General features: G+C 38.2%; 1 protein-coding gene and 1 pseudogene across 1 annotated transcript; both read right to left on the reverse strand.

Annotated features, from left to right (window-relative positions):
* Positions 1–13360: 13360 nt before the first annotated feature.
* Positions 13361–121178, reverse strand: ACER3 (alkaline ceramidase 3). The gene is made up of 11 exons (XM_019726419.2): positions 120964–121178; positions 75244–75354; positions 63673–63725; positions 51158–51210; positions 48754–48835; positions 44486–44521; positions 41568–41626; positions 25850–25951; positions 23656–23760; positions 17318–17363; positions 13361–16817 (listed from the first exon to the last, which is right to left on the reverse strand). The coding sequence occupies exons 1-11, from the start codon at positions 121064–121066 to the stop codon at positions 16764–16766; spliced, it is 804 nt and encodes a 267-aa protein (XP_019581978.1). The 5' UTR covers positions 121067–121178; the 3' UTR covers positions 13361–16763.
* LOC109444779 (DCN1-like protein 1) lies at positions 18366–19380 on the reverse strand (annotated as a pseudogene).
* Positions 121179–144179: the final 23001 nt, after the last annotated feature.

Genomic DNA, 144179 nt, shown 5'->3' on the forward strand with positions numbered 1-144179 from the left:
GGCCCAGGAATGACAGGCAAGAGGTGCAAGCCCAGCAGACTTGTGTGACCTTGGGCAGGTCACTCCCCTACTTGGGCCTCAGTCTCCACATCTGGTCAATGGGATGATCATAATCCCTATTCCCAGGTTGGAACGAGGGTCCAAGGAAGTCAGGGGCATAGAGGAGCTTTATAACATGATATTGCTTTACATTAATGTAGATGTTTAAAATAATACCTGAAAATAATTTTTTATTATTTCTTTGCATATTATTTAGATTCAGTCCTAGATACCTTTTTATTCCTATTCTAAATGCTACTTTTGAGAAATGACTTTTCCTGACTGCTCAGTACTACTATATAGAAATTAAATTGATTTTGTATCTGGAAAACTTGATACATTTTTTATTAATCTAATCAATTATATATGTATATAGGATTTTTGTGTGTGCTTTCTGGTGGGTTTTCTACGTAGACCAATGGTTCTCAGTGGTGCACAGCCCCATGGGGGGAGATTTGGAAACTTATAAGGGAGTTTTTTTGCTGTGCTCAAGAATTTACATATCAAAATTCATATTATTTTATTTAAAAGTATTTGTCTTTTATTAATATTTTACATTAAAATTAAATAATTATATTGATTTTTTGAAAATATATTTGTGGACAGGTTGTATTATCTAAGAATTTCATTTTAGGATAGGGCATATGGCATTAATTTATTAGAGAAAGGGGAAGTTGGATCTGACAGAGTTGCTAACCTCTGAGGTTTTGATAGTTTTCTTTCTTTTTTCAAGGTATTCTATTTTTGAATCTTTATTTTGCCTTGCTGTGCTCTCAAGTCTTGGACAATGTTGAACAGAAGTGGTGAAGATGGGCACATCTGGTCTTGTTCCAAATCTTAAAGAAAATTCTTTAAAATGCTTTCATCTTTTACTGAGATTCTCTTTAAAATCACAAATGGATATTGAACTTTAGAAAAAAAAATTTTTTCTCTCACATCTGAGATACTCAAATTTCTCTTGATATGATTGTACCTCAGTGACAGATCTTCCTTTTTTATGCATATATTATGCTTTTCTAATGCTAAACCCACCTTGAATTTCTGGGATAAACCTATTAAGGTGTTGATGCATTCTTCTTTTTTCATATTGCCACATTCCGTCTGCTCGCATTTCGTGTAGGATTTTGCATCTGTGTTTGCGTGAGACAGATCCATCATTTTCCTTGCTCATGACATCACTTACGCCGGCAAGGTAAAGGGAGTTGGCAGCATAGTCTCCGGGGGTCCAGGTTTATACCGACTCACGGACCCGTCGCCTGTCTCCGGGCAGAAACCGTGTGCTAGGCGCGCCCCCTGGCGGTCACGGGCCGCACGAACCCGGTGAGCCGGGCAGGTGAGCGGGGCCAGAGCCAGGCCAGGCGGTGTCAGAGTTGCACGGGCCGCGAGCCTTTGCTGGGCCTGGTAACATGAGCAGCCCAACTTCAGAGACGAGGTGATCAAAATCCAGTGACACAGCAGGCTTGTAACTGCGCCGCACTGAACCTTCTGAGCTGTGAAGTTTCTGAATCTTAATCTCTTTACCTGTCAAGTGGGGATAATCCACTTGCCTGTCAGGGAAATTGGGAGCAAATGGTTAAAGCACAGAATTCAGGCTTTCCCGACTGACTATACAGAGGTATCCTCTCCAAACCTCAGCATTCTTGTTTTCTTGTCTGTTGCAAGCGCTTGAGAAACGGCAGCTTGAGAAACGGCAGAGGGAAGGGACTTCAGGTTTAACGAGCCTCAGTTGTCCAGAATGAGAGTTTACATTCGGGAGGTCTGTGTGAAGGGAGCACATTTGGTCATTTATTCACTTTTGTTCATTATTTCATTATTGTTCATTTATTTAACAAATATTCCTGGGACACTGTGATAGGCAAAATAATGGCCTCCAGAAGACGTCCGCGCCCTAATCCCAGGGACCTATGGACATGTTGGGTCACATGGGAAAGGGGAACTAAGGTTATAGACAGAATGAAGGTTGCTGATCAGCTGACCTTAAGAAGGCAGGTAATCCTGGATTATCCTGGTGGGTCCAATGTGACCACAAGGGACCTCAGCAGTGTGGCCCTATTCAGCTACTGTAAGCCGGGAGCTGCTGAGCCAGGGCGGTGGGCCTCGCTCTCCTGCGGCTCCGTCACCCTGGGCTGCTTCATGGCTTGGTGGTCTCAGGGTTCCAAGATGGTGAAGGCGGAACCTGCAAGAGCTTTTGAGACCTGGGCTTGGGAACTTGCATCCTGTCACTTCCACTGCATCCTGTTGGTCAAAGCAACTCACAAGACCAGCCCAGATACAAGGGGTGAGGCAGAGTTTCAAACACTTGTGGCCATCTGTGACCTACTAACGGGTTTTGAGGAGGTAAGTTGTCTCAGAAAGCAAGGAGTAGTGTAAAGAGGGAGAGGGCACTCTGGGCAGAGGCATAGAGGTCTGTCTGGGAATAAACAAGACATGTCTGGGACACATTCCAGGCTTAATGTGGTTGGAGGGGTAAATACTGAGAGTTGCAGGTAAATGAAAGGTACCCTGAAGGGACTTCAATGTCATGCCTGCAGTCGTAACTTGAGTGTTTGAAGGTTTTGACAAGTCCACATCTGTTTGCAAGAGTACGTTACAGTGGCCCATATGGTGGGCTAGAGGCTGGAGAGAGCAAGCCTAGAGGCAGGGAACCCAGAGGGGGCGGTACAGTGATCCACGGGAGAGAGGGGCGGCCCTGGCCTGAACTGGGCAGCTGCTGTCAACATGGCAGGGATGGTGTCCTCGAACCTTGGTGACTTATGGGGTACTCTGCGAGAACGTTCACGTCTCGGGCTCCTTGTCCTTCTCGCTAATTTAGAGGGGCCTGGGGGGCAGCGGACGTCTGGATAAGAGAGAGGTATAAGAATTAGGGGGGAAGCGAGTGGTGGGAGGATAAAGGACTGAAAGACGATGGGAGCACCAATTAAGTCTGGGGCAAATAAGGGCAAGGGTGCAGCCCCAGGGAGGGACCTCACCATTTTCCTCCCCAGACTGAGCCCCTCCTGTCCCACTCATGGCTCAGAGCCCATTGGCACAAAGCAGGCATCTATCTGTCCAGGTTGGCGAATGACTTAATTTTGTTAACTCATTTTCGTCAAACCTGCTAAAAACTCATCTTTTCTGCTTAGCAGAAATGTCTTTTGGGAAGTGTGTGGATAAATTGAAGTGGGAAGAAAGTTAAATGGGGGTAAGTTTATTGGAGTAAAATGAATAGGCTTTAGGACAGGCAGCTGTGACCTCTAGAACGGTTCTGGAATGGCCAGGGAGGAACTTGGTGAGATGTATGCAGTTGGTGGGTGTGGCAGGATGTGTACTGTTCAGGAATGGAATGAAAGCAACCCTGACTCCTTTTCAGCCCTCTCTTTTACAATGGCCGGGTGTTTTAATCTAGTGTAAAAAGTCCAGTGCTTGTTCTGCCACAGTCCAGTCTGGAAAAACTGGGGTGGGTTAAGGCAGAGGCATCTGTCCCCACGCCAAGACAAACAGATTCTGTGGACACAGGCAGGTACCTGATGACCAGGAAGGAGAGGAAAGTTGGATGGTCCCTTGTTCCAGGTTGAACTGGACAGTGAGAGAAGGATCTAGAAGAGGGGTTGACTTCTCAGGTTTGTCCAGAAGTTTTGAGGTACCCCCGGCAGGCCTAGAGGAGGCACTCTTACTCTTACAGGAAGGATCCTATTCAGAAAACCCATTATAATTAGATTCATACTACACCATGGTGCTAACCCTCAAGACAACCCTACACTTGACAGATGTAAAATCCAACATTTAAAGTTAAGTGACTTAGCCACATCACACTGCTTTTCAGGGGGGGACCAGGATGCTAAGCCAGGTCTGCAGACGCCAACAAGGATGGAAGTAGGTAATAGCGCGCTGCCAGGACTAACGCTAACAGGCTTCAACTCAGAACCTGCTGTCTCAGTGTAGCATTGGGTCGGGGTTAGTGCCGTCCACCCCTCATGTCACGCAAAGGGCCCTGCCCACGGCAGTCCCCAGCCCAGCCACTGGCATCCACAGACCCTGAGCAACTAGAATTCAGGCCCTCACTCCAGGTGTCCTTTCTAAGTGACCGGTGACTCTCTTTGGTTGGAGGTGCCCTTGTTCTTCCAAATTCCTCTACCTAATCCTTCAATGGTTGGTTTCTAGGACTCAAGTCTGAGACCCTCTCTTTTCTTCCATGATCTCATCCAGTCCTATACCTTCAGATACCATGTATGCTTTTGATTCTCAAATTTACGTCTTTAGCCCAGACCTCTCCGCTGAGCTCCAGGTCCACGTTTCCTGTCCTGGAGCTCTCCACCAGGATACATACAGTAAGTCCTCACTTAACAGCACCGATAGGTTCTTGGAAACTGATTTTAAGCAAAACGACATATAAGGAAACCAATTTTACCATAGGCTAATTGACATAAACAACAGTTACGTTCCTACTGCATAGTTCTGGCCACACAAAAAAAAAAAATCACTAAAACTCTAAATAAGGACCTAAAACACTTCTAATATTAAACATTGAAATAAATGTGAGCTATGCATACATTTAAGAAAGATGAATAAAAACAAGTAAGATAATTCTTTTCCAAACTGCTGATTTCAGTTCAGAGTCAAGGGTAGCCGGAGCCTATCCCTGCAGTTTAGGGTACAAGGCAGGACCCACGCTGGACAGGACGCCCTTTTATCACAAGGCCACTCACACACAAACCCACACTCACTCAGACAGGGACGATATACACACTGCCAGGGAACCTAACGTGCCTATCTTTGGAATATGGGAGTGTATAGACATAGATGGGAACAAAACCAACTCCGTCTCTGTGTCCCAGACTTCCTTGCATTTCTAAGTTTCATGCTGTGACCTTTGACCAACCTCACTGTCCTTAGCAAGTCTATCAAAGTCTTCTAGTTGATGATTATCTGTGTTCCTTAAAATGTAGCTATAAATATTTTTGTTAGTTAACAAAATGGCATGACTACTGAGATAAATATCAAATCGGTGATAGTGCTGATTCTAAACAAGCATCTATCACGAGACCACCAGGAGGAATGGCCTCTGATTGCTACTGAATTCTTTGTCCCTTTGTCTTGTTAATCGTTAGTACCTGAATTATATTATTTAAAATAAAATAAAAAAGATTCTGTAATGGGGGTCTGGAGCAGAGGATAATTTGCACAGAATTGTTGGGTCATCTGTTCACTCCCACCCCACATTCCTGTCAGTAAATTACCCCATAAAAAATTCTGTTATATTCTATGGAGTTGCCTGCTTCATTTGTGGGTCTGAAGATACCTTCTCATAATGGTGACCATTACAACTTTGCCTCACCGTCAGACAGGGAGGAAACCGGAGTACTGGAGAAAACCCACACAGACTAGGGGACAACGTGCAGACTCCACGCAGTGGCCCAGTCCAGGAATCAATTTTGTTTTCCTCTCCTCAACGTTATAATGAAACAACATTGAATGAAACGACATTATTTGAGGACTTGCTGTAGCTATCTCACAGACTTCAAACTCAACAAATTCGAAAACTTACTTGATAATTCACCCTGAATCTGCTTCTTTCCATGTAACAGATATATTTGATTTTCTATCTCTACTTTCAATGCCACTCTCCACCATTGTCTGTCCTTGGACTACTGCATTCTCCTTCTATCCAGTATCTCTACATCCATACTGGCTCCCTTTTATCTGCTCTCTACCCTTTTAGAGTTTCCAAATTAAAATCCTTACCATGGTTTTCTAAGCCCTCTGTGACCTCATGTCACCCTCTTGCTCTCTCTGCTATAAGCAGCCTCTCTACCTTTCCTAATTCCTCTCATCATTTAGGTCTTAACATAACGTCCACCTTCAGGGAAGTCTTCCTTTTTGCAGTTCCCTAGTTCACACTCTCGGAGCTCTCGATACTCTTCCTCCACGACACTCATCCCAAGTGTAACTGGCACAATTGTTAGACACTAACAGACTGTGAGAGCCTCAGGGCAGGGTGTCTTGTTCTCCACTGCTCTCCCAGCACCTAACCCAGACACCGCATTCTAGGTCGTTGAATGGATGGCACGGCGCCATATAGACCCCACATAGCAGGGCTCAGGAAATGAATTCTCTTTCTCTTTTATTGCTTTCTCCATTTTTTCCTTCGAGAATCAAGCCTTATTTTGGTACTAATTCATCCTACCAAGTGGGACAGGTCCTGCTTTCTCTCTCACCTAGGTAGACCCATTCTGCATACCAGTCCATGGCAGAAGCGAAAGAAAAAGATAAGAAAAAATAATACCAGACATGCCAGAGCTGAGCCCAGAGAAAGATCAATTAAGAAGTCATTAAATCAAATGATGCATTCTCGTGTGTAGGGTGTGTGTGGCAGAGTGGTTTAGAAAGGTGTGCCCTGTACACAGGTGGAATCGAAACAATTCTACTCCGTTTTAGTCATCCATTGACAAAGGACAGTTCAATATGTTTTGCAACTTCACTTGTTGTCTGTCAGGGAGGGTTCATGGTTTACCTCTTGCCAGTTTTTCTGTTGATCCAGGCAAGGCTACCCCTCTCTGACACACAAAGGAGGGGTCAGTTGAATCTACCATATGGTCAGCAGTGATGAAAATTACCCTTTCCAGCAGGCTTGGCTAGGAAAGCTAGTATTTAAAAGCTGTGGTTTGGAGAACTCGGTTGAGTTATGGGAAATTCTAATTTGTTGTACATCTTGTAAATGGCACTCTGGCCATTGCCAAACCATCGACAGACGTGGCTTATGCATTTTTTTTTTTTTTTTTTTTTTTCTGTTTCTGATATGTCCCCCTTCGTTGTGGGAAGCTGGAAAGTTCATGTGTTTACGCCAGAGCTCCTCAAGTTGAGAATGCTATGTATTTATAGATCAGAAATGTTTCATTGAGAAGTTATTAGCTTTTAGCCTTGTAAATTACCTAGGCTTGAGTAGAAAGGTATTGCAGGAGAGTTCAAGACTAAACAATCCATAATTACTAAACATCCTTTCCCAGGAACAGGATTACTCTTGGCCTATATGGCCCCCTTCACTTGGAAATTAGGATAAGGTGTGTCTTGAGATGTAATCCTACCAAGGTACACACGTTGAAAGCTGAGCACAGGCTGGATTTCAGCCTCCACTAACCCCCTCCCCCAACTGAGTGACTTTGTGTAGTGCATAAACCGTGCAACTAATCACGGTGACTCTGCATTTACGTAAATGTATAGATATATTAAATATAAACCAAGGATGAAACATTACCAGAAGTCTTATTCAAAACAGTATCATTTAATATTTTCACCTATAGAAGGGTAACTGATGCTGAAATATAATCTAGATTATAGCAGACTAGATAAAAATACATAATTCTATTATCTTCTAGAACAATGACTGTGGCATTGGCAAATCAAATGGAAAAAGTGAATAAGCAGATCTGAGCTCACCTGAAAATGGTTAGTTCCTTGTATAGATTGTTTAATAAACAACCTATGTTTATTAAATAGTTGCTAGCAGAACAAACATCTACCCCAAAATGAAACAAGGAAAACATATTTTAACTTGAAGAGTTTATCTGTTGGTTACATTTATAAAAGACTCAGAAATATTAAACGTGTGGAAATGCTTGACAGTGAACAATGCCCGATCAGTACATTAAATGGAAATTGATGATAGTGTTTATTTTTAAAAATAGACTCACATATTAATTGGTATTAAGCAATTTACCTCTAAAAAGAGGAGCCAAAAAAGAGACAAGGAGTAATCGTGGAAAGGACTTTGAACTTTTCCTTTTTTAAAGGTTAAAGAAAATGTACATGACTATGATTGCTTATTAGTCCCTTGAAAACTATTACATGACACATTTCATATGGCATGAGAAAAAATGGTCTCAACTTTCTGGAAGTCAATTCCAAAGCTGAACGTAACTAGCATTTTTGGACTTTACACTATGGAATGGAATTCCCTTTATAATGAAAACAAAATCATGTCATTTTTTCAAAAGCTTAGGCACTTTGCAGCAGACTGTTACCAATCTAGTAAAACTGATATGAAAAAATAATTTTATAGTGTAAATATTTAAACACAAATCCTATGATTACATTCAACAAAGAAGTGAGAGATGTCTTAAATGTATAAAATACTTCATTCTGACAAATACACACGAATCACCTTGCCGAGAAGGGCAGTGGGAAGTGCTACAGGATTTCCGTTATGGAGGTCTTTTGTTGAAGGTCTAGAGAAGGGAGGCAAACTCCCAGAACCAGGGCTCTGCAGGCTACATAGTAATACATCTCCACTGCACATTCTTCTTCTTGTTGTGTGCTTACACAACACTCTTAAAATGTAAAAAATCATTCCTACCTTGCAGACCGTACAACTGCAGACTGGATTTCGCCTGTGGGCTGTAGTTTGCCTACACTTGATCGAGAGCCATTTGGTAATCATAGAATATTTTCATCATTTCCTTTCAGGTACAGACGATCTCAGAATGAGTGTTTGTAGGGCACCATATTTATGTGCTTAAAGATGTCTCTAATAAATGTGCCCTGTTGGAACCTTTCAGTTACTTCTGCAAACTCAATTTGGAAGTGATGGCCTCCACACCTGATGTTGCCAGAAATTTCAGAAGCTTTGTGACAATTTTGTGAATATTTAAATTACCGATGACTAAATCTAGTTCAACTATCAACATTGTGCTCTTTAAGGCTGTGAAGTGGGTCTTGTTAATGAGGACTGAAAGGAACTGTGAGCAAAGTGTGACCTGTGGTGGGTGCTGTAAAATTGCCAGCTGCTGAGCTAACAAGAATGGGGCAATTTTAGGTCACTTGCATGCCTGTAATTGAATTTCTTGAGTTAGGTTTTAGGGTTTTCTAGTAAGAAATATTCTTGTAATCACTTTCCACACTAGCTGCCAATCAAAACAGATAGGACTTTGCTGAATGTCATGATAAATGAAGGTCTTGTGAAGCAATACTAGCTATTTAAAGTGTATTAAAATGGGGGTCAGTACTGCTTATTCCAAATGGCTGAATGTGCAGCGATAGCAGAAATTCTGTAGCTAATAGTTGTTTAAATTCTTTAGTCTTCTCCTTAGCTGCTCTGATTGCCTATCAGAGAGAGGAATGATGTTTGATGAAAATTGGTATCTTTAACGTTCTTCACTTTTCCTTCAATGATGTCAAGGTTTCATCACCCAAGGGGAAAGTTTATGGCCCAAAGCCATAAACCTGTCTTCAGTTTGAATTTCAAGTGAAGCAGTATCTATATCTGGATCTAGGTCATTTCCGAGTAAGATAAAATACTGAATCATTAATTACTAAACTTAAGTTTATCTACTTTTGACTGCTTATTTTTAGAGACTAAACATATTTGGGTCTGTTAATAAACATGTTCTTTCACTACGTTCAAACACTGTGCTATTAAGAAACATGCCTCTAGACATTGAGGTAGTGTATGCATAAATTTGCTAATCTGCTATAGAATGCTGACACGTAACAGTTCACAATTGTCTACTTCCTCGTTTTCACTTGAAATTAAGGCTACTGAGGGTTAAGAATTTGAATCAATATATGTAAATAGAAATACTAGAAATGAAAAGAAGGGAAACAATCTTGAAAGGTCTCAAAGGAATGAAAGATGTGTTTTTGTTAAGGAAAAAATCGACAGTAATTTTGTCCTACAGTAGTTGCTTAGAGGTTGATTAAAGGTTGTTCTGGAATGAGAAAGTGGAAAGTGAAGGACAAAAATGTGAATGGGTATAGAAAGTTGTAAAGAGTCTGTAGAAGGTGGGGTGGGCATGGGGGCAGGAGGGAAGAGGAGAGAAGGGGTGAGGTGGGGGGCATATCTTATTTATGTGGTCAAGCTGGCTAAGAATGAATGCATTTGTTTATAATTCTTTAAAAAATGAGCTCAACAGTGTACAGGTGTAATTCCCTGTTCAAAGGACAAAGTTTCTTGGATTCTGGGTCTGTTCTTAATAAGAGACTGCAATTATTGCCACTTTGGTTACATGGGTAACTAAAGTTGTTTCACAGTGACCTGTGATTTTACTTAATCAAGTGTTCAAATGCTTCAACAATTTCCCCAAATCAAATTCTATATGAAATCTTCTTGACCTCTGACTGAGATTTCCCAGGGAACCCCTGGAAAATCTCAAAGGATTTGGTCTGCCTTGTAGAAAGAGCGATGTTAAACTAATGAGATTTATTTGATATGTCAAATTGCACAGCAAGCATTGTCAGATAAGAGATGCTTAACTTTCCCTAGCTTATATTTTTATGGGTATATATTATTAAGCATTAGGTTGGTGCAAAAGTAATTGCGGTTTTTGCAGTTTTTAACCTTTTAAACCACAGTTACTTTGGCACCAACCTAATATTTCAGAAATTGTGTGAAATGTCTAGAAACTTGTCAATGTCATAGCTGTCCATGATATGTCCTGGCATAATGTGATCAGTCATAACTCCAGTTATCTTAAAACGTTGAATGTCACAGAGACAACCAAATTTCCTTGTCAGTTGCATTGTAATAAACACTCACCAGATCTTTAACTATGGACATTTTAAGCCTTTTGTCATTCTCAGGTATTGTTTTACTCTGATGCTTTCCTGAAAATGCTTGCCACCAGCTACAGGCTTAATTTTCAACAAAAAAGGACTGCCTCAGAAACCCACGGAAAAGACAATAGTAGGTACTCTGGTGTACAGGCTTCTGATGTCATTGCTTATGTAACTTTAAGATTATACTACTGCACTAACTAATGATTTCCAGAACTAATGGAGAAACTCATGGGCTCATAAAACTACTAACCCAAAGTTAAGGAAGACCTGAATTTATCACATGGGACTGAATAGACTGGTAAAGAATAATTATAATTTCTTCTATGACTTTTTCTTAGAGTGTTGCTGATTCTTTAATGTTCTATTTTTCTGGATTCAGGGAAACTTTTTCTTAAGCTATCCATAACTTACAGCAATTTACTGGATTATATCTTTGTAAACAGAAATGAAACGTCTTTTCTCCTTGTCCGATCCTTCCAAAATTTGGAAACTCGTATTGAATGTTCCTATTTTCATGGCAATATAGTTATTTGAATAAGTTCAATAAGAATTTGTTCTCCTTGTAACAGGACACAACTGGAAAGACTGGTTATATTACCAAGGCTTTGACTGGAATGTCATATTTGAGATGCGCATAGAATCAAATATAACCAGTTTTCAGGAATGAAATTTGACTTAAAGGAGCCAGAGCTTACAAAGCTCTCTTGAAAAACCAGCCTGGTAGCCTTACAGGGTTCCTATCCTTCCGGGTAAGGAAAGCCACTTCCTGGCAGGCCCAGGGAGCTTAGAATGGTTTGGGGACTTTGAACAGGAATCCATCCAAATCTGTAGGTGAAGTCTAATGGTGAGTTCTTGGCTTGGTCTCTTAGCTCGAGGCTTTTAAAAGTCCAATCTAAGATTCCTAATAAAAGTTCCAGCAAAACAAACCTTAAAAGGCCTATGTCATCAATTACTATTCTTGCTGCACATACATAAACAATCGGGCCAAGTTTGATGAGACTAGACTTGTGTGCAAACAAAACTAGTCTTACCTTGATTATCTTCGATAAAAATGGGGTGTGATTATAGAGAGAAATTTTATGTTTCAATGGAAAAGTATATTAACAGATTTATCGTGGATTAACAGATTTCGAATCCTGTTCATTATTTATGTTTGCCTCTTTATAAGCTGGATCGTGCTGAAGCAGGGCTCGGCTGGCCTGTCAGCCCCCGGCCTCACCTTTCCTTCACCTACCTATAGCTTAACAATAGATCATCCCCCCCGTGGCCTGAGCTTGGAATGTCCTGTCCGACGAATCATGTGGCCAGAGGGAAGGCTCCATGCAGACCCCCAAACCTTCATGCAGCCTCTGGAGGAATGCCCAGATTTTTTCCCTTAAATACCCCCAGCCGGTCTGAGAATGTTAAGGAAGTTTTTGGAGGTGTTAACCTGCTGCCCTCTCAGACCACAGTGCTCTGATAATAAACGCTTATTCTATGACCCAGCTCTGGTGTCGGTCTATTGGCTGAGCGGCGCAGGCAGCACGAACCCTGGACTCAGACTCGTTTGGCCTTCGGTTTCACTGCCATCTTGTACATTTTTGTGAGTAATTAACATTTCCAATTTTCTTTCACTCCTGACTTGGCATCACTAAGAACTAAAACTGCCCTTTTCCTGAAGCCCTGCAAGCTGAGGCTGGACGACTTGATATAAGTTGAAAGGACTTATCAAAACAGTTTGCGCCACTCAGGAAGTTCACCAGAACATGGTCCTTTGAGCCCCGGGAAATAACCTTGGCTGAGACTGCCACTACCATCCTTATGCCACCACATAAAGATGATTCTAGACCAACATTTAGAACGTCTGGACTAAAAAAAACAGTTTATACTCTGTTCCAAGTATTATTGTTTTTCCTTTTGTTTCTCCATAAATCTATGTCTTTTTTTCTGTTTGTAAATGTCTTACTTCCCAACTTGTAATACAGATCTCTCCACAGCCACCACCTCAGCTTCTGGTCTGTGACACTTAGGAAGGTTTAGACGGGAAATAAAGGGGTCCGGAATACACCACTGTGCATAAAAATTATTTTGAGTTGAAAGCATTTGGGAATCAACACATACAGGAAGAGGCCTCTTTATCTGCTGAAAAGCAGGACCTCCTGGAAAAAACCTAATGGTCACAAATCCTCTCCCCTGGGAGTTTCAGTACCACACCTGAACAGACATGGTCACAAAACCATCACATCTTCTACCTGTTCTCCTAAGAGCCCGTTGCCTTTCCTAAAAGTCATCTGTTTTCCCACAATGCCCTCTCTCCCCTTCCGCTTCCTTTATTAAGATGGTATACACGCCCCAAATTCTGCCTCTTTGAGTCACAGTTTTCTCTGAATTCCTGTGTACGTATGTGAATACAAATCTGCCTTTTCCTTTGCTAATCTGTCTTTGCTCAGGCCCCCAATTACTGAATCTAAGAGGGCAGAGGAAAGGTTTTCCCTCTTCAACAGGAGAAATTGTTAAGTCCAGTGGCACACTCACATACACCTTAGCAATACTGGCAACTTCTCTCCAGCTGGCAACTGCAGTTAGACATTAAATTAAAAAGTTTCCCAATTCTTAAAGGAGGTAACAGTTTAAAAAACAGCATTGAATTTTTCCAGTTGGATGGGTCCCAACCGTTTTCTTTTTCTCCCATTTTACAACCCTCCCCATAAAGGGGTTTAATTAACTACCTTTAGCCAAATTTTTGTCGTTATTTCCAAATATTTACAGCATAGTGAATAAGCTGTAATATTAGACACTGAAAAACAAGACCAAGTGATCAAACTAATTATATTATGGCATTGATATGATGCAAAATGTAAGACAGAGGTAGATCTGCAAATCACCACATAGTTGCAAATTCCAATTATAACTGGTTCTCTTTGAAACATCAGTTTTACACAAATGCTTATCCAGTAGCATATCATAAACCACAGGGTTAAAAGAATTCCTTCTGTCATGTAAATGTGGAATTGGGTGCTAAAACTGTTAAACTTAGCAACAAATGATTTTTTTCAAGAGAAAAGTAATACATAACCCATAGGACACATAAGTAAACCTTAAATAATTTTATACCTTTTAGCGGCACTGGCTATATTTGAAATTGTCTGCATTAAAACAACTTAGTTTTTTCAGGCATTTAAAGATTTTCATGCATTGTGTACCTGAAATTTTTGGTCTTTTGATTTTGTCTCACACTTCCTACCCTTAGTATAAGAAAAACCCTCTAAGTGTAAGGAAACCCCAGATTTTAACAGTCCTGGAAATTTTGCAGTAAGGTTAAATCATAATATTTGATCGAATTCTGCTAAACCAAATATCACTATTTGGGGTTCTCATTTGTAGATCATTGAAAAACAAATGTTTCTCCTGTGATCAATTTAAATAATATCACGAGGATAAAAGAGATCACCTCATGTGGCGGCAATGTTTCATGAAAGCACCAAGATGGAGCAGAGCGGCTAGAGTGATCAATCAGATTAACACAACCACTACCTTTCACCTAGTATTTCCTTAAAATAAAAATTAAAAAATGGAACTGATTTCAATTTTCTGCAGTGAAAATGGCAGCATAGGAAGGATATTAAAGTGTGCAAGCAAATTGCTCTTTCACATCCTTATAAAGTATTAATGTTTTCTAAAATATAATTTGCTACAGGGCTCAGAGATGAGCACCTTTCACATCAGGTAATATGCAAACAAACCATCATTTGCTCAGCAGGAAACAGGTTTTTTTATATACTCTAGTTAACAGCAAGTCTTCCAAGAAAATAAAGGCAAGGAAGGGGCGTAGTAAGCCCACCCTGTAATGCCCACCCAGAATCATAGAAGGAAAAAAATAATGCCATTGAAATAAAGATGATTTGGCAATATCCTGAAGGTCAGCAGTATTTCCATAATACTCGTATGGCACAGATACAAAGTCTTGAGTGTGCGAATACTGGGGTTGCTAAAAAGAGCCACGTGTGAGGTACAAGCTAACTTGGAAAATTAACAAGCCTGGATTTAGTCTCTGCTTTTTGCTCAGTTCTTCTGAAATGTTTTAGGCTGAGCTTTCATGCTGTTTTCACAACAGAAAACAGGGTCTTTGAAGAACTGGCCACAGTGTTCCAAGTTCCCCAGTGGTGCCCATGCTTCTCCAGTGAGGTGCTGGGCAACTTTATTCAACAAGTGGTGGCTGAATAGCTCATTCAAGAAACTGCTCTAAAGGGCCTCTGGCAGGGCGTGCTCTCTGCACTGGTGATCTGCCTTCAATACTGCAGAACCTGTCTCCAATGCTGAGCGGCATTATCGTGAAGGATGTGCCTTTGTTTCTTTATACAGAAGTGTATCTTCAGTGAACAGTACAAAAGACAACGGTGTGAAACAAATGAAGTCATTAGAAATGTAAGATGGCTGACAGCCAAAGTAGCTGCACATGAAATGTAGCCAGAAGTCAGAACTTTGTGGTAAAATAAAGAATTGTCTTCTGGGCTGTGTGATGGAACTGTTTAGTTTTGTATTTTCCTAAGGCACAACCAAAGTTCTTTTAGATTTATTTTTTGGCAAATGCTTTTCATGCTGCAGGATCATAAAAGTAGATGGAAGTATCTGCCTAATGGCATGTTGGCATGCTAAGGGAAGGAAAATAGTACTTGGACTAAAACTAAGGCCAGTAGGTGAAGAAAAACAACACAATTCGTATTGGTTTTAAATTTGTACTAAGGCTAATTACTGAATACTGGAAAAATGACAGAACTGTTTAATACCTTTGCATAAGAAAAAAAAGTTTCTTTTGAAGCTATGGCTCAGGATTTAATCTGGGGCAATGTCACCATGTGGTAAAAACAATCTAGATTTTATAATAATGTATAAGCAGGAAAAGTAATAAAAATGCTAAATGGTACAGAGCTACAAATATGGTAATATATGAACAAAGGGGTTAAATCAGGTTTTTAAATCCAGACAGGTGTTATGTTTGTGAAAAGTGTTAGAATTTGTTAGATATACATTCAAACCCAAATTAGAACTAGCTGCCTTACAATGAGATCTCACTGCCATTTTTTAGCACTTTAATTTGGGGGAGTTCTGTTACAAGTTCAAGTACGTTAGAACTGTTCTTAATACTTATATCTATTTCCTTCAAAAAATGAAGGCATAAGTATTCTAATAAGCTTTATGTAAATAGGATCCTGATCATTTAGCTCTAGTTAACACATTTCCCTGGATATAACCATGGCCTCTCTGAAAACTGGAAAATATTGCATAATTTAAAAAGTCAGAGTATAACGACATTCACTAGTAACTTCAAATAAATTATGCTAGGAGGATGGAATATGGATAGGCCAGACCACCCATCATGTTTGCCTAGCCATAAAAACAGTAACAACTTAAAGATCTGTAAAGATCAAAGGAAACAGAACAACCACCTTTAACTGGCTGGAGACACATTATAGAGATGTCCTCGTGACCTTCATAAAGGTTACAAGATGACCCACCCACTCTGATTGGCTGTGGCCACACATAGAAATGCCAGAGCTGGGATGTGACAAGTACAGAACACAGTGGCAGGTCTAAGCTTGCTTTTGACGCTCCGACTAGCACAGAAGCAGACAACGAAGAACTACCAGAATCCCACTGATAGCTCTTTTTTTTTGTTTTCTTTTCTAACTTTGGAAAACCATCCATGAGGTGACTATGACAATAATATAAATCAAGGTGACACAGCTAAGTGCTGACTCACAGCTGGCCATCTGGATACGGGGTTTTACCAGCCTCGCTGTTTTCGTTATTTAATCAAATATTAAGAAAAGTATAATTCACATGCAACCCTTGTCAAAAAAGAGGGAAAGGTTAATTTCCTATCATTAGCACAAACTCTTAACCTGTTAAGAAAAGCCCAATTTTTCTAGCATTCAATTTTTCTAGCATACATATACATCATGTCTGTTTCTTTTTAAACATCTTAGGGTAAGGGTGCGGAAGAGGAGGACAAATGAGATAAAGACATGAGCTAAACATCCAACAAGCCCCATTCCTCATTCGCTGTGTGGCTGGGAGCGTCTGTCAGAACGTCACTCCTTTGCTGCGATGGTCACAAACGTGTAGCTCTTTAAGGATTTCCTTATTCATTTGGCCAGGCCAGTGATAGGTGGTTTGCTTTGCTTTGCTTTGTTTTGTTTTCTTGGTGGAATAATTCATCAGTGCTTCCTGAGAGGCTCAAACAGGATCATTGGCCAGATTCCGAAGAGAAACTAGAAACAAGTTTAGGACAAAATGAAAGAAGAAAAAATTGTTCCATGTTATCCCTGAAACAATGAAAAAGAGCCCCTGGGCTATGACTACAGAGCTTGGTAGGTTTGCCAGCCATTGTCCTGGTAGTAATAGTCTGAGCACAGCATATTTTTTCCAGGCTTGCACCAGATCTCAGAAACTATTTTTATTTAATTTATTTAAATGTATCAAGCATCTACTTTGTCAAGCATGGAGCTGGGAATTTAAATCACCTCAGATCCTTAACAACTCTGCAATGTAGTTATTAACAGCTTTATTTTATTGCTGAAGAAACTGAGGCTTAAAGAGACTTGCCCAAGGTCATAGAGCAGTAAGTGGAAGAATTAAGATTCAAGAGCATCTGGTTCCAAAGCCTGTCCTTACTCCACTACCTTTCTACCCCACCAATATCCTCCCTCTCTCAACACACACACTCACACACACACACACACACACACACACCCCTAGGAAGTGGATTTACCTTCACTTTTGGCCTCCATCTCAGGTAAAGTGTTCTTGTATATACACTGAAAGAAAAGGGGAGGGGGAGATAGCTCTTGAGATTGATTTTTAATCCATGCAAACTGGCTTACCGACAAATTTAACCATCATGCCTCTGTATACACAAAGAATAAGCAACACTGGCATAGCCTTTGTTCTCTTAGCAACCATTTTTCTGAGTGCCTACTCTGCAGAACACTTGGCAAGATGCTAAGATAGACAGAGAGATGATCAACGCTCAGATGTGACCTAGGGATGTTTGTGATCTAGTAGGGAGCATCCACGCACGCTTGGTATGATTCCTATCACAATTACCAGTTTCATCTTTGAAGATATACATCTAGTAGTAAGCTTTAAAGAAGAGTATCCTTAGAATATTTTGGAAATGGTTATATCAGTTCTACAAGGATTACAATACAGGTATGAAATAACTAGGAAGGCAACAGTCTTCTTCATAGTATCCTTTAAAATGAGTCACTTCTAAAGATACCAGATTCTAAATTCAGTGCATACAACAAAAGTAAAGTTAAATATATCCCTGAAAATTTCATTAAACTGTCTATAACATACAGCATACATAGTTTTATATATTGTACACTATTTAAATGTATTTGAATAGTAACATACAGTGTATCATGTGTATATATGCAAAACATGGCCTTATAGTATGAGAAAAAAATTTCAAAACAAGAGAAAGGTGAAAGAGCACGTATAGTTGAATTTGTGGAATTTAACGTGGCTATGATGCCACTCTACTTTACCCAAAACCAGAACTGTAAAGAGGAACATGAAGTATTATGAAGAACACTGTCTTAAAATATAACCTCACTTTGACAGTTTTTCAGACATTAATTTCTAAAAGAAAGTTGCCACCTTTTTCCTTCTCTTTAGGAAAGAATCCTGGACTGGGACAGAGAAGCCCTGAATTCCAACTCTTGCTGTTACCTTCGGTGCTCCCAACCATTTATTAAGCACCTACAATGGGGCGGGGGGGGCAAGCACTGGGCCCAGAGGTTTATACACATTTCATTCTGAAAGTTTGGTCTCAACCCTCAGTCTGAATTGCTAGAATTGATCTTCAGTTCAGTCCAGCCAGCAGAAATTGATTGTGCAATTTTCCATTGTAGTTATTGTACAGACTATGTACACTCTAGAAGCTTCCTTTAGTGCTACACTGTTGTACTTTTTGTCCCAGCAATTTGAGGGCGTGCAAATTCCACAAAGTCATCAATAAGAACAGGCCACGCACCTTCTTCATCATAATAGACATGCCATCTGCAATCCTCATACTGAAGTCTAAAAGAAGACTCCAAGGATCTTTTGGTGTTGATCATTTATGATGTTCCAATAAAAATTCATTCCATAAGTCTAAGAATTTAAATCTTCTATTAAGCACTAAATTCCAGCAGGCAATGGACATTTCTAGATCTAATTCTTTTCGTCCTGGATTCTTTGTCTGCAAAATTCAAAAAGTAAACTGGTAAAAATCCTTAAATCATCCTGGTTCTTTCAATTCTTGTTCCATCTTGGGTATCTGAGCTTTTGGTTTCTCTGTGCTGTCACACCCTGATTCTGTCATGTCGTCCATGAACTCCTGTTTGGAGAAGTCGCACTGTGTCGCTGCTCTGAACTTCCACGCAATGATCAACACACTCACGCTGGCAGGGTCGAGGGCCAGGTCGTCACAGAGCTGCCGGATACTATCTATTCCACTTTTATTTTCATCTTGAGGACCTTTGTATCTATTATACAGTTGTTCTAACTTCTTCTTGGCCGATGTTCCTTTTACACTCTCTTGTATATAAAGTTCAGGATTTTGGAAAACAATTGTCTGTTGCAACATCTAATTTCTAGTCATTTTGAGACAAACAACTTACTGCTGTTTTTTTCACTAGATTGTGTGAAGATCATAAACTGACGAACTGTATCCTTCTGTGATGATTTCAACTTGTTCACATTGGTGTCCTCCAGGCTTCACTTTTAGTTGTTTTTAGCAGGGTATTTATCTGAATAACTTAAGCTGGCATTACTGCAAAAGGAAGTCCTATTCAGTTTAATCATTTCAACAATCTATAGAGTAAACAGTATTCTCTGTCTTTAAGAGATCTGGAAATTGAGGCTTAGAGCCAAGTAAATAAATAACTTGGTTTAAGATTGTTACACAGTTATGAAGTGATAGAGCAAAAATCTTAACTCAGATATTTTTACTCTACTGTGTTAACTCTTTGTTTGCAACAAACATTTATATAGGTATAGTACTTAAGTCTTAAAGGGTACATGTTTTATACTACTAAATTCTCAAATCATTCCTCTGAAGTATTATTCACATGCTCCATTCAATGAGGTACCCATAGAATTAAAATTTCCACAACTAAAGCTTAAACATCCAAGCTTCTTTCATTTTAGTTATTTAGGATGAAATGTGCCTAAAACATATTCCTAAATCTTTCATGACTCCTTTAAAAAAAACATAGTTAAGACATTTTAACACTAATATAAAACAAAGAAAAAAAAATAGCTCAAAACGCTGCCACCAAATCGAGTCAAAATGCTTCAATTTTTCTGTATTTACTTTAACCTTCGTCCATATGCAAATTCATTTTTATGCAGGTTTAATAATTACATATATATGATTTTAGTCTATTTCATTTAAAACATCTATGTTGCTATAAATTTTTCATATTTATAATTTTAAATGGCTGAATAAAAGAATACTATATATAGTTTACTTTATGATTTTTGCCCTATTGGGTAGTTTGCTTTATTTTTCTTCTATTTTTGTTATTTTGCTAAGTTAAATAACATTGTGATAATCTTTTTGTGTTTACACACACATTTTCATTTTTATGGGTTATTTCTTTAGGATAAATTCTGAGGAATATGATAACTGGGATAAAAATATAAACACTTTATTTTCATGAGTACATGTATTGTCTAATTTCTTTCCAAATAGGTTACATCAATTTACACTTACTATGTGTGATCATACCATTTTCACTGCAACCAAAGAACACAGAAGGGAATTTCAAAATACTGTATGGACATAAAAATTATGCCATTACCAGTCAGATGATCATTTTTCTATTTGCTCATTTACTACAAATATCTCAAAAAACGTGATCTGGAGGACTGGCCTTTCCCCCTTCATCCCCTTGCTTCTTAATTTAAAAATAGTTTCAAACTTACAGGAAAGTTGTAAGACTGGTATGAAGAATTCCTGTATCCCCTTGTCAGATCTCCAATTGTTATCATTTAACCATATTTGCTTTATACACATACACAAACATACACACACGCACAACATACACATATGTACATGTGTATATATACCTCATAGAGTCTTTGTATGATATGATGCCCATCACCCCTAAATATTCCAAGGTGCATCACCACAAAACAAGGACACTCTCCTAAATTACCACAATACAACCCTTCCAATCAGGAAATTAACATCAATACAATACTGCTATCCAAGTCAAGACTTCATTCAAATTTTGCTGACTGTCCGGACAATTTCTCTTTTTGATCTATGTTCCTAACCAGAAATATACATTGCATTTAGTTTTCATGTCATGTCTTAACGGGTTTTTTTCTAACTAGAACAGGTCTTCAAGGCTTTCCTTGCTGCTTATGTACTTGACAGTCTTAAAGAGTACAGGACTTGCATTCTGTAGAAGGACCTTCAATCTGGGTCCATCAATGTTTCCTCATGGCCAGACCCACACCATGCATTTTTGGCATGAATACCACAAAAATACACACACAATGTGATATACAGATGACGTTACTACAGAATTGTACACTTGAAACCTATGTAACTTTACTAACCATTGTCAGCCCAATAAACTTAAAAAAAAAAAAAGACCACAGAAATGATGCTGAGCTCACCGCAGTGATCACATCAGGAGACACACTACACTGACCTGCTCCACCACGGGAAGGTTAAACCTTAGATGCATGGTCAAGTTGGCTGCTGCCAGTTTTCTTCACTGTAAAGTCACCACTTTCCCTTGTATTAGTACGCCGGGGGAGACATTCTGAATTACGCCAGTATGTGCTCCTCACTGAACTTCCACCTGTCGGCCAGGGCAACCTTTGATAACCAATGCCTATCAACTACCCCTAAGATAACTGTCAAATGCTGATTATCTGTTTCTATTGTTATTTCTACATTTATTAGTTGGCATTCTTCTGTAAGGAAGAGCTTTCCGTCTCATTTGTTTATTCACTTATTTATATTAGTATGCACTCATGGATTCCTATTTTATTTAATAGGTTGTAATCTGAAACTCTTGCTATTTAATTTTGATACTCAAACTCTTAGCCAACGGACCAAAAGCTTGCTTTTCAGCCTTCATAGGGGACAGAACTAGGTAATATAAATATGTGTCAATATACGTATACATATTTATAATTTATACAACACATTCATCTTTTTCTATATCTGAGTGTGTGTGCCACATTCCCATGAGTTCATACCAATACTTTTAATTCCATTCTTGTCCCCTAAGAGTTCCTTCTAGCTTTTCATCTTTCCATATTTGTAAATCCTTCCTGCGACAGTGGGGAAATCAGGTTTTTGTTATCCTCAATATATTTACTCATTCTCTAATCCATTCATTTATTTCCCAACTCCAGCCCCTTCCTCCATCTACCCCTCCTCGCCCCTTCCCCCTCATCACCCTACTTCCTTGCCCTGCACAGCAGCCTCTGCCCCATCACCTCCAGATTTTCTTGGAAGCTCAGCATGCTGCTACTATTGACCCCCCTCCTCATTCCCTATTTCCTGGACATTGCAGGCTACTGCCTGCACAACACTTCCTTCCCCTCAGTGCCCTGCTCTCATGAAGGGTTTCCGCACCAGGAGGAGAGAGAGAGAAAAAAAGTGAAAGGAAGATGGAAAGGGAAAGATAGAAAAGGGAAAGTGGGAAACCCTAGCCATTTAAAATAGAATTAGTATAATTTCACTTCTTCTTTAGTATTTATTAGGGAAATTCATTACTATATTACATCACACTGAGATAACATCCTTGGAACTTCTTGGGCAGTGTTAGGTGCCAAGATTTTAATTCTTAGGTTTGCTTTTTATTTATTCCTGATTCTCCTTTTGTATCATTTGCCAATTTTCCCAAGCATTTTCTCCCATATCCCTTCCCTTTTAAGTTAGGTATTTTTCATATGCTATGGGCTCAGAATCCAAATAATCAATGCAGTAAGAAGTTGCAAAAAGTAAAGTAAATATACTTAGAGCTAGAGTGTAAAGAGTTCTTCCATGATTAATAACCTTGAGCTCTTCACAGCGATTCTTATTTAGTTGTCCTGAAGTTCTTTTTATATAATTCTCAAGCAGTAAAATTTTAGATAATTCAGGATGCCTAAATAAGTTGCCCTCCAGATATGTGAGATACAAACGTATTTTTGGGGAGGTATTCTAAAAGCTTAAGTAAATTTTCACATTGGTTAAAAGGAAAAATTTCTTCCCCTTTTTACAAATATTTCAGCTCTCTCAATTCTTGAGACGAATTTGAGATTAAACATAGCCCTGGTAAAGAGATCGGTGTGTACACTTTCATTCATTAAGTCACTTTACAGTATATACTGAGTACTTACTATGTGACAGGCATTGTTCAGAGCATTTGGGAGAGGACAGTAAATAGGATAAATAAGCTGCTCTCAAGGAACTTACAGTCTAGTTGGGGGACGTAAACAAATAAATATATAACTCGTTATAAATGCTTTGAAGAAAAATAAGGCCTGATAAAGGGAGAGAGAGTAATATGGAAGTATTATTTGGATAAAGTCATCAGAAAGAACTTTGATTCCATTTTTGTTGTTAGTGGCTGGCCTCCAACAGACTCTTTTTTGGGGAGTAGAAGAAGAGAAGTGGCAATCGATTATCTCAGAGAAGAAGACAAATTAAGCTGGAGACCAGATACTCACACTTTTCCAGTCTCCTACTTAGGAGTTCTGGTTGCTTTTCTTTCCCCCCTAAATTTGCTCACTATAAACAAAGATATGCTAATCAACAAGAAATAGAGATATTTACATACTAATTATACTAAAAAAAAGTTTATATCCTACTTGCATTAAAATCTAGATCATCTATCAGAAGTCAGATAGTACAGCTGTCACTTTAAGGATGAGAAAAACCAAGCTTCAGAGAGAGGAAGGAGGGTACTTGCTCAAGGTCACCCAGCGGCAGAGGCAAAGCTGGAACGTAAGTCTCTGTCTCTGACATTTTATATTTACACCATCCTATTTGTAGACTACAGAAAAGAAATACTCCAATAGTAGGTTTAAAAAGTCTTTATTTCCTACCTGAAAAGGATGTGAAGATAAGAACCAAGGCCAGTTAAAAGATGCCACCATGCATGAAATTGTGTGGAAACACCTATGACAGGTGGTACCTTCTTTCGAAAGTTCCTGTGTAGAAAGGGGGAGAAAATCACCACATTAACTTATATATATATAAATATATCAACTAATGCTGACAGTCTTCGAGTGTTTTAAAATGCCATTCTCAAATATGGCAATTATTTAATTTCCTTAAGTTTGCTGTAGACAGCTGTATTGTTTTCCAAAGTGTTTATTGAGGAATAGTATTCCTAGCAAAAGTTCCATGAAGAAATAACTCTGGTCAAAATAAATGTGGGAAATAGTACATAGTTTATTATTGCCCTCTTGGAGATCAGTGATGCACATTAGCTTTGAAATGTCCTATCATAACTAAAAGAAATTATCTTCTTTTTTCCCAGGTAACCTACTAATCCACAGAACCCTTTATTCAGGTAATGTTAACACCTTATGGAACAAATGTTTCCTGGAACACACTTTGGGAAACACTAGCTACTTAGCGTTTCATTCCCTTAAGAAACTGGATGCATGCTTTTCCTCCACCCTGCGTACAACCATCATCTTAGAAGAGTACCTCACACCATCAAGTCCTTTTGTAGCTATCATTTCCCTTCATAGTGAATCTTTGAGGTGGTATTATTAGCTTTGCTTTACAGATTAGGGACCCAAACTTCAGAGATTAATTGAATTGCCCAAGTCACTCAGCTAGTGGCATAGCCAAGTCTAAAGTTCTAGATCTTCTGATTGTGTACCATACTTAATATTCTCATTTATTAGAGGGGGAAAAAAATCAATGTGAAGCACCAAATTATTTTTCTAGATAGCCCCATAAATTTTTGAGACAATGACCATCCCTAAGAACCTGCTTTGTTTCTTAGTGGCTCTGATCCAGAGGAGGACGACTTCCCTCAGCAGTGTCAAAGCGCCAAGGGGGTTTCTGATGGGTATTACTGATGCAGAGCCACTCTATTAAATCTTAGATTCTAAGCAAGCAGTATTACTTTGTTTATTTATGTACATTTAATGTCTCCATTTACTTATTTAACTTTTTATTACAGGTAATTTCAAACATGTGCAAAAGTGGGCAAAATATTAATGTACTCATTACCCAGCAGCTCCAACAACTGTAACTTATGGCCAATCTTGTATCATTTAAAGTCTTATTCACTTCTCTCCCCCACCCAATCCCCCTCCATATTACTTTGAAGCAAATCCCAGATATTGTATCATTTTATTTCTAAATATTTCAGCATGTATGTCTTAAAGATTAAAACCTCTTTAAACCATAACCATAATACCACTTTTCATACCTAAAATATTAACAATAATTACTTAGTATCATCAAACATTCAATTATCAATCAAAGTTCCAATTGTTTCATAAACTTTTTGTCATTTTACAGTTGGTTTGTTTGAATCAAAATCCAAAAAAGGTCAACACATTGTATTTGGTTATCTATCTCTTAAGTCTTTTTTAATCTATATGTTCTCTCTCCCTCTGCAATTTATTTGTTGAAGAGACCAGGCCATTCAGCCTGCAGATTTCCCAGTCTCAATTTTGCTGATTGCCTCTCTGTGGTGCTGTTCAATGTTCAATATATCCCTCTGATCTCTGTTTACACAAAACTGCTAGGTCATAGAATTTTGAGTTGGAAGGACTTACTAGTTTAACCTACTTAACTTGCCCATTTTATGGAAATTGAGGCCCAGAAAGATAGTGTCTTAGTGACAGACTAGGCCAGAGACCCAAGAATCAAACTCCAGTCAATGCATAATTGATACAAGATGGTAAAAGGAACACTCACCTTTCTTGGAAAATAGCAGTAAACATATTAAAGTACAAAATTATATATGTATTTCAAATTCTTATTACCAATCATTCTTATTTCTTCAGTAAAGCAAATTAGGCAGATATCAAAGACCTAGCCAACATTTGATTAAAAATCTCTACAGATGTTACAAAATATTCTTAGGTCTTAATTTTTAGGTAATTTAAACAAGTCTTCTCAGGATTTAACTTTATTGTGTTGTACATATCTTTCTAATTTCAACAATGGCAAAAGTTCACTTCAGGGCACTAATAATTCTATATGCCTATGAGGCTCTGCTTAATAGATTGATCCCAAAACTATTTCTCAAAGATTGAAAACATATCTTACCTCAGTGAAACACAAAAGATGTTATCTATGTTCCATAATAAAAATCCCAATAAAAATATACCCAAAGATGTATAACCCAGTCCTCTAAGCCATGGATAAACCCTGTGGGGATAATAAAAAGAAAAGCAAAATGAAATTTTGTCAAATCATGTCATGATCAGAGCTTGAAGTCATCACTTTTGAAAAGGAAATGTTTTCGTTAGTATTAAACCCATCTGTAAAAGTCTGTAACACATTTGCCTATTACATTTAGTCATTAAAAGGTACTGAGAGAGAATGAGCCACTAAGACTTTTGCTAAGTGTATCAAGAAGGCAATCTGAAAGCCCACAATAACTTTATCAGTCCTATGAAATGCAAGGCAACTGGTAGAACAGATTTACATTAGGTCACCTGCTGTGTCAGGCACTACAGTAAATTAGATACACACTATACATACACATACACATACAATACATATATATGAATATAATACTTATTTTCTATAGCTTCAATGAGGCATCATTGACTTAAACTGCATATATTTAAAGTGGACATTTGGTGAATACATTCATATCTATGTGAACCAACACCACACTCATGATAATAAACATATCCATCGCCTCCAAAAGCTGAGTTTGCATTTTTCAGAATGTTATGTAAATAGAACAATAAAGTATATCCTCTTTATTATGTTTTTTCAACTTGGCATAATTATTTTGAAATTTATCCATGTAGTTTTGTGTATCAATACTTTATTTGCTTTATTGCTAAGTACTACTCCACTGTGTAGATACATCACAACTTGTTTATCTGTCCAAATATTGGTGGACATTTGTGCTGTTCCCAGTTTTTTGCTATGACAAATAAAGCAGCTATGAACATTTACAAATAAGTATTTGTATGGACATATGCTTTCATTTCTCTTGGATAAAAAGCTAGGAGAGGAATGGCTGAAATGTATGGCAGGTGAATGTTAAACTTGGTAAGATACTGCTAAACTGTTTTCCTAAGGGATTGTGTCATTTTACATTCCCACCAGCAGTGTATGAGTGTTTTTCTGTTTTACATCTTCACCAACACTTGGTATGACGTAAGTCTTTTTCATTTTAGTTGTTTCAGTAGGTGTGTAGTGGTATCTCCTTGTGGTTTTAACTTGCCTTTCCCTAATTGCTAATGTTAGTGAGCATCTTTTCATGTGCTTATTTGCCATCCATATATAATATCTTTGGCCATTGAAAAAACTGTTGTTTGCCTTATTATTGCATTGTAAGAGTCCTTCATATATTTTAAGTGTAAATCTTTTGTTGGCTATGCATTTTGCAGATATTTCTCCAAGTCTGTGACTTGCCTTTAATTTTCTTAAGTGTCTTGAAGAATAAAACTTTGTTATTTTGATGACGTTCTATTTATCAATATTTTCCTTATAATTTGCACTTTTTGTGTCCTATTTAAAAACTCTTAACCAAAGGCTGCAAAGACTTTTCCTGTATTTTCTTCTAGAAGTTTTATAATTTTAGCTTTTACATTTAGGGATATGATTCACTTCTAGTAAATTTTTGTAATGGTGTGAGTTTAAGTTCATTTTTAAAATAAAAATATCAAGCTATTCAGTACAATTTGTTGAAAAGATGACCTTTCTCCCACAGAATTATCTTAGAATGTTTATGTAAAATCACGTCAGTATAGATGTATGGGTCTATTTTTGGATGTTCCATTGATCTGTATTTCATTCTTACCACCAATATCACATTGTCTTAGTGTAGCAGAGAGTAAATCAAGTAGTGTAAGTCCTATAACTTTATTGTTCTTTTTTATTGTGTATAACTTTATTGTGTTTTATTGGGGGGGCGGGGGGGCGGGGTTGCAGTGTAGGCCAGGTGCTGAGACGTGACAGGAATATAATCAGTGGGAAAGGATACTATTTTCTGCTTCTAAGCTTACTTACCAGGGCCAATCTTCAGCTCTCAGTAGTAGTTCAAAGCAAAATTCTTCTGTGGGGTGAAATGCATGTCTGGTTATGCAGATAGCAGGGTATGCGGGAAAGAGCTAGAACTTCATCAGCACATGGTCCATGCAAGCTAAGTACAGATACAATTCTGGGGACAGACTGCCCATATATTATCAAGCACCAGAGTGTATTTTGTACTCATTTTGCTCAAAAACATTTAAAAGGTTCTTGAGCAATAGTTTATTGGATGTAAGTTTTTTTGAGAAATTGAATGTATGAAAACGTATTCTGTCCCTTTATTTTATTGATAGTTTGGCTGGCTATAGAATTCTAGGCTAGAATTCCATAATTCTACCTTCCAGTTTTGCTTTGGTTAAGTCCAAAGCCATTCTGATTCCTGATCCTTTGTATGTATATCTACCTTCTAACTATGGGTATATAAACTTGTGGAATCTTCCTTGTCTAGAATTCTGAAACTGGCATGGGTCTATTTCCACCCATTGTGCTGAATAGCTAATGGGTTGGTTTGATCTAATAACTCATATCTTTCAATTATAGAGTATTTTCATGACGATTTCATCCCTTCCATTTTCCTTCCTTCCTTCCTTCCTTCCTTCCTTCCTTCCTTCCTTCCTTCCTTCCTTCCTTCCTTCCTTCCTTCCTTTTTATCGGGAACAGTGTGTTTCTCCAGGGCCCATCAGCTCCAAGTCATTGTCCTTCAATCTAGTTGTGGAGGACGCAGCTCAGCTCCAAGTCCAGTTGCCGTTTTCAATCTTTAGTTGCAAGGGGTGCAGCCCACCATCCCATGCAGGAATTGAACCGGCAACCTTATTATTCAGAGCTCCTGCTCTAATCAACTGAGCCATCCGGTCGCCCCTCCAGAAGCTCAGCCGCAGCTCACTGTCTTCAATCTAGTTGTGGAGGGCACAGCTTACTGGCCCATGTGGGAATCTAACCAACAACCCTGTTGTTCAGAGCTCGCACTCTAACCAACTGAGCCATCTGGCCACCCCTCATCCTTTCCATTTTCTCTGCAGGCTCTCCCCCCTTTTTATGTTAGTACTTCTATTCTGGCCTAGTAATATTCCTACTCAGTCTCTTCTATTCTCCATTTCTTTCTCATCAAATGATGGCCCCCAGGGTGTATGTCTGTCTCTCTTTGCTTCTGCCCTTTCCGCTGTGAAGCCCATGGTCTTGGGCAAACACCTTGCTGTTTCTCCACAGCAGTGGTGGTGAATGGGCCTAAGGGTTGCGTTCCATTTATGGCTGCACCATGATGGACACTTGGATTTCTTTCAGGACTTTGCTAGTTACTAGTCTTTAGACTAGTAACTTACACTGTATGATTATTTTGCTGGGCTAATTGTTAGGGAACCCCTAATATCAGTATCTTTAGGTCTTTTAGGGTGCTCAAATTTCCTAAAAGAAGACTCTTTCAATTTTCTACCTATCGGTCTTTGTATTCAGCATGCAGAAAGAAGCATAAGGTCATCCAATTTCCTGAATTTCAGCATAGTAGTCACGTACTCACTTGTTCTTAGTAAGGCCCAATCTAGAGACATTGTTCACCCTTTCCAGAGAATAAAACTCCACTTTTACAGTTACTTAAAACTTTTATCCTATCCTCTTTATTTTAGACCCCTCCTTTACCTCCTTTTCCAAATTGTCTGTTGCTGTCAATGCCTGATACTTGAGAAAATTCTTTGATGTAAATCGGAGGTTCCTAGCCTAGGATTTGGCTATCCTGGGTTCATTAAAATAGTTAGCAGTAATTCATCTACTTTCCAGCTTCTAAATTTTATTATGTATTCTCCTTATGGGCTTATGCTTGATAAATAAATTCCTTTGTTGTAGTCTTAGTAAGGTTTCAGAAGCAAGCAAAATTAGATACCTGTTGATCTTCAATATTGTAACTCTTTTCTTTTTCATTAATTTCTGCCCTTTATTAGTCCCACTCTTCATTTCTCTTTGGGTTTTATTCTGTTGACCTTCTTTCTAATTATTGAAGTTAGATGTTTGGTGCATTCTTCTTAAGTTTCTCCATTTCTATGTAAACATCCAAGGTTATAAATTTCCCTCTAAGAACCACTTTAGTTACATCTTCTTTTGATTTGTAGTATTTTCACTATGGTTCCATTCTAAGCATTTCTATATTTCTATTATGATTTCTTTTTCTACTTGTATTTAAATTGCGGTTTTAAGTTTCCAAATATATGGGCTATTTTGGCTAATCCTGTTTTAACTAATTGTATCCTAGTCAGAGAATACGTTATGAGTGATACCAATTCTTTAAAGTTTGTTAAACCTTGCTTTAAAGCTAGCATCTGATAAATTTAATAATCATTCCATGTATGCTTGAGACCATGCATTCTTTAATTGTTGAGTGTATTAGATCATTTTGTTATTGTGTCACTCAAATTTTATCTATATCTTTGTTCATATTTTTTGGTCTGAGTTACTGTTAAAATATCTCAGCTGATGGAACATTTATCTATTTCTCTTTGTAATTCTGTCAAATTTTGCTTAAAATCTTCCAAGCAAGTTAGAAATTACTATTTTTTCTACAAATTTAATCTTTTAATAATAATGCAGTGAATACATTTGTTTTAAATAATGCCTTAATTATTTTTTATGTTATTAAAATGGCTAGTCTCACTTCCTTATAGTTAACATCTGTATGGTATATATATACATGTATGTGAAAAAAATATATATATATATATACATATATATAGTATTTATATCCCTTTCTTTCAAAATTACTGTGTATTTATGTTTTAACCATGTTTCTTATGAACAGCGCATTGCTGGGTATTTTTTACCTGTTTGACAGACTTTGCCTTTTAATTGCTTAGCTTTGCCCATTTATATTTACTGTGATTAATGATATATTTTGAATTATTTCTACCCCTTTATTTTCTGCTTTATATTTTTCCTGACTTTTCTTTGCTTCTCTTTTCCCCCTTCTGATTTCTTTTGGATCAGTTTTCATAATCCCATTTACTCTTTCGTGTTTTTGAAAGTTATTGTACAATCTACTGTTTTTAGTGGTTACCAAAAATGGACATGTAAATCTAAAATTAATCACTGTACGTACCCTCTTCCCCCCAAAAAAGACCTTAGGAACTATGTAACTAATATTATCCTCTCGTATCTCATGTTATTCTGTCCACCATTTTCATTCTACATTTTTAATCTCTCAAATTAGATATTATATTAAAGTGTCACAATATTTTGTTTAGATAGTCCAACAGGTTACCATTTTTTTCTCTTTTACTGTTCTTTCTTTTGTCTCAGCTCTTCCTCCTTAAAATATGTTTTAGGAGGTATGTTAGTCAGGCGTTTGGTAAACTTTGTCCATTTTTCTTTGTCTCAACTGTCTTTATCTTACCCTTGTTCTTAAAAGATATTTGGGTATACAATTCTAAGTTGATGGTTAATTTCTCTCAGCACTTTGAAGATAACAGTCTATTGTATTTTCGCTTCCATTGTTGCTGTTGGTATTCCTTCATTAGTAACATGTCTTTTATCTCTGGATATTTTTAAGATTTTCAACTTTGGATTTCAGCTATTTCAGTATGCTTTTTTAAAGGATTCAACTGCAGATAATATCTCTTTTTAAAGTAGAAAATAATTGAATACTTTTAATTCCAACAGAAATGCTAAATGAGCAAGATTTAGGCTCTTCAGAAATGATTTATGAACATGACCACAGAATTATTTTGCCAAAGGAATTTTTTTCTTTTTCACATTTAGAAAGCTAGAGAATTGGGGAGCCTCTGGGCCAACCACTGCCTGCAACACCATACCACGTTACCTATAATTCACAGATCAGGAAGGTGCCATCACACCTGTTTGTTCCAGAGCCATGATATGCATACGCTAGATACATACCAGTAAATGGATGCCTTACATATTACCACTTCTCTCCCCCAAGCTGACTTGGTTCTGAGTTCCAATCCCATGTGAATACATGTAATTGGCAGAACCTGAATGTATCTAGAACCTTACCTGCAAAGGAAATAAGGGAAATATAGCTTTTAGCTTTTTAGCATCTACATTATAGGAAGGCAACTTGAAGGAGACTGGAACGATGCTGAGTGAACTAATCTATCACATCTTCAATAGCTGAGAAAGACTTCCTTTTATTTACTATGCTTGTGAATTGTTCTTGAAGCTAAGGAGTCATGTCTTTTATCAATTCTAGAAAATCCTCACCTTTTATCTTTTTGAAATCTTTTCCCCCACTTTTGCTACTCTGTCCCTTTGGAACTACAGTTAGATGTGTTATTTGTCTGCGATGCTTTCTGGTTTATTTCTTTAGACTTGTCTTAAAATTTAATTAATTCTCTCTTTAACTATATTTAATGTTTTACCTTATCCATTGAGGGTTTTTTTTTATGATCTTTCTTAAATGTCAGAAGTTCTTTAATTCTTTTTCAAATCTGGGATTTCATTTTTGATAATCTACTGTTCCTTGGTCACATTTTCATTTTCTCTTTTATTTCATTAAACAATTTTAAAATATTTTATGTTTCAGCATCTGATTTGGGGAGTTTATTTCTGTTGTTTTCTGTTTCTCTTGACTTCTGCTTATGGTAACTTATTTCCTCCTCTGGATTTGGAATTATTCATTGTGCGGACATGTTTGATCTGAAATCTGGAAATCCTGAGAGGCCTACATTAAAGGTACATTTCTTTGAATATAATTTGCTTTTACTTCTCTCAAATACACTGGGACTCTATGAAAGTTGGATCAGTTTGCATTAATTTTACATTGAGGTTTCCCAGACAATGAAGGTTATGTACATTTAAATCCCAAATCTGTGTGAATGCAGAATAGTGATTACAAATTCTCAGGGAGTCATTTTTTTCCTACCTGAAAGATGTATTACTGAAGGGCAAATTTTTTTCTAGTCCAGCTTTTCGCTGACAATTTATCTTTCTGATGGTCCTGGCTTTATGTGTACATGTGTATGGTGGCGGGGAAGCAGTTCTAACTGCCCATCTTAAACATGCCGAAAGCTTTGTCTTCCCTTGAAGCTATTCAAATCTAAGGCTCTGATTTCCTGATATCTGTAAATATATTTCAAATTGATCATGATCTCAGAACTCATTTGTCACCTAGTTACAGCTCCTTCTTTAGATTTGATTGATGCTCTAGAATTTTCTTTATGTTATTTTGAGCTCAACTATGCATTTAAAAGGATGTTTGTTGGATTTTACCCAGAATTTCTACATGTTTTGTTACAGGAGAGATTTTCAGATGTCTTGTCAAACACACTAAAAGAAACAGAAGTTTTGGGGTTTCAATTTAACTTTTTTTAAAAAAATCTTTACTGATAAGCACTATTCTGAGTTCCAGGGGTTACCAAGATAACTAAGACTTCAAGAAACTTACAATCTAGTTGGACACACAGATACGTAAAAATGAATTGTACTACATGAAATGATCACCAAATAGAGATATAGAAAAGAAGCTATGGCAAGACCGATGGAAGATGTTTTTATTTCATATGATTTCCACTGTTACGTGCTTTTTATAGGTCTGTCATTTGTGTTTCTAAAAGTCTTGGTATCCTATATATCAGACTTGATTTAAGGCAAGGACTATGTTTTATGCTTCTTTACATTTCCTTAAGGCACCTAGATTAAAAACAGAATAAACTGGGGATTTTGGCTACTGGGAAGATGAAACAGACATACTTTTCCCTATTCTTCCCACTAAGTACAATTAAAAACCCTAAACATTATATACAAACAAACATACAAAGACTCTGAAAGGTGAAGAGAAAAAGGCAAACTGGTTAGAGACTCTGGGACCTGAGTAACACTACAGTGATAAGTTCCATGTATTTTCTTTTTGCCTCATATGTCCCAGAGTTGAAGAAGCTAGGAACCCAGAAACGCCACTAGGTACAGACCAAAACAAACAAAAAAAATCAGCAAAAATCTGTTCTCTCTAGCCAAGGGACAAGGAAAGAGGCAGCTTAGCAAGCCAGAAAACCTACATAATAACTGTTACTCTGTAGTTAAACACCACAGAAAAAAACATGGCCTCACCCCATCCATGCTTCAAAGGCTGCCCGGGAGCCTAGACTTCCCTTCTCATCAGGCTGTAAGAAGCCCAACCTCTGCCAGGGTAGGGACAAGCAGGGAGGGGCTGGGACTTTCATCCCTACTTGGCAGTAGTAAGAGCCCCACTCCCTGCAGTGTCAGTGGAGAACACATGGAGAGCCTGGACTTCCATCCTCATGTGGCAACAACAAAGTACTCTCTTTCCCCACTGTGGTGATGTCAGAGGAGACCTACTGGAGAATCAAAACTTTCACCACTGGCCAGAGGTAACAAGGTCATGTCACTGAGGCGTCAGTGGAGGCCACATGGTGAGAAATAATTAGGCACTCCTGTACCACCCAGGCAGGGTGGTATAAAGAAGGCCTAGTAGAAAATGAGAATTCTACTCTAGCCCAGCAATAATGAGGAGCTCCTTCCCCCATTGTGGGCCAAGTGAGGCCAAGGAAGACCCTGTACTCCTACCAGTATTTGGCAGTAATGAGGTGGCACTCAGGGACCTGTGGGATTATAACAAAAGATCTAGCATTCACATGACTGGTGTTCTGGGAGGAGAGGAGAAAGAGGGCAGGGCTGAAAGTACTTAATGAAATAGTGGCTAAAATCTTTCAAATTTGACCAAAAAAAACCAAAACCCAAAACAAAACAAAAACCCACAAAAACAAATATATATATATATATATATATATATATATATATATATATATATAAACCCACAGATTCAGGAAGATGAGCCAACCTCAAAAAGATAGAACTCTAAGAAATACACATCAAGAGATACTGTAGTCAAACTTCTGAAAACTAAAGACAAGAGAAAAATCTTGAAAGCAGTAAGAAAGACAAAACAACTTACCTATACTATAGGGGAAAACAATTTGAATGATAGGATTTCTTATCAGAAAAGTTAAGGCCAGAAGAAAGTGGCACAACATTTTTCAACTTCTGAAAGAAAGGAACTGTCAACCTAGAATTCTATATCTAGTGAAAATATCCTTCAGGAATGAAACAGAAATCAAGACATTCTCAAAAAAAAAAAGGAAAACTAAGAGGTTATGTTGCCAACATATCTACCCTAAAAAGATGGCTAAAACTTTTCTAAACAGAAAGAAAATGATGAGAGAAGGAATCTTGGAATGTTAGGAAGAAAGACAAATGGAAAGAGTAAAATACGGTTAAATGTATTTTCCTTTTCCTCTTGAGTTTCTAAATTATGTTTTATGGTTGGGGCAAAAACCATAACACTGTCTGATGCTGTTATAAATGCATGCAGAGAAAATATTTAAGGTAACTGTATTTTAAATAGAGCAGGGAAAAGGCACTGTTATAGGTTTAATTACTTCCCCTCAAAAAAGATATGCTGAAGTCCTAACTCGCAGTACCTCAGAATGTGACCTTATTTGCCAACAGAATTATTGCAGATATAATTAGTTAAGATGAAGTCATCCTGGAGCAGGGTAGGCTCCTTATCCAATATGACTGATGTTTTTATAAGAAGATAGCCATGTGAAGATACAGAGACACAGGGAGAACACCATGTTATGACAAATGCAGAGACTGGAATTATGTAGGTATACGTCAAGGAATTCCAAAGATTGCCAGCAAACTACCAGAAGCTAGGAAGAGGTAAGGATGGATTCACCTACAGGTTTCAGAGGAAGCAAAGCCCCAATGACACCTTAATTTCTGACTTCTAGCCTCCAGAACTATAAAACTATAAATTTCAGTGATTTTAAGCCATCCAGCTTGTGGTACTTTGTTATAACAGCCCTAGGAAACAAATACAGTTATGTAAATGGGAGGTAAGGTTTCTGTACTTCACTGGAACTGGTAAAATTATTGACACTATTAGACCGCAATGTTGTATATGTATGTAACCTATATGTTAATACCAATAAAAATCACTAAAAAAGCTATACAAAGAGAAACACTCATAAACATTATAGATATGCTAAAGAGGGAACTCTAAAAAATGTTCAGTTCACTCAGGAAGATAGGAAAAAAGAAAAAAGAGAAACAAAATACAAAACAAACAGAAAACAAAAAATAAATTGGCAGACAATCCTTAATATATTAATTATGTTAATGTAAATGACCTAAACACATCAATTAAAAAAGATTGGAAGAGTAAATTAAAAATTATATAGTGAATTAAAAACTATATGATGTACAAAGGAAACTCACTTCAAACACAATATAGGCAGGCTGAAAGTAAAAGAATGAAAAAGATATATCACACAAACAGTAAAAAAAAAAAGCTTTATTAATATGGCTATGTTAACATGACATAAAGGAGAGTTCAGGCCAAAGAAAATGACCAGAGACAAAGAAGGTCATTACATCATAACAAAAGTGTCAATCCACTAAGAAGACAGCAATTCTAAATATCTATACACCAAACAACAGAACTGCAAAATGGGGTGAATTATAAGATGAAACAAAAACTGATAGAATGAAGGATAAACAGACAAGTCCACAATTATGTTTGGAAATTTCAACACTTTTCTCTCAACAATTAATATAACTGGACAGAAAATCAACAAGGATATAGAAGAACTCAACAACACCACTGTGCAGCAAATGACTAATTCAGTGGACCTGGAGTGTGCAAACACTGCACATTCCAAAGAAAGGACTGGCTCTTGACTGGTTCCTGGGAGGTAACCTGGCATACCCGATGCTATAAGAATGTCTTTGTATGTCTGACACCTTGGGCCACACCATATGCTAATAATATGATTGATAGTAAATGCCTGTTTTTGTTTGCCTGGAGCCCTAAGTCATGCTATATCAGTTTGACCTCTGGGTAATAAATGTAACCACGAGTATAACAAGTTGATTTGTGTTTTGTGAGTCCTTCTAGCAAATTATTAAACCTGAGGGTGTTCTTAGGGACCTCTGATGCAACCATCAAACATGATCTAATAGACATTAACACAACATTTCACCCAACATCAGCAGAATATAAGTAGATTATTTTCTTCCTGCCACTTCTGCCTCCCCCAACCCCACTCTGGTTAAAGCCATTGTTTCTCAGTCTAGTTGTGTAGGACACAGCTCCCTGGCCCATGCTGGTATTATGAGCCTTGCGCTCCTTCTCCCCGCCCCCCACACCAGCTGTGGCAGTCGGTCTCCGGTCAGCTGCTCACAGCAGCTCACGGCAGCTCTCGCTGGCTGCCAGCAGCTCACGCTGGCCACCTGCCGCTCATGGCAGCACATGGTAGCCCATGGCTGCACACAGCAGCTCGAGGCAGCACACAGCAGCTCATGCCAACCTCCGGCTGCTCATGGCAGCCCAGCTCCAAGGAGAGCTGTTGTTCACAATCTTAGCTGTAGAGGGCTCACTGGCCCATGTGGGAATGGAACCAGTGATCTCGGCGTTAGGAGCAGGTGCTCCAACCACCTGAGGCACTGGGCTGGCCCAGGTTCTTTTCAAGCACACATGAAACATATGTCAAGACAGCCCATACTCTGGCCCATAAAACAAACCTCAACTAATTTAAAAGAAATGAAATAATAGAGAATGTATTCTCTGATCATAATGGAATCAAACTAGAAATAAGAATGATAATAGGAAAATATCCAAATACCTGAGTGTTAAACAACATACTTCTAAACAATCCATGGGTCAAACAGAAACTAAAAAGCATACATTGGACTGAATGAAAATAAAAACACAAAATATCAAAATTTGTGGGACACAGCTGAAGTAGTGCTGACAGAGAAATGTACATGAAATGCTTACTAGAAAAGAGGAAAAGTCTCAAATCAATAATCTAAGCTTCTACCTCAAGAACCTTGAAAAAGAAGAACAAAATAAGCCCAGAAGAAGCAGAAGGAAGGAAAAAATGAAGAGCAGAAATCAATGAAACCAAAAATTGAAAAACAGATAAAATAAAAAATCTGCTTTTTTAAAAGATCAATAAAGTTGACACATTTCTAGCAAGTCTGACAGAGAGAGAGAGAGAGACAGAGGCTCACATATCACCAATATCAGGAATAAAACAGTATATTGCTACAAACCCTGAAGACATCAAAAGAAAGCAAGAAAATAGTATAAACAACTCGACACACATAATTTTGACAACTTATATGTCAAATGGACCAATGAAATGGACCAATGCCTTGAAAAACACAAACTACCACAACGCACTCAATACAAAATTGATAAACTGAATAGTCTTGTAACTATTAAGGAAATTGAATTCATGGTTTTAAAACTGCTCCCCCCAAAAATTATAGGCCCAGATGGTGTAACTGGAGAATTTTACCTAACATTTAAAGAATTCACAACAATTTTACACAGTTTATTACAGAATATAGAAGAGGAAATAACATTTCTCAATTTATTTTATGTAGCTAATATTACCCTGATACAAAAACCAGATAGACAGTAGAAAAAAATAAAACTATAAACAAATATCCTTCATGAACAGAGATGTGAAAGTCCTTAACAAAATATTAACAAGTATCATTTAGAATATATAAAAATAATTTTAGGGCTCAGTTGGTTGGAGCGCGAGCTCTGAACAACAGGGTTGCTGGTTCGATTCCCACATGGGCCAGTGAGCTGCAACCTCCACAACTAGCTTGAAGACAACGGGCTGCAGCTGAGCTGCTGGAAGGGCGGCTGGATGGCTCAGTTGGTTCGAGCGCGAGCTCTCAACAACAAGGGTGTGGGTTCAATTCCTGCATGGGATGGTGGGCTGCGCCCCCTGCAACTAAAGATTGTAAAATGCAACTGGACTTGGAGCTGAGCTGCACCCTCCACAACTAGATTGAAGAACAACTACCTGGAGCTGATGGGCCTGGGAGAAACACACTGTCCCCCAATATTCCCCAATAAAATTTATTAAAAAAAAAAAAAAAAAAGAATTTTACACCATGACTAAGCGGGGTGCATTCAGAATACAAAGCTGGTTCAATATTTAAAAATTAATCAATGTAATCCACCCACCATACTAACAGACGACAGGAAACAATCATATAATCAAATCAGTTGACAAAGGAAAATAAGCTGACAAAATTCAATACCCATTCATGATAAAGAGTTTCAGAAAATTAGGGATAGCAACTTCCACAATTTGATCATCTAAAAAAACCACACAGCTAACATTGTACTTAATGGTGAAAGACTGAATACTTCTCTAAGATTGGGAAATAGGCAAGGATATTTGCTCTCACCTCTCTTATTCAACATAGTCCTAGAAGTTCTAGCCAGGGTAATAAGGCAAAAAAGGAATTCAAAACCACATACATTAGAAAAGATGACACAAACTGTCCCTATCAGCAGCAAATCTCAAGGAATCTTTAAAAGTTTCCTAGAACTATTAAATTCAGCACGGTTGCAGAATACAAAATAAACATAAAGAAAATCAATTATATTTCAATATAATAGCAATGAACACATGGGCACCAAGATTTAAAAATACAATACCATTTACAATTGCTTGAAAAATGAACATTCCAGAATGATGATGAAAGAAATCAGAGATGATCTAAATAAATGGAGAGACACACTGTATTCTTAGATTAGAAAACTCAACATAGTAAAGATGTCAATTCTTCACAAATTGACATGCAGGTTTAATGCAATCCTATCAAAATGCCAACAAGATTTTAAATATAGACAATATTATTCTAAAATTTATATGGAAAGGTAAAGGAACCCAAACAGCTAAAAGAATTCTGAAAAAGGAGGGAGAAAAATCAATTTATATGATTTGAGGAGTTATTGGATAGCTACAGTAATCAAGAAAGTGTGGTGTGGCATTGCTGGAGAGATAGACACAGATCAATGCAACAGAATAAAAACCCTAGAAATAGATCCATACAAGAATACCCAAATAATTTTTGAGAAAGGTGTAAAAGCAATTCAGTGGAGAAAGGATAGCCTTTTCAACCAATGATCCTAGAGAAGTTGGACATTGATAGGTAAAAAATGGACCTTGATCTAAGCCTCACACCTTATACAAAAACTTACTCAAAATAAATCATGAACTTCAATGCAAAATGTCAAACTATACAAAACTTTTAGAAAACAACATGGGAGAAAATCTAGGGTTTGGCATTGAGTCCTTAGGTTTGACACCAAAAGCATGATCCATAAAAGGAAAATTGGCAAATTAGACTTTATCAAAATTAAAATTTTTTTACCCTGTGAAAGACCCCATGAAGAGAAGGAAAAGACAAGGTACAGACTGGGAAAAGATGTTTGTGAGCTACATATTTGATGAAGGATTACTACCTAGAATATAAAAAGAATGCTCAAAACTCAACCGGAAAAAAAGAAACAATCCCATTAGAAAATGGGTAGACACGAACAGACATTTAAGCAAAGAGGATATACGGGTGGCAAATAAGCACATGAAAATACGTTCGACATAATTAGACATTGAAGAAATGAGATAAAACCACAATGAGGTATCAGTATATGTGTCATGGAAGAATGGCTAAAATGAAAAATAGTGACTACACTAAATGTTGACAAGAATACAGAGAAACTGGGTCACTTATACATGGCTGGTAGGAATGTGAAATGGTAGAGCCACTCTGGAAAACAGTTTGGCAGTTTTGAGAAAAACTAAACATACAACTCTCATAGAATCTAGCAATTCCACCTTGGGGATTTATTCCAGAGAAATGAAAACTTATATTCACATAATAACATATAAACAAATGTTCATAGCAGCTTTATTCATAATAATCAAAACGTGAAAATAATCCAGGTGTCATTCAACAGGTGTATGGTTAAACTATGGTACATTCATATCATGGAATACTAACTACTCAGCAATAGAAAGGAATGAACTATTGGTACACTCAACAACTTATATTAATCTCCAGTGAATTTTGCAAAGTACAAAAGGCCAATCCCAAAGGTTATATATACTGTATGATTACATTTATATAACATTCTTGAAATAAAAAAATTATAGAAATGAAGGACTGATTAGTTGTTTCCAGGGGCAAGGATAGGGGGTGAGGGGATGGGGTAAGAGGGAAGTGGGTGTGACTATAAAAGGACAACACAGGGATTCGAGTGGGGATGGAATTGTTCTATATCTCGACTTTATCAATGTCAAATTCTGATTGTGATATTGTACTATAGTTTGATAAGATGTTACCCATTAGAGGAAACTGGTAAAGGGTACAGGGGATCGCTCTTTAATTATTTCTTACAAATGCATATGCTTCTAAATTACCTACAAGTTTAATTTAAAAAAAAAAGAATAAACCTATAAATCATACTATTTATTTATTGTGCACCTATGGAAGGTACTCACACGAATATTATTTAATCTTTATGAACTCTATTAAGATTATCACTATTTCCTCAATGATATTTATGGAACATGGATTCTTTGTGACATTAATAGCCTTCCTTGAAACATGTTCTATAAAAGGAGTTCCTTAGTCAAGTAGTCTGAAGAACATAAAAACAATTTCTTTTACTGTAGGATTTTTAAAGGCCTTTAGTATACATTATAAATATTCAAAAGGAGGCCATCATTGGAACTCTTCTTTTCACATGATGCCTTTTAACAACTTGCTTAAAGAACCAGTATTCCTTGTAATATACCATAAAAAATGTTGGATTATAGTTTGCAATCAATATCCCTGCTGGAGTTGGGTTTTATGTGTCATTTCAATTTAGGCTATAGATTTATCACCTGAATGCACGCTAGTCATAGTGTTGCTGACCCAATCTACTTACCATGTAACAATATAAATAGATCGAAGTACTAATGTGAAGACCAACACTCCATACATGACCTGAATAAGAAAGGAAAAATGAAGTTAGGAAAATCATTATTCTTTGGCAAAGTATATAAAAATAGCCCTCCTAATTAAATGTAAACATTTATTATCTTCAAATATTTTAAAGAACAGAATTTTTTAAAAATATGTACTTATATAATTAAGAGTCATGCTAACCTTTGATGAAAAATTAAGAGTCTGCTTGTAAATAACTGATATCAGAAGTCAATTTTAATTCTGAATGGTTACATGAAATTTTAAACGTCTGTTGAAACCTGAACAAATGTTGTAATTTTGCCGCACACTCCCTAGATCCTTTCCTTCTCTTTAAGTAACTGATTCTACTTCCCATTTTATAACAGTATAAATATGAACTCTTTTAAACTCTCCTCCTAAATGTTTCTGCATTCACAAATGCGTCCTCTCCCTGCATTCTTTCTCCCATTTCAGTCTCCAAAGAAACAGATGGCCATTTCTTCTTGACTGAGGTAAATCTAATTTGAGTTCTTTATTCTATATGCTCCTACATATTCCTAGACTTGGCTCTATCAACTAACCTCTTTCTCTTCTGTATTGAGCAATGGATAAGTACTACCATGTTTCCCCGAAAATAAGAACTGGTCTTATATTAATTTTTGCTCCAAAAGACACATGAGGACGTATTTTCAGGGGATGTCTTATTTTGTCATGTACAACAATCTACATTTATTCAACTACATGACATTTTCTGGAACATTGTCATAACGTACTAAATGCATCCGTCTGGCTGACGATCTTAACTGGGGCTTATTTTGATGGTTGGTCTTATTTTTGGGGAAATACAGTACTACCTGGAAAACTGAACTGAATGGGAAGACTGAACTTTTAAAAGTATGAAATATTACATACAAAAAAAATGGATACAATATAAAGGTACAGTTTAATGAACACTTAAGTAGCCAATAGCTGGGAAAGTACCATTCAGGTCAAGAAATGGATCCCTGTTAGCACCTGAAAATGCTGCTTGTGTCTCTTCCCAGTCCAGCCCTCTCCTTTCCTCCTTAGAGGAAACCATTCTACTGACTTTCATAATAAAAATTTTCTTGCTTTTCTTTACATATTTACTAACTTAAACTGGTCTCCTAAACATGTTCCTAAATAATATTGTTTGTTTTCCTGAATTTTAATTTGAATTGAACTGACTTTGAATTTATAGAATAATATTGTATGCATATATTTTTGTCTTGTCTTTTAAAATTCAGTTATGTTGTGTATATAGTCATAGTTCATTAATTTTTGATGTTATATACGATTTAATTGGATAACAATTTATCTATCCATTCTTGTATTGATGGACAGTTGGGGGTTATTTCCAATTTTCCAGTTTTCACTGCTACAAACATTCTTATTCACATATCCTAGTATACATGTACAGAAGTTCCTCTAGGGTATGTACCTAGGGATTTTTAATCTCTAAACTTAGGATATAAGCCATAGCTACAAACTTTCATCCTGCCTCCCTTCCTATCAGCAAACATTACCACTATACACAGTGAAGAAAATATTCATTACTGGAAAAACACATGGAAATTGCAGCATGGGAAATTATATGAATAGTTTGTTACTTTTATTACATAAATATAGTGTCAAATAGGTCTAAAACACAAAATGAAAAATTGATGGCCATAAACTTACAAAAATTAACCTCAAATTTCCAAATTTGTTTTTTTGTGGTTATGACTTTTCTTTCTTATAAAGGCAAACAAAATTTTATAAAAACTGAAGTATTCTTCATATAAATAAACTTATTCTTCATTTCTTATACTGTGTCAATTAATCTTTCTAAATAAAGAGGTAATTACTTAATTACATCACTTCAAACTATAATAAACAGGAAAGTGAATGCGTCCTCTCCAGTAACATCTACTTAGTACATCTGCTTTCAGCTGGCCTGTAGAAAAGCAAGGCACAATCATGTGGTTTTGGAATTTATTTTAAAAAATAGATTTCAGGTAGATGATTATTGTGTAGCTTCATTTTTAAAAGTTATGGGAACATTTACTTTTTATATAAGCACAAAATATTCTAAAACTACAAGGCCTCTGATACTCCTGAAATATGTGTTTATTCATTTCTTTATTTTTGTTTGATAGTTTGTTTAAAGAATGGTGACAGGAGTCAAACAAATCCAGGTTACAATCCTGGCTCTGCCCCTAAATAACTGTGCGACCCGAGGGCAAATTACTTAATGTCTCTGAGTTCATTCACCTTATCACGTGGACAATAATCCCTCATTTGTAGGACGCCTGGGGAGATTAGAGTCTGTGGAGTAATGAGCATTGTGCCAGGCACATGGTGGCATTCACTAAACAATCGCTCTCTTGATTTAGGGTCTGCCACTTCATTTCACTCTGGTTTCATTATGGGATGCACTTACATCATTATTTCCTACAGCAAAGTTCCCTGTGTTTGCTTCCCTCAATCTAAATAACCTCCCACCTCAAAAAACTTATTAAAATATATATTAGGGGGAAAATATTCAAGAGTTTTCAGTCTATATTTTCTAGAAATTAACATCATAAAAATGACTTTATACATGTATGTGCATGATGCTTCCTGTTTTTTCCACTTATGAGAGTAATGCTGCCCTGTATTACCAACTACCAGCAGCCAGCTGAGCCTGGGCGTTGGCTGTTCCAGGTATATTCCTGTTACCTACACCTCGCTCCTGTAGGCACCTGAATTTTGCAACCTGTTTTAAACAGTGAGTTTTCTTAGGACATCTACCATCTCATTTCCAGAAGTTGTATCTATATGTAATTTACCAGAAATGGAAAACATAAGGCAGGCAAGTCTTGTTAAACAATCAAATGTGTAATAATTTTTAAGAATTACCTGATGGAATATAGGCTCCTTTACCTTAAGGTAAACCTGCAAAATATTAAAACACATGTGAATGAAGTGCATTATGGAAGGTAAAGAAAACCTATTCCCACAATTCTGCAAATCCCAAACCTCTCCTGCGTTTTCCAGTCCGGCCACTCAGATCTGACTCCAGCCATGCAAAACCAATCGGATTGGGTGGCAGGCCGTAGGAGGGCTAGTCCCTACAGCTGAGTCTCCCCCAGTGCTGTCTTTGTCATGGTAAACGACACGTTTCAAAGCCGCTGTGGATGATTCTGGCCCTCTTAGCCTCTGCATCAGCCTCAACTGAGGGGCAAAGATGCTCTGCTACTTGTGAGGCTATGCTGACAATCCTGTAGCAGACCTGTTCTACAGTAGAAAGAACACTGGACTTAGGAGTTAGAGACAGGGGTTAAATTTTAGACTCTGCCACTTACTTGCTACAAGCCTTAAGCAAGTAAGTAGCATTTATTTAACCAAGACTCATTTTTCCTTATCTGGATAATGGGAATAATAGTGGTGAGGAATAATAAGTTAAAATAGGTGAAAGTGTCTAGCATATAATAAGTGAAAACATTTAAAACAATTTTTTTGTGCTTTCTTCTGCTTCCAAAAACCTCTAACTCACTCACTTGGATGCATTCCCAGTTACAAAGAAACCTGTTTTAGGCTCCAATGTCATGTGGGTGATTAAGTTCAATACCTATTTAAGATTTAGCATACATTTATTGCCCTATTGGAGTATATCTTTGAAATGACGTGCTAGAGAGGAGTCAAAATTCAAATTATAACCTTGAAATGCTCCCATCGCTTATAAGACAAAGTCCAAATTTCAAAGCCTTTCATGATCTCACTCTTGCCTTTCTGTTTGGCCTCACTGTTCTCTTACGTTTTTTTCATCCTAGGCTCCAGAAAGTGCAGTGCTTTCCCAAATTTTCTAGCTTCATGCTTCTGTATCTTTACACATGTTGCTCTTTGCTTTGTTCAGAAATCCTTCCCCGCTGGCAAACACTAATCTTTCAAGATTCAGCTCAAACTATACCTCTTTCTTGAAGCCTTTTCTGATTCTTTCTTTATTCAACGGAAGCAACTACTCACCCTCCTCTGTACCCTCACTGTCCATGTATAAACTTCGAGGCACTACTTTGTTTCTCTCCCCTAAGAGGCAATAATCTCTTTGACAGCAAGGACTGTGTTTAGATATCTCTAGATCCTCATTTAATGTAGTGCTGATCTCACAAATGTTATATAATTTTACTATTTCTTATTCCTAGAGGAAGTTCCTTCCCTCGCTACAAGAGGAGATTATTTCCTTTAGGCACCCATAGAGCTTTAATAGTAAGATGTGTATGAGACATTATATCTCTAATTCTAAAATCAGTAAGGAAGAATGCTTGTAATCTCTGAAGTTTGTTATTTCAAAATACTAATTTCCCTTTTTATAGTTTCAGATTCCCATTGTTACAAATAAAAGCAACACAAGAGTGCATGCCTCTTAAAGACTTTTTTTAAGGCAAAAGAATTATGGAGCCCTTACTATGTGCCAGGTATTAATTCTCACAACTAATATGAAATATATACTATTATTATCTTCATTTTACAAATGATGAAAACTAAAGCAGAGAGTAACCTGCCCCAGGCCCCATAGTTATAATATTAAGTAATAGTGTTGGTCCAAACTCAGATCTGATAGACTCCCCAGCCTATGTTTCCAACCACATCAGTTCTTAACTCACAAGGGGGTTTAGTCTTGACTCTGCCACCAATTCTCCATATAAACTTGGTTGGCCCGGCAAGTCACTAAAACTCTCCGGACTTCATTCTCTTCTTTGATACAGTTACAAGACTTCTTTTCACCTCTGAAATTCTAGGATTCTCCCATGATTAATGAGTACGTAGTTTATGTAAAGGGCTATGTAGAAGGGCAATGTCGAAGCATAAGAAAAGAGTCTATCTGTGTTCTTTCAACCTCCTATTCACCTTTTCAGCTCACTGAAAGCTAGTTTCTGCCTCCATCAATCTATCTCTGACAGTATCCTTATTAAGGTTACCTAGTCTTTTAATTGAAATTGTTAATGAGTCAAACCTCAACCTTCATTTAACTCATCCTCTCATGAGAAGCAACTAATATTGTTATTCCTTCTAGAAATCTCTTTGTACTCTGTAGCAGACTCTCCTAGTTTTGCTATATCTCTGATTACTAGTTCTCAGTCTCCTTGCTGGCTCCATTTCTTCCACTTGACCCTCAAATGTCAGTGTTCCAAGTACAGCATGATGACTAGTTAATAACACTGGAAATTTGCTAAGAGAGTAGTTTCCAGGTGCTCTCATCACACCACACTAAAAAAATGGTAACTATGTGGGAAGATATGTTCATCAGCTTGACTGTAGTAATCATTTCACTATGTATATGTTTCTCAAATTATCATGTCATACACCTTAATGCATACAACTTTTATTTTAAAATGTTGATTCTTATTGAAATCCTTAGGCATTAGGAAATGAGGTATCCTAATTTGATTATAAAAAGAGTTTGTAAACTGACTAGCTTTGAATGTCCAACAGACAAATCAACTGTAACTTTTAGAGTATAATATCATAAATGTATACTCTTTTGCTTATCTCTATTTAAAAAAAAGTCCGTGTTGTATCTCTGGTCATCTTAATGGTCTATGCTAGCTCTGTTCCCACGTTTCTAGTACCACCTATACCCTGACAACCCCCAAATCCACATCTTTAGCCCAGCCTACCTGGTAAACCTCACATACCAATACTATCAGGCACCTCAATCTGAACACATTCCAAGTTGAATTTCTCTATGTCTACTCCCATGACACAAATCTTCTCATTATCTTTCCTGCAAAATCTGCTCTTCCTCCAAGTTTTCCTAACTTGGTTAAGGATCTACTGTACATCCTGCCGACCAGGCCATAAACTGAGGAATCATTCTAGACAATTCCTTCTTTTTACTCCATTTCCAGCCCCTTTACTTAGTATATCACAAGTCCTGTGGATTGTTATTTATGACAGCTTTCCATCCCCACAGCTACCTTCAGTCTGAGTCTTGGATCTTGCCTAAGCAAATGCAAAACTCCCTAAGTCTAGCCCCCGACTCCTCTAATCCAGCCTCCACAACCAATGTAACCTTTCTAAAACACACATCTAATTACGTTTTTCCTCTACTTTGAACCAGTTAATCGTTCCACACTACTATGAGGATAAATATCCAAACTTATACATGGCATATCAGGGTCTTTATAATCTGACATTTGTCCAATTCACTAAACTCATTCACTCCTCACCATTTAACACATGCTCCAGCCATATTAAATCTCTCCTAATTCTACTGGTCGGCTGATTTAATTAAATCTTTCCCCATTCCACTGGCAGAGGTAATTCAATGAGAAAATAAATGTAAACTACAGTATCTGACAAATAGTAAGCACTTAAAAAAATGATAGTTCATTATGTTGTTTCTGGGTTCAATGCCTACGAACAACGCGAGTCTATTAAGAAATGCTTCACCACATCCTTTTCCAGGGGCCTGGCGAATTCCTAATCAGCCGTTAAAACCCAGCTCAAGTGTCTCCTCTCTGAAGATTTCCTTGACCCATTCAAGCAATCTTCATCGATCCTCTTCATCTCTATTATTGTAGTTATCTTTTGATGCAATTCTTTGTTTACACGTTTGACTTCTTTACTGGAATGTACTCCTCAACCATAGCAATTGCTTCTTAGTCATCTGTATTTTCTATGGCCTGATATGGTAGGTTTGCAATAAAAGTTTGTTGAAATGAGTATCTCTTATTATAAAATGCAATTCACTTGAGGAAAAAAAGCACCCGGGTCGGATCAGAAGTGACCAGTTATCTCAACTTATTAGAAAAAGCTAACCATTAAAATAGTCATATTAGGCCCAACAGAATAGAGCCAATCTCTCTCTCTCTCTCTATTTTTTTTAACAAACAGGAGGTAGTATGTCCATCCATGAGAAAAAGTTAATTTTTTTCCATTGACACTCATATCTGCCTTTTGACTTTTGTCCTTGTGTAAGAAAACCCCAGATTTTTAAAAAAGTTGTTTCAATGTTTTGTTGAGAAATAATACCTAAACAGGAAACAAAGGAGGAGTATCTGTGAGTTTTGTGTAGAAACATTTCAGTTTGAACAGTATGAAGCAAAAGCTGGAAGCAAAATGTGCCAAACTCCATATATGGCTAGTTTACATGTTTAATCTGTTAGAAACAAAATATGACTTACTGTGGTTACTATTAAACTGAATAGAACTAAGATGAAAAGCAGATGGTAGTTTACTGAGTTCTTGGTCTTGAAACATTCAAACCTTAAAAAAAAAAAGAAATAGAAACTTGTTTTAGAATATAAAACTAGAACAAATAGAATGCTGTTTCACCGCTTGCACGCTGGGTCTAGTGATGCCCACCATTTCCTCCCACCCACACTCTCATCTTGGAGCTCTGACTGCTTCCAGCCTCCCAGAGGCTGGGGAACCAGGAGGGGGCACCTTACTTAAACTGGGCCAATGAGAGTCTTTCTTCCAAACATTTGGAGTTTGGGAGCCAGAGACTGAATCAATTAAATGCGGAGAGTCAAAGTACAAAGCCACATGGATTCAAGTTCTGATGCTGATATCTGGGGAGATAAACTGAATGAACAAGTAGGTGAATGAGCAGAGAAGTGATTTTCAGGGAGGAAAACATAAGATTTGAAACCATGTGGAGAGGAAGGAACAGAGAAAAGAGGGAGGGAAAGAAGCTGTCCTTCCAGTCTAGTGAGACTGTACTTCCTGCTATTGGGCTCCGTATAATTTCCTCATGTCCTTACAACAAATCAATTCTCTCTTAACTCAAGCTGCTTGAGTAGGTTTCTCTGTCTTGTGACTAATGATCCTGGACTAAGGCGCACTATTAGGTAAAATGTCATTGTATTATAATTGTTGCTTTACTCATCTGTCTTCCCAGCCAGACTCTGAATTCCTTGTGTGTAGGGACAAAAATCTTTTTTTCCATATATGACGAGACAGTCACTAGGATAGTGTCTGACATACAGGAAATATTCAGTAAATAAACAAATATGAACAAATATTTGGCCATCAGTTAAGTATCCAACCTTTGAGACTATTTTTTTGGTACAAGTTAGAATTTTCTGTTTACTAATTAATTGGCTGTGGGAATTGGACCCAACGCCTATTTCCTTACCTATAAAAAAATGGTGGTCGCCCAGATGATTTTTAAGATTTCCTTTATCTTTAAATTCTGTAACTTGATGACTTACTAAAAAGAGCTCATCTGAAAGTATTTTTCTAGATCTGGGCAGCAAACTACAGCTCAAGGGCAATTTCTCAGCCTAAGCCCATTTTTGTAAATAAAATTTTACTGGCACACAGTCACATCCATTTGTTTACATATTGATGTCTGCTTCCAAGCTACAACAGCTAAGTTGAAGAGTTGCAACAGAGACCACAGGCCCACAATGCCTAAAATAATTACTATCTTGTCCTTTACCAAAAAAAATTTCAGAAGAGCTCTATTTTAATAATGTAGTTTTTGAACTATTTTGAATTTTACATAGAGGATATACTTGAGCTAACAATGATGATCACATTGAAAAGAATCAGACAACCATCACATAAGGGGTTCAGAGATGTCTTAAGTATTAGTGCTAGGGACTAGAAGGTATAGTAGAAGGTAAGGTTATTAGACTTGTAGTACAATTTTCATCTCTGACACTAACTTCATGATCTTAGGTGAGTCACCTAAGCATAAGCTTTGCTTGTATCTGTGCATGAAAAAAAGAGTTCTTCGGAAAGTAACCTCACAGGGTGACCTGATCATAAATTCCTAAAGGAGCAGGTCATGATGGGTAGTCATACCCCAGGCATATATCATTTTTAGTAAAAGGTTTCTTTGCTTTAAGCATGTCCTGTCCATTGTTTTTGTGAATCTAGGTTAACACACCTTTGACTTAAGCATAACCACCCTCAAGAAAACACAGAATCTTATTAACTGTCCTGTAATCCAATCCCTGCCTTGCTTTCTCCCACCTTTATGTAATCTTTTTTAAATTCCTTCCTTAATTTCAAATGCATAAAAGAAACTGCAAAACTGTTATTCTGGGAGCATTTGAGATCTTGCTTCCTGGCACTGTCGTCAGTTTTGGCTCAAATAAACTCGTATACAAATTCTCTACAGGTTTGGACGTTTCTTACATGGACGTACCCTTAGACAAGTTACTAAATCTCTCTGTGCTTCATTTCATCATCTATAATACATGGACAATATTCATTTATCTTGCACAACTGTGAGAATTAGAGATGACTTGATATCTCTAGAACAATTACAGGTACAAAGTAGATAAATACTATTTTTATGGCATAATATATAAAATCTTTATCTAAATTTGTATGCATTCATAACTCAAGAAAAGCAAATTATGCAACTTAAGTCAAATTTAAGTAAGAGTTTATCTAAATTGGCTATAGGGCGTTGAGATCACAAAAGTTATAATCTTTTACAATATTACAATCTCCCAGTAACAATGAGTTACAGTGCTTAATTTACTATGAGGCAAATATGAATTTTAAATATACCAAACAATTGAATTTTAAACTATATCAAACAACTTAATTTTAAACTTAAGTACTTACATGCAGTACACAAAAATACAACAGCTATAAATCATTGGGAGTTCATCCAAAAGCTGTAAGAAACAAAGGCAGATAATAGGACTTGAATATTGTAGAGCTGCAATTATGTAAATCAAAATAAAACATCAGAATGATTAAGATGGCCACCTCATTACCTCTTTTAGTAGCTCTTTTACATATTTATCACCATCTAATTTACTCTGAGTGTGCATGTTAAGCCATATTTAGGCCAGGAGCAGAAACCTTATCTTAAAAGCCATCTTGCCTTGATCCTGTCTTGCTTTACCTCCTAGGGGCCTGGGCGGTCTGGACGGTGACCTGCGGCCAGTGTGTGGAGCTGGAGGGCTTGGTCACACCCTGAAACCCTTTGTCAATGAAAACCCCCTGAAGCATTGCAGGGGGAACAGCCTTGCTTACCCCCACCTATAAAACTCCATACCCCTCTTTGCTCAGGGAGGTTATGGTTTTTTCTCTCTGCTCTCACCTGACCTCCTGCAGCTCAAACACGCCACATAAATTCTAATAGACTGATCTTGGTCTCCCGTGACTCATTCCTTCAGCCATGCCTAACAGTGTATATTTAGTTTATTGTTTTTGAACAAACAAGCTTATCCATCCATCTGTCTGCCCTAATGTATATACCTAAGTAGCTCAGATCATTTGGTATCACAAACTATGGTATCATACTTCCAGGAAAGAATGATGCCCACCATCGTTCTGTGGGTCCCCATCAGGTCTGTGGGTCCTAGCAGTATTCTTTGCATTTCTCCCCCTTCCTATAGCACTTAGGATGGATAAAATGTCCACCAATATATACTAGAAGAGATATTAATAGTCAGGAAGTCATTTAGTTAATCTAAGTAACCTATGTCTCTGAAAAATAGTATTATCATCATTAGCAATAATAATAATTATAGCTATTATGTATTCAGCTACAAGCTAAGTGTTGTAGATAGGTTATTTCTAATCCTTAAACTAATACTACAGAATTTATTTATCCACTAGATATGTAGTTAATTAATTCTTTAATAATGTATCAACTATGTACCACACAATGTGTTAGAAACTGAAAATACAATGAAAACAAGACACGGTCACTGCCTTAAAGGAATTCACAGTCTAGTAAGGTAGAAAAAGTGAAAAACACGTAATTAATATAGGGTAAAATTCCAACAAAAGGGGCACACAGAAGCCAGAGAAGACTGTGACAGGAAATGAAACGGGGTAGTAAAGAAAGGCATTGAAGGAAGAAAGAAGAGAGCTTATGCAAAGTGATCTATTCTGGTAAATTACTAGAATAATGAAAATTGCAGTGTTTCAGTGAGGTCTTATGGTTAAGTGTTTTACATTCATTATCTCATTTAATTTACCCAACAATTCTAAGACTGGTACTATTATCTCCATTCCAAGATGAGAACGCTTAGGTTTAGACATTTTAAGCAACTTGCCCGAGATCACAGAGCTAGCAAGTTAAGAGAGCCAGACTTTGAGCTGACTCTGGAGTACACCTCTACATTATGTTGCCTCTAAAACCTCTCACTTGAATCACCGTTAAATGTTCAAAAAAACCTTGCACAGTATCATGCATGATGTGCTATAGATAAATCTACCATAAGTTTTATTCTATAAAAAAGATTCCTCTAGTTAAAGTTTTGAACCAGAATCTACTGGCTTTACATTAAACTTCTTTTGCATTTTCACCTTCTTTATCAAGTTTTCATGTGTTAGCAAAATATTTGTGCAATTACTTGGCCATTTCCACAATGTACTGAGGTGTGTAAATGGCCCATTTGGGGGGAATCTATCCATATATCTGGAGGGTAGGACATAAAAAGATCTACTCTGTGTGTTATCCCATAGGCCTATTCATATAGTCAATGCAAGGCAGCTGAAATAATTGCTGTCATTCTTTTTTTTTCAAATGTTCACAAAGTTTTTATTTATTTTTATTTTTATTGGGGAATATTAGGGAACAGTGTGTTTTTCCAGGGCCCATCAACTCCAAGTCGTTGTCCTTCAATCTAGTTGTGGAGGGCGCAGCTCAGCTAGCTCCAAGTCAAGTTGACGTTTTCAATCTTTAGTTGCAGGGGGCGCAGCCCACCATCCCATGACGGAATTGAACCAGCAACCTTGTTGTTAAGAGCTCACACTATAAACAACTGAGCCATCCGGCCGCCCCCTGGCAGCTCAGCGGCAGCTTGTTGTCTTCAATCTAGTTGTGGAGGGCGCAGCTCACTGGCCCATGAGGGAATCGAACTGGCAACCCTCTGGTTAAGAGCTCGCACTCTAACCAACTGAGCCATCCAGCCACCCGCTGCTGTCATTCTTTTATTCATTGATTCAACAAATATTAAGCACTTACTATGTGCCTGGCACCGTGCTATGCTCAGGAGACAAGATAGTCCTTGCTCTCATGGTACTTTACAGGAAAGAGAGGCATTAAACAGTTAATTGTATGAAAAATTTGTAATTATAATTATAATAAGTGCTATGAAGGAAAAATACGGAATACTAAGACCATAAAATAGGGGTCCTAACTTAGGGAGTCATGAAAATTTTCCTTAAAGAAGTGACATATAAACTAAGACCTGAAAAACGTGCAGGTATGAGTAAGATGAAGAGGGACTGAGGGGAAGATGAGAACCCTAAGCAGCAGTAATAGCATGTGCAAAGGTCCTGTGTTAGGAGGCGAATGTAAAGAACTGAAAAAAGCCCAATGTGGCTGAAGAATAATTAGCGATGAAGAGAAGGGATATGAAATGAGACTAGAGAGATTAGCAGCAAACAGACTACACAGTGTTTTAGGCTGAAAGGGATTCTCAATTTTATCTTAAAAGCAATGGTAAGGCATTGAAAACACTTAAGCTGGGTGACTGTTTTCATCAGCTTGGGCTGCTATAACATAATACCATAGACCGGGTGGCTTAAACAACAGAATTTATTCTCCCTAGTTCTGGCGGCTGGGAAGTCCGAGCTCACAGTGCTGGCAGTGTTGGTTTTTGGTGAGAGCCCTCTTCTTGGCTTGCAATGGCTGTCTCTTCTCACTGTACCCTCACATGGAGGGAGCGCCAGCTCTCCGTCTCTTCTTATAAGGGTACTAACCCCATCATGAGGACCTCCACCCTCATTACCTCATCCAACCCTAATTGCCACCACAAGGTCTCATCTCCAAATACTGTCAAATTGGGGATTAAGGATCTGACATACGAATTTTAAGAGGACACAGTTCAGCCCATAACAGCAGTAGTGGTGTGTTTTAAAATACAGGCTTTATAATTATTCAGGTATGGTGAGGCTAACAGATCAGGAGATGATAGCCATTGAAAAGACAGTTTGTTATTCACAGTTTCCAAGAGAAGAGGGCAAGCTACGCCACGCAGGGCCACACGGGAAAGCTCCAGGGTCAGTCAGGAGAAAGAATGAGCAAGGGAAAGCATGGGTGACAGCCTTTATGGTGGTTTCCAAGAGAAAAGCAAAGCAAGGAAGGGTAAACAGGTTTAGCACTGGCTAATATGAATAATTTCAGGAGGCTCAGGGGTCAAGGGGCTATCTTTAGTGGTCTGGTACCTGGCCCTGGGGTGGTTTGGGCAGAGGAATGCTGCCTGCTGGAGTGTAAGAGGTGGTTTAGAGTATCCGCTCTGGACTGGTTAGTTTGCATAGGTATGAAAGGCACAGTCCAGGATGAGTTGTTTGCTATATCTACACATTGGCTATCCCTGGGAGGGGCAGTCTCTCCCTAATCAGTGAGGTCCCAGATTCCACAGTATCAAGAATACAGAAAATAAGAAAATGTAGTTGTTATGGACTGAATGTTTGTCATACCCAAATTCACACGCTGAAGTCCTAATCCCCAGTCTGATGGTATTTGGAGATGGGCTTATGAGAGGTAATCAGGGTTACATGAGGTCATGAGGGTGGAACCTGTGTCATGGAATTAATGCCCTTATTGAGACACTAGAGAGCTTTCAAGGAGGTGGCTGCCTGCAGGCCAGGAAAAAAGAGCTCTCACTAGACCCGACCATGCTGACATCCTGATCTCAGACTTACAGCTTCCAGAACTATGAAAAAATAAATGTCTACTGTTTAAGCCACCTAGTCCATGGCATTTGTTACAGCAACCCTCACTGACTAATACAATAGTAAATACAGAGAGTACCAAAAAATGTATACACACTTTAAGAAAGGAAAACTGTATTAAAATTGTAATACTCAAATATACTGATAACAAAAGATGAATACGAGTCACGTTTGACTTCTGCAATTACAAGAGGTGCTCAAAGTGGTTACCATCAGCGCCCAGACACTTCTGATTACAGTGAACTACTGCTTGAGCAACGTTGACCAAAGTGTCCACTTGTGTACATTTTTTTGACACCCCCGGTCTATGGTGCCAGATCAGGTATGTGTGGCGAGTGCTCTAAAGGGAGAAAACATAAATGTGAGAGGACTAGCTAGGAGACTACAGCAATCCAGGCTAAGGAAAGTTTCTACTTAGATTAAGGTAGCGGAATTGGGAATTGATGTATGTAAACAGGCTTGAGAAATATTTAGGAAGTAAAATAAACAAGGATTGTAATTGATTTGATATAAAGGTGAGGGAGAAGAACTGCCAAGGGTGACTCCCAAGTGTCTTGCCTAAACATTTCAGTTGATGGCAGTACACTTTACTGAGACTGAACACAGAGAAAATTACAAGAGCAATTTTCAACATGTTGAGTTTGAGGTACCTGTGAGACAGTCAAGTAGAAATCAATCAGGCAACTAGGAATACAAATCTGTAGCTTGGAAGAAAGGTCTGGACTCCAGATGTTGGCTACTTGCTTATTTGTTTAAAGAAACTAAATGGAACTGAGCATATGCTAAAAGGGCATAGATTTTAAAGTTTGGGTGATACAAATCCAATAATCTTATTTGAAAACCATAATTAGCAAAATTATGACCAGTACAAGAAAATGGAGTTTCACGGTGGGGTGGGGTGTGTATCTGAGGATGAGTCTGAAGAGGCAGGCAGGGGACAGATCACAAAGCCTGTGCTTCAGATTTATGAGCTTAAACATGGGAAGTACTCGTATTAAAGAGGTTTAAAAAGTGACATGCCATCTGGAGACCAGGGACTGTGTTTTACACATCTCATCCTCAACACTTGTACAAAGCCTACTCAACACTGCTCAAAGAATTAAACAGTGATAATAGTTTTGCTTGTAGGAAGAATATTTCTGTTCCAGTGTGACAAATGGAAAGGGGAGAAAGGGTCACCACTCAGGAAGCAGTTACAGGAACCTGGGTTGGAGATGATGGATTATGGTAGTGGCAATGGAGATAGCGAGAGGTAAATGTATCCAAGAGTTATTATGAAAGTTGAATCAAGAGGTTGTAAAAGTGAGAAAGTAGAAGAAATTAAAGGTGAATCACAGGTTTTTGGCTTGGGCTTTCGGTTTAAGATGGTTCCATTCAAGGAGATAGGAAGCAAAAGAGAAAGAAGGGTAGTATTTATAACCAGAACATCTGTTGTTTATATTATAAAGTCTGAATTAGCTTACATTATTTCCTAACATTTAACCTATTTGTTTTTGTATTATAAATAAAGTTATAGGTGAACAAACATTTTTCCTTTTTAACATTTTCCATTTAACCTTTTTGTTTTTGTATTATAAAGTTATAGGTGAACAAACATTTTTCTTTGGTTTTATTTCCTAGAATAAGTAAGTTTATTTTTACTTATGAGAAATAGATTAATACATTCCTTTTCTACTAGCATTAATTTTTTTCTAATATCAAGCATATTGTATACTCAGTACATAATACTTGGAAAAAGTAGAAAAAACACAAATAAAAAGTTAAGAAATTGTCTTTAATTTCACCCTCCACAGGATTATCAATAATTGTGTATATCACTTAGTGGAAGCAAAAAAGAACGAGTTGAATGAGTGAAAAAATGAAAAGAAAATCTGGGAGAAGTCTTCTAAAAACGTAAAGCCTTTACACTCCTACCACCATCAATGCAAGACAAAGTCCTAAGACAGGTAAAGGAAACAACACAAAATGAAATTTGGGTCCTAAATTTGTCTCTAACTTTCTGTATAACTTTAGTCAAGTCATTTTCTCTCTCTTGCGCTGTTTTACATTTATAAAATGTGTAGCTTGGACTAAATTTTTAAAATTTCTCTTAATAAAAGCTCTATGATTCTAAATCAATTCCATTTCCAGAGGCCTTGCTCTTGGTTAGTTGCCACAAGAATGTGACACAATCCTGAGAAAGGAGTTAGTAATACCTTAAAATGTTACCCTTCACAGGGGCACACATAACAGTACTCGAATGAATCCCTAACAATGGATTAGTAAATGGTGGTTTCAGACATTCTGACTGGCTGAAGAAAAGGAAGAAAACTAATATTTATTAAACACTTATTTACCAAATCCTATGATGGCACTTTCACATACGCCAATCAATTGATCCTCATAATACTCCTACAGATATTGTTAAACACATTAGATAGATGAGAAAACTAAGGCTCAGCAAGATACGGTGGTATATCTTAAAGAGCCAATAAAGGCGTAGAATCAGAACTGGAACCCAAGAAGCCATGTAGGAATAATAAATCTGAAGAAAATACCATCCAACCTCCAAATCATTCTTAAGACTGACCCGTCAATGTTTGCTTGAGCTCCCTTGCGGCAGAGCTGGGCCCCGAATATCTCTACAGCTACAACAAACAAAGTTCAGGCTGGTGGAGTGGCTCACTAGTGGACCTCCAGAGTTAGGTAAGTGGCAGCATTGCCATTTCTTAATTTGCTCCAGTGGTTGTGCATAACAAATTATGGCCTAACACAGCGGAGACAAATTTATCCTGAAAGGAGACAAGACAGGGAGCCGGCAAGGAATATTTACAATCATTTTATGTTTACATTAAAGAGATGAAGAAGCTGTTTACACAAGTCCTTCAATATTGATGATTCTTCCCTCGTCCTCACTCACTGGGAAAATGAATTGTATGTCATTTCTGCCCACAAAGACAGCACATAAAACCACAACTTTGTAGTCCAAAATGAGAAGAAAATATGGCATTTGTATAATTTGTCCATGAAGTTGATAAAGTGGTCTTATAGTAATGATAAAGCACACAATCAAAGATCTCAGGATGAAGGGCCATCTTGTCCATCCAAATGCTGGTTATCTTGCTAAGAACCTTGCCAATAATTAAGTTTATATGCAAATAAAAGTGTGTCCCACCTCTGTTCAAAATCTGTTTATGGCTCACAGGGGACAAAGCCCAAGAGGCTTAGATCTGGCCTCCAATTAGTTTCCCAAACCCCATCTCCTGCAGCGTAGTCCGACGCCTGCCCCAGAACAGGTCCTCAATAATTTAACAAAGTTAGGAATCATTACTGGTAGCACAATCGCCGTCATCACCACACACTGCTATTTCAAGACCACAACCATCATGCACTACCTGCAGTGCCCTGAGATGCCAGACATACTCTCACAACTGGGGTTCCAGTTGGCCTGGCAAATTCCTATTCATCTTTGACAACGCAATTCAAACATGTGTCTGAGGCATCTCTGTGAAACCCCTTCTCTGACCTTCTTCCCTAAGTAATTCATTTCTCTTGCCATTTCCACAGCACCCTGTATAGCCCTTTGTCATCGCATTCACTAGCATATTATCTTCACTCCTAGACCATAGACTCCTTGCGGGAAGAACAGTATTATCTTTACCTATGCATACCTGTTTCCCAGGTACCAAATAAAAATTTTTGAACTAATCAGTGTTTTTCCAGTCTGTGCTTGGGCACCTCCAACGTGAGAGGATACAAGATCGATCTCCCAAGGCAGCTCTTACCATCTACTGGCTCAGAAAATTCTTCCCTATGTTAAGCAAGATGTCTCTTTGTCTTTAATCCCACCGGGACCGCATAAAATGAACCTAATCCTCTTCAGTATGTCAACCCTTAAAACACTGATTCATAAAACATGTACACAGTGCTATGTGCCAGAACTGTGATATAAATAGGGGACACACCAAGGTCAACCAGAGAGAGTCCCTGCTCTCAGGTAACTGACATTCTCATAGAAAAGTCAGACACATAAATATATTTACAAAACAACACTTGGTAAGGGCAGTAATAGAGACACACGGAGTATTATGGAAGAACACATAAGGGGTACATATCTCACACTGAGGCCATCCATGGAAGGCTTCCTGGAAGAGCTGCCACTTTGCCTGCGACTTAAAGGCTGAACAGGAATTATCCACGGGAGAGAAGGAAATGCGATAGGGCCAGACATGAACAAATGCACAGAATAGAGAGTCTGGTGTATATAGCTAAGTGGGGGTAATGGATCATATCTTCTCTTCTTCAGGCCAAATACAGTCATGCACTGCATAACAACATTTCGATCAACCACGGACAGCATATGAGTTGATGGTCCCATCAGATTATAGTGGAGCTGAAAAATTCCTATCGCCTAGTGCTGCTGTAGCCGTTATAATGTGTTAGTGCACACATTACTCACGTGTTTGTGAGTGATGCTGGTGTAAACAAACCAGCCAGTCATATAAAAGCATAGCACGTACAATCACAGTAGAAGGCCACACCATCTAGGTGTGTGTAAGTGCACTCTGTGATGTTCGCATGATGAAATCATCTAATGACGTATTTTTCAGATATCCCCATCATTAAGTAGCGTAAGACTATATTCCAGTTCCTTCCCCTCAGGCTAGAATTTTAGTTTTTTCACCATTCTAGTGTCTCTCATTTGAACATATGCCAGGTCAGTCCTCAGAATTGAATGCAATATTCTCGTCACAATCTGATCATTGCACAGAAGAGGGGTGTATGCCCTCCTTCCCTTAGATGCCTAGTCTTGCCAGACATCTTGCCTCAGCACATTCATCCAGTTGTTTCTTCATACATGGGACATATAGATAAAATGGACTTCAGCAAAATTGAAAACTTTTTTTGTTCAGAGGATGCTATTTAGAAAGTGAAAAAACCCACAGAATGGAAGAAAATATTCATAAACCACATATTTGATAAGGGTCTAGTATCCAGAACATATGAAGAACTCAATGATAAAAAGGCAAATAATCCAATTTAAAAATGGGCAAAGGATCTGAATAGATATTTCTCTTAAGAACATATACAAATGGCCAATAAGCACATGAAAAGATGCTCAACATAATTAGTCATTAGGGAAATACAAAGCAAAACCTCAATGAGATACCACTTCATACCCAGTGGGATGAATGTAATTAAAAAAACAGACAATAACAAGTATTGGCAAGGATACAGAAAAATTGCTGGTGGGAATGTAAAATGGTACAGCGACTTTGAAAAAGAGTCTGGCAGCTCCTCAAAAGGTTAAGTATAGAGTTACCATGTGACCTAGCAATTCCACTGCTAAGTATATACCCAAGAGAACTAAAATATACATCTACAAAAACATGTGCATGAATATTTATAGCAGCACTATGCATAAAAGCCAAAAAGTAGAAACAATCAAAATGTCCATTAATTAATAAATGGATAAACAAAATGTGGTATATCCATACAATAAAATATTATTTGGCTTAAATGAAAGAAGCCAGACACAAAAGGTCACATATTGTATGATCCATTGTTATGAAACGTCCAGAACAGGCAAACCTGGAGAGAGAGAGAGTAGATTAGCAGTTGTCAGGGGCTGGGTGGAGGGAGTTAACAGGGAGAGACAGCTAATGGGCATAGGGTTTCTTTTCGGTGTGATGAAATGTTCTGTAATTAGATAGTGGTATACTTTAAACGGGTGAATTTTATAGTATGTAAAGTATATCTTTAAAAAAACATATCCACCTATATATCCATAATATTATAAACAAAAGTCAGAAAATCAACATTAATTTATTACTACCATGTAATCCTCTGACCACATTCAAGTCTTTCGAAGTATCTCAATAATACCATAAACACACACAAACACACACGATCCAGTCCAGAATCACACGCTGTATTTAGTTGTAATGTCTTTTCACTCTCTCTCTTTTCCCTTTTTAGTTTTTCCTTTTCTTTTTTTTGTTCTTTTTCACTCTTTTTCAATCTTAAACAGTTCCTCAGTCTTTTAATTTGAAGACTACCTGCCAGATGTTTTCTAGAATGTCATTTAATTTGATTTTTCCTGATGCTTCCCATGAATAGATTCAGATTATGCATCTTCGGCAAGAATATCAGAGAAGTGATGCTGTGTTCTTGTCACTATAGCCTATCAGATAGCACATAATTTTTATTTGTCCCATTACCGAAGATACTCATTCTGATTCTTTGATTAAGAAGTTGTCTGCTAGGCTCCTCCATTATAAAGTTACTCTTTTTCCCTTTATAATTATTTTGTGGGGAGGTACTTAGAAACTATGTAAATTGAACATCAAACTTTTAATTTATTCATTTACTTATAATCACTTATTGTTTCATTTATTATATCATGTATTATTTTAGTATGGACTCATGATTTCCCATTTTATTCAATGGGTTACATAATCAATGGATTTGATAACTGTTATAATCTGCTACTATCATTACTTATTTTGAGCTCAAATTGTCCCAAGTTTGGCCAGTGGGAACCCTTTCAAATTGGCTTCAGTGTCCTTTTGACAAGTCCCCATCATTCTTTTAGCATTTCCATTCTTTCTGGCAGAAAATGATGTTCCAGGCTCATACTGTGCTTTTTCCTGCCAGCTCTTGGAATCAGCCTTGGTTCATTTTACTGGGGAATGATTTTTAGAAATCAGACCTGGATATTAGGTATGCTCTTGGTATTGGGGTTCCCTGCTACCAAGTCCTCTCATGGACAGAGCTGGAAGAGAATGGATGTATGTATGTGTGTATAGAAATATGTATGTATATATGTATTATGTATATATGTATAAATAAATATGAAATGCATTATTTATAAACTGGGTGATTTTGGTCAAAGCAATCAGCCTCTTTCAGCTCTAGTATTGGAATTTGTAAAATGTGAGTCGTAACTATCTAAGATACTATACATGCAAGCACTTAATAATTGCTAGAGCTGGACAAATTCCAATCAATTTTTAGTAAGATAAAATGCAAGACCTTATTTATCAGTGTTACTATTCAGCTGTTGCTCACTGATATCACTGTTCTGATTGTTGGTATTTTCTCCATACAGCTGTTAAATATTTTGAATATCATTCCTGCCATTTCTCACCATTTTAAGTTCTAGCTTGATCACTGTTGTCAGATACACCACACGTTGTAATGAATGATTCCTTGTTTCTGTTTATGTCATAGTGTAACTCTGGTATGTCATCTCATCCTTTCAATACCTAAACAGTTTCAATTAATTCTTTCAGATTCTGTTCAAATGTCTTTAACTTATAGATTCTTCTAAGCGCCACTGTGTTGCCATAGGTTATTTTTACTTCTTTAAAAATAATTTTCATATTGCATTATTGTTTATAAATCTGTTCTCCCAGGCAGAAAGTATGAGAAGAAATGTGTTCTATACTCAATTAGGTCAGTCCAGTATGTCATTTCATTTGCATATTCTCCAAGTCAAGTACGGCGTGCACAGCACAGCATGCATTTGACATCTTATCATAAATATGTACTGAATATTAGAATCAATTCTAAGAAGTCTTACACATTAAATACAGCTGTAAATAATTTATAGACTATTGTATACACATATCCTTCTAGAATAGCGCTGTCTAATACAGTAGCCACTAGCCTTATGTGGCTACTGAGAATTTGAAATAAACCTAATTTAAAGTGTGAGATACACAACTGATTTCAGGATGCGAAACACTTCATTAATAAATTTTTATATTGGTTACATGTTGAAGTAATACTTTGGATATACTGGGTTAAATAAAACATATTATTAAAATTAATTTAACTTATTTCTTTTTAATTGGCTTTTTAAATATGGCTGCTAGAAAATTTTAAATTACATATTGTATTCCTACAGGACAGTACTGTTCTACAAGTTTCTGGGTTTGTGATGGGGGAAAAAAGAGGTCCAAAGATTGAGGACTAAATACATGGCCTCCTTTGAGCAAGGGCAGTAGATAAAAATCCTGGCATAGCTCTAAAACCTTGCTAGATAGAGGGACCAGGTCATTCAAATGGATGCCATAGTAGACATAGGGAATGCAGGCATCTAAGAATAAAAATGTGTTATTTTGGTGAATTGATTGTGTCTTTTTAAGACGTCTCCATGGGACTCTCCTCTTTAATCCTGCTCTAAAATTGTACATGCCTGCACAGAGGCGGTCCAAAATAATGCTCTCACTTGCTTTCTCTATGGACAACTTATTTGCTTGCCTCTTTACTTCACTTAGTCAATCTGGATCCTTTAGCCCGAAGCAAAAAGTCCAGACTACAAATCCCATCTTTTTTTTTTTCCTTCAGTCTCTTATCGCGATACCATCCTGTAGCAATGTGCTCTTTTCTCCAACGTGAAGTGTCTCTGGATTAGGAGAAGTAAGTATTTTGTCAATTTTGCCATTACTGACCTGCATTTCATATTTCAGAGTCATGTGGAAGCACCAGGATCCCATTCCTACGACTGAAATTAAAACAAACAAAAAAGCCAATTAGCATAAAATTCTTCGGAGGTGGCCAGAGTGACAATAAGACATTTCAAACCACAGAGTTTTAAGAACAAAGTATATGAAATCTTGTGGCAGGTTACAGCAGGCTCTGCATATGCTCTACAATTAATGAAATTTTGGCATAGAAAAAAATAAGTATAGTATAAGTTCTCTTAAATTCCCTCCACTAAGTGACTTATCAAATTAATTAATATTCTCCTTTGTTTCTATGAAATACATTGCCTGATGCTCAGGGAAAGCTTTCATGTTCACAGCTGGTTAGCTACTCTTCAGTACTTCCTTGCCCTTCGGATTCAAATAGCTGAATTGTTTGCTTACTAAGAGCCAGTCGGTTATGTTTGTTCCCAAACCTGTTAATGCCACTGTATTTAGTTATCAGAACTATGACTGCAAAGAGAACTGCTGTTTCAACAAAAACTATTTTAAATACTTAAAACAGACTCAATAAAAGTGAATTGCTAATAAACATAGCTATTGAATTAAGTATGGGTAAAGTATGTTACAGATTAGGGAAAATAGTAAAAATCTAAAGATTCTGTATTCGTGTCCCAATGTTCTTCCCAAGTGCCTCTATTTTAAATAAACTGCTTTCATTTTAGAGTTTAAAATTTTTTGTTTTGTTTTTAATCCAAGAAACAGTAGAACTAAAATTACAACCTCATATTCAAAGGCCCTGCCCTACATCAAATAATTGTCAAATATTATATAACTATATGTTGTAATTAAAATAAACCTTTACGGTAGGTATGTATTGTTTTCAATAATTATATGCTTCAACTTTTTAAAAATCAACTGACAAAATATCAGCCCCTATCACATCTAATCATTGAGCTTCTACTGTGATTCATTAAATTCAGTTCAACAAGCATTTACTGAGCATCTCCTCTTTGCCAAAGTCAAGTCAGTTACAAACGCTGAGGTACAAAGAAAAGATCCAGTCATGGGCCTTAATGAATGAAGCACATAGTCTAATGGAGGACACAGATAGATAAATAGAAGAGGCCAGTACAAGCAGACATATAGAGCACAAAGGAGGGGCACTTATGGAGGAAGTCAGGGACTACAAGAACGACACCAGAGGAGTGAGACTTAAGGATGTATAACCAGTGAGCCCAACCAACATGGTGAAAGGGGGTATCACCTAATAATTTGTACGAAGCCACTTGAAAACAATTTCAAAATCGTTATTACTCTTGCTTTAAAAAAAACAACAACCCACTATACATATTATATTATTTTCCACTGCTCAAAATGAGGTAAGAGAAGTAAAGAGTTATTGCACTTGTTTTACTAAAGAAACGAGAGAGTAAGATGATTGGTGTCTTTTTTCCACAGAAGAAATTAGAAGGTGCAAAGCTAGATAATTATTGGAAGGGGAAAAAAACAACCCCTGTGAGTTATTTAAAGTCACGCAATATTTTGTGGTTAAAAAACAAAAATAAAGTGGATGACTATTCATCCTGAAAGGGAGACTGGCCACTTAATCATGCCTCACTGAAGGAATGTTTTTATCCAAACGTTTTCAAATGTTCTCTTGGTGGTTTATTATAGAGCATTAAAAGTCTGGTTTTTTAGAGATCTCTACAATTTATTTCCTTTCAACAACCCATGTAGAATGTAAAGAAATGTAAGAGAACAGAATCACCTATCTCTACACAATATTTTATATTTTGTCACTTTAAAGTAAACCACCAATATTTGCTAAAGTTTATCAGCTTTACGGGGATATAATACACATACTGTAAAATTAATTTATTTAAAGTGCACAATTTGATTATTTTTAGTATGTTCATAAAGTGTGCAACCATTATCATTATCTAATTTTAGAACATTTCCATCACCTCAGAGAGACAACTTATACCTATTAGCAGTCACTCCCTATTCCCCTTCAAACCTCTCCTTCCCTCCTCAGCCCTAGACAACTATTAATCTGTTTACCATCTCTATAGATTTGCTTGTTCTGGACTTTTCATATAAATGGATCATACAATATGTGGTCTTTTCTGTCTGATTTATTTCACTTAGCATAATATTTTCAAGGTTCATTCATTTTATAGCATGCATCCATAACCCATTCCTTTTATGATGAATAATATCCCATTGCATGGCCATACTACATTTTATTTACCCATTTACCAGTTGACGGACACTGTTATACATTTTATGTTCGTGTCCCCGCAAATTCATATGTTGAACCCCAACGTGATTGTATTTGGGGGTAGGGACTTTGGGAGGTAATCAGGGTTACATGAAGTCTTGAGGGTGGGGCCCTCTTGGTGGGATTAGTGTCCTTATAAGAAGAGGAAGAGACAGGACTTCACTGTCTCTCTCCACCTGTATGCAACAAAATTAGGCCATGTGAAGACACAGGGAGAAGGTGGCCGCCTGAGAGCCAAGAAGAGGGCTCTCTCCAGGAAACAAACACACCAGCACCCTGATCTTGGACTTCCCAGCCTCCAGAACTGAGAAATAAACGTCTGTTGTTCAAGCCACCCTGGCTATGGTATTTTATGACAGCTTGAGCTGACTAAGACAGACATTCAGGTTTTTCCATGTTTGGGCTATTACAGATAGTGCTGCTATGAACATTCCTGTACAGGCATATCTCATTTTATTGCACTTAACTTTCCTGCCCATCTCAGATATTAATCTCTTTACAAACTGGGCCGGCCCGGTGGCTTGGGCAGTTAGAGCTCCATGCTCCTAACTCCGAAGGCTGCCGGTTTGATTCCCACATGGGCCAGTGTGCTCTCAACCACAAGGCTGCCAGTTCAATTCCTCGAGTCCCGCAAGGGATGGTGGGCAGCTCCCCCTGCAACTAGAAAACGGCAACTGGACCTGGAGCTGAGCTGCGCCCTCCACAACTAAGACTGAAAGGACAACAACTTGAAGCTAAACGGCACCCTCCACAACTAAGATTGAAAGGACAACAACTTGCTTGGAAAAAAGTCCTGGAAGTACACACTGTTCCCCAATAAAGTCCTGTTCTCCTTCCCCAATAAAATCTTAAAAAAAAACTCTTTACAAATTGAAGGTAAGACCCTCTACCAGCAAACATTACAACCCACTGAAGGCTCAGATGATGGTTAGCATTTTCTTCGCAATAAACTATTTCTACATAAGGTATGCCCATTGCTTTTTTAGACATAATGCTATTGTGCACTTACTAGACTGCAGTACAGTGTAAACATAACTTTAATAGGATGCACTGAGAAACCAAAAAATTCATGTGATCTGCTTTATTGTGATATTTGCTTTATTGTGGTGGTCTAGAACCAAATCCGCAATACCTCCAAGGCATGCCTGTAAACTAGAGATGATTTAAAGTATACAGGAGGATATGCGTAGGTTATATGAAATACTAATGCCATTTCATATCAGGGACTTAAACACTGTAAGATTTCGGTATCTGAGGGGGGTCCTGGAACCAATGCCCTGTGTATACTGACGGACAACTAGATCCACGTACATATACACAAGGATTAATAGGATTCATTGTGCATTGTAAAATATATATCTCTGGTTACAAGGCAGGGTAATGTCCAGTCTACAGGAGTAGTCTCCCAACTTTGACAGTAAAACACAATTTAGCAACCCCATAAATGTATATTTATTTATAAATGATATACATACTCTGGCCTATGGTAAGGACCTACATGATCTGGCCCCTGCCTAAATCTCTCCAACCTCATATTCTGTCACTTTCCCCCTGACCCACTAAAGAATATCAGGGGAAAGTCAGAAAGTAAACAGATAATTACAATATGCTATATGAAGCACGGTAATAGAGATATACATTGTATTCACTGGGAGCAGAGAAAAGGGTCACCTAATTCTTTCAGGGAGCTGAGGAAGGATTAAAGGAAGGCTTTCTAGAGGAATGGCACTTAAACTGAGTCCTGAATGACAGACATGGTGAGTTTACCAGACAAAAGAGGTTAAAGGCAGAGATGTAAAAATATATCTGGTACTAAAACACCAAGTAGCTTGATATAGCCGAAGTGTAATGTGCAGGTGGGAGAGTTGTGGAAGATGAGGCTAGTAATGCATAGTTCAGATTAGGACCAAACTGCCAAGAAATAGAGGTTTTTCAAATAGGTTATCTCATCTAAAGACAAAATGGTTGAATTGAAAGAGGCACGCCTGGCTGGAGAAAGCTGGTGAAATTTAGCACAGTAAACAAGTTTTCACCATTGACACACTACAATTTATCAACAGGTAAATATTTTCTGAAATGTTATCCAAATTGGCACAAATGAAAAACTTAAGAACAGTAAAGTTGAGTTATTTAAGCCAAAGGAACATATGTGAAATGTGTGAAAACAAACAACATTCATTGATCCCTAAATTATAATTAGAAATTCTGGAGATACTTTAAAAAGGAATCTAAGTATTTTTCTTTTCTTCCTCTTGCATGTAAATTGATTGATTCAATCACATGGAGAATAAAATGTTTACCTAATATAAGGGTGACTCTTAGCCAAGAGCTTTTTAAAAAACAAGTAACAGGGACAAGTTTCTCTGCATGGCCATGGCTAAAGTGAAAATACTAATGGAATTGGAATAAAGAGGTTATGTCCCGTCTGCATTTTCTAATTAGACGTTCATATTCACAGCACTTTACTACAGTTTTAAGAGTCTCTCAAGCATATAATAGAATTTCACTGAGTTGGAACCTCTTGATTAAAATATTTTGGCATGCTACCAAAGTTTTCAAGGTTATAATAGAATACAGATATGTTCTGATACACATTTATTTTGATCCATTTGACTGACCTCACAGTGGAAAGAGTGTATAAGGGTTTTGCAATCAGACCTTAACTAGAACCCCAAGTCTATCACTTATTATTTATTAACTTTGGCAAGTTACTTCAAGCTCTTTGAGACTGAGTTGCCTCAGCTATAAAATAAGGATAACAATGTTTATCATGAAACATTGCTTGAGGATTATCTAGCATGTACCTGGCATACAATAAATATCAATAAACTTCATTTTTTAGTCCCTAACTAAAACTATGAAAAAAATTCACGTACATAGAGAATGGACTCATTAAATTTGGAAGCTGGTTAGCTTATTTGCCATGACACAAAATTACAGGCTGAAGACATTGAGTTCCTTTTAAATTACATCATGATTTACCATAATGCAAAAGGCACCCAGAAAAATGGAAAAGGAACAGGTGTATTAACTGTAAAGTATCAAAGGCATTAAGAGTATAATGTGTGATTGTTTTAAAATCTATGAACTCAGGTAGAGTTTCTAGAGTTACTGGTTGTATCAGAACAACGCCAGCTACAATTAAAAGGCCTGCATGATTGTACTTGCCAGGTGAAGTGAGCATTCACATTAGAAACAAAGTGCACTATCGTATTAGAGACGCATTATAGCATAGTGATTAAAAGCATGAGCTTTGGAGAGTTGTCCTAAGAAGTTTGGATTTTATCTCTAGGCTGATGGGAAGCCATTTAGGGTATTTTAAAAGAGCTTTTCTAATTGTTCACCACCTCAGTGCGATACTACTACAAACCAAACCAGAATGACTAAAATTAAAAAGACTGACAAGTATGGGCAACAATGTGGAATAAATGGACTCTCTGATATTGTTGGTAGGAGTGTAACATGGTCCAACCATTTTAGGAAATTATTTGGCAGTTTCTAATAAATTTAAAGACAGACTATATTATGACCTACTCTGTTTCCCCGAAAATAAGACCTAGCTGGACAATCAGCTCTAATGCGTCTTTTGAAGCAAAAGTTAATATAAGACCCGGTATTATATTATGTTATGTTACATTACCTTACATTATATTATATTATATTAGACCTGGTCTTATATTAATTTTTGCTTCAAAAGACGCATTAGAGCTGATTGTCCAGCTAGGTCTTATTTTTGGGGAAACACAATAGCAAATCTACTCCTAGACACACTCAGAAGAAATGAGTGCATATGTCCATCAAAAGACATATATAAGAATATCCATAGACTCTTTATTCATAGAATCCTAAACTGAAAACAACACATATGTCCATTAACAGGAAAATAGGCAAATGAATTGTATTCTATTCACACAATGGAATATTACATATCAATAAAAAAATGAACTACTGATATAAACAATGATAAAACTCAAAAAAAGTACAAGTGAAAGAAGCCAGATGCCAGAGTACATACAATATGATTCCATTTATATAAAGTTTAAGAACATGCAAGTTAATATATGGGAATAGAAGTTAGACTAGTAGCTGTCTTTTTGGTGGTATATGGACTGAGTGAGAAAGGGCACAAGGGAACTTTCTGGGGTGATTAAAATTTTCTGTATATTGATCTAGATGGTGGTTACATAGGTAAAATCTCATTGAACTTTGTATACCTAAGATTTGTACATTTTAATGAATAGCAAATATGCATCAATTTAAAAAAGAATTGGGAGGGGAACCTCTTGCCTGCTGTGTTCCATATATACATTGCCCATCAAAATACTCCCACCTGAGTGATCAATTATTGCCTTATTCTGGCTCCGGTCTAAAATATTGAAATAAGCCACAACTGAAGCCACAGGAGCCAGATGAGTAGCCATTACTGCTGCTGCTCTCTGCCTTAGGCTGTTTTCTACCAGACTTTCTACCTTTCTGTTTTTACTTTCTTCCAGGCAACTTTCCTGGCCATCTCATTTCCTCACTGCCTGTTCACTGACATGCACTACGTAGCTATATGTGGTTCCTGCGCTTCTGGTTGAGCCTGATGCTGGGTTTTGGCTGCAAGGTTGGACATGTTTATTCAAAGCATAGTGATATATAAACACCACAACTGCAGAAGCACAAAGATTAGGAACTATTAACAAAAAACTGAAAATACTGTTTCCTTTGGGTGATGGAATTATGGGTATTTTTACAGTGTTTTCCAAATTTGTCTTCAGTGTTACCATCACATACTTTTTATAAACAATCTAGAAAAAAAGATCATTGATGTTTTTGGCAATGTCTGGAAAACTAGGACTAAATAAAAGGAAATAAATAAGCTAGCAAGCAAGTTAGAAAATTATTTCTAAAGGTCCTTTCCACAGCACATTGATTTTATGTCTGTTTCATTACTAAGTGCAATTGCTATAATCTAAAAATGTTATTAGACTAGTACGCAGTCCACTAGCTTTCCCCTTGACAAGAGGCATAAGGTTCTTAAGATCATTTCAAATGACTCTGATTTAGTCTGGCAGAGACAGACTATATAGGAGTGATCACAGCTGCAAAGAATTTAAATGGATCTTTTCATGACTTTGTGTCTCTGTGACATTTCTACTTTAGTAACTTTCTATTTCAGCATTGGACTGAGAAAAAGATAATACGAATCTTTAATAGATCTTTTCCTGCTCTTTTTTTTTTTTTTACTGTTTTAGAGCTCATTTTATTTTTCTTATTAACAATTACTTACTCATTTAAATAACTGCATAACAAACACATTTGTACAACTACAAATAGATTTTGTTGTTTATTTATTTGCAGTTCATCTCCCTTCAATGTAACATAAGCTCGCTGGTGACAAGGATTTTGTCTTTTTTGCTGTCACATAATAGGTACTCAAAAATATTTGTAAAGGAAAGAATAAGTGAACACATTTCTATTTTAAATGAATAAGATGAACCACAATCTGTGATTTTGCGAGTAAAGAGAAAAATTAAATGTCATGGAAAAGGTTGTTTTTGGCTTGGTTCGGTTCGATTTTAGGTAATGCACAGTTTTAAATTACTGACTTATGGCACAATGATTTCAGTCATGCGCTGCCTGAGGATGGGGATACATTCTGAGTAACGTGTCAGGCAATTTCGTTGTTGTGTGAACATCGGAGAGCGCACTTACACAAACCTAGATGGTATAGCCTAATACACACCGAGGCTGTATGGTATAGCTGACTGCTCCTACATTATAAACCTGTACAAGATGTTACTGTACTGAATACTGTAGGCACTCATAACACAATGGTAAATATTTGTGTAACTAAACATATCTAAACATAGAAAAGGTACAGTAAAAACACAGCATAAAAGATTTAAAAAATGGCACACCTATGTAGGGCACTTACCATGAATGGAGCTTCCAGGACTGGGAATTGCTCTGGGTGCGTCAGTGAGTGAGTGGTGAGTGAATGTGAAAGCCTAGAAATATTTTTTTCTTCAATAATAAATTAACCTTAGCACCCTGTAACTTTTTTACTTTATAAACTTTTTAATTTTTTATAACTTTTGACTCTTTTGTAGTAATATTTAGCTTAATACTTGTACAGCTGTACCAAACTATTTTCTTTCCTTACCTCCTTGTTCTATAAGCTTTTTCTATTTTTCTAAATTTATTTTTACATTTTAAACTTTTTTTTTTTTAAACTAAGACACAAACACACCTTAGCCTAGGCCTGCACAGGGTCGGGCCTTCCACCTCCACCTTTGTCCCACTGGAAGATCTTCAGGGGCAGTGACATTCATTTATGGAGCTGTCATCTCCTAGGATAACAAGGCCTTCTTCTGGAACACAGAAGGGCCTGCCTGAAGCTGTCCTTGAGGATGTGTCGCTCTTTTCAGAAATACGTCCATGTTGCTGCCTTTTAAGTGCATCACTCCAGGAAGAACCAATTATTAGGGTGGTGCAAAAGTAATTGTGGTTTAAAAGGTTAAAAATAATTGGAAAACCGCAATTACTTTTGCACTAACCTAATAGTTTGTACCAGTATTAATGATGTTAAATTTGATTACTTGAATAAGGTGGTATTTGCCAGATTTCTACATTACTATTTTCCATTTGTAATTAATGAGTAATCTGTTGTGAAATACTTTCAGGCTATGTAATCATCATGTGGTTACCAGTCCACACACTTTCACCCAATATTTTTAGCATTAACTGATGACTCTTGTCTGAACCAATTATTACTATCATAGCTGCAAAATGGTGATTTAAAAAATAACCCTATCATTCTATTTACATTTATTAGTTGGCAATTCCACTCTTTAAAAAAAGCCTTTCTCTTCTCACACCATTTGTTTGTTTGTTGTTAGTTAATTTGAACTTGTGATTCTCTTTTTATCCTATGTATTATAACTCAATACTGTCATTTTCCACCTGGAACCTCAAACTGTCCCTGTTTGGCCAAACTGCCCTCTGTGTCATTTTAACACGATTCCCTCATTTTTTGAGCAATTTCGTACTTTCTGGCACGACAAGATATGCTAGACTCATCTTGTACTTTCCCTGACTCATCCCAGAAATTAGCCTTTTCTCCAAGACTTGATTCTTGTTAGTGAGGAATGATTTTTAGAAACCAAGGCACAGACACTAGGAGAGTTCATTGATACTTAAGACTCATTGCTTCTAGGCCCTTTCAGAAGATAGAATACATGAAATCTCTTTTTTTAAATCATGCTGATACCTCTAATTCCAATTCAATACCACAGGGTTTTTCCTTGCTTTCCTCCATCAAATCTGTATCTCCTTTCTTCCACCTGAGAACCTTAGCCCTCAACAGTATCAATACATTTCCTCATTTGCTGACTCCTAAAATGCATACAAAAATAACTTCAGAATCGCTATACTCCATTTTAAATGGAAGCCAAGGATTTTATATTCTAACCAAGTTAATCAATTCTAATTTTATTTTTTCTAATGGGGGCTATTTCTGCTATTAGTTTTTAAATTTTTGATTCATTTCTTTGTTTGAGGCTATTTAATTCATTTAGAAGTATTATGCTACAGTTTCTCTTTGCTTTATAATTAGTTGTGGGGGAAGAATGTCCATGAGCCAAAAAGTTTTGATTCTCATCTTCTGTTTTCTTTTTATAGTAACTTTGTATGGACATAGGTTGCTTTTTTGGTCCATTTTGTGGAAAGAGTAGACATTTGGGTGGCTTAAAAAATTGTAATTCAAGACTGCCCCCTTCTGTCAAAATAGTGAATTTCAATGTCCTTTTTCATATACATTTATTTATTGGGGCGGGGTGGGAGGAAGATGGTAGGGAAAGGGCCTGATGTGTTTTGTAGTTCTTTTGTTTCAGTAGGATCATAAGAGCTAAGCTTGTGGACAAGTCTTTCTTCTGAAGATGAATCAAGTAACTTTCTTAAAATACTATACATAGAGAAACAGATTCAGAAATCAAAGTCTCTCATATCCAATGACTAATCTAGTTATGGTAGAATCTGATACGATACACTACAGATTGCAGTTTTGTGATAAATAGAAGTCCTTTCTACCAATGTGTAAATAACATTTACCTTGAGCTAAAATAGAAGAAATTGTGTTTAGTTTAGAAAGTTATATAAAGAAACAAACTAGAACCCACTTTCTTTGCTATTTTTCTCTTTATGATGATAATGCAAGAACATGACGGAGTGATTTTCCCATCTTGGACTCTGGTAAAATTCATTCATACATCTATCCAATATTGGTTGATGTGAACTTTTCTTTATTAGCTTTTATCTGTTCCTGCATGTGAAGTGATTTCTGTGCTGTGATCAGGGGTTGAGTCAATTCCTCCTTTGGTCTCATTCTCCTGAGCAGGGGCGATATGGGATGAAGTTGCTTTTCTGACCCCCTTTGGTCTCATTCTCCCAAGCAGGGGAGACATGAGATGAGACTGTTTTTCTGTTTGGTGTCACTCCCGAGTAGGGGATATATGAGATGATGATTGTTAACACCTTAAAAACTTATATACAGCTTGCAGCTTATAGCATCAGAAGGCGCCTTGACTTCTAACAACATCAAAGACAACAACAGCACCTTTCTTGGGAACTAGCAAGCAGCAGTGTGGGAGACGCCTGAGTTTCTCTACCTACAGACCTGACAAGTTTTGATTTATGACTTTTCCATTGTTTTTCTCTCCCAGTTTGGTGAGCTTTTGACATCTACTGTAATAGTTACTATCCTATAGAGCTTATTACTGCTTTTGGCTACTCCTCACTGATGTTATTTGTGTATTTAGCCAAGTGATTTTTGATCAATAGTAAACATATGTTGAGATCTCTTAAACTTATATGTATGTATATTCCTTTCACATGACATTCTTATCAATATATATAGTTTAGTCTAAACCACCTTTACTTTCTGACATTAACATATCCTATTAATTGCCTTTGTCTTTTGCTATTGCATATTACTAAATAAATTGATTAGATATTGCTAAATTAACTAGCCACATTCTAGCATGTGTCCCTCCTCATTCTTTTCCCCACTCATCATTACACTTGGTGATATGATACATGGGTATATTTGTTATATTATCTCTATTCTCTTCAGTATGCTTGAAATATTTTGTCATTTAAAAATATTTTATTCAAAATGCAGTTCAATTTACTGGTAAGATTTGTGAAATTTTAATTCAGAAATTTCAGAATATGTCCAAATTGTGTAATAACACAAAATTGAGAACCAATTTTAGGAATGAAGGAGAAAAACAGCCTGAATACATCCTTTTTAGATGAAGTGTTATACATACCTGTGAGTGCTAAGTAAGAAGCAATGTACCGCTTTTCCAGTCCATCTTTAACACTCTGAATTGCACCCAAAATTGGAGGTATAATCATAATCAGGTTACTCACTGTATTCCCTAGAAGAAAAACACAAGAAGATAATTAGGTTAATCAATACCACTTTATAAAGATATATGCACTTGGCTCTTAACAAAAATTAAATAGGTGACTTCTTAGAAAGATGGTGTAAAGATATTTAAAAGGTGCTAAAAGAAAATTCTCCACTCAACAAAAATTTCTTACAAGAATCCAAGTAAAATAAAGATACCTTCAGAAAACTGAAACTAAAAATTTTCAACCTGAACATCCACTAAAGGAAATTTAATTTCTAAAGGTAAAAAGGAAAAGTATCTCAAAAAGAACCTCAGAGATACAGCAGCAAATGAGTTGGAGAAGGCAGCCTACACCAATGCTACTTACTGAAAGGGTGATCCATGGATACAGTATGCCAGGATAAAAAACAGAATTGAGTTTATTTTGTCTATTGAGTGAAATAGCAACAAATCTGGGTTTGCATTTGGCATATCTTCTTAAAATTTCATGTTTGTGGTAATGTTTTTAGTTTCCAGAAAACATGAAAGGCAATGAATCTTAATCTGATCTTTGTTCTTGTCTTTACAAAAATAAAGCTCAAACGTGAATAGCAAAGAAACAATAAAAACTCCAACAGCAGAAATAAGTAGTAAAATGGGGAAAGAAATGGCTAAACTATTTTGTAAATTGATTCTGAGTAGAATAAAGTGACACAAAACATTCAAAATTCCAAATAAATGATTTTTACATAAGAGCTGATGTCAACACAAATACCAGTTAATGGATCATTCAGAACACTCTACCCTATAATAATAGCATATACATTCTTCTCAAGTGCGCATAGAACATTTTTCCAGGATACTCCATATGTTAGGTCATAAATAACTTTAGAAGATAGATATATAAAGTATCCCCTCCAACCACAAAAAAATAAGGTTAGAAAAAACAGAAGGAAAACTGGAAAATTTCACAAATTTGTGGAAACTGAATAACACATTCTTAAACAACCAATGGATCAAAGAAGAAATCACAAGGGAAATTAGAAAATCCCTAGAGATGAACTAAAATGAATACACAACATACTAAAATTCATGGTATGCAGCAAAAGTAGTGCTAAAGAGAAAATTTTTAGCTATAAACACTTACATTAAAAAACCTCTCGGGTGGGAGATGAGGGTAAGGGGGATCAAACATATAGTGATGGAAGGAGAACTGACTGGGTGGTAAACACACAATGGGATTTATAGATGATGTAATACAGAATTGTACACCTGAAATCTATGTAATTTTACTAACAATTGTCACCCCAAGAAATTTAAAAAACAAATTAAAAAAACAAAAACAAAAACACAAAAACGAAAAAAACCTCCCAACACAGAAAAGCTGAGACAAGTGGTTTTACTGGTGAATTCTACCAAAGATTTAAAAAAGAATTAATACCAAACCTTCTCAAACTTTACGAAAAAATAGAAGAGGAGGGAATACTACCAAACTCATTTTACAAGCCCAGCATTACCCTGATAAGGCAGATGAGAACACTACAAGAAAATTACAGACCAATATCCCTGATAAGCATACCGTGTTTCCCCAAAATAAGACCTAGCCGGACCATCAGCTCTAATTCATCTTTTGGAGCAAAAAGTTATATTATATTATATTATACCTGGTCTTATAGTAAAATAAAATCGGGTCTTATATTAATTTTTGCTCAAAAAGATGTATTAGAGCTGATGGTCCGGCTAGGTCTTATTTTCGGGAAAACACGGTAGGTGCAAAATTCTCAACAAAATATTAGCAAATCGAATTCAACAGCACATTAAAAGGATCATATACTATGATCAAGTGGGATTCATCCCTGTGCTACGAGGATGGTTCAACATATGCAAATCAATAAATGTGATATATCACATTAATAAAATAAAAGATAAAATTCATATGATCATCTCAATAAATGTAGAAAAAGCATCTGAAAAAATACAACATCCTTTTGTGACAAAAACACTCAACAAACTAGGTATATAAGGAATACACCTAATATAACAAAGGCCATATATAACAAACCTACAGCCGATATCATACTTAAGAGTGGAAGGTTGAAAACTTTTCCTCTAAGATTATGAACAAGACAAGGGGTCCCCCTCTCACTACTACTATTCAACACAGTACTGGAAATCCTAGCCAGATCAATCCAGCAAAATAAATAAATAAATAAATAAATAAATAAATAAATAAATAGCATCCAACAGGAAAGGAAGAAGTAAAACTGTCTTTGTTTGCAGCTGATATGATTTCATATATAGAAAATCCTGACTCCAACCAAAACCTGCTAGAACTAATCAAATTCAGTAAAGCTGTAGGATACAAAATCAACATACAGAAACAGCTGTGTTTCTATACAATAACAACAAAACATCTGAAAAAGAAATAAAAAAAACAATTCCATTAACAATTCCTCAAAATCAATAAAATATAAGGAGGTGAAAGATCTGTACACTGACATCTACAAGACTTTAATATCCCATGTTAATAGACTTGAAGACTTAATATTATTAAATTGTCCATACTACCCAAAGCCATCTACAGATTCAATGACATCCCTATCAAAATTGCAAAGGCATTTTTCATAGAAATAGAAGAAAACAATCCTAAAATTTATATGGAACCACAAAAGAGTCTGAATAGCCAAATAAATCCTGAGAAAGAAGAACAAAGCCTGGGCCTTTCAACTTCCCGATTTCAAAATATACTACAAAACTACAGTAATCAAACAGTATGGTATTGGCATAAAAACAGATGCATACACCACTGGAACAAAATCAAGAGCCCAGAAATAAACCGCCACATATATAGTCAACTAATATTTGACAAGGGAGCCAAGAACACGCAATGCGGGAAGGATAGTCTCTTTAATAAACGGTGCTGGGAAAGCAGGATAATCAGAAAAAAGAAATTGGACCTCTATCTTACACTACTCATAAAAATGAACTTAAAATAGATTAGAGACTAAAGCATTAGACCTGAAACTATAAAACTCCTAGAAGAAAATACAGAGGAAAAGCTCCTTAACATTGGTCTTGGCAATAAGTTTTTGGATATAATACCAAAAGCACAAGCAACAAAAGCAAAAATAAATAAGTGCTTTTGACTACACCGCACAAAAAGCTTTTGCATAGTAAAAGAAACAATCAACGAAACGAAAAGGCAACTTACCAAATGGGAGAAAATATTTGCAAATTATATATCTGATAAGGGGTTAATACCCAAAATATATCAAGAACATATAGAACGCAAGAATAAAAAAAGCTACCTGATTAAAAAGTGGGCAGAGTATCTGAATAGACATTTTTGTAAAGGAGACATACAGATGACCAACAGGTACAGGAAAAGATGCTCAACATTGCTAATCATCAGGGAAACGCAAATCAAAAGCACAAAGGGATAACCCCTCACAGCCTGGATGGCTATCATCAAAAAGACAAGAGGTAACGAGTGTTGGTGAGGGTGGAGAGAAAAGGGAACACTTTTGCACTGTTGCTGAGAATGTAAAGTGGTACAGGCACTATGGAAAACACTGTGGAGTTCCTCAAAGAATGAAAAATCCAGCAATCCCACTTCTTGGTATATATCTAAAGGAAATAATAACAGGATCTCAAAGAGATATCTGCACCCCCATGTTCACTGCAGCATTATTCACAATAGCTAAGACATGGAAACAACTAAGTGTCTATCAACACAGGAGTGGATAAATAAGATGTTATATATATAAAACAGAATACTATTCAGCCATGAGAAAGAAGGAAATCTTGCAACAACTTAGATGAACCTGAGGGAATTATGTCAGACAGAGAAAGACAAATATTGTATAATATCAAGTATATGTGGAATCTAAAAAAGCCAAGCCCAGAGAAACAGGGAATAGAGTGGTGGTTACCAGGGGCTGGGAGTGGGGGAAATGGGGAAATATTGGTCAAAAGGTACACACTTCCAGTTATATGATTAACAAGTTCTGGAGACCTAATGTACAATGGTCTGACAATTAGTTCATGAACTCATCCTAGAAAAAGTGCTACATACCTCATTGCTAAATATCACTACGGTCACCTTCGAAGTACTCCCCTTGGGAAGCTACGCACCAATGTCAGTACCTAGTCCACCCTTCAAAGCAATTTTGGAACTCTCTGGAATGGCCATCAGAGCTGTCATCGTATTACCCTTGATGTCCTGAATGTCATCAAAATGTCTTCCTTTCAATATTTCCTTTATCTTTAGGTAAAGAAAGAAGTCACTGGGGGCCAGATCAGGTGAGTAGGGAAGGTGTTCCAATACAGTTATTTGTTTCCTGGCTAAAACCTCCCTCACAGACAGTGCTGTGTGAGCTGGTGCATTGTCGTGATGCAAGAGCCAGGAATTGTTGGTGAAAAGTTCAGGTCGTTATTGTCTATAACTTTTTCACACAGCCCTTTCAGCACCTCCAAATAGTAAACTTGGTTAACTGTTTGTCCAGTTGGTACAAATTCATAGTGAATAATCACTCTGATAGCAAAAAAGGTTAGCAACATTGGTGCAGCAAGTTCGTGAACTGAACTGTCTGACCTGGTCCAGTAGAAACATGTCCACTGCCTCAGCATGACAGTAGGTGGAGCCAGTGTGCTCAACAGTCTTAACAGTTCTCCCCACTTTGGCAGCATAGGAGAGCCCTAGGGCAACTGGTAGACAATTTAGAGCTCAGTAGTATTTACAATTGTATAACTGCCACCCAGAGCTGAGGATAAAGAAACAGAAGCATCAAATCCTAGTGAAGCTAAAACTGTGACCCATACTGCTTCATCGCCACCGTGAGGAGCCGCCCTGCAGTGAGCAAATAAGCTACACGAAAGCAGGAACCGGTTTGAGTCCAGCACTTTCCCCAAAGCATTTTGCCAAATAGTTTACTGCACATGCAAATGTTCTAATAATGTTAAAAGACCCCAGAACTTCAGAGACTTCAGAGCTGGAAGAAGACAGGGAGATCATCTAACTTAATCTCCTCAATCTATAGTAGGCAACAGTTTGTTCATACCTATACCACATTCTAGCTGGGTGAACTTGGGCCACTTCTTTATGCTTAAGCCTTACTTTTCTGACCTGTAAAATGGGGTGGGGTGGGGAGGGGAACAATCATATTAAATTATTTAAATAAACATGATGAGAACAATGAATATGACCAAATAATGCATATAAAGATCACTTCTGATATGAGAAAGATCTACTGAACATTATACAGGAACTTCCATAATTTTGTCATGGTAAGAATTAAGTTCTGCCTGGGAAAAGTTCTTATACTTGGACCAGCCCAAGAACAACAGTTACATGGGAGAAAATTTGCCTTCTCATCCTGACCAATAACAAAGAAAGCTGTAGGGTACTCTGGTTCGTCCACAGTTAAAAAACAACATATAAATGCATGTTATAGTACTAGGTACTCCTCACTATCTGTTAATTATCAATAAGAGTGATATCAGAATAAAAACAGGAAATGAGTACAGGTACAGTAAGTCCTCACTTAGTGGCATCAATAGGTTCTTGGAAACTGACTTTAAGTGAAATGATATACAAGGAAACCAATTTTACCATGGGCTAATTGAGACAAACAAGAGTTACGTTCCTACAGTATATTTTTGGTCACAAAACATCACCAAACTTCTATGTAAGCCCCCAAACATTTCTAATATTAAATACTGAAATAAATGTGAGCTATACATACATCTTATCATTTATGAAAGATAAATAAAAACAAGTAAGATAATTCTTTTCCAAACCGCTTATTCCAGTTCAGTGTCACAGGTCGCCAAAGCCTATCCCTGCAGCTTACGGTGCAAGGCAGGACCCACCCTGGACAGGACGCCCTTCCATCGCAGGGATACTCACACACATACCCCCACCCGCTCATACAGACACGCCAGTTAACATTTACATCTTTGGGATGTGAGAGGAAACCAGAGTACCCAGAGACACAAATGTGGGGAGAACATGCAAATTCCACACAGACAATGGCCCCAGCCTGGAATCAACTTTTTTTTTCTTCTCATCAACATTATAATGAAACAACATTGAGTGATGACATTATTTGAGGACCTACTGTCAGTCTTAACTTAAAAAGTGATAAACACAAATTCAGTTCATTTGACAAGTATTCATTAAGTATCTTCTATGGGCAAAGTACTGAGTTGGGAGATGGGAAGAAAGATTAGCAAGTGAATAACTGGTCCCAGTCCCAAGAAAGTACGCGTGTATATGTACAATTTAGCTGGAAAGACATTTAAACAACTAGCAAGGGAGAATGGCAGGACCAAAGAGCATAAACAGGAGGGAAGGCACCCAATAGGGGCTGAATTCAGTAAGGAGGTTAACACGTGAGGTATGCCTTAAGAGGGGTTTTTATCACCACTAATACACAGGAGTCATCCTATTTTCTTTGGAACACATACAAGTAGCTTCAAAAATTTACTTAATAGATATGGACGATGCCAGAGGGGCAATAGATTGGGGGAGAGGGTTTATCACTATGTAAGCAGTGAAATGTCTAACCATTACATTGTTTTGTCACCTGAAACTATTAAAAAAAGAAGAGGAAGAACAAGGAAAGGAAACAAAGAGATCTTACTGAACCTCTAATCCACACAAAAGTCATGACTTGCATTGGCTCAGGGTTGACCATCAAATGTGCGTTATGAGGAGGCTTGTGAAGGGCTGGGGCCTTGTGGCCTTCCCTGTCTTGCTGCTGTTGGGTCACTGTGACTACAGCCTCTGCCAACAGCCAGCTCCCTGCTACACAAGGGAGTGAGGTCATTAACCCCCCACACCCCCCACCCCGGCAGACTGCAAATGCCTTACGGAGCCCAGGCAACATAACGTGAAGCAGCGACAAGCCCTCTGGCTGAGCCCAGCTCAAATTCCTAAACCATAGAATCGCAGGCAAAAAAAAAAAGGTTATGAAGTCATTAAATTTTGGGGTGGTTTGTTACAGAGCAAAAGCAAACCAATACAAGAATAAATGAGTTAATTATTTCTTAAGAGTGGGGAAAGAACCCAAGGCAGAAAGAGCACCAGGAAAGGAGGGGGCCCGTAAACACTAATTGTAAACAGTTTGCACAAGAAACACGCAGTCTTTCTCTAATCAAAAATAAATCAGCCAAGGAAAAAAATGTATTCAATTTATGGTTTTTCACATTATTTTAAAAAACATACTTTACACTTTACTGCATGTAAGTTATAACAAAAATATTTTAAAACCACATATTGTGAAAATGGAAAAGTTCATATTAAATTCAAGACGATGTACAATTTTACGTTTGGGATAAAAGATCAAATACACAGTGGTAAAGAGATAAGAAAAGAACTTGGGAATTCCATTATTAATTATGGCCCAGGTACACTCTAGCCTAACAAAATGGAGGTTATAGAGGGGAACGACTGATAGCAAAAAGAGCATTACGTGCACATAATGCTGCTTTGAAGGAGGTTCAACGATGAGCGCTGAACAGTGAGAATAAACAGTCAGCCAATATGCATGACGAAGAAGACAAGAGTCAAAAGAACAGGGAAGTAAGACCGTCTTGAATTCTCTAGAGAAGTATTTGGTGAATTGAAGAGTTTTAGATTTATCTAAAAGTCAAAAAGGGGAAGTTTCCAAATCATGCTCAGGATGAAGAGGTATTACCGAAATAACGAAATCTGAAAATGATTACTTTGATAATCTCTACTTCCTTTCAATTTTTATTGAAACTTTCTTTTCAGGGCCCAAATCAATAAAGTAAGTTTTGCTTAACCACCTTGCTGAAAATGATCACTCCTTCTTCTTACAGCATGTACTGTTCTAACTGCTCATCTGGCACTCAGCACAGATTGCCAGTGTACAGATAGCTTTTTTTTTACTAAATCACAATACAGATATTTATGCCTTATCTCCCTAAGTTAGACAATATGAAAGAGGAAACCGCAGAAACAAAGATATAATCACACCAACAGCACGTCTACCAAGAACAAGTTAGCTAAAAAACACAGATCTTAGAATAAATTCGTTTGAAATAGTGTCTAGTGCGTTATACTCTACAGGAGAATATCAAGTGCAGAAGCAATAACCAGATAGCAACACAAAAGTTGCCAGACAGGGATCATTGGTATTTCTCGTAAGAACTGGTTTCTGGCCCAATCTGTCATCAAGAATGTTTGTTTACTGAATATGTACCTCAGAATATGTCATCAATTGGGAGGATGGGAGAGGGAGAATCTTTAAAGTTAATGGAGAAGCTTTAAATAACTAGAATATTAAACTGCCTGTGTAATATAAGTTACTGATTCACTCCTCCTGTATGAATGGGTGAAGAAAACAGGGAGAGAACTGAAATTCATTAAGTATCTGTTTTGTACCAGATGTATACAATATGACGTTTGTTTTAATTTAGGAACTCCAAGAATAATGTAATAAACATCCACCACCTAGAATTGATTACTTGTTTATATTTTATGCCTGAATCAAGCTTTTTATTTTAATAAAGGAAATGAAGTATTTACAGATAAAGTCAAGGTCACCCATCTCTCCAGTCCAATTCCCCTTCATGCATTTCCAGAGGTAATGGCCAGTGTTATTTTGGTGTGCATAACTATAATTCATTTAAAAATTATTTTACATATATGTATGTCCATATGTACACATATTTGTTTATGTTTTTAATTTTTAAATCTAAATAGGATAACTCTACTTTCTTTTTCTGCTTCTTTGTATTTTCTATATTTTTCCTTCACAACACTTTGAAGAGTTGAACTATTTAAGTACTTCCTCAAGTCTAAACTATGAGTTCCATGAAGCTTTTACCACCATTTCTCCCAGGCTTAGCACTGTGTCTGGCATATTGAGTGTAATCAATCAATATTTGCTGACTGATTCAAAATGTTCTGCAATAGGAAAGTAATTACTTTCTCATAAGAAAAACGGGAAAAGTTTTCATAAAGGAAACCCATATAAACATAACATCAATAGAAAAAATACAACATACCATAATGGAGGTTGACAGAAAATGGTATCAATTAATTAACCGTTGGCTAGATATAACTGATGAAAATTTCACAGAAGAGATAATATTTGAGTGTGCCTTAAGGAGTTAGACAAGAGCAGAGAACAGTATTCAGAGTAGAGATAACACAGACATACACAAAAGCAAGAAAGAACCTAGTGTGCCTAGGAAACCATGAGAAGTAACCATATTATATCTAGGGGGCAAGTTGTATCAGGAGATAAAGCTACTAAGATAAACTAAAACTAAGATAAACATTGAAAACATGTCCGTGAGCTCTCTACCAACTGTAAAAAGTGTGAACTCCATCCCAAGGAGCAAATGAGGCAGAGAAATGATAAAAAGACAAGTAACTTTAAGATAAGCCTGATAGACTGGATATGGTAGAAGAAGAAAAATAGGACACTACTGTAATAGTCCAACTTGCGGGCACACCCAAGTCGCTTTCCGTGGCTTTTCCATACAAATGGCCTGTCTTAGCTCATGCTACGAACTTTCGTAAAATCTCTCTCAAAGGATCACATAACCCAAACAAGCAGCATCTGGCTTCGGTATGTCCCGTACCTCTGGCTGAGCAGCCCCAAGCCCGGCACTAGTGGCAGTTGGCCTCTGTTTGCATCTTGGCCTCTCGAGGCACTTCCAGCCCAGTGCAGGCAGAGGCCATCTGCAGATTGCTTTGGGACTCATGTCGGGTGGTCCTGAGAAGGGAACAGATTTGGCTAAAATTGGCCTGTGGCAGGGACCCTCCCAGGAGGCTCCAGTGCTGGCACACCCAGTGGCTAGCTTTGGACCAAGCCAGAGCATCGCCCAGTGCCCCCAAAGATGACACACCTAAAGGGCAGACTGGGCAAGTAACAGCTCTGCTAAAGTGAATCTTGCTTTGTAGGATCAACCCCTACACAACAGCTCTTCCACTGTACTCACGGCCAGTCCTCACAACCAATCAGCCCAAGGGTCAGTCCCTCCCACTGACATGCACACAGCAACCAACGCTCAACTACCACAGGAGGGCACACACAACCCACACAAGGGACACACCTCAACCACCTAGCTCAAGTGACCAGGGAGACTGCACCACTGGGCCCCACAGGACACCTGCTACATAAGGCCAATTTACTAAGAGTGGGAGGCATAGCAGCCCTACATAGAAACAAACACAGGGAGGCAGCCAAAATGGGAAGACAAAGAAACATGTCCCAAATAAAAGAACAGAACAAAGCTCAAGAAAAAGAACTAAACAAAATGGAGACAAACAATCTTTTAGACACAGAGTTTCAAAACACTGCTTACAAGGATGCTCAATGATCTCAGGGAGAACTTCAACAAAGAGACAGGAAACATAAAAATGGAGATAGAAAATGCAAAAAAGAACCAGTCAGAAATAAAGAATACAATAACAGATATGAAGAATACATTAGAGGGAATCAGCAGATTAGATGAAGCAGAGGATTGAAACAGCAATTTAGAAGATAAGGTAGCAGAAAATACCCAATCAGAACAACAAAAAGAAAAAAGGATCTCCCCCCAAAAAATGAGGGGCCTCTGAGAAAAAACATCAAGCATACCTACATCTGCATCATAGGGATACCAGAAGGAGAAGAAAGACAAGGAATTGAAAACCTATTTGAAGAAATAATGATGGAAAACTTCCCTAACCTGGCAAAGGAAATAAGTATACAGGCCCATGAAGTGCAGAGAGTCCCAAACAAGAAGAACCCAAACAAGAAGAACCCAAACAGGCCCACACTGAGGCACATTAAAATTAAAATGCCAAAGGTTAAAGACAAAGAAAGAATCTTAAAAACAGTAAGAGAAAAGCAGTTAGTTACCCACAAGGGAGCTCTCATAAGACTATCAGCTGACTTCTCAACAAAAACCATGCAGACAAGTATGAAATGGCATGAAATATTCAAAGTGATGAAAAACGAAAACCTACAACCAAGATTACTTTACCCAGCAAAACTGGTCATTTATAATCAAAGGGCAGATAAAGAGCTTCCCAGACAAGAAAAAGCTAGAGGAGTTCATCACTACCAATCCAGTATCACAAGGAAGCTTAGAGAGACTTCTTTAAGACAGAAAAAAAGAAAAAGTCAAAAATATAAATAATAAAATGGCAATAAGTACACATCTATGAACAATTACTTTCAATGTAAATGGATTAAATGCTCCAATCAAAAGATAAAGTGGCTGAATGGATAAGCGAACAAGACCTTCACTTATGCTGTCTACAAGAGACTCACTTCAGATTGAAAGACACACAGACTGAAAGTAAAGGGATGGGAAAAAGTTGTTTCATGAAAATGGAAACAAATATAGAGTAACAATACTTATACCAGACAAAATAGACTTTAAAACAAAGGCTATAACAAGTGCCAAAGAAGGACCCTGTAATCCCATTCTGGGTATTTAACCGAAGAAATCCAAAACTCTACTTCGAGGGGACGTGTGCACCGATATGTTCACTGCAAAATTGTTTACAATGGCCAAGATGTAGAGGCTGCCTGGGTGTCCATCGATAGACGAATGTATAAAGAGGAGGTGGTACATATATACAATGGAATATTGCTTGGCCATGGGAGGGAATGAGTTCTTGCCATCTGCAGTGGTGTGGATGGGCCTGAAAGGTATTGTACTAAGTAGAGTGTCAGAGAAAGACAGATGCAATATGATTTCGCTTATATGTGGACTCTAAAGAAAAAAATAAACAAACAGACAAAATAGAAACAAACTCATACATACAGAGACCATTTTGATGATTGATAGATGGGAGGGAGTTTGGAGGGATGAGTAAAAAACGGGAAGGGATTAAGAAGTACAAAATGGTTGTTACAAAGTAATCATGGGGATGTAGGGTACAGCATAAGGAATATAGTCAATAATATTGTAATAACTATGTATGGTGTCAGATGGGTACTAGACTGGTCAGGGGGATCTCTTCTTAACTTATATAAATGTCGAACCACTATGTTGTACACCTGAAATTAACATAAAATAATATTGTAATCAAAAAAATTTTTAAAGGGGGTAGAAAAGGTGAAGGGGAATAAGAGGTTCAAATTTCCAGGTATAAAACAAATAAGTCATGGGGATGTATGGTACAGCATGGGGAATATGGTCAATAATATTGTGAAGGTCTAGTATAGTGTCGGATGGTTGGTAGACTTATCATGGTGATCACTTCTTTAGGTATATAAATGTTGAATAACTATTATGTACACCTGAAACTAATATAATATTATATGTTAGCTATATTTTAATAAAAATCTTTTTAAAAACGCCAGTTTCAATTAACAATGCCTTTGATTAAGCTTTTATTTTGATGAAGTCTTTTAACAATGCCTTTTATTCTGAGGAAAATAAAAATTACTAAGCGTATAAAATCTCAACTCTTGAGTGCATATCTTAATATTCTCTGTAATGAAATGGGAATTTGCACAAAGAACTTCTATACACTGAAGATGATAGTTGTCTCAAGGAAAGGCGTTTGTGTGACTGTTTCGAGTTGTGATCTCAACTAGCTGCTTTTTCATGGAATGCCATTTTTACTTAAAAGAACTGACAGGCACAATATGATTATTTATTTTGGATATTTGGAAGATATTTTCCTGAAAATGAGTAAAGACAAACAACTAACAGTATTTTTATCGATGATAAAATTCAAGCTTTAGAGAAAAAATTAGAATTTTAGAAAACTTGCACCTACTACTGTGAGTTTCACAGCTTTCTGATACTTAAAAGGCTTTTCTGATGAAATCAGAGGTAATATATTAATAAATACGATCTTTTGATATTATATAAAGAAACAGATCGGGGCCGGCCCGGTGGCTCAGACGGTTGGAGCGCAGAGCACCTAATGCCAGAGTTCCCGGTTTGATTTCCACAGGGGCCAGTGAGCTGCGCCCCTTACAGCTAAGATTGTGAACAATGGCTCTCCCGGGAGCAGGGCTGCCAGAGCAGCCGGAGGTCAGCATGAACTGCCGTGGGCTGCTGTGCTGCCAAGAGTGGTGGGCAGCCAGCGTGAGCCACCAGCAGCCGGTGAGAGCTGCTGTGAGCGACCAACCGATGACGGACTGCCTCAGCCGAGGGGGCGGGGGGGGGGGGGGCGCAGGCTCATAATACCAGCATGGGCCAGGGAGCTGTGTCCTACAAAACTAGATTGAGAAACAACAGCTTAAACCGGAGTGGGGGGAGGATGGAAAAAGGGGGGAAAAAGAAATACGTCAACATCTACAAGATCTGCATCAACAGTGAACCAATATTTTCCATATGATAGATGCATGATACTATAAAATCATGCAGGGGTAAAAGTCCATTCAAAGTACGAGACAGACCAATGGATTTTAATGTAACATAGTAAGAAAAGTTCAATGATATGATCTCAGATTCCACATTTTAATTAACCCTAAGGCTGCTACTTTCAAGTTTTGGTATATACTATCAAAGAACATAGACAATTATCTGGAAAGACTATTATTAAAATAATTATCCCTTTTCCAACTACATATGACTGTGTAAAGCCTGATTTTCTTTATATATTTCAGTTGAAACAACATATTACAACAGATTAAATGCAGAAGCAGATGTGAGAATCCAGATGACTTCTATTAAGCCAGATATTAAAGGACCTCCAAAAATGTAAACACTGCCACTCTTATCATTAAATTTTGTTTGTTTTTGGTTATTTTCCATAAAATGATATTGCTTATGCTAACATGTAATATATTTATTATTTTAAATGAATTGAAACAAATACTTTAAAATTTTTTCTCAGCTTTAATTTCTAATATGGTAAATATCTATAGGTAAAACACACATACGAAGTATGATAAAAAAAATACAGTGAATGTTTAAATTTAAAAACATTATTACAGTAAAAGACACATTGCCATTAATCCTCCTCAAAATACTCCCCCTCGTTTTGAATACACATCCCACCGTTCTTGCCACTTTCTGAAGCAGTTCTAGAAGTCCTCTTTTGTGAGTGTCTGTCGTTGCACTGTCATGGCTGCCTCGATGTCCTGAATCAATTCAAAATGTTTACTTTTCATGATCCTTTTGACTTTAGGGAAGAGCCGGAAGTCACACAGTGCCAGATCAAGTGAATAAAGTGGATGAGGACATACTGTAATGTTTTTATTTTACAGAAATTGCTGTACCAGAGTGATGTGTGACACAGAGTATTGTCATGATGGAGGATGAAACCATTTGCCCATTTCATGTTAATGTGTTGTTCGTGTTGTCGTGCGGGAGACCCTGCTCGCTGCGCCATTTGTCTGCGTGGAGGCCTTCTCGCCGCGCCATCTTTCAGGCGGGGCGGCCTGCGGGGTCTCTGCTCCCGCTCCCCACACAAGAATGCAGGATATGGTGAGGCCGAAAAGGAACACCCACGGAGCCATAGGTAGGGGAGTCATACCACTATGGTCTCACTGGAGGCTGGGCCCACCGGACGCGTGACCTGCCGTCCGCCTTTCCGCCAACCGACCGACCTATGACTCTCCTCCACTCTCTCGACTCTGTTCCTCTCTCTTGGCTCTCCTCTTCCGCTCTCCTCGGCCCTCCTCTTCCCCTCTCTTCGGCTCTGCTCGGCTCTGCTTGGCTCCTCGGCAATCCTTCGTAGCCGCAGCAGTTATACCAGCGGCCAATCGGCTAACCGGCCACAGCCGGCGGCCAATCAGCCACAGCCGACGGCCATTCACCACCCGAGCCAGCACCCTTCCACGTGAGGCCGAGAGCCTATAAACTACTTTCTGGGGCTCTGTCCCCACACATGTCCCATGATTTTACAGCACACTTTAAAACACACTTTCTCTCAACCGTAGCTCACACCCGACTGACTGCACTGAACAAGTTGAAACTTGTCACACGCTGTTATTAAGGATAGACGAGCTGCTTCTCATATTGAAGATCCCTGCCTTTTTGTTGGATAGCACTCAGCAGCAGCATTCACCATATTTTTTTATCACACCACATATAAATAAAAGCTCTCTGGGGTTCTCAATTTTTAAGTGAACTGAAAGCAAAATCTTTGAAAACAGGAGAAGAGAACATTAGCCTAACATACTTCCCACAGTCTATCACAGGGTGAAAAAGCCAGAATTGTGGGGTGCGATGGGGTCTCCTTTAGCAAAGTTTCCATAATACATCTCTGTCTCAAAGATTTACACTTAGTGGGACAGTAGTGAGAAACCCTAAAGGGAAAATTCCATGAATCTTTTTTTATGCCCCTAAACCATGGTATGCGGAGACAAAAAGGAAAGATAAAATTTCATAAAAATCCCAAATGCAACTCCAGAATCTTGGGCTTTGGTACGAGTAAGGATCCAATGGATGGTAAAAGATGTTTAAATAATTCAAGTATTTGAAAGGAATAATCCCTTTGCAAAGACGGGACTGGAGTGAATTTTCCGTTTTTTTGTTTTGTTCTGTTTTGATTTTCTCCTAAAAGTTTTTTTTTTTTTTTTTTTTAACAGGCCTTTATTGGGGAACAGTGTGTACTTCCAGGACTTTTTTCCAAGTCAAGTTGTTATCCTTTCAATCTTAGTTGTGGAGGGTGCCGTTCAGCTTCAAGTTGTTGTCCTTTCAGTCTTAGTCGTGGAGGGCGCAGCTCAGCTCCAGGTCCAGTTGCCGTTTCTAGTTGCAGGGGGCACAGCCCACCATCCCTTGTGGGAGTCGAACCACCAACCTTGTGGTTGAGAGGATGCGCTCCAACCAACTGAGCCATCCAGGAGCTCAGTGGCAGCTCAGCTCAAGGTGCCGTGTTCAAACTTAGTTGCAGGGGGTGTAGCCCACCATCCCTTGCAGGACTCAAGGGATTGAACCGGCAACCTTGTGGTTGAGAGCCCACTGGCCCATGTGGGAATCGAACCGGCAGTCTTCGGAGTTAGGCGCATGGCGCTCTAACCGCCTGAGCCACCAGGCCGGTCCTTGTTTTGTTTTTGCAGTTTGGCCTAAGGTCAAGCCACAGTCCTAACGTGCAGCTAACCTCCAGAGATAAAATCTTTTTGGCCTGAGGAGTCCAGGGCAACCATTGCCACCTGAGAGAGAAGGGAGTAATACAGATGGGAGGGAACCAGAAAAAGAGTCCCTAAATTTTTTGTATGAACTCTGCTCAAGTCTCTGTAAGACCCCTGAACCCTGCATGCACAGAGCCAACTCAAAGTAGCTTATAGCTCTGGTTAGAGAAGTGAGTTGATATGTTTATTTAATATGATAAATATTGATAGACACAACCTATATAAAAAAGCCTCTTTGAAGTCCTCAATTAAGTTTTCAGAGTATAAGGGGTTACAAAAACAAATTGTTTAAGAACAGGTCTACAGCATATTCTCTTATCTATATGATAAAATTGGGACTTACTAAGATGCCATGTAAGAGCTTTAATAACCTGTCCCTAAATCACTTTGCCATTATCACCATACATTCTAGGCACAACCACATTACATTATCTGTTCCCCAGAAAAGCTTTGTACTTTATTATCTGTGGATTTGAACATACTGTTGCCTACGTTAGGTGTCCTATAATTAAATATATCAATTATTAATTGAAGCCTACTTGGCCAGGTACTTGTGCTAGACATTGGAAAAATTCTACTCATCATTTAAAACCATCTGAATTATTACTTCCTCAGTGAAGTCTTAAATAAGTAGGGAAGAAATCACCCAGATACCCTTAGAGTTAGCTGCTTACTCCTCTAAATGCCAATACTACCACTTTGTTGATTTTCTATTCTTTTCTGCACTGATCTCTGATTTCTCTAGTTATCAAGGCTGTTTTACTCCTCTCGGTGTTCATTCCAGAGGCGTAGCACAGACCTGGTGCACAGCAGGTGCTCCAATAATTGTGGAGGATCGAGTCAGTTTACAGCTGAACTGGCAAAGCTCTACCCTTATCTCTAGGGACACCTTGTCTGGCTCTTGGACAAGATAAGGTCAGTTGGATTTATGATGTGCTATTTAAAATCCAAAACTCCCCTGATAACCTGCGAACCAGTTTGTTGGCTGGTGTTTTTTACCAGCTAGAACTGGTGAGCCAGCTTGGGTTGACTACGTGTCCGGAGCGACATAAGAATACCCCATTGGGAACTTCTGCCTTGGGCTCTCCTAAATCCAAGATTTATCACGCAGATCTTAGCAGTTCAATCTGATAGGGTAGGTAGGTAGGTAGAAATGAGCAGGAGAAGGAGACCTAGCCCTGGTTAGAAAGCCCCTTGCTGCAGCTCCTACTTGGGTCAAGACCCCTTGTAGCTGCCCTCTCTTAGGGCACCATTCTTACAGCCCAGCAGGATTCCAGGCTTACACATACCCCTATATCAAAGGGATGTGTGTACACATGTCCTTAAATCCAAGGGATGTGTTGTTAGAAGCCAGAGAAGGGAGAAAGACATCCTGTTTATCAGAGTATACATTCTGCTTATCAGGACCATTTTAGTGAGTTTCTCAAACAAATCCTAAAAAAGAAAATTGACAGAAACTGCCTTGAGAACCAAAAGGCAGGACTGAGCATCTCAGCAGGAGAGGAAGAGATTAAAGAGAAAGGAGAGGGGGAGGCAATTCTACCCACAGAAATAGAAGCCTTCACACAATGTAAAGAGAGGCCTTTCCCCGTCTTGGGGTTGCTCCAACTGCTCCACATCTTAGAGTGGATCTGCCTTGACTAATAAACTTCTTACTACCCTACACCTGCACAAAACGCTGTCTCTCCACTGAATTCTTTCCCTCGAGAAGACAAAGAGCTGAGGGATATTATCACAACCCGGTAATAAATCCATAGATGAAGTGGACCTGTGTGCAAAATAGGATCCTAGGCCGTTTTCCCTCAATGTCCCCCACATCCTCAATGCTTGCCTGTCCACTTTCTCTTGCTGCACCATATCCTTTGTCTTTAAATAAAAGCCTTAGCTGAAGAATGCTTTATGGAGACTTGTAAGTCCTTTCAAATATCCAAACTTGTTAAATCTTTGCAATAATATTTTCTATACACTTTCATGAATGTAAAAATAAGCCACATGGGGGCTGGCCCGGTGGCTCAGACGGTTGGAGTTCCGGGCTCCTAACTCCAAAGGCTGCTGGTTCGATTCCCACATGGGCCAGTGGGCTCTCAACCATAAGGTTGCTGGTCCAACTCCCACAAGGGATGGTGGGCTGCGTCCCTTGCAACTAGCAACAGGAACTGGACCTGGAGCTGAGCTGCGCCCTCCACAACTAAGACTGAAAGGACAACAACTTGAAGCTGAATGGCACCCTCCACAACTAAGATTGAAAGGACAACAACTTGACTTGGAAAAAAGTCCTGGAAGTACACACTGTTCCCCAATAAAGTCCTGTTCCCCTTCCCCAATAAAACCTAAAAAAAAAAAAATAATAATAATAATAAAATAAGCCATATGGCCCAGCTCATATCCTTGTCAATCTTAATAAAACAAAAATTTCTACATTTTATACTAGTTTATGGTTTATAAATACTTTTACATATACTAAATTCCCAAACTAACCCTGTAAGTGGGTACTGTCACTATTTACTAGAGAAACTCAGGCTCGAAAAATTAAATGACTTGTCCACAGTTGCTCATCCAGGAAGGGGCAGAACTGGACTCAAGCCTAGGTCTAGGCCTATCGATTGTACTAGGCTGCCTCCAAAGTTTGCGGCAATTACATGCCTCTGCTGTTATTAGAGGATTAAATGGAATATCTCTGTATCTCTGCACTCATCTATTTACTAAAAAGGTTAATAGTAATATGTAATGTTGATGTCAAGAGGTTGAACATATTCATTCCTTCACTCCACAATTATATGAGCACCCATTACGCGGCTTAGGCACTATGTTAGGTAAGAGCTTACAGTTTTAGTGAAAGTGAGACACTTTAAAGCAGAAAAATGAATTCTTTTTCAGTTTATGGATGAAAAGAAAGTCTGAATTTAATTGTATGTTCTGACATTCTAAATTCTTAAGGAAGCCATTAACCAAAATGTATACGGTACTTTACAGTGTATGAGGTCATTACTTTATCTAATTTGATCCTCAAAACAAACCTATGAAGTATTTTTAATCTAATTTGGCAGCTAAGAAAAGTCAAAATCAAAATTAAGTAATTTGTCCTAAAATATAAAAGACCATACAGCATGTAGAAGGCAAAGTCAAGATTCAAGTACAAGGGTATCAATCTATTGTCTTTCCACTGTGTAAACTACTTCTCTTATTCTTATGATGATTTGGATTTAAATGTCCTACTTCATTTTTTGCTTAAAAAAAAAATCCACAAAATGAAAATAATTACATAAAACACTTGCTTGTTTCATCATAATAATTATTAATAGTTTAGAATTTTAAAGTAAAATAATATAATTTAAATGTCTTAGTGATGATTTTATTCTCTTTCTAGCTGATGGTTATAAATATATTTCTAAAATATTTATCGAATTGCATATTTTTAACCTGATAATTTCAAGCAGTTTTTTGGCAAATAAAACTCATTCACTTCTTTAAGTCAACCTCCAGAACAATATGAATGATTAAAACAAATAATTAAATTTAGATTTTAGTTTTCTAAAAATGAAAAGCTATCTGAGTTGTGGAATTCTTTTTGTTTTTGTTTGTTTGTTTTGAATTCTTTTTGAAAATGTATAATTAGTTGTCAATGTTTAGCAGTATCTCATTCTTTAACAGTGTAAGTAACTAAATATTTGCTCCGAAAGACCACATTAAGTAAAAAATAAGTTTATGAATTTATTTCATTTAAGTTAAATTTTTAAACAGTGTTTAATTTAAATCAAATTCCTAGTTCTACCTGAATTCTTTGGGCCAAGTTCCACAGGAACAAAACTTTTTTTCCAGGGTACTCACTGCCCAATTGTCAGCTTTTAAAGGTCTGAAAAAAAGCTGCTTTGAAGAAAACCAGAGAAAATGAGATAGGTCAGCCAAAACAAGTGTGCTATGTTGCAAACAGAGGTTTCTCTGTGATCCAGCTAAAATTGCAGCACTGTTACACCCACCCACACACATATAACTGGAATATTTCCATGGTCTTTCCCATTAACCTTTAATCTAAATACTGAATTTTTATTGTTAAACTTGATTTTAATTTTATTTAAAAAAAATAAAAGTGAACAAAATCCCACAAATTAGATAAAAGAAAAAGAATAAGGCAGAAGAGTACTAACATCTATTGAGTTTAATATGCCTGAAACCATGCTAGTGACTTTATTTTTATTATCTCTTTTAATGTAAAATATCACTTTGTGAGGTGGGTTTATCATTCTTATTTTATTTATGTGTCTGGAAATTGAGGCACAACAAGATTAAGGAATTTGCCCAGTGTCATACAGCTCCTAAGTAGGTGTATCAAGATTCAACCTCATCTCTCACAACAAGTTGTGTACCTCCTACCACACATCATGCAAAAGAAAAAGCAGCAGAGACACAATCATGAGTGTTTGGTCTACATTAATAATTCTTAAGAGACAAGCAAACAATGTAATTCTGGCAACTATACTAGACTCATCTGGATCTCTATAGAATTTATTCATTTGTAATCTGTATGATTAAAGAAATGATATTGTCTAAAGACAATTCCTTCACTTCTATAGTGAACCACTTTATCTTTTGTGCTATTTAACTTTTCATATTCTAAAGTTTATAACCTCAGTAGCACATAACCTATTTGGAAAAAAATAATCCATCACATAACATTGCAAAGTAATATACACACAATAGGTATTTAGTAAATATTTATTGGTTGAATATTTTTAGTCAGTAAGTACTTGAATTGTTGATGATGTAATTAGCCTTCAGTGACAATGGACTTAAAATTCTGGTTTTGGAGTTCAGTCTGAAAAAGGGTTCTGCTTTAATTGAGCATGACCAAGACACACTACTCATTATCTGAATTGATTCATCATTTCTCCAGTATCCTCTTTTGTCAAAATGGCTTCAGAATGACAATCAGACAAAAATAAATCTTTTTTATTCTGTCGATTACAATGGGCAGAATATGCCAAGCAATTCCTCACTGATTTAACATCTACGGAGAACTTAATCTATATGAGACACTATGCTAAGTGCTATAGGTACAGAGGTAAAGCTAAAAAGCTTTTTAACATGAGGCATTATCAATATAGTGGAGAATATAGACATGTATATAAATAATCACAATACTACGTCATGTGTACCTTCATCATTCATTCAATAAATATGTATTAAAAACCTCATGTACTAAACATTGTAACAAGCACCAGAATATAGCAATGAACAAGACTGTACGTAGGGCCCTTGCCCTCACAGACTTTGCAATTTAACATGGCATCAAAGATTTTCCAGATATCCAAATAAATAAACTCATGGTTAAAAATCACAAGAACACATGAGGAAACCTGATGCCAGAAAGGAAAAATCAGTAAAACAACAAGCAACAGAGACAGATAAGCAAAGATGAAAGGTATTGAAAATAATAAATACAGAATATTAAATAAGTATGTTTGATACATTTACATACTTTTTAAAAAAGAACAAAAATAATCAAGGAAGAAAAAATTATCAAAAACTGTCAGGCAGATTTGAAAAAGAAACAATTGAACCTTTAGAAAATGAAAACTATAATAATTAAAAATACTAAATAGAAAAAGTAAATTTAGAAGAAAAAAAAGGCTGAACTAATCCCATTAAGAGAGATGAGAGAGGTAAAGCAGGACATTCCAGACCGCAAGGACAATGTATGCAAACACATGAAACCATGAAGCTGCATTCTGTGTTTGAGGAATAAAAGCTGAATTATATTGCTGAAGTATAAAGTGCAAGTGATTAGAAAGGCAAGAGATTATATCAAAAAAGTCATCAAGGATTGCAAAAGTCTTCATACACTATATATACTCTATATTCTGTATGTGCCAATACTGATTATCTGTTCTTATTTTATATTCTGTAAGTACACAGATTTTTATGTATATATAGTATATATCATTTTAAGTTTTGAAATATATAAATCTTTTGCTAAAAGAAAGTAAAGAGGGGCTGGCCTGGTGGCTCAGGTGGTTGGAGTGCCGTGCTCCTAATGCTGAGGTCACCGGTTTGATTCCCACATGGGCCAGGGAGCTGCACCCTCTACAGCTAAGATTGTGAACAATGGCTCTCCTTGGAGCTGGATTGGTGTGGGCTGCCATGTGCTGCCATGAGCATCCGGTGGCCATCGTGAGTGGCCGGCAGCCATCGTGAGTGGCTGGCAGCCGGCGAGAGCTGCTGTGAGCGGCCAACCAGGCCAACCAATGACTGGTGACGTCTGGCGACTGACTGCCTCAGCCGGGGGGAGCACAAGGCTCATAATACCAGCATGGGCCAGGGAGCTGTGTCCTACACAACTAGACTGAGAAACAATGGCTTGAAATGTGAACCGGAGTAGAGGCAGGGAGAGGCAGAAGAAGAGAGGAAAAAAAAAAAAGGAAGTAAAGAAATAGCTACTGAGTGATATGGCAGACAACCCCAAAATACTCTCATTACAAATACCTAGATATTCTGGATAAAATTTAATTAACATATTTTTAAATGTACAGCTGAGCTCCCAAAAGACTGATTCCAGGAGTGAAAAAAAGAGAGAGAAAGAAATCAATATAGTAGCTGAGTTATGACTGTCCTAGAGGGAAAGAGGTAGGGCAGTGAATTGCAAGTCTCAGTACCATAGCAGGTTGCGTTTTAGTGCTCCTACAGGAACAGGCGATATGAGGCCGTGGCCCATGCAAGGATGAGAACTGGATCTGAGAACATTCACATAAAGCTGAGATGCTTGAGGGACTACTACTTAGTAGCTAAATGAAATAGAAAAGTGATTACCCACCAGCACAGAGAAACAACAAAAAGCTGTTCTATATTGACCTGGTTACAGGGTAAAAATTCATAAAACAAATAGAAACAATTAATTACCTCACTTAGAAGTCTAAAAACAAGGCATGTGACAAATATATTCTAAAGTGGTCCCCTGATACTATCCTGGTATCCATACCTTGTGTAATCCCCTCCTCTTGTGTGTAGGCATAACGTGTGACTTGCTTCTAAACCAACAGAACATAGCAAGATGACAAGACATATGTGTACGTAATAACGTTACATAAGATTGTGGCACTCATGTTGTTGAAGTCTCTCACTCCTTGCTGGTTTTGAAGAACGAAGCTACCACACTGTGATAAGGAACTTAAGGTAGCCTCCAGGAGCTAAGGATAGCCTGCATCCAAACACCAGTAAGAAACTGAAGTCAGTCTTACAACCACAGGGAACTGAATTCTGCTAACGGAATCTTCCCCATTCAAGCTTCAGACGAGACCACAGCCCCAGCTAAAACCTTGCTTCCAGCCTTGTGAGACCCTAAGCAAAGGACCCAAGCAAGCCAGGCCCACACTCCTAACATATAGAAACTGAAATTATCAATGTGTTACTTTAAGTCACTAAATTTGTAGTAATTTATTATGCAGCAAAGAAAAGTAATACAAGGTAGAACTAAATACTGCATAGCAATGGCAAGTAAGTTAGGAGTAGCATATTCAAAGTTCAAGTAGGTTCTTTGATTACCTAAGAGGAGAAAAGAGATAAATTTGGACTTTAAGTCAAACGTGCATTTTTAAAAACTCTAAGTAACCACTAAAAGAATAGAACTAGAACAAACTAGTGACTTTCAAACCAGTAGAGGGGAGAAGGGAAAGAAAATGAATTAATGCCAACAGAACCAGGAAAACTTTTTATAAATGTAGGATAAATAGAGAGCATTAAAAAGGGTGGAAATAAATAAAAATGTATCAGTAATCACAGTAAATGTAGTAGAAAGACAGAGAATGAGTCTGAACTTAAAAAAGAACAGAAATAGCTACCTGCTGTTTATAAGATAAACCACCTAAAAAATAAGGGCACGTAATAGCTGAAGCTAAAAGCCTGGGGTAAAATATGCCAGACAAAAGAAACAAAGTAGATTTGAAAGTATAAATATGTAGCTTAAATTTCAGGTTATTTTTTGAATTAGTAACATGTTTTGTCCACTCTCTTAAAGAAGCAAACCACTTACTGACTATATGTACACAACGGCTTTATGAAGATACCTACACAGCCTGCTTACCGTATAATTAAGGAAGACTATTCTAACAGAGGGCAATAACAAGCAAGGTAGGCTATATCAACGACAGGATTTAAAATAATACACATTACATTTCCACACAAGATGGAGTAACAAGGACCAGATTTACTCTCCTACCGGAAACAACAATGGACAAAATATATGAAACAACAAAGGTGCACATGGAAACTTTTAGGGGTAATGAACATGTTCAATATCTTGAACATATTGTGGTTTCACAGGAGTACATCTGTTAAAATTTATCAAATTGTACACTTTAAATGTGTATAGTTGATGTGAAAAAATTTTTAATTGAAAAAAAGTAGTGTACAAATGTTCATCCAATCATTCAGTAAATATTTACTGAACTCTTACTGTGTGCCAAGCACTGTTGGTACAAGATAATGCAAAGGTCAGCAGAGCTTTGAAAAACTCTAAATCTGGGCCGGCCCGGTGGCTCAGGCGGTTAGAGCTCCATGCACCTAACTCCGAAGGCTGCCGGTTCGATTCCCACATGGGCCAATAGGCTCTCAATCACAGGTTGCCAGTTAAATTCCTCGAGTCCCGCAAGGGATGGTGGGCTCTGCCCCCTGCAACTAAGATTGAACACGGCACCTTGAGCTGAACTGCCTCCCAATGGCTCAGTTGTTGGTTGGAGCGCAGGCTCTCAACCACAAGGTTGCCAGTTCGACTCCCGCAAGGAATGGTGGGCTGTGCCCCCTGCAACTAGCAACGGCAACTGGACCTGGAGCTGAGCTGCGCCCTCCACAACTAAGACTGAAAGGACAACAACTTGACTTGGAAAAAAGTCCAAAAAAGAAAAACTCTAAATCTAAGGGGAAAGCAAGGACACAAACAAATAAGAATATAAAACATTATATATGAAGAATTGAGGGAGCCCAGAGGAAGCAGAAAATCTATCTGGAAGAATCAAGAAAGGCTTCAACAGGCCGGCCCAGTGGCTCAGGCGGTTAGAGCTCTATGTTCCTAACTCCAAAGGCTGCCGGTTCGATTCCCACATGGGCCAGTGGGCTCTCAACCACAAGGTTGCCGGTTCAGTTCCTCGAATCCTACAAGGGATGGTGGGCAGCGCCCCCTGCAACTAAGATTGAACACGGCACGTTGAGCTGAGCTGCCGCTGAGCTCCCAGATGGCTCAGTTGGTTGGAGTGCGTCCTCTCAACCACAAGGTTGCCGGTTCGACTCCCACAAGGGATGGTGGGCTGTGCCCCCTGCAACTAGAAAACGGCAACTGGACCTGGAGCTGAGCTGTGCCCTCCACAACTAAGACTGACAGACAACAACTTGAAGCTGAACAGCACCCTCCACAACTAAGATTAAAAGGACAACAACTTGACTTGGAAAAAAAAAAAAAGTCCTGGAAGTACACACTGTACCCCAATAAAGTCCTGTTCCCCTTCCCCAATAAAATCTTAAAATAGAAAAGCCCTTTTCTTGAAATGGTTTAATCTAAAATACCTATGGCCATCCATATCCTAAAAATCACTTATTTTACTGAAATATAATTTAATTCTAAGAAACTGACAAGAACACATCCACCTATAGAATGTAAAATATTTAAAACTGTAATATATTGGCTAACAATTATGATTTTTTATATGAAGATGATTGTCTTCATCCAGCTAATGCAAAGCATATAAATTTACTTCCAGTTGTGTATCTGTGTATCTCTTCTTGAGTTTTCTTTGCTTTCTCATCACCCACTACAATCTTTACCCTCTCTTAAAACTAATCTAGCTTTAGTCCCCCAATCCCTTATCAAAAATACTTTGTAGAAAGTTGAGGACAACAGGCTTTCTCTGAATTCTATAGCTATTTTATACCTCTTTTATCACTTATTTTGGACATTCTTAAATTTTAAACTTTATCTATACGTTGTTCTCGATGGCAAGTTCTTAGATTTGAAAAGCTGTGGTGCCTGAGCATACACATAAGGCCTGCTTTGTTGGATTCTTCTCCTTTAAAATTCCATCCTCATTCTTCGTCAGTCCTAATCTCCCACTTGGATCACTAGCCGCCTTAGAAGATATGTATTTCATGAAAACTTTCCCAATTTAATAAAAATCTTCCATTTTAATCATTTAATTGTAGCATGTTAGTATATCTCCCAAATATTACATTGTCATTGTTGTTTGTACTAATTTGTTCTGAACTGAGTGTAAAAATATTTACTCCTCTGCCTAAAACCCTCCAAAGGCTATCAATTGAAAATAAAATAAAAGTCAAACTCTTTACCATAGTCTGTAAGACCAATACAATCAACCCCTGCCTCCCTTCTAATAATTCTCCTTGCCCACTCATTCCAACAACACTAGTTTTCTTATTGCTCCTAAAACAAATCAAGTCCATTCCAGCCTCAGGGCCATTTGCAGAACTGCCAGGAACAGGATTATCCCAGATTATCACACATTCCTTCTCATTCTCTAGGTATTATGCCAAATTCACCAACTCAGAGAAGTCTTCCTTAATTACCCTAATGAAAAAAGTCCTCTAGCCATTCTCTAACATATTACATTGTTTTATTTCTTCATAGCATTTATCACAGTTAGAAACCATTGATATACTTGCTTATGTATATGTCACCTCCCCTCATTAGAATGCAATCTCATGACAAGAACCATCTTAGTTGTTTTCTTCATGGCCGTATCACAAGCTCCTAGAACAGCACTGTAACAGCCATGTTTTCTGCTTTTTATATTTGATGCTTTGACATCTGGGGTCTTGCTAACCTGGTAGGACTGCTCTATCCCAGGGCTAACTAAAAAGCATACTATTAGGTTGGTGCAAAAGTAATTGCAGTTTAAAAGGTTAAATATAATTGAAAAAAATGAAATTACTTGTGCACCAACCTAATACTTGCCTGCCTGCAAGAATGCCTTTTATCTGCAAACCAAACAATCCAGAGGCAGAACCCCAACCACACCTCCTTTATCAGGCTCTTACACTCCAGGCCACTATTTCCCCGCCCAAATTACCCCAGGGCCAGGTTATCCGACAAATAAAGACACTCCCTATGCCTCAGAGCCCACTGAAATTATTCAAATGAACCAATCCTAGGCCTGCTTACCCTACCTTGCCTGTTCCTTCCCACAGAAACCACAACTCTTGCCCACATCCCACTTCCCATGTGGCTCTGCGTGGTGTCCCATACTTCCTGTTTCTAGGGAACTGTGAGTATAAAAACTTCTTCCTTCATGACAGTTATTTCTATGTCTGTGTGTCCTATCATACCTGAGTAAAACAAATCCCAGGTACCTTCAAAATAAGTACCTAGCATAAAATACATGCTCAACAAGTATTTGTTAAATGTATCACCTGAGGAATGAATTCCTTTCTCTCCTTCAGTTTCCAGTGTAGACTAGGTTTACTCAGAGCATTCCTCAATACACTTTAATAATTAAGTTATTTGTAAAACATGTATTCTTTGCCCATAAGTGACAGCTATAATGTTAAGTACTAAAGCTATAGGGATGAATAAAAAAATAGATATGTTCTGTTTATAAGAGTTTCAAATAAGACATGAGAATGCAGAAAGGATGAAAGTAAAAGAATGAAAAGATAATATATAAATACTACCAAAAACAGAAAAAGCTGGTAGGGCTATCATAATATCAGACAAAAAGAACTTTAAAATAAAAAGCACTACAAAAATAGGGATCCACTTCACCAGGAAGATAGCATAATCTATATATGCACCTAATTCCATGGCTTTAAAATGCTAACTTGAAATATTCCAAATTTTATTTTTTAAAAATCAATCCAAAGACCTAAAAAGATCTAGAAACTCCAAGCAAGATAATCATACACACACTATCACCACCACCACCACCTCATCACCATGGAACAAAGATAAAGAGAAAATCTTAAAAGCAGACAGAAAAAAGGCAAGGGGAACAATGATCATAAAAAAATTATGACTTCTTAAATAAAAAAATGCAAACTAGAAGACAATGGAACAATTTTTTGTTGTTATACCGCAATAAAAAATTATACCTCAATTTTTTTTAAACTACACTATTTAAGGTTCTTATACATGAAATGGTATAATATTACTTGACAGTAGACTATAATAAAGATATATACTATAAATTCCACAGCAAACTCTAATGAAATAAAAGAGAGATGGAGCAGAGAAGCTAGTAGACAAGATGACATAGAACAATAAATAGACACACACATACACACCCCTAAATTAATTTAAAAGAAGGAAGGAAAAGAGTGAGGGCAAGAAAGAGAAAAAACAGATGGAAAAATATAAAATAGCAAGATGATAAGAATCATAACAAAAATTACATTAAAGGTAAATGGACTATAATGCCAATTAAGAAGCAGAGATTGTCAGACTAGAACAAAAAACAATTGATCAACTATAAGCTACTGTATTAAATGTAAAGACACACATAGGTTAAAATTAAAAGGGTAGAAAAGAAGTACCATGTAAATACGACCACATGAAAGCTGTATAGCTACACTGATATCAAACAAAACAGACTTTCAGAATTTACGATGTTGCCAAAGAAATAGGAAGACATTCCATAATGATAAAGGGTTAATATTTCAAGATTATGTGACAATCCTGAAGTGCATATGCCTAAAAAAATGTAACATTGAAACATACAAAATAAGAACAAAAGAGAGATACAGAGAAATATACTAGCATAGTTGGTGATTCCAACACTCCTCACAATAATTACTGGAAGCTGACAGAAATATCAGTAAATATACACAAGACCTGAACAAAACTATCAACTAATTTTACCTGACTGACACAGAAACTACATGCATATATAGCAGAATACATATTCTTTTCAAGTGCATATAGAACATTCACCAAGTAAAACATATGAAGAACAATAAAACCAGCCAATAAATTTAAAAATTTTACATTAAAAATGTGTTCTCTGAACATAATGAAACTACAAATCAATAACAAAAAGATACCTTGCAAATTCCAAATATTTGGAAATTAAACAACACACTTCTAAATGACCCATAGGTTACTTCTACTTTTCCTGCAATTTCTTCTTTAACTTATGGGTGATTTAGAAGAAATCACAGGAAAACTTGAAATAAAACATTCGAAATTTTTAGTATATAGCTATAGAGTGCTAAAACGGAAATTTAAAATTTTAAATACTTGTATTAAAAAGAAAGACCTAAATTTAATGTTCTAAACTTCCACCTTATGGAAAAAAAAAAAAAAAAAAAGAATGAGTTGAATTAAAAGAAAAAAGTAGAAAAGAAAAAGAGAATAAGAAAAACAGAGAGAAAATTAACAAAGGCAAAAAGTTGGGGGCCGGCCCGGTGGCTCAGGCGGTTAGAGCTCCAGGCTCCTAACTCCGAAGGCTGCTGGTTCGATTCCCATATGGGCCAGTGGGCTCTCAACCACAAGGTTGCCAATTCGATTCCTCAAATCCTGCAAGGGATGGTGGGCAGCACCCCCTGCAACTAAGATTGAACATGGCACCTTGAGCTGAGCTGCCGCTGGCTCAGTTGGTTGGAGTGTGTCCTCTCAACCACAAGGTTGCTGATTTGACTCCTGCAAAAGATGAGGGGGCTGCGCCCCCTGCAACTAGAAAACGGCAACTGGACCTGGAGCTGAGCTGCGCCCTCCACAACTAAGACTGAAAGGAAAACAACTTGAAACTGAATGGCACCCTCCACAACTAAGATTGAAAGGACAACAACTTGACTTGAAAAAAAGTCCTGGAAGTACACACTGTACCCCAATAAAGTCCTGTTCCCCTTCCCAAATAAATAAATAAATAAATAGGCAAAAAGTTGTTCCTCTGAAATGATTAATAAAATAATTTAATAAACCATTACGATGATTAATCAACAAAAGAGAGAACACACAAATGACCAATATCAGGAATGAAAGAACAGAAATAACCTCAGATTCTACAGACATTAAAAGAGCAATAAGGGAATATCAAAATAATTTTATGCCAATAAATTCAACAACTTAGATGAAACAAAGTCCTTGAAAAATACAAACTGATACAAGAAACCTAATGAAAAACAAAATTACAGACCAGTATCTCTCATGAACAACAATGCAAAAATGCCTAACAAAATACTGGCAAATCAAACCCAGGTATATATATGTGATAATACCTCATGTTCAAGTGGGCCAGGGGAAGCAAAGTTAGTTCAACATTTTAAAAAATCAATCATTTTATTTTATTAACAGAAAGGACAAAATAACATGATCTCTTCAATAGATACAGAACAACATTTGACAAAATACAATTCTCACTCATAATAAAATTCAGCAAGTTAGGAAAAGAAAAGAATTTCCTCGATCAGACAAAGGATATCTACACAAAAAACTATAGCTAACATTACATCTAATAATGAAATATTGAATGCTTTCCTCCTCAGATAAAGAAAAGGCAAGGATGTCCACTCGTACCACTTTTACTCAACATTGTACTGAAAGGTACTAGCCAGTGCAATGAAGCAAGAAAAAAATGCATAAAGACCAGAAAGGGAGACATAAAATTTTCTATTCACAGATTACATGATTGTTTACTTAGTAACAAAAAAACTAATAGGTGAATTTAGCAAGGCAGAAGATAGAAGGACGATAAAAATCAATTTTGAATACTAGCAAAAATTAGAAAAATGAAATTTAAAAAATACAATTTATAACAGCATCAAAAGTCATAAAATACTTAGAAGTAAATTTAACAAGATGTTTAAGACCTCTACAGTGAAAACTACAGAACTACTGAGAGAAATTAAAGGAAACCTAAATAAATAAATATACCATTGTGCATTGTAAGACTTACATTTCTCAGATATCTGTTCTCCCCAAACTGATTTATAGATATAATACAATCCCAATCATAATCCCAATAGGCTTTTTTAAAAAATAAAAATCGATGGATTAGGTATCTATGTTGTATAATGAATTACCTCAAAACTTAACAGCTTAAAAAAATCAAACATTTATTATTTCACATAGTTTCTGAACATTAGAAATATGAATGTGGTTCAGACTCAGGAGATCTCATGGATTCAGGTCTGAAGTCACCTGAAGGCCTGAATGTAGCTGGAGTACCTACTTCCAAGACAGCTAATTCAGCCAGCTGTTGGCTAGAGACTGCAGTTCCTCACCACACAGACTTCTTTTCATGACATGAGAGCTGGCTTCCCCCAGAGTGAGTGATCCAAGATGAAAACAAGCCAAGATGGAAGCAGCCATGCCTTTTATAATCTAGTATCTGAAGTCTTACCCCATTACTTCTATATTATTTTATTAGAAGCTATGTCATTAAATTTGGCCCAAAATCAGGTGGAAGACAAGGTTAAGTTCTACCTCTTCAACAGAGAAGTAGCAAAGGATCTGTGAACATCTTTTAAAATCACCACAATTGACAGGCTGATTCTAAAATTCATATGGAAATGCCTAAGACCTAGAATATCAAAAACAATCTTTAAAAAGAACCAAGTTGGAAGAGTTATAGTAGTTGACTTCATGGCCTACTATAAAGCTATCTTTACCAAGACTTTGTGGTAATGGTATAAGGATATACAAATAGATACAAATAGTTTAGAGAGCCCAGAAATAGATCAACATGTACAGCCCACTGATTTTTGACAAAGGAGCAAAAGCAATCCAATGGGGAAGGAAAAGCCTTTTCCACAAATGATGCGGTTGTTACATGTATGTATATGGGGAAAAAATAAACCTCAATCCCTACTTCACATCATATATAACAATGAATTTGAGGTGGATATAGACCTAAATTAAAGCTGCAACTATAAATCTTCTAGAAGAGAACATGAGAGAATATCTTTACAACCTGAGGGTAGACAAAGGTTTTTAGACAGGATAAGGAAAGCGATAACCTTAAAAGAAAAAGATGATAAATTAGACTCCATCAAAATTTTAAACTTTTCCTCATTAAAAGACATCTCTAAGAAAACAAATAGACAAATCACAGACAGGAAGGAAATAGTCACAAAACATCCACATGATAAAAGGACTTATGGCCAGAGTATTTAAGGAGCCCCTAATAACTCAATAACAAGAACCACTTTTTTAATGGGCAAAAGATTGAAAAGCCATGTCACAGATGAAGATACTCAAATGGCCAACAAGCACATGCAAATGTGCTCAACATCTTCAGTCAGCAGGTAAACGCGAATTAAAACTACAATGAGATATCACTACACATAATCCCGAACGGATGAAATTAAAAAGAATGGCAACACCAAATGTTGCTGAGGATGTGGAACACTGAAAACTTCCATGATGAGAATGAAAAATGGTATACCTCACTTTGTAAAAAGTCTTGCAGTCCCTTATAAAACTAAACATAAACCAATCAACCCTATGACCTGGCAATTCCACTCGTAGGAATTTATCCAAGAAAGATGAAAACATATGTATAAAAATGTTCACAGCAGTTTTATTCGTAATAACCAAAAACTGGAAACAGCTCAGATGTCCATCAAAGTGGAGCGGACAAACAATTTATGGTATTATTCATACAATGGAATGCTACTCGACAATTAAAAGGAGCAAACCACTGATACACAGCTAGGTAAATCTCATTTCTCACAAGCATGATTCTTAAATGGATTAATAAAGATTTAAAATGTTTTCAATTTTAACTTCTAATATAGTAAATACCAACAGATTTAATTCAGAGTTCTTCAGGGTCCTCAACAATTTTTAAATGTGCAAAGGGGTCATGAGTCCAAAAAGCTACTTCTGATCTAATAAAAGTTGAATATGGGCCCTACAATCTAACAACTACACTCCTAAGTACGTACTGAGACTCTTAAACATTTGTGTGTATCACAGATGTACAAGAATGCTCATGCATTATTTGTAATACCAAAAACCTGAAAACAAAATATCCAATGATTGAAGAATGGATGAATGAAAATATTCATATAGTGGAATTCTAAACAACATAAAAATAAATGAGCTATATCTATACCCATCAACACAGGCAATTCTCAGGAACATGGGTGATACTAAGGACCACAATTTGAGTGAAAAGGCAAGTTGCAGAAGAATATATATAAGGTACAATTCCACTTATATAAAATATAAGACACGCAAACCTAAACATATAGTTTTAGAAATGTGTAAATGGTAAATATCTAGAATATGATAAACACTAAATTAAGGATAGTGGTCATCTCTGGAGAAAAAGGGAGATGGAATTAGGGAAGGGCACACAGGGGGCCAAAATTTTATTTAATGATGACTGCTCTTAATCAAAGAATAGTCCTCCCTTATTATCAAGGTCATAATTCTTTTCAATTCTCAAGCTTTGGGTCTGACATTCCTAGAGTAGTGAAAGAACAGAGAACATCCATCTGACAGGCAAGACTAATTGAATCAACTCCAGTGATCAAAGGGCTCAGACAACAAAGCACACGTCCTCATGTCTGCTTTTCAAAAAAGGGCGGGGGGGGGGGGGGGTGAAGAGCCAACTGCTACCCAGCAGGTAAAATAGCCTAGAAACCATAATATTTCATTTGGAGAACACTATCTTATCTAGAATCTCTCCTTATCGTCTTGTATGAATGAATAAATGAGTGAATGTCAGTCATAAAAAGTTTTTGTAGCAGTATCAAGATTTTAACACACATAATTTTGGACTTCGGTTTGTTTTCTGGCTTCATAGCAGTCTATTCACTTGCCGTTAAAAGCAGCTTGCTCTGAAAAGTTAAAGAACTTTCAGAGCAAGAGTGTATACCTATAATGAGTCAAAGATTTTTCTAGCTCTGCAACTGAATTATTTCAACCTTGCAGTACTTATTCACTTTCATTGAGTAAAATACCTTTTTTGAGTCTCATGAGTACATTATAAATAAAACAATGCTTCTAAAATTCTTTGAAATCTCCTGGTAGAAGAACCTATAAAAGTATTAAACTTTATTATTATGTTTAAAGTCTCATCTTCTAAATAAAAGGTATGGTGCAATTCTGAGTTTACACAATAGGAAATCAAAATTGCTCCAAACTGAACTTCAGGCGCTGTTTCAGTTATCTATTGCTGAAAAACAACCACCCTAAACTTCATGACTTTAAAAAATAATTTATTCTACCTCTCATACAAGCAGCAAGAACAATGAAAGGTGCATAAATGTATACGTAAATAGCCTGTTTTGGCAGGAAGACAGCGTAAGCAGGGAAGGTAGGGACTACAGGGAAAGGAGAAAGACTAAGAGTTTAGAATAATGAGCTACAATGACACACCCATCAGAATGGCTAAAATTAAAAAGACTCATCTCAAATGTTGGCAAGAATGTGCCTCCAATACTGTGAATGTAAAACAGTACATCTACTTTGGGAAAAGATGTGCAGTTTCTAATAAAACTAAACATTCAACTACCCTTGACCCAGTTATTCCAACCCTAGGTGTTTACCTACAAGAAATGAAAATATATATCCACAAGAAGACTTGTACGAGAATGTTCATAACTGCTGAATTTATAATTGCCCAAACCTGAAAACAGCCAGGGGTCCATCAACAGAAAAATACATAAACAAACTGTGGGTTATTAATATAATGGCATACTACTCAGCAAAAAAAAGGAATCATCAATACATGTAATGATATGGATGAATCTCAAAAACATTGTAAGTGAAAGAAGCATTATACCAAATAGTAAGTACTATATGATTCCACTTACATGCAGTTCTAGAATAGGCAAATCTAATCTATGGTGGGGGAAAAGAATCAGAATATTTTTGCCCCTGGGGAGAAGGGAGAAGGTGGAGGTCGGGATTAACAGAGAAGGGACATGAGGAATTTTCTTGCTTGATGGAAAGTTCTGTATCTTGATAGGGATTTTGGTTATACAGATGCACGCATTTCTCAAAATTCAGCAAAGGCACACTTAAGGTTTGTGCATTAAATTGAATATACATTTTACATCAAGAGGAAAACATAAAGAATTGAACTTTAGTTAATGATGTCATGTTGAAGTACTTAGCGGCAAGTGTACAGATACCAGCAATTTACTTTGAAATGTGTCAAAAAATAAAATGAATTGATAGATGGAGAGAGGAATGGATAAATAGAAATGGATACATAAGTGATAAAATGGGTATAGTAAAACGTTAATGGTAGAATTCAGGTAGCAGGTGAACATAAATTCACTGCAAAATTCTTCCTACTTTGTTGTATGTGTGAAAATATTCATTAAGGGGGAAGGGGGAGGCTTTTCATGCCTTGTTAGAATTTGTCCTTAATCCTTCCGTTAATAGAAAGTCTTCAAAGGGAAACAAAGAAGCACCTAAATCTGTAAGAAGTGATCAGTCAAGGTTTAAAGAGGTATTTACTGACTGAGAGAACATAGCTACAAGTGACAAGGAGCAGCACGTACAAAAGCAATCAGGTTAAGGCTGTGTGGCACATCAGGTCCTCCAATGCACTTCCCACTGAAAACACCTACAAATTCTGCTATATTCATAATATATTCAAACAAACGAATGGAAGGGCAGGAGGAAGGGAGGATAGGAGAAAGGAAGGACGGACGGACGGACGGAAGGAAGGAAGGAAGGAAGGAAGGGAGGAAGGAAAGAAGGAAGAGAGGGAAAGGTCTACAAAGGTGAGGAGTCAAATAAGAGACCTCCCCAAATAAACATTTAACCTTCCCACCTCACACCCCTGAAACACAACGTTTGCTCTTAAGGCCTTCACCTGACTGCATGTGGCCCACTCACATTACTGAGGGGCGTCTTTACTTAGTCAACAGATTGTACATGTTAACCACCCTTACAAAATACCTTCATAGCAACACCTAGATTAGTATTTTATTAAATGACTGGATACTATAGCCTAGTCAAGTTCACACATAAAACTAACCAGCACAGATGAGGAGGCCACAATTAGAGTATGATTTTTTAAACTTACTTTGACTAGATTCCAATTCAACTAATATTTATTGAGCACCTAGTATTTTCCAGGCACTTCACTGTGTGCTTTCAGGTAGATAGATGATTGATAGATAGATAGATATAGATATACATATAATCATGCCATTTAATTCTCATAACCCTGCCAAATATCATTATTCTCATTTTATGGAACGTAAACTGATACGAAGAATGATTAAGTGATTTGCCCAAAGTCACAAGGTTCAATCGAACAAAGTTCAGAGAGGAATCTTGATTCTGACTCCAAATCATTATATCATGTACTTTCCCCCCAGTAAAACATGTGACTTTCATTTCCGTCACTGTAAAATGCTTTTGCTGTCTCTTTTGGGCTCTGTCATTTTGCGGGGTCCTAACATGTTTCTTCACGCCTTTACTTCTTTTGAAATGTTTTTTCGCACTACCTAAAACTCTCCAGGTGAGTTTTTCCACTGACTGGGAAATAACTGGCAAAGTGACAAGGGTATAACTCAAAATCTAAGAAACAACTTGAAATTTTAACCTGAAATAATTAATAATGACTGGGCAAGACTTTCATTTAAATGTTTACTATTCTGTGTACTCCAGCTCAGCCCAACCATTTGAAATATTTGTTCTCCGTATTACCCTTATTTACCCATTTAACCAGTTACTGCTCCATTAAAAAAAGTCAATCATTTCTTCCAACATGTGCTACCAAATGACAATTCTTCCTAGTTAATATCTCAGACAAACTGGGTAAATGCCAAATCAAGATTAGACTTCAAAATGTGCTTAGCCTTCAAGTATTACTAAGCTCTAATTACTAACTACAGACTTAAGTCTAAAGATGGTTTGATTTGAGGTTGGTGAAGGTATTAGGAGCAAATGAGAATAAAAACTTTCTGAAATGAAAAAGTTCAATTTTAAGTTCTAATTTTGCTCATTACCCAGGATGATCATTTTCAAACTTTCCTTCCCACGTGTGTTTTCACCATGTGATTGTGGGGGAGGGGAGGGGGGAACAGCTAACTTCTTTTTCAAAGTTAGAAAACTGGGTTACAGTACAAGCCCCAGGATCCTGAACAAGTTGTTATCCTTTTGAATTTGGTTTCCTTACATCAAATAGGGACAACACCTCCACCTCACAGGGAAAACAACTTAAAAGTGCTTTCTGAACTGTAAAGCCTTGCTTCTTCAAGTGTAGTCTCCATCCAGAGCAGCAGCATTGGAATAACCTACAGTGTATAAGAAATGCAGAATCTAAGGCTACGTTCTGGACCTACGGAATCAGAATATGCATTTTAATAAGATCTCCAGGCAACTCACAAGCACATTAAAGTCTGAGAACCGCTGCTGCAAAGCACTCTACAGATGTTAGTGTTTTCCACCATAAAAAAACACTCATCACGAGATTTTCATTAAAATTTTATTGGGGAATATTGGGGGACAGTGTGTTTCTCCAGAGCCCATCAACCCCAAGTCGTTTTCCTTCAATCTAGTTGTGAAGGGCGCAGCTCAGCTCCAAGTCCAGTCGCCATTTTCAATCTTTAGTTGCAGGGGGCGCAGCCCACCATCCTATGCAGGAATTGAACCAGCAGCCTTGTTGTTGAGAGCTCACACTCTAACCAACTGAGCCATCCGGCCGCCCCATTAGGATCTTTTTTCTTGTCCTGAGGACGTCCTATGTTACTGTAACTCATTAACAATATAACATCAACAATATTTGACATCATCATTCTCAGCTCAACCGTTTCTCATACTGACAAACTACAGAATGTGGATTCTGGTCTACCACTAATTTGCAACATAATCTTGGGCAAATCACTTCAATTCCCAAGGTCTTTCTCCTTATGTGTAAAATAAGAAGGTCAGACCAGTAATTCCCAACCAAAGGTCCTTGTTCCCACTGGGGTGTGAAAAACTGGTAATGAAAGGAGGCAAGAAGTATGGTAGTTAAAGAGCACTGCTTTGAAATCAAATGGCCCTTGGGTCACTTAGACTCTGCTACTTAATAGTGTGTGAACTAGGGCAAGTTACTTAACCTTCCTTAACTTCAGTGTCCTCAATTGCAAAATTAGAATTATAATAAATAGTACCTACCTCAGAGATCAAGCAGTATACCATCTGGTTACAAATGAGTGCTCTGCTAGGTAACTTTCAGGGTGATAGAAACAGTCTACGTCTTAATTGGGATGGTGGTTGCACAGATGTATACACCTGTCTAACTTTTCAAACTATACACTTAAAGTGAATGTATTTTATTGTTAAGTAAATCATACCTAACAAAGCTAATTTTAAAAGTAGAAAAGAAAGAGAAAAAGAACATGCTCTGGAGTCAGACTGTGTGAGTTTAAATCCTAGCTTTGCAAAGTGGAAAACCTTGCATAAATTATTTAACCCCTCTGTGCCCTAAATTTCCGCATCTATAAAGTAGGACCACTAACTGAATCTAACTTAAAAGGGTTGTTACGCGGATTATAATAAGGGTTCTTATGAGATAATATACACATCAAGCTTTGCACATTAAGTGCCCCATAATATTAGCTATTATTATTTGTGTTGGCTATTTTCAGTATTTCAAAAATCACATTTATCCACAATAAGGAAGCAATGAAAATATTATGCTGTTCTGCTTTGAACTAGAATTATATCAATACATTAAGGTAATCAGTGATCACATCTCATGAATCAATAGTGTGGTCACTGACTAGAGCTCCTCTGATTAACAGTACATATGTCTTTGATTAATGAAAATGGGGGTAAATACATTAATAATTACAATTTATACAAAAGTAATAGTAAATTACTATTTATGTAAGATTAATAATAAATTCATGGGGCCCAAGAAAGAAAATAAAAGGGTTCTTTCTAATGAAAAGGTTAAAATAGTTGCTATGTTACCATATGACCCAGCAATTCCACTTTTGGGTCTCAAAGAGCTATCTGTACACCCGTGTCATGGCAGCACTATTCACGATAGCCAAGAGGTGGAAGCCACCCAAGTGTCCATCAACAGAGGAATGGGTAAGCAAAATGTGGAATATACACGCAATGGAATATTACTCAGCCTTTAAAAAGAAGGAAATTCTAACACATGCTACAACATAGATGAACCACACGGACATTATGCTAAGTGAAACAAGTCAGCCACAAAAAGACAAATACTGTATAATTCACATATATGAGATACCTAGAGTAGTCAAATTTAGAAACAGAAAGTGGAATGTGGTTGCCAGCGTCTGAGGATGAGAAGGGAATGGGGAGTTCCAGTCCTACCAGATGAAAAGAGTTCTACAGGCTGTTTGCACGACAATGTGAATGTAACTAACACTACTGAGCTGCACACTTAAAAATGGTTAAGATGGTAAGTTTTGTGTGTATTTTCCCACGATAAATAAATAAATAAATAAACAGCTGGTATGGCAGTTTTTCTAGCACTAACTCTAAAGCCTTAATGCTGTAAGTTTTTACTAAGTACCTTTCCTTGCATTCCAATGTACCACAAACATATGCCCATCACAGAACCTGAAAATATACTGGCAGTTTTGACCTGTATACATTAAATCTAAATCCTTTTGAATGCTGAATTTGGCTCTTCATTTGGTCTTCATTCTTCAGTTGACTTACAGGGGTCTTGAGCTATCAGTCGGAGGCAGTAGTGCTTGCCTGTCAATAACCCTCAGAAAAAAGACCGACTTCCTTAAGGTGACCAGATGTCCCCTCTGCCAGCCCATGGGACCCCAGGACCAAAAGAAGCCTTAAATATGCTCACTTACTTGAGGCTACAGAGAAGATAGTGGGATGGGGCCTGAAGAAAAGGAAAGAAAAGAAAGGCAGTAACGAGCTACAAGCAGCTAGCTGCCTTGAGTGGCATATGTGTATGGCAGAGGCAGCTGGGTAAAGCCTCTCTGGTCTTGTGCTGCAGTGACAAGGAAAGAAAGACCCCATTGAAGTGAATCCCGTAATAACGGTCTAAAGACTAAGGACTGCCCTGCTTTCCTTCTGCCCAATTCCTGTGAATAGCGTGGGAAGGGGGCGCCAAACCTGTGAGAAGGGACAACACCTGCTTAGCTTGAACCATCCTAGCCCAAGGACAAAAAGGAGATGGCTAAATGATCCTATCAAAAGTTACCATCCATTCTCCCCATCCATAAATGTTTTACTAACCAGGTTACCCCCTCAGACTGAGGTAGCCCCTATAAAACCCATAATTAGGAATTTATAAATATTTTTTAGCTTTCTGAAAAATAAACACTCTTTCATACTATGTCAATTCTTAGACATTTGCCTTTCAAATACATTTTTAGGAATGCATTTCCCTTAAAAGTAGGAAATGCCTGCTTGAACTTGTCTATTCATACCCCTGCGAGCCTGTTAGCTACCTGGAACTGGCAGACTTCACATAGTTCTGTATTCTGAGTCAATGACAAAAAAGGTGTTCAGTAAGTGTTTGCTGAATAAACAAAAAAAAAAATTCTGAAAAATATTTAGCTGGGTAATTCTCCTCTAAGATGATAATGAAAGTATAGAATTCCCTTCCACTTCCCTTTAGGTAATATTTCTTCCATGAAACCAACAGCACCTGGAATTCCACTTCCTGTAGACAGTACGTCTTGGTAAAAAGAGCCGTCAGACCTATATTTCAATACCATTTCTGCCACTCAATAGCTGTATGATGCTCAGCAGGTTACTTAATTTCTCTAAGACTCAGTGTCCTCATCTATAAAATGGGAATAACACCACCTACTTACTAAGAATGTTCTGAGGATTAGAAATACAGTCTTCACTTTGCAAAGTTCTAGTATGCACAAATTCCAGTTACCACAGTTTAGTTAAATAATGCCAAGCTCCCAACAAGACAATCTAAATTTCAGTTATCACAGTATATTAACCATAAATATATTACAACAGACTTTGCTAGTAGATCTTCAGTTCACAAATCACTACATAAATAATAGAAGCACATCATCATCTGTGATTAACCAAATCACTTCTTCCAAAGTTTGTTGGTGGATTTGACAAAATAAATTACAAAAGAACAACAATTAGGCTGTTGGAAGACTTGTCATCAGCAAAAATAAAAGCAAAGACACAATGAAATAGTATCTTCAAAGTGTTGAGACAAAACTATCTCTCTGCCTGAATTTCTAACTATGGATAAAACATCAGGGCAAAGTCTGTTGGTGATTAGTCACTGCACATCTGTTATTTAGCCCATGTACAGACAGCAAAGCATGTCACTGAGCTGCTCCTTGTCTCCTGGTGATGTACTTCGGTGACATTTTACAAAAGTGAATAATCAAAAGAGGGTACAGGCAAACAATAATGAAAGTACAGCAGAGAAACAAAAAGTGACAATGTTGGAAGTGAAATTCCGATCATACATAAGTGGAGTTACAGAAGGAATAGCTGACAGTGTTGACCCTGCTGCCAGGTTACCCCCTCAGACTGAGGTTGCCACATGCAGCTAGAGGAACTCAGGGAAGGCAAACTTATTGACACAAATGAAGAAAGTGGTTGTGAGAAAAGCATGAAGATGGACCAGAAGTGACACCAGCAAAAAACTCTGAATTAAAGGAACTCTCAACGGTATTTCACAATATTGAAAGTGCAAAGAATAAACTGTTGGGAGCTGATCCAAACTTAGAAAGGAGTATGACAATTTACCAAGGCATAGAAAAAACACTCATTCCAAGTTTTAAGACAAAAAGGCAAGCACTGTTCAAACTACTCTTGATACGTTCTTTTAGAAAGAAACAAAACATTTTAATTCTTAATGTTTTTTAATTTTTAAACTACAGTGCACTAAATAGATATTAGTTTTACTATTTTTTTTCATTTCTCTATATTGTTTTCATTTATCTATACCAGGGGTGCCAAAAAAATGTATACGATGGACACTTTGGTCAATGTTTCTCAAACAGTAGCTCACTGTAATCAGAAGTGTCTGAACGCCGAATGGCAACCACTTTGAGCATCTCTTGTAATTGCAGAAGTCAAACGTGACTTGTATTCATCTTTTGTTATTGGTATACTCATATATTGAGTATTACAATTTTAATACAGTTTTCCTTTCTTAAAGTGTGTGTGTATATATATAATGTATATATATGTGTATATATATATATTTGGCACCCTCTGTATTTATAACCAACAATAAGAGGGTTTACAATGTTTGATGAAAAATTTTAAAGGTCACAGAACAATGGTAACTTTTCCCATTAACATGACTTTGCCAAGTTGAACTTGCGCGGTCACTTGTTTTGTCCCACACTTGATATAAAGTGAGGATCGCCTGTATCTATCACTCCTGGCACATCAACATGCTTATTATTCCCAACTAAAGAGAAACTATCTACCCTTTCCCCTGGGCCTTATAATCTGCTCAGACAGAAAAGAAGATTGATCTTTGGTAATGTTAAGCAGCAGCTTTTGACCAAGAACCAGTGCCATAACTGAACATGCAATTCCCCTACTCATCTTTATGTTACCCAAAATACACACACCCTAATGCTGAAAGATAAGCTTCTTGAATAGTTATTCAATTTGTCCTTTGTGGTAGCAAACTATTTCATGCTTGTCCTCATCCCTTGCAGGTAAGGGCAAAACAATGAAATGTGATAGAAGTAATATGGTAGGGTAGCCGGATGGCTCAGTTGGTTAGCGCGCGAGCTCTCAACAACAAGGTTGCCAGTTCAATTCCCACATGGGAGGGTCGGTTGCACCCCCTGCAACTAAAGACTGGAAACAGCAACTGGACTTGGAGCTGAGCTGTACTCTCCACAACTAGATTGAAGGAACAATGACTTGGAGCTGATGGGCCCTGGAGAAACACACTATTCCCCAATAAAATTTTTTTAAAAATTTAAAATAAAAAAGAAGTAATATGGTATAGTAGCTCTAGAGTCAGACCTCAACTTGAATACTACCTCTACACCACTTTTTGCAGCCTTAGGTAATTTACTTCTACAATTTCAATTTCCTAATCTGTGAAATGAGGATAACAATAACTTCTTTTTGGAATTATGATAAAGATCAACAGAGGCAAGATATACGAAGTGCTTAGCAACGTGTGATACATAGTAAGCACTTAGGTATAGCTATTATCATTATTATTACCCTTAATGTTTCTATTAAGAATGATGAAAAAACGCATTTGTTTTAAACATCTCATTATTAATCAGCATATTTTTCAAAGATCAATTTTTCTTACTCCAAGATATGACAGATGACCACCAATTGCTGGGTAAAAAGACTTGACCACAACTTCCTCCAGCTCATTTTTTCCCAAGGTACATGTGTGAAGGGCTGCCAACATTCACTCCTCCTCTTCTTGCAACCCCTGATTCCTATGTCAAAACTGTCCTTGCAGTCTGCTCAGAATTTCCTCTTCTGAGGACAGTAAGAACTAAAGCCATTTCCCATTTCTCAGAGCTATCTGCCAGCACAGTAGTATCTTGCTCTCTCACAGCTCACATGACTTAACTGTCAGTTTTCTCTTGATTCTAAGCCTTGGTTCTAAACTACAGACCATTATTACCTATAACAACTCATAAAGCTACAAAGAACCTAAAGGCCAACTAAAGCCAACCCCCGTTCTCTATTAAACAATTAATTCCACCTAAAATATTCATGTGTTAGTTGAGCTATGTCTATTTCAACACTTTCAGTGACAGAAAGCCCTCTGCCTCTCAAGTCAACCCATTCCAAGACTGTATCTTTATATAAAAAGTTTATGTTGAAGCAAAATCCCTCCCCTTAGTTTCCACCCTAGGGCACTAATTCCACGTTCTAGGGAATTACAGAAAGTTTCATGCTCTATATGACAGCCCATACAACATTTGAAGACCCTTGAGTTTCTTTTCCATGCCACACATGTCCCATTCAGAAAGCATGTTTGTTGTTATTGTTGTTTTTAGATGTTATAACATTTTCGTTTATTATGTATGTTGCTTTATCTTTCCTATGTGTCAGATTTTGTTTATTATTTATTTTCAGAATGCATGGTTTTAAGTCCCTTTTCTCACAGACCTCCTTTGGACCAGGTATGGGCTTGCCAACATGATCTAACAACAAACTGGTAAGGTGCTTCCTTTGCCAACAGTTAGGCTGCCAATTACACTATAAATGATCCCTTTGCCCATATTCTTCCATTCTTAAATAAAAAATGATTAATTAAAACTAGTAATTCACGAAAAATCATGGAAATTTTAATTATAAATTCAACCTAGTAATTCAGGAAAAATCTCAGTCTAAATCGTGGTTCAAAGAGAATGGTGCTGAAGTCCTGAAAACTGCAACAAGAGTTCTGTTTTCTTTTTTTTTAACTTAGCCAATTACTGGGATCAGAATTAAGTAGAATCAGCTGGCAGGAAACCCTTGCCTCTTTCTTACAAGCCAAACACACATACCTGGGAGAAGGACCCAACAATGGGAAGGTTAGCTCAAAAGAGTTTGCTTCATATCCTGAGAAAGTGGATCAAATGAAAAGAAGGAAGTAATAATAGCTAACAAATATTCTCTGTACCTTGCCAGAAGCAGGTACCTGAAGAAGGATCAAACACTGTGCCCTCAAAACTTGACCAAAGTAAACAATAGAAAAAGAAGAGGCAGATTTTTCCTGTGCTCTCCTAGCCTGGCAGAAATAATCATCTGGCAAAACACACACACACACACAGACACACACACAGAAAAAGAAACCCGGAGGCGGCCAGTGGTGATTGTCAGGGGCAGCAGCTGGAGGAGGATTCTTCCCCAAGCCCTCAGAAGGTGCAATCTGTGGAAGTAGTGTCCCCAGATGACCCCTAACCCTTAGGCAGCCGGACAGGAGGCAGAGTGTAGCAAGCAAGAACTTGGTCCCTTGTGCTTTGGAAAGCCAGCCCGGAGAAGGAAGGGGCAGACTAGGTGCTCTGCCTTCTACCTCTGGTGCAAGAAGATAGTCGAATAGTCAGTGGTCTTCAGAAAGCAGATGATCTCGGGTATTTGAAGATAATCTGGGTGAGAGGGGATGGAAGGTAGGGATCGGGATCTGAGGTTGGGAAACCGTTTTCTTGAGGTGACCGAAGAGGTCTACTACGAAGTGAAACAAGAAAACAAGACCATGGAGTTTTCACGTCTGGGGGCGGAGGGAGATTAAGCGAAGATCTGTTCGCTTCTCCGGTGCCCTCAGGGCGAAGGTGGTGGCAGCAACAGTAGGAGCAGGTGCCCTGGGCCCTCATTCTAAACAGGGAGTCCTCCAATCTCCCAACCGACCTGCCTGTTCCCCACTCCGTCCCTCAGACAGGAATTCCTATTCCTAATCCTGCCCCTCAGGCTTCCCCTTAGGTTTAGTAGGGACGCCCCACTTCGCTTCCGCCCCACCAATCCTAAACCTATTCAACCCGACCTGACCACTCCTCAGTGACACACTGGATCCCTATCCGGTCCGTTCATCTGCGGTTTTCCCATTCCTGCCCCCGGCCAGGGCACCCACTTCACCCCCCGCGGCCGGGCCTGCTGCCTCCCTGGCGACCAAGTCCGCCTTCTCCCTACCTCACACGGAGTCTCCCCCTCAGCCCGGCGCCCTCTTACCCTCCCGCCCGCCTCAGGCCGGGGCCCGGGGACAGTAGCCGCACTCACAGAACTCGGCGATGTACCAGGTCACCGCGTAGTTCTCTTCGCACCAGTCCAGCGTGGAGGTCGTGCGGCCCCAGTAGCCCTCGCGGTCCGCGACCGGAGCCATCGCGCGCGCAGCCGCCACCACCCAGGCGCTCCGCTCGCGGCGATCGGCTCCGCGGGCTGCCAGGCGGGCTCCGGCCCAGCTCGCGCGCTAGCCTCGCGCCCCGCCCTCCTTCCCCGAGGGGCGGGGCCGGACCCGTCACTGACGAAGCCCAGAGCGGAGGCCCCGCCCACCGGCCCCAAGGCACCGCCCCGGCCTCGCGCGCGCGCGCAGGCCCCACCCCGAGAGCGCCGGGGTTGCCCTACACCCTCCTTCCCCTGGAAGGGGTGTGATCCTGGAAGGCCGGTGGCTATGACTTGGGCGGCCTGCCTTGCCTCGACTCGCCCTTGGCCGTAAGTTCAGGGTTCCTGATATTCCGGAGGCGGTTTACTGTCAGGATGTGTCGGAGCCTCCATCTGTGTGTGTGGTTTGATTTAATTGGGACGGGGGTGGGATGAAACCGTCAACCAAGCTCTGGCTTGATAAAACCTGTGCAGAAATGCACCTTAGTATCTTCCTGTGGCCGCAGGCCTCGAAGAAGCCCAGAAACAGCCCCCAGACTTCCCGGAAATACAGTGATTTTTCCATTAAAGGTATAAGTGTCTTGGAAACGCAAGGGAAAGGACAACAACCCTGGACTGGACAAAAAAATTTTCATGGGTTTTGAGGTCCTAAAAGAAGAGTGCAGCCAGGACATGAAAGTAGAGTTTACCTGCTTCAGTTTGGGTTTCCATGTCCAAAGGTTTCTACCCTCTAATTATAATTGTGCCCTACCCTCAAGGCAACCGACAGGTTCCCCTACTTCCTCAAGACACGAATACTCCACAGAGCTGCGGAGGGATCTTTTTAAAACACAAAGGCCAACTGCCTTTGCCCTTTGGATTCAGCTACGCCAAACATTTCCTTAGTTTGGAATATGCTTGGTCCACTTCCACCTTCCTGCCTTTGCTCCTGCGCTTCAGCTCGGACAGCCTTCCTCTTCACCGTTTGGCTAACTCCCACTGGTCCTTCAAAATCCAGCTTCCTGAAGCCTACCGTGACTCTCACCTCTAAGAGCTCCCTTGCCCTTTGTTTACATCCACCCCGTGCTACATCCAGATTGGAAAGCTTGCTTTCTAGTCTTTACGTTCCTAGCACCCAAGACTGCCTGACCATGCAGTTTGAAATGAAAAACATAGTTAAGGATAATGCAATTGCTATTTTCTAAAGAAATAATTCAGATAAGGTATAATAAAGGTAAAAGAAAAACAACTCGAGAGATGAGGAGCCCACAGCCTCTACAAAGTGACCTTAGCTGATGATAAATGTAGAACTTTTACTTACAAAGTCCAAAATCTAGCAATAGAGGCAGTGTGTTTTAATAGAAATAGTAGGATATCTAAATATTTTTTTAACAGTAGACATTGAGCCTGCTATGTATCCGGCCCTTGGCTGGCTGTTGGGAACACACAGAGGTAAATCGGAAAGATCCAAAAGGGCGGTCTCCAGAGAGATAAATAAAAGGCACTGAGGTGTGGGAAAACTTCTATTTCTAATCATTTTTTTCTATTTCTAATCATCCCATCCTCTAAAATTTCTCTTTTGTTTATGTTTTAATATATAAAATTGTAATCATAAGTGTATATATTTTATAAATGAATAAATATACATATATTTGTATACTCAAAATGAGTATGCAGAAATACATGCTTAAAGTGATTTGCTGATGAGATTGCAGTGAAAACTGTAGAGGCCACAATAATAAGGTGTGATAACAGTTTGCTAGGAGTAAACCAAAAATTAGGGTGTTGTGGGAGCCCCTTTGTGGCAAGAACCCCTGACCCAGCCAAGTGATTCAAGGCAGGAGAGGAGGCCTTGGCTAAGGCCTACACATTGTTCATCAACAATGGAAAAAAACAAACAAACAAACAAAAACCCTACTATGACCAGGACAAAATTTAGGAGAGAAAAATTCCCCTGCCCAAGAGAAAAAGGTTCACTGCATAATATCACTCAGAAAATACAAAGTGGATTTCACAGTTCTTTGAGCAATGTCTATCTTCCTTTCTCTCTTTTTCTAAAAAAAATTATTTCCCCTGAATATAACAGCAATGCGTGGAAATACAAGGGACCCAGAATTGCCAAAATTATCTTGAAAAAGAAGAACAAAGTTGGAGGACTCACACTTCCCGATTTCAACACTTTCTACAAAAGCTACACGAATCAAGACAGTGTAATACTGAAATGAGGATAAACATGTAGATCAATGAGGATATACAATGCAGAATTGTGAAGAGACTCCAGAAATAAACCCTTATATTTATGGTCAATTGATTTTCAACAAGGATGTCAAGACTATTCAATAAGGAAAGAATTGTCTTTTCAACAAATGATGCTGGAACGACTGGATAGCCACATACAAAAGAATGAAATTAGACTCCTTCCTGCCACAATAAACAAAATTTAACTCAAAACAGATCATAGAGTTATATGTAAGAGCTAAAACTAGAAAACTCTTAGAAGTTTATATAAAAGTAAATCTTTGTAACCTTAGGTTAGGCAATGGCTTCTTATATAAAATATCAAAAGTACAGAAAACAATTAAAAGTAGATAAATTGGACTTCATCAAAATTAAAAACTTTTTCATTACAAATGTTACCATCAAGAAAGAGAAAAGACAACCTAAGATGGGAGAAAAATACTTGCAAATCATGTATCTGATGAGACTTGTACTCAGAATATATAAAGAACTCTTACAACTCAAAAACACAACACAATGAGAAAATGGACAAAGCATCTGAACAGACATTTCTTCAAGGAAGATATGCAAATGGCCAATAATCACATGAAAAGATGTTCATGTTTACCAGCAAAATAAAACCACAATGAGATGCCACGTCACACACACTAGGATGGCTATAATAAAAAAGACAATAAGTGTTGACAAAGATGTGGAGAAATTGGAACCCTCATACATTACTGGTATATAAAATGATGCAACCACTATGGGAAACGGTTTAGCAGTTCCTCAAAATGCTAAATAAAGTTACCATATCACCTAATAATTCTGTTCCTAGTTACATACCAAGAGAATTGAAAACATGTCCACGAAAAATTGTATAAGGATGTCCATAGCAGCATTATAATAGCCAAAGAGTGAAAACAAACCAAATTCCATCATCTGATGAACGAATTCATAAAATGTGGAATAGTCACACAATGGAATATTATTTGGCAATAAAAAGAAATGAAATACTGATACATGATACAACATGGATGAACTTTGAAAACATTATGCTGCATCAAAGAAGCCAAACACAAAAAGGTACATATTGTATGATTCCATTTATAGAAAACATCGAGAATAGGCAAATCTATAGAGATAGAAAGTAAATTAGTAGTTGACTGAGAGAGGGAGTGGGAATTTCTTTTGGGATGGTGAGTATTCTAAAATTGTGGTAATGGTTGCACAACTCTGTGAATATGCAAAAAACCATTGGATTGTACATATTGTACACAAAATGTTTTAAATGGTTGGATTGTATGGTATGTGAATTATATCTAAATAAATCTGTTATTTTTAAAAAGCAGTACATTATGTTGGAAAATTTAGACAATACCCAAAAAGGTGTAAAAAACAAAGTCAATCATTCAGTCATAATCCTACCCACTAGCAATAACCATTGTTGACATTTAAGTGTATTTTCTTCCAGCATTTTATCTATGGATTTTTTTTACATGATAATGCTAATATTGCCTTTATATTTCATATTCTTTCATAAGCATTTCTCATGCCATTAAAAATCCTTGTAAATGTATTAATAGTTTTATTCAATTTTATAGATATACCACAATTTATTATATATCTATGTTACTGTTCCCTTACTATGGGGTAGATTATTTTCAATACCTATATTTATTTTTTTACTAACAAATGAGAACACAAGTTTGGGAAGCTTTAAACCAGATTCCTGTTGAAAACCCTTTTTACTAGTTCCCAACAACAAAAGAAATCCAAGCTGCAAGCCATTTTTTTCACATGAGATATGTTGTGCCATTTATAACTACAAAGGAAAATTTGAAACCACAAAAACCAAATGTGTAGGCTCATCACAGATGAAATGATTTTAATATCTTCAAGTTACCTCTTGGCCTTTCTTACAGATAGGCACATGCACGGCAGCCTATCCATACTTCCTAGCCCCTATCTATGGAGGACAGTAGAGTGTCACCCAAGTGCAACAGGCCACAACCTGGGGACACAACCCAAGCCTCTCTGGGAAGAGTCCCCTGATCCCCAGACTGGGTGAGGGCCCCTCCATGCTCCTGTATGCCCTAGGTTTCCCTCCTCCATAGTTCCTCTCACTTTTCATAACAGTCTGTTTAAGAGTCAGTCTTACAGACCCTGTCTCATTCTATCTCTGTATCTCCAGTCCCTTGCTTGGGCCCGATACAGAGTTGGTGCTCACGGAATATTTATGGAACAAAAATAATAGGTAATGTTTATTGAGCATTTACCATGGCCAGGCCCTGTTCTGAGCTGTTTATATATATTAATTCAGTTAATACAGCAACCCTATGAGGTAGATACTATTCTTTTCCCATTTCATAGTTAGGGACATTAAAGTACAAAGAAGTTACTCGCCTGAATATATATAACTAATTAGTAGCAGAGCCCAGATTTAAATTTAGGCAGTTTAGCTTCAGCGCACATGTGCTTTACAGCTACATTTTAAAAAATTGCTAATAAGTTTGTAAAATATTGATAATGAAGCCTAACTCTGAAAATTTGACAGGGCTATAGGGAGCGTCCATGAGAGTAAGCTCCATGAGTGTAGGAACCATGTAATACCCTTGTACCCCCAACAACAGCTTGGTACAGATTAAGTCCTCAATGAATATGAAGTGAATGAATGACTAAAAGGCAAGGATGAGAAAAGGTACAAGAGAATAAGAATTTTTTTAATGTTATTACGTTTGTTCTTTACTTTCTCAGTTTAATATAAAAAACAATACAAATTCATTATGGAAAAATTAAAAATACAGATAACAAAGTTTTATGAAATATATAATATATAAAAGTAATATAACATATCTAAAGTATTAACAATAATAATGAAATCAATCTTTTTTCCCCCCTTTCTTCCGCCTCCTCCCCCAACTCTGGTTCAAGCTGTTGTTTCTCAGTCTAGTTGTGTAGGACACAGCTCTCTGGCCCAGGCTGGTATTATGAACCTTGCGCTCCCTCCAGCTGAGGCAGTCAGTCGCCAGTTGTCGGTGGGCAGCTCACAGCAGCTCATGGCAGCCCAGCCCAGGGAGAGCCGTTGTTCAGCGCTCCAACCACCTGAGCCACCGGGCCAGCCCATGAAATCAATCTTGATATAACCACCACCAAGAGTAAGAGATAGAACTTGACTGATTCCTTAAGCACCTTTTTGTGCTTCAATCTCATTACTTCCCTCTCTCCAGAAGCAACCACCTTCCTGAATTTTATCATATTTTTACTTTTCTATATACTTTTATCACATGAATGTATCCCTGAACATAGATTTTGCATGTTTTTGAATTTTATAAAAGTAGATTCATGTGGTAAGTATTCTTCCGAGACTTGCTTTTTATTTTTTACCTCAACATTATACTTTTAAGATTCAATCCACATTGTTGCATAAAGCTGTAGTTTCTTCATTTTTACTCTTTTATAACAATACCACAATATATTTATCCATTTTTCTGAGATGGATATAAGTTGTTTTGCATTTTTGCTATTATAATCAATGCTACCCTGAACATTCATTTTTACAAATCTGATACACATGTGCTAGAGTTTCTTAAGCATATTACCTATGAATGGAAGAATCTGTACATTTTCAATTTTATTAAATGATGCCAAATAGTTTTCTAAAATGGTTTTTACCAATGTATATTTCCACAATAAAATTGTTTCATAATGTAAAATGTATTTATACAATAAAAATATAATCCACAATAAAAATACACGAGGAATCATCTGAAAGTTTATTAGTAGTAACATACACACACACACACACACACAGAAAAATGTTTGGCCAATTATACATCAAATGTATATCTAGGGATTTGCTCACATGTGAGCAAATCCCTAGATATACATCAAAATATGTATAATTGGCCAAACATTTTTCTGTGTGTGTGTGTGTGTATGTATAATTGGCCAAACATTTTTCTGTGTGTGTGTGTGTATGTATAATTGGCCAAACATTTTTCTGTGTGTGTGTGTGTGTCTGTGTGTGCTTTATTAAAGCATGTATGTGTGTTTTATTAAAATAGAATTCAAAAATACAAATTATTTTGGAGCTTCCTGTTTTCACTTATAAAACATGATAAACATTAAAGAATAAATGTTTTATGTACCTGCTGATACTTACGCTTCCAGAAACATTATTAGAATAATCATCACTCTCAATCCCAGAGTTTGAGATTCAGCTGCAGCCTCTGTAGCTGGAGCCCAGGACCGACTCTTCAGGCAGTTAGTGCTTCCTTCTCCTTGTCTCCTAGCACCATCCACATTTCCCACACTTGTCAGCACTCCCTGCTGACTAGTTTGCACCACAAAGCAGCTATGAGTTCCTAGAGAAAAAGGATCAACCATATTTTTCTCTATTTTCCCAGTGTCCAGCACTGGGCCTCACATGTGAGCAAATCCCTAGATATTTCTCTGATTAAGTAACTAATCCATTTTTATGAAGCAATCTGGCACAGCAGTTTAGAGTATCAGCTCTGATAATTATTGCACAAGAAAACCTCTTAATAACTTTGATTTTGGTCCTTTTAACCTCTCAGCCTCAATTTCCCCATCTATAAAATGGGGAAGCAGTAGTACCCATTTGATGTTTGGGTTAAATGAAAAACAAAAAAAAATGGTGCAAAATACAGTACCTGTGAAATGAAATGAGAATACATCTCACAGTATTGTGGTACTATTACTACTTTGAAGGGAAGAGAAAGCTTCCTTGGTGAAGCACAGGAAATCATACTGTCCATCATGCACAGGGGAGATGGTGGGGAACATTTGAGCCTGATTTCCCCATAAGACCTACTCGTATTTTCCAAACTAAGATGCAACTTGGATTACAGAGAACAAAAAGTCAATTTCATACTCCCTGAGATAGCTAAGCTTCCTTGGCCCCTAGTTTCCCAGCATTTCCCCTCACAGACCTCCTCCACCCCACCACCCATACCCTAGCCACAAACCATCTGCTGACATGTCTCCTACACTATTCTAGACAATAGAAGAGGACAAAACAGACAAATTTCAAGGATCAAAATGAAATGTAACAGACAATTATAACACTTAAATAATATTTACTCTGTTCCTGACACTGTTTTGAGTACTCTTCAGTATTATCTTTTACAATTTTTCTAACAACCCTATGAATGAGGCCACTTTTAGCCCTCATTTACAGACATGAAACTGACATAGTGAGATTAAAGATTTCACCCAAGAACACCCAGCTAATAAGCAGCCGAGCAGAGGCTGGAATTCAGACAATCTGGGGCCAGCGGCCATGTTCTTAACTACTGTCCCAAGCTGGCCCTGCAGGAGCTCAGAAGAAAGGGCTGTGTGGGACAGATATTGGGTACGATTATCTGTGGGCCAATATTGGGTACGATTTCTCCTTGCACTTGGAGTATAGGAAATGAGGCTTGAGAGGTCTATCGGGACAATACCATTAGGGACCTAAAAGGTTTTAAGGAGGAGATCGATATGGATAAATGTGCAGAGAGGAGGACAAATTGATTGATTTGGGAAAGACTGAAGAAATGAGGCTTCTAAGGAGACTTGCAGTGATTAGTAGCAGTAGTGAGGAGAGGAGGGGACAAATTTATAGATGTTTAGAGTGTAGAAGCAACAGGATTTGGAGAGAGATTGGGGGGAGAGATTGAGGGAGAAGGAGGAAGTGGACCACTCCTGGATTTCCAGCTACTCCCAGCTGCTGGAAGACCAGAAAATTAATCTAGCTACAGTGGGTGGATGGAGGTAGTCAGTCAGAGCATGAGGTGGAGAAAGCATTATTGAGCAGGAAAACAGCTTGCAAGAACTTGAAAGGAAGAGAAATGTGGGCCAATGAGACATTTGTGGTTGACCGTATAGAGACGGGGGAGAGGTGAGAACAATTATCAGGGACTGAGGATGGAAAGATTGGGGCCTAATATGCTGTGATAAGGTGTTTGGGCTTTACCCTAGAGTCAACAAAAGTGTTCAATAAAGGGAATAACATGTTTCCGTGTATTAGGGAAATAGGTTTTTGGATTTTGGATTTTTTGTTTGTTTGTTTGTTTTGTAAGGGGCAGGGTGGGGAGAAGAGAGGAATCAGGAAAATTGCCAGGCATATACTCTTGGCAAAAGATAGGAGAGTCAAGGGATATAAAGTACAACATAGGGAATACAGTCAATAATATTGTAATAGTCATAACTATGTATGGTGCCAGACGGGTACTAAACTTATCAGGGTGATCACTTTGTGAGTTATACAAGTATAAAGGTCTAGTCACCATTTTGTATATCGAAAACTAATATAATATTGTATGTCAACTGTAACTGAAAATTAAAAAAAAAAGAAAAATCATATATTAAAAGTAATTGAAAGGAAAAAATAAAAAAAGAATATAATATTTTTTTAAAAATAGGACAGTCAGGTTAAATTGCAACACGAGTCGTTGGAAGTCCTCACTCTAGCCTCCCTGGAGGAAACTCTAGAGGCACTTGCTTCATGGAAAACAGAGGAATGCTGAGATTTGCCAAGTCAGCTCCTGAACCCCAAACACCCTGGGAGGTAAGTCATCACACATATGACCAGAGTCATCAGCCTTCAGTTAAGCACCTGGAAAGTTGTTACAAAATAATTTCATGGGGTTGATTAATAATTGAATAGCCCTAAATTGATTGTTTTGTTCTGAATGAAGTTATGGAAGCATCAACAATAAAAAAGTAACCTAAAGACACTTGCCCTGTGAATAGGAACTCCTTTTTTCAACATTTCCTACAAACTGAGCCCTCGCTGCCCTTTAACTCATGAGAATTGCTTACCTGTGTGCACGTCTGGGTGCCTGGTTTCCTTATATCCACCCAAACGCTGTCAGCTACCATCTAGTTGCCAATCTAAATCTCTATCTCTAACCCAGATCTGTTTCCAGAGCGTTAGCCCTTGAATCAATTAGGATTGTGTTTTCCTACAGGTTATGGAAAACCAATCCGTAAATTAGGGTTAATTTTTCTTAGATGGTAGACAGCCATGGTAGACAGCCTAGCCCCAAATGCCAGAATCCTTCTGTCTTTCTGCTCTGCCCCGTTTAGCAAAGGGCCTTCATCCTCATGGTCACAAAATGGCTACATCTGGTTTAAGCATCACAACTCTGTTTAGGCAGGAAGGAGGAGGAAGGACATTGTAATAGTCAAATGCCAGCTGGGCTTGTTCTTTGTTATCAGGAAAACAATAGCTTTTCTGGAACCTCCACCCAGGAATGTTCACTTAGAGCTTATTGGTCAGAACTCACGACCAACCACAGAGAGTCTGGGAAGACTGGCAGGAGAGACTAGGAGGGTGGATATTTTAACTGGGCACATCACCTTCCAAAAATTGGCTTCTGTTAAGAAAGAAAAAGGGGGAGAGTGTATTAAGTGAGCAACTAGCAGGGTATTTCATAGACCCGCATTCCTAACTGCCTTCTGTACCGTTCTACTTGGATATTTCATAAGGATCTCAAATTCAGTATGTTCTAACGTGATCTCGTCATTTTCTCTCCACACTGGTTTCTCTTCCAATGGTGTTTTCACTACAGTGAAATTCACAACCATTGACCCAGTTTGCAAAAGAAAGAAGCCTTCACTTCTCCCTATCCTTATCTAGCCATAGCCAATCAGTTATCATAGTCTACGGATTCTTCTGCCTGTCTACTTTCTTCCTTCTCTCACTGCCATTGTCTCAGTCCGGGTCATCATTGCCTGTGCCCTACCTCACAGCCCTGAGGAAACTCTTAACCTGTTCCAATCCCACAATCTATTCTTTATGCTTTGGCTGCCAGAAGGCTCTTTCTTAAATTCAAAACTTGCAATGCTCTCCTCTAAATACTTACAATTAAGTTCGTGAACTTGTTGCAATGATGTTGCTAACTTTTTTTTTGATATCAAGAGATGATTCACTATGAACTTGTACCAACTAGACAAACAGTTAACCAAGTTTACTATTTGAAAGTGCTGAAAAGGCTGCGTGAAAAAGACGAAAACGACCTGAACTTTTCACCAACGATTCCTGGCTCTTGCATCATGACAATGCACCAGCTCACACGGTACTGTCTGTGAGGGAGATTTTAGCCAGTAAGCAAATAACTGTATTGGAACACACTCCCTACTCACCTGATCTGGCCCCCCAATGACTTCTTTCTTTACCCAAAGATAAAGGAAATATTGAAACGAAGACATTTTGATGACATTCAGGACATCAAGGGTAATACGATGACAGCTCTGCTGGCCTTTCCAGAAAAAGAGTTCCAGAAAAAGAGCTTTGAAGGATGGACTAGGCACTGGCGTCAGTGCATAGCTTCCCAAGGGGAATACTTCGAAGGTGACCGTCGTGATAGTTAGCCATGAGGTATGTAGGACTTTTTCTAGATGAGTTCATGACCTTAATTGTCCAACCTCGTATAAACAAATTTCAGTGATTTTTCCACTACCTGTAGAATAAAGTCCAAACTCCCTAACAAGACCAATAAGGCTCTTTGTGACCTGCCCACCTCTCAGGCCTCTTGGCTGCATTCCACACTCTAGTCACACTGAAATACTTTAAAATACTCTTCTCCAAAAGAGCCACTTCTCTCACTGCTGGGCCTTTGTGAACATTTGTCCTTCAACTTGAATCTCTCTTCCCTTCCTGCTTCTTCGACTAACTTTTTTCTTATGTTTCAACTCTCAGACCAATCCAGGCTTCCTCCACAAACTCTTTCCAAACCTGCCATTGTAACTCACCATTCTGCATTGTAGCCATCTGTTTACTTGGCTTCCTCACCAACAAGACCAGTGGCTCTCAAATTTATGAGAACGTCAGAATCACTGCTTGTTATGTTCCTCCAGAAACCTCCAGAATCAGACTCTGCGAGGGGCCCAGGAGTCTGCATGCTGAATGAGTAGCCTGGATCATTTTGAGGCAGATGGTCCAGGAACCAGGTCTTGAGAAACACAGAACTAGACTTGCATAGTGGGACCAGGTAATGGACTAACATTTACTGAATGTAAGGCAGTTTATACATTTTTTTTTTCATCGCATCTTCATACTTTTGTGAGGTAGGTGTTACCGCCCCATTTCCTGATGAAGCCCTCAAAACTAAGGAAGTTGGTGATTTGATTAAGGTTACACGGTTACTAAGTGATGAAGCTCAAATTCAAACTCAAACTCAAAGGCTGACTTTCTCCAAGCTGACATCCTTTCCCATTACTACATGCTATCTTGTCAACTTCCATTGCCTTATGAAGGCTTCATGAGGATATGGCTTAATGGCGTGGAAAGGCAAGGGCTCTCAAGATAGAAAACTTGTGTTCAATTTGGGGGACTTTCTGTGTGGACCAGGGTGAATCACTTGGTATCCTGGACCTTAGTTTCCTTACTGGCAAAATGGGGATTATGACATCTGTAGCACTGAGTGGCTGGACAAGTCAAATGGGTCTGCTTAAACTTGAAAGAACTATGTGAATGTTACTGTTTGTTGTTAGAGGCTAGAATTTCAAGATGTCTCTGAAGGAGACTGCCCAGCAAGGTACCAGATGCAGAGCAGGCCCTCTGTTTGAGCTTGAAGAGATGAACTGGAGGGAATGGCATGGCTTGCCCACAGCAGGAGGGCTTGGCACAGTATTTGGTACTTTAAAGCAGATCAGTAAACATTAACTGAAATTAATCCAAGCTGGGCATGGGAAGTGGTTTGGGTGAAAATCGATCCTTTCATTAAATATTTGTTGCTCAATCTGTGCAAAGTCCTGAGCTGGGCCCTGGGTAGATAAAGTAGAATAAAACGGGTCCTTTATAACATAAGACAGAAAGTGCTAACTACCACTAGAGAAGTTCTCTGGAACTGCTGTGGAAATAGACATGGATAACCCAAACTTGTTCAAAGAGCTGCCATCTGGGAGAGAGATATGCTATATCCAGGGCAGAATAGTCAGGGTCATCAGAGTAGGGCAGAGCTGTGGGTGCTTAGAGGAGGAGGGAAGATGCGTGCCTGGGGGCCAGAGGCTGAGAGATAGGGAAAGTGGGAAGTGGCAGTGGGTAGGAGATTAAGTTCCTTAGCCCTTGGTTCTAACTCAATGGATAAATAAACTATAATGTATTCATAAAACAGAATACTATACAGCCAGGAAAATTAATGAATCAGAACTCTATGCATCAACAAGAATGAACCTCAGGAACAAAATGTTGAGTGAAAAAAATAAGTCATAGGAAAATTCATATATTCTAATCTCTTTTATCTAAAGTTCAAAAACATGCAAAACTAAAAAAAAAATTCGTTGAGGACACAATATGTAACTATAAAGAAAAGCAAGGGAGAAAGGCAGAAACTTTAGGAGTGTGGTTATTTCTGGGGTGCGAAGGAAGATGATGGGATGAGAGAGAGGCACTCAGGGGGGTCCCAAGCTAATGATAATGTTCATTTTTAAAGACTTGTTTGGGGTGCAGGAGTTTTGTTGTATTACTGTTTTTTATACCTTGTGTGTATTTTGTACGTATTCTTTTTTTTACCTACTTAATGCTAATACAATCAATTTTTAAAAACCTATCCCATCTAATAGCAACTGCTGTAAATTGCATAATGGTTTTTAAAAGAAACAAGCAAATTTAGGGAATTAACTTGTAATGATTTGGCTCTTGGTGAATTAGCTTTGGGCTTATTAGTTGTTTGGTTAGGTGATGGTTTGAGGAATTACTCATTTGGGCAGTCGGTTTTCTGTGATTTACTTGTTGGAAAATTGACCTAGAGTCTTGTCATGCAGGGTCTCTGATCCCGCTCCCCGCACAAGAACTCAGGATACTGGTGAGGCCAAAAAGGAACAACAATGGAGCCATAGATAGGGGAGTCATACCACTATATCCTAGCTGGCGGCTGGTTGAGACAGGAAAGCAAACATCTGCCAATACCCCAACAAGGGGTCTTCCTGCACCCCAGTCTTGCTGGCGGCCAGTCGAGACACAATCCGCAATATAATCCGCCTGCTAACCGCATTTGTTAGCCACAATGTACCATCCGCTTCCCTGCAAATCAACCAACCAACCAACCAACCAACCAACCAACCAACCAACCCACCCCCACAGTAGCCACTGCAGTTATATTAGTCGCTAATGGCTAACTGGTAACAGCTGATGGCCACCCAGCCACAGTGGATGGCCATCTGATAACAGTTGATGGCCACCTAATAACCCAGCCAGCACCTTTCCACTTGAGGCCGAGAGCCTGGAAACTGCTCTCTGGGGCTCTGTCCCCACAAGTCTGGTGTTGGGTAAGATCAGAGCATGTATTAGAAGGAAGGAAGGCGTGGGCAAGCCTGGAGGAGAGGAGGTTTGTTGGAAGCCTGGGCTGAGCGCTGAAGAATGAGTAAGCGCTAAGTAGTTCTGTCAACTCTCCCCCTGAATAGCTCTTCGATATACCCACTTCTCTCCACCTCCACAGCTACCCATCACTTCCAAGCTCCTGGCATCTAGCCCTGGACCGCGAAGGCCTCCAGACGAGCCTCCCAGCACCCACTCTGACCCCATTAGTGCTCCACATCAGAGCCCGAGGGAAAACTCTCAAACAGAAATCTGATCTCTTTTTTCCCTGCTTGACACCATTCCATGGCTTCCCAAGGCTCCTAGGACAATAATCGCAATTATTAACCTCATAAATTGTTGGGACAATTAAAGGAGTGAACGCATGTAAAACATCTAGACCAGTGCCTGGCACATAATGAGTGCTCCACAACAGTCAGCTGTTACTATAGTTACCGGGCTGTGCCCCTCCCCCTGCCTTCACCTTGCACAACCTCTCCAGGTTCACCTCGGGATCTTTTCCTTAATCTCCAGGTACTCCCCACTTGCTTTCTTTCTGTTCCTACAGTGCACCATGCTCCTTCGTCCTTCAGAGACTTGCTGTTTTGGACTTAGCCACCTGGTGACTTACTTGTTCAGGGAGTGTCTTGGAGCACGCAGCCTGCTTCCCCAGACAAGATGCTTCTCCAGGGCAGGAACAGTCTCATTTCTCTCTTTTCTCAGTGCCACGCTCAAAGTGGGCATCTTTGTTAAAGAGAAGAAGGGACACATTTGAGGGTCTAAACAGAGTTGTCACCAGGATCAGAACTTACTTATTTCCTGCCGCTCTGATGGTAACAGCTGCTTTTCACATTGCACTGTGCTTCACATTGCACTGTGCTGTTGGTTGCTTGCATGATCTGTTCATGGGCCCAACATTTTAGGGGGTACAGGGAATTTTCTGAGGACTTTGCTCACCAGAAGCCTGAGCAGGAGTCCCCAAACAGTCAAAACTGTAGCATCTCTTTGCTATTGATCAGCGGGATCCTGGACTCTAAAATAAGATGCAAGAGACCCTGTCAGCCTTGGGATTGGATGTGTACTGCATTATTCCCCACTTGACTTCCTCCCCTCACTCTCCTGCATGCAGTGCAGCTCATTTGCGGGCCTCCTACACGTGCCTGCACCTGTGTGAATGCTCAGTGACCAGAGGTATCAGTGACCAGAGCTAGGAGCAACCTGGATCTCAGGGCTCCAGGTGAGACAATGAGGCAGGTACGAGCACATCAACAGAGGGTAATGACTGCAACCTCAGGAATCTGACCAATACAGCAGCTGCCTAGAAGGAGTGTCTGGTGCACAGCGAAGAACCAATATTTGTCGGGTGAATGGTTAGTGTGGGGAGCATGCCTGCAGCCAACCATCACCTACTTCACAGGGGAAGTTTTCGTCAGAACTGAGTTTTGAGGTCTGGGCAGCTGTCTCTCATGTGATGGGGGATGGGGAGCGGAGGTGAGGTGTCATTTGAAGAAGAGGGAACCGCATATGCCAACACACAAAGGCCTGAAACAACACAGGGTTGCCATGGTATTACCAGTAGCTCTGGAGGAATGTAAGGAAGTGTGTGTGGGGGAAGGTGGACGTGGGAGAGCAGAGGATTAGGCTGAAGAGCAAGGTGGCTGCAACTTTATCCTGTGGCAATGGGGAGCTAATGAAAGTTTTTCAGTAGAGGAAAGGCATGATGGGATTTTCATTGTAGAAAGGTCACTGGGGTAGTTGGTGTGGGGCTCAGAAGAAAAGAAAGAGAGGCTGCTAAGAGCCTGTTGTAACGGTCCAAGTGGAAGATGACATGGTCTGACTTAGGGCAGTGAGCGGGGCTGAGGAACAGGAAACTGATTCAAGACACCTTTGCACACTAGAACTGACAAGTTAGGTGACTCATCTAGTAATAATGTACTACATTCCTGCTGTGTTTCAAGAAAACATGTCTGTGTTTGAGAGAGGAGAGGTACCGCGATAACAAAGACACATCCCTACCCTGACAAAGGGGATATCAACACACATTCGTCCATCACATCAGCTGAGTGCCCACTTGGCTCATGCACTCAGGTACAAGGTCCACAGCGGCAAGTGTGCAAGGAGCGGTACTGCAAAGCACTGTGGGAACTTAGGAGCAGGAAGGACACCTCTAGCTTGTGGAATTGGCTGAGGCCAGGCTTTGGGGTGGTATTAGAGTGGGACCTTGGGTTATGGGGTGTGCGATACTTTGGGGTGCCACTCTGGGCAAGGGGAACAGTGTGAACGAGGTCACAGCGATATCAAGGCCCAAGGAACTGAACTACAATTCAGTTTGGTGGTGCCGTGTGTGTGTGCGCGCGCGTGTGAGTGTGTGTGTGTGTGTGTGTGTGTGTGTGTGTGTGTGTGTGTGTGTGTAAAGTTAGAGGGAGAATGAGAAGACCTGTAAAGGCAGCCAGGGGTGGACTGTGGTGAGCCTCAAATACCAGGCTAAGGAGCAGGGGTGGGTTGGGTCAGCCCTGGAGGGTCATAAAGGTTTCTGAGCAAGGCAAGGGCATGGTCTGAGCTGTGCTTTACAAACACAGATTCAGTATCATGTTCAGGGCAGCTGGAGGGACAAGCACTCCCCTGAATGGGAGATCAGTAGGTAGCTCTGGACAAGATTTCTGGCAGAAAAAAAAAGTGAAACTGAGGGGACCGATGCATGAAATATTGCAAAGGCAGCCTACTCCAGGGTCCACCAGTGTTTATTGTCTGTTCAAAGAGCCAGGGTCTGGGCTAGGCCCTGAGGGTGTGGGCAGATTCAGATGCAGTTAACAAGGATCTCATGCTTGGCACCTCGCAGGCCAGTGGGGAGAAAAGAGAAAGGAAACATTTGTTGCTTTTGGATTAGGTGCCAGGTACTGTGCCAGGAACTTGATATACATGATCTCACTTAATCTCAAAGCTGCAGTCAAATGGGTAGGTAAGATTATCTCTGTTTCTCAGATATGGAGACAGACTCTGAAGGGTGAAGTGACCTTGCCCAAAGTTGTAGCACCAGCAAATTAGGGGAACACTCCCAAGACAGTGCTTCGTCTCCTATGCAACGAGTCTCCACTGAAGCCATACAGACCTTTCTTGCCTTCATTTTCCTCGCTGCGTATGTTGACATATGACTAACAGATATGACTAATAGTTGAGAGGTACCAAGAATTATTCTAGGCACTTTACATGTATAAACTAATTTAATCCTTCAACAACCATGAGTTAGACACTATTATTATCCCCATTATATAGACAAGGAAACTGAGATACAAAGGGGCTAATAATTTATCCAAAGTCAAACCACTGATAAGTGGAAGGGACAGGATTTGAACACAGGCCATCTTCTTCAAAGCCCAGACTCTTGACCAATGTGTTATAAATAATGACTGGACAGATTCTCCTATATAGACATAAATCACCTAGTCTGCTTGTTTTGCAGGATTTTATATCTACACATGTTTATGTATTCGTTCAGCAGTTATCGAGCTCCTTTTACATGCCAAATCCTTATATTCAGCACCCCAAGGATCCAAGGACACCCGTGGATCAGGGTAAGGGCCTGTCAAGTCTGATGGGGAGACAAAGAAATTAATAGGTACAGTGAGATACAGGGAAGCAATCAGAGGGTTTGAGCAGAGGTGCGACATGATCTAAGCTAACTTTACCAGGTCATTCTGCCTGCTGTGTAGACAGTAAACCTTAGGAGGGTAGGAGTCGGAAGACCAGTGAAGTTGGTGAAATTGATCAAGAAAGAGACACAACGGTGGCCCGGGTTGTTGCATTACAACCTGAGTATTACTGGTTTGGCTAAGAGCTCTTGTTTTCATATCCTGGGGAGTAAGGAGACCACTGTTCCACTAACTCTTGGCTCCCCACTAACTGACCCTGTTGGGTCCCAGGACAGGTCTTTTCAGCTGGACCAATGTGAGGTACTTGGGTCAGAGTTTCTCTAAGGTACCTGTCATCTCTAAGGTTGAATGTCATTACTCTCTTACCTTTGCCAATGAATTTCTTTGGCTATTTAAACGCCATGCCACGGCCTCATGATCCCATCTCCACCTCATTTTCTGCCACGTTCCTTATCATTAGTTTACGCCAGCCACACTGCTTCCTTTCTGTTCCTCAGAGAATCAAGCTTGTCCCTACCTCAGTACCTTTTCACCTGCTGTTCTCTCAGCTTAGGAAGCACTTTCCCTACATCATCACATAGCTAGGTCCTTCTCAACCTGATCTCAGCTCAAATTTTGTCTCCTTAGGGAGGCCGTTTCTGATAACCTTAATTTAGATGGACCCCCAATTTGCCATATCAACTCTCTTAGTTTACGTTTCTCCTAGAACTTATAATAAACTGAAATCATCTTATCTTTTTATAATACATAATCCAGAACAGGACACTTTCCATTTCCTATATCAGGAAAAAAAAAAGTAATATACCTGATGAAAAGCAGAGATCTAAGGAAAAAAATTAACATGCATTCTCCTGAATTAACCTGTTTTCTTTTTCCTTTAAATCATGGAGTCATAGACTGTTCAAGTTGGGTGAGAACCATCTTAGTCTTTAGAGTGAGGCAGACCTGGGTTTAAATGCCAGCTCTGTTGCTTGCTAGCTCCACAAACACATATACATCACTTAACCTCTTGAGCCTCCATTCTAACAGCTATAAAATGGGAGTAATAATGCCTACCTTGAAGGAGGCATTAAATTAGATATTAGATATGAAGTGCTGGGGATATGGTTGGTTCTCGGTAAATGTTCATTCCTCCTTCGTCCACCAAGGGACCATGTGAGTGTGAGCCTGTTTTACTCTCCAGACTGTGACTTCTTGAGGGCAACCTTGTCCTGAAGACCTATATATGATAGACAAGTGGTAGAACCCACTCCAAAGCCCTCATTTGGCAGATGAGAAAACTGTAGTCTAGAGAGGCAAAGTGACTCTCCAGGTCACACAACATGTGAATGGCAGAATGCGGCTTAAAGCATGGCTTAATTCAGAGCCCTGCGTTTTTTATCCATCCTATACTCTGCTGCTCCGATTTTATTCATTTTTTACACACAGCATTGTGGGTCCTGTTTTCGGTTTTGTATGCATGCACAGGGCTCCTCAGGCCTCAGGGGGGTTTTCAGGCTGTGAGAAAGCCTGTGCCAGAACTAGTAAACAAAGCTGAAGTACTTCATAAGAATTACAAAAAAATGTTTACACACAGGCTTACTACTGGCTTATAATGGTAAACTGTCTTCTGGAAACAGGTTCTCACTGATTGGAAGTACAGGCAGAGTCACACTATTATATCCACTAGCCCCAAAATGTGCTTCTGTATCATTCTGTTCAGTTCATAATGCTTTCTGATGCTACCTCAGTGTCTGGCCTTGTGCTGGGCTCTGGACCCCCAAAGACCAGTGAGACCAATTTGGGGGGTGGAGCCAACATAGGCATAGACAATGACCACACAATGTAATCTGAGCTAAGACAGAGAGAAATTCAGGAAACTGGGGAGCCCAGAGGAAGGGCCCTTAGTACAACCTCATAGAAGGCTGCAGGGAAGGCTTCCTAGAGGAGGTGACATCTAAATTTCACGTTTTTTCTAGGTGAGTAGTTACCAGAACAAGAGGATTCTTGTTCTGGTAACATGGCTTTCACCAAATCTGGAACACATGTGGTCGAGGGGAAATGAACTACCCCAAAACACTTTAATTTTTGCTTTTTGGTGGTTTGAGTAATCCTAATTTTCCCATGGGACTCTGATGTGGACATTTTTGCCATAATGTCATATGTATGAACCTGAAAACAAAATAAAGTAAAACAAAATCCTTTTACAAAACCTTGTAGTGTAAAAATGATAGAGTTCAACAAAAACGTAAGTTTGGGGTCACCACTTATAACCTATGGGTCTCCCCAGATAGCCACAGCAATCCTGAGAAGTAAGAACAAAGCAGGAGGTATCACGCTACCTAATATCAAACTATACTACAAGGCTATAGTATTGGCATAAAAACAGACACATAGATCAATGGAAAAGAATAAAGAACCTAGAAATAAATACATGCCTATATGGTCATTTAATCTATGCCAAAGGAAGCAAGAATTTACATTGGGGTAAAGACAGTCTATTTAATAAATGGTGCTGGGAAAACTGGACAGATACATGCAAAAAATGAAACTGGATCACCTTCTTATATACAAGAATAAACTCAAAATGGAATAAGACTTAAATGTAAGACCTGAAACCATAAAACTCCTAGAAGAAAATAAAGGAGGTGAACTCTCAGACGTTACCCTTAGTAGTATTTTTACTGATATGTCTCCTCAGGCAAGGGAAACAAAAGAAAAAATAAACAAATGGGGCTACATCAAACTGAAAAGTTTTTTCACAGCAAAGGAAACCATCAACAAAACAAAAAGACATCATACTGAATGGGAGAAGATATTTGTCAATGATACATCTGATAAGGGGTTAATATCTAAAATTTATTTAAAAAATTCATACAACTCAACACCAAAAAAACAAACAATCCAATTAAAAAATGGGCAGAGGACATGAAGAGACATTTCTCTAAAGAGGACATACAGATGAGCAAAAGACATAATGAAAAGATGCTTAACATCATTAATCATCAGAGAAATGCAAATAAAACCACAATGAGATACTACCTCACTCCTGTCAGATTGGCTATCATCAATGAGTCAAAAAACAAGTGCTGGCAAGGATGTGGAAACAAGGGAATCCTCATTCACTGTTGGTGGGATTGCAAATTGCTGCAGCCACTATGGAAAACAGTATGGAGGTTCCTCAAAAAAATTAAAAATAGAACTGTCTTATGAGCCCGCAATTCCACTGGTATTTATACAAAGAAATTCAAAACACTAATTTAAAAAAAAATACAGGCACCCCTATGGTTACTGCACTGCTATTCACAATAGCCAAGATATGGAAACAACCAAAATGGCCATCAGTAGACAATTGGATAAAGAAATTGTGGTACATTTATACAATGGAGTATTACTCTGCCAAAACAAAGAGTGAAATCTTACTATTTGCAACAAGATGGATGGATCTAGAAGATATTATGCTAAGTGAAATAAGTCAGACCGACAAAGATAAATACCATATGATCTCACTTGTATGTGGAATCTAAATAACAATAAACGAGCACACAGAACAGAAATAGACTCATAGATATGGAGAAAAAAAACTGAAGGTTGCTAGATGGGCGGGGGTTAGGGGATGGGTGAGAAGGTGACGGGATTAGAAATTGGTAGTCACAAAATAGTCACGGGGATGTGAAATACAGTATGGGGAATATAATTAATAATGTTGTAGACTATATAGGGTGTCAGATGGGTACTGGACTTATCGGGGGGGTCACTTCCTAGATTATATAAATGCCTAACCACTATGCTGTACACCTGAAACTAATATAAAATAATATTGAATAGCAACTATAATTGGGGGGAAAAAAATTATATATATATATATATATATATATATATATATATGTAATCACGGGATGTAAGGTACTGCATAGGGAATATAGTCAATTGTATTATAACAGCTATGGACAATGTCAGGGTAGTAGACTTGAGGGGTTATCACTTTGTGAGGGGTGTACATATCTAATCATTATGTTGTTTTGTGCACCTGAAACTAATAATTAAATAAAATTAAATTTTGAAAGAAAAAAATTAACCCATGGGTCTTTGTAAGCAGAGGTCTAACAACAGCACCAATCCTAGTAAAACAGCAGCAAAGCTAATCAGCATCAGCATTGGCACCCAGCCTCAGGGTCACTTCACCCTAGCAGCCTGAAATCTGAGGTTTTGTCCTTTGTCCCAGAAGCAGGAACTGTATGACAATCACCTCTAACAAAGATTGGATTTATCAAAGTGAAAGATCTGATGTAAGGTTTAGACTTCTTCAGAAACTAAAAGTGTTTTCCATAAATGCAAGAGGAAGTATATCCACAGCTTCTTCATCTGCTCTCCCCGCTTCCGCCAAGAGCGTCACATAATGGAAAGGAGAGTGGTTCTTGAAGCCACTAAATCAGCAACAACTTGCATCAGAGAAGATCACTTCTGCAGGACTTCCAGCATTTTCGTAAGGTCTTCGTAAACTGCGTCAGCTTCCTCTTGAGCTGTGAGAAAGCGTGCTCCTCCTTGCTTCCAAACATGAGCCTCCTGGAATATGTTGTATTTGGACCAATGCGACTTCCATACAACTTGGACACTGCCCTCTCCCCCTCTCATGGGCGAGCCATTCCTATGAAAGAAGCAAACATTTCCGCAGTATGGACTGTTTTGAGTCTTCCTTGGGGAGGGACATTGGAAGTGGCTTTCTCAGGGGGTTTTCACAGAACCTCTGGCCTCTCCTTTCTCTCTGCTGCTGGTCAGAGCCCACTCGCCCTTCCCAGTGTGTGCGACCCTTTATGACAGATGCTCTTGCACAGTCTTTTCTTCAACCATCGCACAGTTTTGTGGATTGAGATGTGTAAGTGACAGGCACGACCTGCACTGCTCCCTCTCAGTGGGGAGGGAGAGGGAATTAACCACTGCTGAGGGCTCCCAGGCCACAAGCCTTGTGCCAGACACCTGCCATATGCCACCTAATTTCATCATCACAACAGCGAGATGAGGCCAAGGAGGGTTTATTTCCCAGACAGTTTGATGTTGTCTTTACTTTTCAGGGGGAGGAGACAGGAGCTCAGAGATGTTTAAGGTCATCTAGCTGAGAAGTGACAGGGCAGAAGGGAACCCGGCCCGGTGTGAAGATAATACCTGTGGTCTTTCAGGGAACCAAACTAGCACTGGAAACATAATGGACGGTGTTATCCCACTACAGAACAGCCCTTGCAATCCTTCCAGACCCAGAACAGGAAGCTCACATCTCAGCAGGACCTTGTGAATAATAATTCCATGTAGTGAACATTCATTTATTATAAGCCAGGCACTGTGCCAAATGCCCTGCAATATTATCTCTCTAAACTTCTCCCAAGCCCCATGAAACAAGGATTTTTAAACTCAATTTACAAGCAAGGAACCCAAGGCAAAGAGAAGTTCAGCAACTTGCTCCAGAGGCTCGTTAGGCCATGGGCATGGATCTGCACCCACATCCCACTGACTCCTGGGAATCTAAGGAGTGTTGGAATCAGTGCAGTCTGACAAGGCTGAAACAACTTCCTGTTTTCTTCAGTGTCCAGGAGGCATCAAAAACCCAGGGCAGACAACCTCCATGGGCCATGGTAAGAGACTAAAACCCCCACAGTGAAGACCTACAGAAGGCTGAGATTTGGGAGAATAAGAAAGGGGTGAGGAGGATCTCACTGGAGAATAGACAGTATTGTCCATCTCTGTCCCTGCCTGCGCCCCATCCTGACCCCCACGTGGGAAGGGTAAAGGGGAGCGTCTTCCTTACTTAAGCCAACTGAGGGGGGCTTCCAGGGAACCATCCAGAGAATGTGGCCTGTGTGCCTTGACATTTAGTGGTTATAGGGACTGGTCCCTGACCCACACCTGAAAATGTCTCTCGGCAGGAGGCTGGGCTAGACCGCCCACTGGTGACCGAGTCATGAGATGGGAGTGCTTTGGGAACAGCC

This window comes from Rhinolophus sinicus, linkage group LG06 (assembly GCF_036562045.2).
Source record: "Rhinolophus sinicus isolate RSC01 linkage group LG06, ASM3656204v1, whole genome shotgun sequence".
NCBI lineage: Eukaryota > Metazoa > Chordata > Mammalia > Chiroptera > Rhinolophidae > Rhinolophus > Rhinolophus sinicus.

Bases quoted from the DNA above. Each gene is read 5' to 3' on its own strand.
- ACER3 (XM_019726419.2), bottom strand. From the start codon at position 121,066: ATGGCTCCGGTCGCGGACCGCGAGGGCTACTGGGGCCGCACGACCTCC. The intron at 75,355-120,963 runs GTGAGTGCGGCT...TTTTTCTTCTAG, and splicing joins CTGGTACATCGCCGAGTTCT to GGAATACAGTGAGTAACCTG. The intron at 23,761-25,849 runs GTAAGATATGTT...CTTTCTACACAG, and splicing joins ATCTTTTGTGTTTCACTGAG to GAACTTTCGAAAGAAGGTAC.